The 144,179-nt window shown below is 42.5% G+C and overlaps 3 protein-coding genes, 2 long non-coding RNA genes and 4 pseudogenes across 5 annotated transcripts; 5 read left to right on the top strand and 4 right to left on the bottom strand.

Annotated features, from left to right (window-relative positions):
- Window positions 1-6,275: 6,275 nt before the first annotated feature.
- On the top strand, window positions 6,276-7,889 carry LOC107971925 (uncharacterized). The gene is made up of 3 exons (XR_001714747.3): window positions 6,276-6,411; window positions 6,673-6,748; window positions 7,622-7,889. It is a non-coding gene; the product is annotated as an uncharacterized LOC107971925 (long non-coding RNA).
- A 5,663-nt stretch (window positions 7,890-13,552) lies between these two features.
- On the bottom strand, window positions 13,553-26,852 carry ZNF735 (zinc finger protein 735). The gene is made up of 4 exons (XM_054655593.2): window positions 26,630-26,852; window positions 20,675-20,801; window positions 19,785-19,880; window positions 13,553-14,617 (listed from the first exon to the last, which is right to left on the bottom strand). Exons 1-4 carry the CDS (start codon window positions 26,822-26,824, stop codon window positions 13,641-13,643), a joined length of 1,395 nt encoding a protein of 464 aa, XP_054511568.2. The 5' UTR covers window positions 26,825-26,852; the 3' UTR covers window positions 13,553-13,640.
- A 23,855-nt stretch (window positions 26,853-50,707) lies between these two features.
- Window positions 50,708-52,086, bottom strand: LOC741726 (suppressor APC domain-containing protein 2-like). The gene is given in 2 exon segments (XM_054687258.2): window positions 50,708-51,462; window positions 51,465-52,086. Coding segments are annotated over 2 exon segments (1,377 nt in total).
- PANTROV1R-PS228 (vomeronasal 1 receptor panTroV1R-ps228 pseudogene) lies at window positions 52,889-53,817 on the top strand (annotated as a pseudogene).
- PANTROV1R-PS227 (vomeronasal 1 receptor panTroV1R-ps227 pseudogene) lies at window positions 86,085-86,995 on the top strand (annotated as a pseudogene).
- LOC737590 (large ribosomal subunit protein eL6-like) lies at window positions 94,192-95,078 on the top strand (annotated as a pseudogene).
- Window positions 95,079-110,571: 15,493 nt separating this feature from the next.
- LOC741556 (uncharacterized) lies at window positions 110,572-134,473 on the bottom strand. Its single transcript, XR_001714748.4, has 5 exons — window positions 133,805-134,473; window positions 123,937-124,056; window positions 123,434-123,551; window positions 121,621-121,767; window positions 110,572-110,814 (listed from the first exon to the last, which is right to left on the bottom strand). It is a non-coding gene; the product is annotated as an uncharacterized LOC741556 (long non-coding RNA).
- LOC129135482 (ATP synthase subunit a-like) lies at window positions 129,168-129,909 on the top strand (annotated as a pseudogene).
- A 13-nt stretch (window positions 134,474-134,486) lies between the features above and the next one.
- Window positions 134,487-136,871, bottom strand: LOC107966606 (uncharacterized). Its single transcript, XM_063815928.1, has 2 exons — window positions 136,764-136,871; window positions 134,487-136,653 (listed from the first exon to the last, which is right to left on the bottom strand). Exons 1-2 carry the CDS (start codon window positions 136,869-136,871, stop codon window positions 136,015-136,017), a joined length of 747 nt encoding a protein of 248 aa, XP_063671998.1. The 3' UTR covers window positions 134,487-136,014.
- Window positions 136,872-144,179: the final 7,308 nt, after the last annotated feature.

Here is a 144,179-nt window from a genome sequence, read left to right as displayed (position 1 = left end):
CTCCAGTATTTCTTTGATCTCCTAAGGCATTCTGATGGTCATAGTGATTTTGAAGGTCAGGTTCCTCCTTCCTCTGAATTGGGTCAGTCAGTGAACCTTCTTGCTGTTCCCATGAAGGGTCCCTGTTAGGTCTCACGACAGCCCGGATCTGGAACTCAGCCCTGTTCTATTCTTGAAACAAACACCCAGTCGCTGTGGTGTTGGTGGGAGCAGCAGTTGATTCTAATGAGGGTTTGAGACACCCCTCTATCCTCTTCCCAGTAGCACCGAGCATCTCACTTCTCAGAGCTCCTTCATCCTTCTTGACTCTCTTTCTTCTCTCTTTTCCAGTGTCCCGTCTCTCGGTGGCTTACTTCTTGTTTCTCACAAGCCAGCCCTGTGTCTCCTTTTTCTTATGTACACGGATTCCATTTTCCCCATCTCCAGAGTAGACCTTTTGCACTTCTGATGATTTGGCTAAGGCTTTGCTGTCACTGCCTATAAGGATCTACCAGATTAAATCCTTAAATCAAGACCACCCTACTCCCAAGCATTTGTCTTGCAATTGAGAATGAAGGTGAAGGTGGTTTCCTTATTCCACCTTCCCCTGTTATGGATGGAATGAATGGAAGTACCTAGTATCACAGAACACCGAGGTTGGGGGAGGAGCACTGCCCCAAGCAGGTTACACGGAAACAAAGACCTGAAAGGGTGACTAGGAGGATGGAAACCAGATCCTAACTGAGAGGAAAAAGGTTTTTTGTTTTTTGTTTTGTTTTTCTTGAGACAGAGTCTCACTCTGCCATCCAGGCTGGAGTGCAGTGGCGCCATCTCGACTCACTGCAGCCTCAACCTCCCAGACTCAAGCAATCCTCCCACCTCAGCCTCCCAATAGCTAGGACTACAAGAGCACGCCTCCATGCCCAGCTTAATTTTTAAATTTTTCTTAACGACGAGGTCTCCCTGTGTTGCCCAAGCTGGTCTATGACTCTGTTTCTTTCTTTCTTTCTTTCTTTTTTGTTTATTTGTTTTGAGACAGAGTCTGACTTTGTCACTCAAGCTGGAGTGGGGCAGTGGGGCGATCTTGGCTCACCACAACCTCCTCCCGGATTCAAGTGATTCTCCTGCCTCAGCCTCCCAAGTACCTGGGATTACAGGTGCATACCACCACTCCCAGCTAATTTTTGTATTTTTAGTAGACACGGGGTTTTTACCATATTGGCCAGCTGGTCTTAAACTCCTGACCTCAGGCGATCTGCCTGCCTCAGCATCCCAAAGTGCCAGGATTACAGGGGTGAACCAGCACACCCGGCCTATGACTCTATTTCTTGGGCCCTGCCCTTAAGGGGTATTGTGACATACCTCTGGATTAAACATTTAGGAATGTGACTTACTTCTGTTCCCTAGGACCTGTCTACAGGCAGCAGTGAAACATATTTCTGAGCCCATCACATGGGTAATGTGACTCTCCCCTTTTAGCCCTGCCCCAAGTGAATATTGTGACATATCACCAGGCCCATTATCTAGGCGATATGACTCTTCTCTCCTGCCTGGGCCCTGATTACAAAGGGGATTGTGAAAATCACTGGGCCCAGCACCCAAATAATATGACTTTCCCTTTCTGCCTGGGCCTTGTCTACAGAAAAGACTAAAACATATCACGGGGCCAAGCACCCACATGCCTGCCTGCATTCTGCTTACAGTGGGTATTGTGACATATCCCTGGCACAGAACCAAGGTAACGTGACTCACCTACCTGGTTCCTGCCCACTGATGGGATTGACATATACCTAGGCCCAGCTCACAGGCATGATGATAACTGTCATACATGGACCCAGCCAATAAGAGAGATTTTAATTGTAGTTAGGCTTATTACAACAGGTATGCTCTTGAGTATTCTACATGTAGAGAGGTCACAGACTATTAGGATGCTCATGCATATTTTACAAAGACCTTGGGTGGTACAAAGATGTTGTAACAGGCCAGTGCACATGTGAAATTGTGACTCCCATAGGTACACCTAGCCAACAATTAAGATTTGCACCCTCAACACATGCATACAGCCCACTCTTGAGGTTCTCAGTCTCAAACCTGGGAGATTCACTCTGTCGCCCAGGATGAAGTGCAGTCTCACCATCTCTGCTCACTGCAACCTCCACCTCCCAGGTTCAAGCAATTCTCCTGCCTCAGCTCTTGGACAAAACTTCAGCATTCCTGCTAGGGTGTCTCTGCCCTACTAAGACACTGTGTGCAGGTGGAGTTGAGGCTCTTATGTATGGATCCTGTCCACTGTTGAGATTGTGAATTGCATGCATCGACTCAACTCACAGGAGACGTTGACTCCCATACCTCCAGCTGGGACATTTGCAAGATTAGAAATTTTATTTCTGGATCTTTCTGCAAGTGCGATTGTGACATCTACCTTTGCCTAGCACCTGACTGCTTCTACTTTTTTGCCTGGGCCCAGCCAATAGTTGAAATTGTGACATATACTTGGGCTACATAGGTGATGTGATGCTCCTGCCTGGGCCCTGCCTTTGGGATAAATTTTTACATATCTCTGGGCCAATCACCTAGTGATGTGACTCTCCCTTTCTTTCTAGGCCCAACTTATAGAAGGCATTGTGACAGATCTCTGGGTTCATCACCTAGGAGATGTGACTCTACACTCCCAGCTGGGCCAAGCCCCACTAAAGATTGTGACATATTAATGAGCCCATAAACTATGTGACATGACTCTGCTCCCTGGCCTAAGCCAAGATTAAAGGGTACATTGAGACATAATGCTTTGCCTAACACCTACATGATGTTGACTCTCTTTTCCTGCCTGGGCTCGGCCTACAGAAGAAATTGTTCATATCACTGAGCCAAGATCCCAGTTGATGTAACTCTCCTTCTGGGCCCTGCTCACAAGGGAAATATTGGCATATTCCTTGCCTAGCACTAAGGTGATGTGAACTTCTGCCTGGTCCCTGCCCATATGTGAGATTGTGACATACACTTAAGCCCAACTCACAGGCATAATGATGACTCTCTTACCTGGACCAAGACAATAGAAAAGATTTTGACTCTTCCAACTAGTCTTATGGTAATAGGCAATCTACTGGGTCTTTTACTTGTAGAAAGGTCAGAGATTACAACACTCATATGCATATTTTATAAAGTTCCTGAGTGGCACAGAGAGTGTCATAACAGGGCTCAGCACACAGATGGGACTGTGACTCTCATAGGTACAGCCAACAGTCAGGATTGTCACTTTGCCACATGGACACAGCCCAGTCACTGCTGAGCTTCTGAATCTTATGCTCAGAGACAGTCAAAAGTTGGAACTGTGACTCTTATATGTGAATCTGTTCCACAGAAAAAGATGACGACTTTCATATATTCAGCACACGTGTGAGGCTGTTACTATTCTACCAGGAAAAGGTCTGCAGGGGTCTTGGGGCTCTCATGCAGGAATCCAGATCACCACTGAGATTCTGACTTGCAAACTTGTACCCAACTCACAAGTGTTTACTCCCATACCTGGTGTTGGGACCAATGTGAGATTGTGAATCTAATCTCTGGACATTCCTGCAGGTGTGATTGTGACATATACCTTGGCCCAGCTCATGATATTTGATTATTTTGCCTGGATAAAACACGCGAGACAGTGACATATATTTGGGCTACACCTTGGTGATATTACTCTCCTGTTCTTGGCCCTTTTCTTAGGGGAAATTTGGACATATCTCTGGGTATATCACCTGGGTTATGTTACCATCTTTTTCTGCCTGAATGTGGCCCACAGGGGAAATCATAGTATATTTTTAGGCCCATCACCTAGGTGATGTTACTCTTCCCTTATGCCTGGGTCCTGCTTCCAGTAAGAATTGTAACATATCGCTGGATCCTGCACCCAAATGATGTTACCCTCCTGCCTGGGCCATGCCGACAGTGGGAATTGTGACATTTCTGGGCCCAACATTTAAGCGATGTGACTATCCTCTTATGTTCGCAGCATGTGTTGTAACATATCACTAAGCCCAGCACTCAGGTGATGTGGCTTTCCTGCCGTGGCACTGCACACAAGGAGAATGTTGACATATCCCTGGCCCTGAATTCAGATGATATGACTGTTTTACCTGATCCACACTCTGAAGTGAAATTGTTACATATACCCAGGCCCAGTTAGCAGACATGATCATGACTCTCATACATAGACCCAGCAAATACAACAGATTTTTTACTCCCCTGGCTAGATTTAGGGACACAGGTAAGGGTCTGCGTTTCCTTATAAAAGGTCACAGGAAATATGACATAAATATTTTATAAAGTCCATGAGTTTTATGAGCTGTGTAATAATGCAGTCCAACAAGCAGGTGAGATTGTGACTCTCATAGGCACATCCAGCCAACAATGGGATTATCACTCTTAAACCTAGACACAGCCCAATGGTGAGGTTATAAATCTCACATATGGATGCAGACCACAGTTGGAATCGTGACTGTCGTATGTGGATTTGGCCACAGGTCGAAGGGGAAGTCATTTCTTGACTAACTCACAGGCACAGTGTTGTCTCTTATACTTGGACCAAGCTAATAGAAGAGACGTCTCATTGTTACGCTTGGGAAAATGGGAATGGTTCTGGGTTTTCTAACTGTACAAAGGTCACAAAAAAATCACAACACTCATGCGTACAGTATAATGCCCTATTATACTGTACGCAACTTTGTATTGGGCTGTGTTGACACTCTCTGTAATACTGTAATACCTGACCACAGGTAAGATTGTGACTCATTTCTGGGCCCAGCTCACAAACATGGTGATGACTCTCATACCTGGACCCAGGCAAGAGAAAATGTGGTAACTTCTGCCTGGGCTTAGGGTAATGGGTAAGATCTTGGATCCATAAAAACATAAAGTTCTCAGAGCAGAATTCCACTCTCAAGCATGTTGTGTGAAGATCTCAAATGGTATAAAGAGTGTCATAACAGAGCCAAAAACATAGAGGAAATTGTGAATCTCATATGGATACCCAGCCAACAATAAGGATGGTCACTCTCCCATATAGACACAGCTCACTGTTGATGTTCTGAATCTCACACCCAGAGGCAATGAAAAGTTGAAAGTTTGACTCACTTACATGCATCTGGTCAACAGGTAGGATAGTGACTCTGAGACCAAGATTCAGCACCCTGGTGAGGCTGTGCCTATCTTATGGGGACTCAGTTTGCAGGTGGAGATGGAGCTCTCATGCACGGATCCTGTCCAGTGTTAAGACTGTGTCTCGTGTATTTGGATGCAACTCACCAGAAGTGTAGACTCTCAGACCTAAATCTGGGAAATATGTAGAATTGTGAAATTTATTCCTGGTCCTTCCCGCAGGTGTGATTGTGGCGTATACTTTCACACAGCACCTAATTTATTTTACTAATTTGCTTGGGCCCAGCCAACAGTTGGGAATGTGACATATACCTGGATCAAGTACCTAGGTGATATAACTCTCCAGCCCAGGCCTTACCACAGGGTACATTGTGACATATCTTTGGACTTATCACCTATGTGATGTGACTCTACTGACTTGCCTTGTCTTGGCCTCCACTGGGGATTGTGACATATTTCTGTGCCCAGTACCTAAGTCATGTGATTCTTCTTTGCTGCTTGTGCATTTAGAAGGGATTTCGACATATTGCTGGGCCAAGAACCTAGGTGATGTGACTCTCCTGCCTTGGCCCTGCCTTCAGGAAAAATTGTGACATGACTCTGGGTTTATTACCTAGGTGATATGACTCCCATTTCCTGTGTGGGCAAGGCCAAAGGGGTCACTGTGACATACCTCTGGACACCTCACAGAAGTGGTATAACTTTTCTCTCATTCCAGGACCCTGGTCTCAGTAGAAATTGTGAAATCTCTCTGGGCCCATAACCTAGGTAATGTGACTCTCCTGTCCTGCCTGGACCCTGCTTACAGGCAAGTTCATGACATTTGGCTGGGTCCATCACCTAGGTAATGTGACTCTCCTTTTCTTCCTGTGCCCTGCCACCAGTGAAGATTTTGACAAATTTCTGGGCCAATCAGCTGTGTGATATGACTCTGTGCTCTTTCCTGGGCCCTGTTAACAGGGAGCATTGTGACATTGCCAGGCTCAGCAGCTAGGTAATGTGATTTTTCTTGCTCTCTGGGCCCTACTTACAGAAGGGATTGTGACATACTGCTGAGCCAAGAACTCAGATGATGTGACTCTCCTGCCTGTGCCCTGCCTACAGTGGGCATTGTGACATATCACTGGATCTAGCACCCAGGTGATGTGATTCTCCTGTTTTGTTCTTGCCGGCAGGTGAAATTGTGGCATATACCTGGGCCCAGCTCACAACCACAATGATGACTCTCTTACCTGGACACAGCCAGTGGGAGATATTTTGACTTTTGTAGCCAGGCTTAGGCCATAGGTAATGTCCTGGGTCTCCTACTTGTATAAAGTTCACAGAACATTACAACACTCAGGACTATCATAGGAAGCCCTAGAGTGATAGAGTTGATAACAAGGCCTAGCTAACAGCTGAGATTGTGACTCTTGTATGCAGACCCAGCCGACAGGCTCTTCTTCATTCTTACAGATAAACAGAGCCTACGAATGAGGCACTTAATCTCACACATAAAAACAGTTGCAAGTTGGATTTATTACTCTCATATGTGGATCTGGTTTCCAGGTGGTTTGGTGACTCTCGAACCATGATTCGGCAGACCTGTGAGGCTGTGAGTTCTCTATTGGAACACAATCTGCAGGTGAGATTGGGGCTGTTGTGCATGGATTTTGTGCATTGTTGAGACTGTATCTCCTTTACTTGAACCCCACTCACAGGAGGGGTTGCCTCTCATACATGAAGCCAGGACTCGTGTGAAACTGTGAAACTCATTTCTGTACATTCCCAAGTGTGTGATTGGGAAATATACCTTTGCCCAGAACCTGAGTGATCTGACTGTTTCCTAGGCCCAGCCCACAGATAAAATTGTGACATATACCTGGACCACCCACCTAAGTAATGTGAAACTCCTTCCTGGGCCCTGCCTGCCAAGGGCATTTTTACATTTCATAGCAACCAGCATCAACCCAGGTCCTGTGACTCCCCTGCCTGCTCCCTGCCTACAAAAAGCATTGTGACTTATTTCTGGGTTCATTACATAGGTGATGTGACTTCATTCTACTGCCTTGGCTCTGCACTTAGAGTGCACTGTGACATTTAGCTGGGTACTGCACCCACGTAATGTGACTCTCCTGACTGAGTTCTTCCTACAGGAAGCATTGGAACATATCACTTAGCCCAGCACCTAGGTGATGTGATTCTCCCCTTGCCTAGTTCCTGCCCACTGGAGAGATTGTGACCCATTGCTGAGCCTGGCAGCAAGGTGATGTCACTCTCCTGCCTTGGCTGTGCCCATGGGGGCCACTGTGACACCTGTCTAGGCTAATTACTTAGGTGAAGTGATTCCCCTTTCCTGCCTAAGCTCTGCCTACAAGGGGGATTTTGATATATCACTGGGCCCAGCAGCCAAGTGATGTGACTCTTCTGCCAGGGTCCTGCCTACAAGGGGGATTGTGACATATTTCTGGACCAGCACCCAAGTGATGTGTCTTTTCTGGCCTCTTCCTCCCCACAGGTTGTATTGTGCCATATACCTGGGACCAAATTACAAGCACAATGATGAATTTTTTACCTGGAGTCAAGACATGTGCAGGATGATGGAACTTATCACTGGACCTTTCCACAGTGTTATTATGACATATAACTTTGTCCAACATGTGAGTAATTTGACTCTCCAGATGGCCCAGTTCACAAATAAAATTGTGACAGATACCTGGGCCAAGAACCAAAGAGGTGTGACTCATGTGCCTGGGCCCTGCTCTCAGAAAGATAGTGATATTACACTGCACCCAGCACCTAAGTGATGTGATTCTCCTCTTCTACATGGGGCCTGCCTACAGCGACACTTGTGACATATCAATGAGCTCAGCACTTAGGTGATTTGACTATCCTTTTTTTCTGGGCCCTGCCCACATGGATAATTGTGACACATCATTGGCCCCAACAATTAGGTGATGTGACTGTCTTGTCTGGGATCTGTCAACAAAGGGCATTCTGACATATTTCTTTTCTTTTTCTTTTTTTCCCCAGATGGAGTCTTACTCTGTCGCCCAGGCTAGAGTGTAATGGTGTGATCTTGGCTCACTGCAACCTTCACCTGGAAGGTCAAAGTCATTCTCTTGCCTCAGCCTCCTGAGTAGCTGGGACTACAGGCATGCACCACCATGCCCAGCTAATTTTTTTGTATTTTTAGTAGAGACAGGGTTTCACCATGTTGGCCAGGCTAGTATTGAACTCCTGACCTGTTGCGGGAAGTCAGGGACCCTGAACGGAGGGACCAGCTGGAGCCGCAGTAGAGGAACAAAAATTTTGAAGATTTCATTTTAATATGGACATTTATCAGTTCCTAAATAATACTTTTATAATTTCTTATGCCTGTCTTTAATCTCTTAATCCTGTTATCTTTGTAAGATGAGGATGTATGTCACCTCAGGACTACTGTGATAGTTGTGTTAACTGTACAAATTGATTGTAAAACATGTGTGTTTGAACAATATGAAATCAGTGCACCTTGAAAAAGAACAGAATAACAGTGATTTTTAGGGAACAAGGGAAGACAACCATAAGGTCTGACTGCCTGCAGGGTCGGGCAAAAAGAGCCATATTTTTCTTCTTGCAGACAGCCTATAAATGGACATGCAAGTAGGAGAGATATCACTAAATTCTTTTCCTAGCAAGGTTTTAATATTAATATATTAAAACCCTGGGAAAGGAATGCATTCCTGGGGGGCGGTCTATAAACATCCACTCTGGGAATGTCTGTCTTCTGTGGTTGAGATAAGAGCTGAGATATGCCCTGGTCTCCTGTATACCCTCAGGCTTACTAGGGTGGGGAAAAACTCCACCCTGGTAAATTTGTGGTCAAACCAGTTCTCTGCTCTCAAACTCTGTTTTCTGCACATCATGGTGTTTTTCCATGATGTGCTCTTTCTCTTAAAAAGACCTCTGATTAAGTTTAGTCTAATCAAGATAATCTCTTTTATGATAAACAGGAAGCCAATACATTAGTAACATAATTACATGAATAATGTCCCACCACAGTCACACATTTTGTCACACTCAAAAGGATTACATAGCAGATGTGCACTGAAGTGGGAATCTGAGGGTCACTTGAGAATTTTGCCTACCCACTTGAATAGATTTCTAAAATTGCCTTTCAGTTGCTTTTGTTGTCTTTCTAAGTAAACAAAGATATCATCTGCAAATAATAATTAGTTGAACTACTTTTCAATTTTATTCATGAATTACTTATCTTTTTCTGGCTCGTATGAAGTATTTCTTATTTATAGTATACATTCACATATATACATATATAACAATACAAATGTATCCATTTTCATTTTTGTTAAATTTTTAAGAATGGATGTTAAAGGTAACTTCTTTTCTGTTTGACAGGGTTTTTATTGTTGTATTCAAGAGTATTATCTCTGGAGTCAAAGTTGCTTGTTTTTTAATACTGGCTCTGCTATTATTTCTCTCCCTGGCAAGTTATTTCTCTCCCTGGCTCTGTTTCTTTCTTTGTAAATTAAAGATAATAATGATACCTTTGCTATTAAGTTACTGTGTCTAATAGTCCATTCTCACATTGCTATAAGGACACACCCAAGACTAGATAAATTATAAAGAAAAGAGGCTAATTTGACTCACAGTTCAGCATGGCTGGGGAGGCCTCAGGAACCTTACAATAATGGCAGAAGGTGAAGGAAAAGCAGGTATCTTTTTCACTAAGTGAAGAACAGGAAAAATTACCACTTATAAAACCATCCAATCTCATGAGAACTCACTCACTATCGTGAGAACACCATGAGTATCATTCTGCCCATGGCCCCTTCCAAATCTCACACCCTTTATATATTTCAAAACCAAACATGCTTTCCCAAGAGTCCCCCAAAATCTTAACTTATTTTAGCATCAACCCAAAAGTCTAACTCCAAAGTCCAATCTGAGACAAGGCAAGTCCCTGCTACCTATGAGCCTGTAAATCAAAAGCAAAGTAGAAACTTCTAAGATACAGTGTGGGTACAGGCCTTAGATAAGTTATCCCATTTCAAATGGGAGAAAATGGCCAAAACCAAAGAGCTACAGGCCTCATGCAATTTTGAATTCCAACAGGGCAGTCATTAAATCTTAAAGCTCTGAGATGATCTCGTTTGACTCCATGTCTCACATGTGGGACATCCTGAAGCAAGGGGTGGGCCTCATGACCTTGGGCAGCTCCTTCATGGACTGGAATTGAATGCCTGTGGCTTTTCCAGGTGCACAGTGCAAGTTCATGGTGGATCTGTCATTCTGGGGTCTGGAGTATAGAGGCCTTCTCACAACTCCAGTAGACAGCTTCAGGGGGGACTCTGCATGAGGGCTCCAACCCCACATTTCCCTTCTGCATTGCCCTATTACTGGTTCTCCATGAGGGCTCTGCTCCTGTAGAAGACTTCTGCCTGAACATCCAGGCATTTTTATCCATCCTCTGAAATCTAGGCAGAGGTTCCCAGAGCTCAACTCTTGTCTTATGTTCACTGACATGCCCAATACCACATGGAAGCCACCAAGGTTTGAGGATTGCACTTTCTAAAGAAATAACCCAAGCTGTACCTTGGCCCTTTTTAGCCACAGCTGGATCTGGAGCAGCTGGGATGCAGGGCACCAAGTCCCAAGACTTCATAGAGTAATGGGGCCCTGGACCTCGAACATGAAACCAGTGTTTCCTCCTAGGGCACCTGGCCTATGATGGAAGGCCCTGCCTCAGACCTTTAACATGACCTGAAGACATTTTCCCCATTGTCTTGGCTATCAATATTCAGCTTCTCTTTACTTTTGCAAATTTATGCAGTGCCTCGAATTTCTTTCCAAAAAGTGGGGTTTTATATTCTAAATCATGATCAGGCTGCCAACTTTCCAAACTTTTATGTTCTGCTTCCACTTTAAACATAAGTTTCTCATCTCCATCTGAGACCACCTCAGCCTGGACTTTATCATCTATATCACTCTTAGCATTTCAGTCAAAAGCATTCAACAAGTCTCTAAGAAGTTCCAAACTTTCCCACATTTTTCTATCTTTTTCTGATCTCTCTAAACTGTTTCAACCTCTGCCTATTACCCATTTCCAAAGTCACTTCCACATTTTCAATTATCTTTATAGTGCCCCAAACTCCCAGTATTAATTTTCTGTATTAGTCTGTTTTAACACTACTATAAAGATACTACCAGAGAATGGGTAATTTATACAGAAAGGAGGTTTAATTTACTCACAATTCTGCATGGCTGGGGAGGTCTCAGGAAACCTGCAATTACACTGGAAGGTAAAGGAGAAGCAAGTACCTTCTTCACTAGGCAGCAGGAGAGAGAGCAGAAAAAACCCACCAGTTATACAACCATTAGATCTTTTGAGAACTCACTTACAATCATGAGAACAGCATGGGGGAAAATTACCCTCATGTTCCAATCAACTCCCACCAAGTCCCTCCCTTAACACGTGGGGATTACAAGTTGTGATAAGATTTGGGTGGGATATGATTTTACAGTAATGAATTCAATACAAGACACAGAATATGGGTTTATTTTTTTGAGGTTCTCTGAGGTTTCCAGGTTTTTTGTTAATTATCCACCTTATTAAAATATTCTTTTTTGTTTCAATATTGTTCTTCTGTTCTGAAAATGCATACAGACTCACACACAAACACACTCACTTGCTACATAACTTTCTTATGCATACGGTATATCTTTTTTTTTAAACGGTGTCCTGCTCTGTCATCCAGGCTGGAGTGCAGTGGTGGCATCTTGGCTCACCACAACCTCTGCCTCCCAGGATCAAGTGATTCTCCTGCCTCAGCCTCCATAGTAGCTGGAAATACAGGCACGCATCACCACGCCCAGCTAATTTTTTGTATTTTTAGTAAAGATGGGGTTTCACCATGTTGATCAGGCTGGTCTTGAACTCCTGACCTCAAATTATTTGCCCCACTAGGCCTCCCAAAGTGCTGAGATTACAAGCATGAGCCACTGTGTCTGGCTGATATATCTTTAGAGAAATATGTTTGTATATGTAACTCTATGTAAATCAAAACTAAAAGTCTGTTTTTGTTTGTCAGCAGAGAGGCACATGTACAAAAATACATATACAACAAGTTTTTAAAAATATTTAATCAAGACTCAGAAATGTATGGATATTAATTATAATCATGTAATTTTTATGATCATAAAATGACCCTGTGGTTAATAATTCAATTGCACATATTGAAATAACTAAAACTGTATAATGGGATTGTTTGTAATACAAAGGATAAATACACGCTCGTGATGAGGAATACCTCATTTACTCTGCTGTGATAATTAAATAATATATGCCTGTGTTAAAATGTCTCATATATGCTGTGTGTATGTTGGGAACAAGCTCCCCAAAATCTGGCCATAAACTGACCCCAAAACTGGCCATAAACAAAATCTCTGCAGCACTGTGACATGTTCATGATGGCCATAAAGCCCACGCTGGAAGGTTGTGGGTTTACAAGAATGAGAGCAAGGAACACCTGGCCTGCCCAGGGCGGAAAACCACTTAAAGGCGTTCTTAAACCACAAAAATAGCATGAGCAATCTGTGCCTTAAGGACATGCTCCTGCTGCAGATAACTAGCCCAACCTATTCCTTTAATTTGGCCCATCCCTTCATTTCCCATAAGGGATACTTTTAGTTAATTTAATATCTATAGAAACAATGCTAATGACTGGCTTGTTCTTAATAAATATGTGGGTAAATCTCTGTTCGAGGCTCTCAGCTCTGAAGGCTATGAGACCCCTGATTTCCCACTTCACACTTCTATATTTCTGTCTATGTGTCTTTAATTCCTCTAGTGCCACTGGGTTAGGGTCTCCCTGACCGAGCTGGTCTCGGCATGTGTATGCACGCTAACTACCCACAAAATTTTTTTAAAAATCTAAATAGGGTAAAAAAGAATACAAATTTGATTTATGAGAACAAAATTCTTCAACTTATTTTCAGTTTAGACCACTGGCAGGCCAGGTGTGGCGACCTCCGCCTGTAGCCCCAGCACTTTGGGATGCTGAGGTGGATGGATTACCTGAGGTCTGGAGTTCAAGACCAGCCTGGCCAACATGGTGAAACCCCATCTCTACTAAAAATACAAAAATTAGCCAGGCGTAGTGGCATGTGCCTGTAGTCCCTGCTACTTGGCAGGCTGAGGCAGAAGAATCACTTGGACCCAGGAGGTAGAAGTTGCAGTGAGCTGAGATCATGCCACTGCACTTCAGCCTGGATGACAAAAGTGAGACTCCATCTGAAGAAAAAAAAAACTGTTTTTAAATAAATTCTCTTAGGTTCATTATGCTTTGAGGGTTGGTTAAAGGCTTTGTTACATTTTTTTACATTTATAAGATTTTTGTCCAATATGAATTCTCTTATGTACAATTAAGGTGTGGAACTAGATAAAGGCTTGGCCACATTCTCTACACTTGTCATGCTTTCTTTCCAGTATAAATTATTTTATGTATTATAAGGCCTGAGGGCTGGACTTTGCCACATTATTTACATTTGTAGGGTTTCTCTCCAGTGTGAATTATCTTATGTTTAGCAAGACTTGAATGCCACTTAAAAGCTTTGTCACATTCTTCACATTTGTATGGTTTCTCTCCAGTATGAATTCTCTTATGTGCCTTTACAGTTGAGGAGCAGTTAAAGGCTCTGCCACATTCTTCACATGTGTAGGGTTTCTCTCCAGTATGAATTATCTTATGTGTCTTAAGAGTCGAGGAGCAGTTAAAGGCTTTGCCACATTCTTCACATGTGTAGGGTTTCTCTCCAGTATGAATTCTCTTGTGGTAAATGAGGGCTGAGGATACGCTAAAGGCTTTGCCACATTCTTCACATTTGTAGGGTCTCTCTCCAGTATGAATTCTCTTGTGGTTAGTAAGTGTTGAGGAGCGCCTAAAGGCTTGGCCACATTCTTCACATGCGTAGGGTTTCTCTCCAGTGTGAATTCTCTTATGTCTAGTAAGGTTTGAGGGCCACCTAAAGGCTTTGCCACATTCCTCACATCTGTAGGGTTTCTCTCCAGTAAGAATTCTTTTATGTGTAGTACCGCTTGAGGAGTGGTTAAAGGATTTGCCACATTCTTCACATTTGTAGGACTTCTCCTTAGTATGAATTATCTGATGTTGATTTAGGTGTGAAAACATGCAAAATGATTTGCCATATTTTTTACATTTCAAATGTTTCTTTCCAGTATATCTTGTATTGTGTCTATTGGAATTTGAAAATTTACTGAAGACTTTGACACATTTATGAGTCTGAAATATTTTGTTTTGGGTATTTGACAAACATTGGTTAAGGTCATTATAACCTCCTTTGTGCACCTCACACTCATCTACTCTTTTACAACATTTTTTTAATTGTAAATTCTCATGTCCACATTTTCCATATGTTCTTGGTATTACTTTTTGGAGTGAATCTTTTATGCCCTGCTCTGGCTGAAGGTCTTGGTTGAAATGAGAACATGTAACTGAAAGACATAAAAATCATAAGTTACTCCACTTACTAGACTCAGATAAATATACTGTACAAATCAAATATATAAAATTATTCAAGGTACATTAGCAAAATGGCATATCAAAATACCACAGGCCATAATTCCTTCATAGATATATAAATGTGACAAAATCATAGTTATCAAAATACCTTTGTTGGAAGTTTGTAAATAAAGTAAGTGTGTGCACCATGTGAGCACAATGTCAAGAACCATATATAGAGAAAAGTCTGCTACATTTACCCAACACAGCCCTTCCTCATCCCCAGTAGAAGAACATGGTGCCTTTAATGACAGCTTTAAGTCTTCTGAGATCAAAAGTGAGTGTTACAACAGCAGAAAGACTGCACTATCGTGGACAGAAAATAGATGTAGAAAGTGGTTACTGACCAGTAAGGAGAAATATGAAGAAGTCTTAACTGAAAAATAAATACAAAATTGCAGACAAGACACATCCTGAGAACATGTTTGCAAGACTCCCAGAATCTCTACCCAAGACAATTGCTTTCAGGCTATGCCAAGAAAGAGCTGCATTACAAAGATTGTGAAAGGTAGTTTTATGTTAATGTCTAAATCTCAACCAAAGATTATAATGTATACAAAATATTTGGGCAACATGGTCCAATCAAAAAAATCAAAATTTTCGAAAAGCAACTATAAAAATAAAGATGTATATACTAATTTTTAAAATTTAAGATAATCCATATTTTGCTCAATGAGAAAAAAATGGAAAACCAGACATCAGATAAATGAGAATGTCAACAAAAGGGTTGGAATAATAAAAATAAACAATTGTGGACATAGAAAAGAAAACTGAAATAATTTAAAGGTAAGAAAAAAGTAATGTAACAAATGAAGAAGTTAAACAAACAAACTAGGATATACACAAAAAGATCCATAACACATATTTAAGCAAAGTTTCAAAAATCACAAACCAGAAGATAATGTTTGGAGCTGCAAGATAAAATTGAGGTATTATTTATAAGCCTAGTCCTCCGAGACAACCAGTGAATTTGTCAACAGAAACATTTCAGGTCAGAAAAGAACTGTGTAAAATGGTCAAAGTGCTGAAAAAAAATCTTCACAGTGAAAATATAACCAGCAAAAATGTACTACAAAATAAAGAAAAAATAAAGATCTTCCAGAATAAACAAATGCTGGAAAAGCATATAAGCACTGCATGTGCCCTAAATAAAATGCTGAAAAGAGGTCTTTCCACTTCAAATAATATAATGAAAAAAGATCATATGAAAATACATAACTTTCTGAAAAACATATGCATATACAAAAAAATAAAATTCTGTGGCATTATTGTGATAGTACAGAAAACATTTTTAGTTATTCTTTAAAATTTGAAAGATATAAGCATAAAAATAATCATAAAACATAAAAAGATACAATTAGCAAGATCAGTAAGAAGCACAGGGTAGATATAATGAGGACAAATTTTTCTATGCAACTGAAGTCATTTTTTTTTACCAGTGTAAAATATACTATTGTAACATTAAGAGGTTTTATAAAATCTCCAATGTAGCACAAAGAAAAAATCTTTATAGACACACAAAAGAAAATGAGTCCATTACTAGCATGAGACAAAGACTGATATTATATAATAGTAAAATGAGTCCATTTACTAGGAATCTGTAACTATTATGTCTATCTATATGCATATGCATATATAACATCAGGACTTCAAAATATATAAAGCAAATATTGACAAAAATGAAGCAAGAAATAAAATAGCAACATAAAATTATAAACATTAAGACCTCACTTTCAATAATAAATAAAAAATTTAAATAAAAAATCCATTAAAAAAACAGAAAACCTGAAGAACATTATATTGTATATGAATTCATTTTGCAATGCTATAGAAAACAACCTGAGACTGGGTAATTTATAATGAAAAAGACTTCTTTGGTTCACAGTTCAGTAGACTGTACAAGAAGTATATGCCAGCATCTGCTTCTGGTGAGGATATGAGGAAGCTTGCAATTACAGTGGAAAGCAAAAAAGAACCAAACATGTCACATGGTGAAAGATGATGTGAGTGTGAGTTGGAGGAGCCAGGTTCCTTTAAGCAACCAGCTCTCATGTGAATTAATAGCGTGAGAACTCTATGATTGTGCCAAGTCATTCATGAGGGATTTGTCTCCATGATGCAAACAGCTCTCATTAGGCCCCACATCCAACAGTGGAGATTACATTTCAACATGAGATTTTGAGGGCACCTACACCATATCACAAACCAAATAGGCTAAACAGACATATACAGAACTCTCCAGTCAAAAGCAAGTGGATACACAATATTCTTATTTGCATCTGGTACATCCTGTTAGAACACATAAGTCTTAGTAAATTTAAAAAGATCAGCCAGGTGCAGTGGCTCACAGGTGTAACCCCAGTACTTTGGGAGGCGAAGGTGGTAGGATCATTCAGGGCAAGAACTTTGATACCAGCCTTGGGAACACAGTGAGACCCTGTCTCTACAAATAATTGAGAATTAGCTGGGCATGGTCGGGGTAGGTCTGTAATGCAAGCCACTCAGGAGGCCAAGGTGGAAGGATTACTTGAGTCCAGGAGGTTGAGGTTGTGATGAGCCAAGATTGTGCTACTGCATTACAGTCTGGGCAACAGAGTGAGAAACCCTGTGTCAAAAAAAAAAAAAAATTTTAAGAAGAGCAAAATCATACAGTGTATGTTTTCTAATCAAAGCTCAATAAAACTAAAAAGAAAAAAAGTAAAACTGGCAAATCAAAAATATATGGAAATAAACACACTCTTCAATGTATTCTTGCACAGGGTCAAATAATTTAATTTAACCTAATTTAATATTTTTGCTCAAGGCTCAACATATTTAAGTGACAACTTAATTTGTTAAGATGTCAATATATCCCACAGTGGTGAACAAATTTAATATAATCTATATCAAAATTCCAAAAGTATATTTATTATTGAAATATTGTTTAAATTTTTTTTTTTTTTTTGAGATGGAGTCTCACTCTGTTGCTCAGGCTGGAGTGCAGTGGTGTGATCTTGGCTCACTGCAAGCTCCACCTCCTGGGTTCATGCCATTCTCCTGCCTCAGCCTCCCAAGTAGCTGGGACTATAGGTGCCCGCCACTACACCTGGCTAATTTTTTTAATTTTTTAGTAGAGACGGGTTTTCACCGTGTTAGCCAGGATGGTCTTGATCTCCTGACCTCGTGATCCACCCGCCTCAGCCTCCCAAAGTGCTGGGATTACAGGTGTGAGCCACCATGCTTGACCTAAAATTTTTAAATTTTATTATGAACTATATCTAGAGAAACACACATGAAAAACAGAGGCATTATACTTCATGATTTCAAAACATAATAAAAAGCAACAATAACAATAACTATGTGGTATTCACACAAAGACAAATAAAGACATGATAGAACAAAATAGGGAGCCCAGCAATGAACTCTTCTGTGTATGACCAAATAATCTGCCACAAGGTTGCCAGGAGCAGACAATGGAGAAAATATAATCCCTTCAATAGATAATGTTGAAAACTGGATATCTACATTGAAAAAATGAAGTTGGATGCTTTAATTGCACCATATACAAAAAATATTTTAAACAAAATACTTGGACTGAAAAAAATAATGAAACTCTTAGAAAAAAATATAGTGGAAAGACATGACATTGGTCTTGGCACCATTTTCTTAGACATGCCATCAAATGCATGAGCAACAAAGAGAAGAACAGGAAAATTTAACTGGGCTAAACTTCAAAATTTCTGCAATCAAATATAAAACATTTAATAGAGTGACAGTGTCACCCAAGAAATGGGTGACAATACTTGAAAATCACATGTGATAAGGCTTAATACTGAAAATATATAAACGACTCCTAGAAGTAGACAACAGTAATTGAATTACTTGATTTAGAAATGCACAAATGAACCGGGTGCAGTGGCTCACTCATGTAATCCCAGAACTTTGGGAGGCTGAGGTGGGCAGATCACCTGAGGTCAGTAATTCGAGACCAGTCTGACCAACATGGCGAAACCCATCTCTACTAAAAATACAAAATTAGCTGGGCATGGTGGCACATCCCTGATCCCAGCTACTCAGGAGACTGAGGCAGGAGAATCATTTGAATCTGGGAGGCAGAGGTTGCTGTGAGCCAAAATTGCCCCATTGCACTCCAGCTTAGGCAACAAGAGCAAAACTCTGTTTCAAAAAAAAAAAAAGAAAACAGAAATGGACAAATGATTAAACTAAATTTTAATAAAAAGATATACAAATGGGAAGAAGTATTTGAAAGGTTGCACAAAATTAATAATTTATAGAAAAATGCAAAATAAAATCACAATACAAAACAAAATTACCTTACATCAATTAGGATGACCACTATAATTTTTTTTTAAAACACCAACTATGTTGATGATGTAAAGAAATTGAAACCTATGAAAGTTATTGATGAGAAAAAAGATGCAGCCATCATAAAAAATATCATGAATGTTCTTCAAATAATTAAAAATGAAATTATTATATAATACAGCAATACCATTTATGAATCTATATCTAAAATATGCAACAGAGTAAAATGAAGACATGAGGTACCCTGCTTGCATATCCCCCTACAGCAAGTATCATAACCCACTCTTTAAATAAATAAATACATATATAAAATTAAAAAATAAAAAAATTGTAAAAAACTTTAAACTATATTTCAAGGCTACAGTAATAAAAACAGAATGGCATGTACAGAAAAATGGACAACCACCAATGAAACAGAAATTACTGTTCTCACATATTTTAGACATGATGCAAAAAGTTTTTTAAATGGTTTAACATAGAGTTTCTCAAAAATATGCAGATATTAGTGTGTCCCCAAAAGCAATGGCAAAGTAGTCAGTTTGTGCAGTCCCTGATAAGCCATAAAGAAAACTTTGGCTCACACTGTGAACCTGAAGAAAGATTATTGAAATGAAAGCAGAAGGTGTCCCAATGTGAGAGCAAAAAAATAAAAAAAATAAAAAATAAAAAATACTCAAGCTTCTCAGAAACTCTTTCCATCAAAGCACAGCTCCGCAGACCACATTTTAAAGCTGGCTACCTCCTTGACTTGTGGACATCTCATCCGTGTCATCTGCTTCATTTGCTCTCACCTACCTGGGTGTTTGGCTGCCATCTCATTTCTCTTTATATTCTGGGGCTCTTTATTTTGCTCCAGACAGGCAATCAAGTCTGGCTTAGAGACAGTCATACCTGTTTTATTAAGAAAAAAAAGTAACTTAAATCTTATTTATTTATTTATTTTTTGAGATGGAGTCTCACTCTGTCGCTCAGGCTGGAGTGCAGTGGCATGATCTCAGCTCACTGCAACCTCCACTTCCCAGGTGCAAGCAATTCTTCTGCCTCAGCCTCCCGAGTAGCTGGGACTACAGGCACATACCACCACGCCCAGCTAATTTTTGTATTTTTAGTAGAGACGGAGTTTCACCATATTAGCCAGGCTGGTCTCGAACTCCTGACCTTGTGATCTGCCTGCCTCGGCCTCCCAACGTGCTGGGATTACAGGTGTGAGCCACTGTGCCCGGTCATGTATATCTTGCTGAATTCTTTAATTACCAAACAAGTATTATGCTCAGTAAAAAGGATATAATAGAAAATTCTAGAAAATTAATATTATTTGTAACAGAACTTTCTCAATATTTAGAAAATATTTTAAATTTGTAAGTCCTTATTTTCACTACTCAGTACTACTGAATCAAACATTGTTGGTGACAACTGAATTCTAAGGTGTGGGCAACGCTATTTTATGCCATGACATTTTTGGAATTGCCACTAACCTAGAGCAAAAGATACATAAGCTCAGGAAAGGGAAAAGTTCAGGTCAAGATAAAACATCTTGAAGAATTTAATCTACACCAATGAATCCTCAAGATTTTCTTTAAATCGGAGAGCTAAAATTCATTCATGCAAAGCAGAAATTACCAAAATCATCTTAGAAAAGAGAGAACGGCAATATATTAGGAATTATGTATTGAAGTTACCCTCACCCAGGGAGAACAGGTTTCTGTAGTTCTCTAACATCACATCTCTATATAAATTCTGCTGAGCACGATCCAGGCATTGCCACTCCGCCAGAGAGAATTCTATAGCTATGTCTCTGAATGTCAACAGTCCCTGTAAAAAAAAAAAAAGAAAAACCTCATGAACACACACTTACCATATGGCCGTAAGCAGAGATTTTTATTTGACTCAAGTTAAAAAAGAGAGTAAAAAGAAGTGTTTCTCACTTACAAGAGTGACTAAAATTACTCAGTAAGATAATTTTTAACATGGAAGTATTCTCTAATTCTGAGAAAAGAGGAGAGCATAAGATCCACAATACCACAGTAGCTTTGATAATTTTCTGGATGATAAATTATAAAATTAAGGGCATCAACATGGACTTGTCCTTCTTTTTTCTTTTCTTTTTTTTTTTTTTACCAAGTCTCACTCTGTTGCCCAGACTGGAGTGCAGTAGCGTGATCTTGGCTCAGTGCAACCTCCGCCTCGGGTTCAATCGATTCTCCTGCCTCAGTCTCCCGAGTAGCTGGGAATACAGGCATGGGCCACCACGCCTGGCTAATTTTTGTATTTTTAGTAGAGAAGGGGTTTCTCCATGTTGGCCAGGCAGGTCTTGAACTCCTGACCTCACGTGATCCACTCACCTTTGCCTCGCAAAGTGCTGGGATTGCAGGCATGAGCCACCTCACCCGGTCGGACGTGTCTATTTTTGAGTGCTATATTTACATCATACAGAATAAGCTGTGTATATTTCTCAGATAAAACAGTCATGATGAGTTGGAAGGTACCTCTTAAGTCTAAATATGTGCAATAAACTAAATATTTTGTTGTGAGATTTTGTTTCAGGAGATTTGGGATAAAGTCTGAATTTCTGAATTTTTAGCAAGTTCACCAATGTTTCTAGCCTAGTAAGAATATTTTGTCAAACATCCAGTAAGTGGCAGTCTGGGTTTTCCCCAGTTTCTCTCACCTGTAAATAAAGATAAGAGCCTTCAACTTTAAAAGACAAATATATGCAAAAGTCATCTAAAAAGAAAGGACAGCTTCCAGATTAAATGTGATCGTTTATGCTCTTCGGCTAGTAAATCTCCTAAGTGTACTTAATAATTAAGAGAATAATAATTAACTCTATCGTGGAAAAAATGTCATAGAGATCTTGAACCAAGTGAATAAAATTGTTATCACCTTTATTAGGACACATTTTTATTATGTGCTGATGCACACACAACACAACATCACTGCTGTGGTATTTCTCTCCTCTCAGAAAAGTAAATTATAACTAAATTTAAATAAATAAATATATATATATATATATATTTTGAGATGGAGTCTTGCTCTGTCGCCCAGGCTAGAGTGTAATGGTGCAATCTCAGGTCACTGCAACCTCCGCCTCCTGAGGTCAAGCAATTCTCCTGCCTCAACCTCCCAAGTAGCTGGGATTACAGGCGCATGGCACTACACTTGGCTATTTTTTGTATTTTTTTAGTAGAGACAAGGTTTCACCAGGTTGGCCAGGCGGGCCTCGAACTCCTGACCTCATGTGATCTGCCTGCCCCGGCCTCCCAAAGTGCTGAGATTACAAGCCTGAGCCACCGTGCCTGACCTAAATTTAATTATAAAGAAACATCAGTTTTATGCAAAGTTGAAGGTACAGATAACTTCCCTGTTGTGTAATTTTTAATAGTAATTTTAAGTAGTCTTTGTTTAGCACCCTGGAGAGCAAGTATCTCCTAATAGTTTTTTCAGAACTTTCTGGGTAATACACGCCATTCTGTTTAAATGAACATTTTCTAAACCCTGTTCTGCATGGAACTAATAGAGCACACAGATGAAACCTCAACAAGGTATGTTTCACTTTTCACTAATATCCAAAGACAACTGTGTTTCCTCAATAGAAATCTTGAGTATTTACACCTTCTCATGTTCAACAGCTACAATGGGAACATTTTAAATATTGCAGGTTATAAATTTGTAGTGAGAATTCTGCATTGCATACAAGAATCCAAGATGAAGAGAATGTATAGAACGCTACAGCATATAGAAAAAAAATATTTTTTTCAGAACCCCTTGACTATCATACAAATCACAAAAAGTAGTTGAAACAAACTCATTAGGGATTAACAGTACAAGTACAGAAGTAAAAATTTGCAATTTCCAAACAGATGGCATTCCAAAAGGCAGAGTGGACACTGCTCTTGATCTGAAACATGCTCACCTGAGAAAAAGTGATTTTTTTCTTTTCCTCCTCTTTCTCTGAAATGTATTTTCAGGTAAGATGCTCTGGACATATCAAACCTGCATCTTGAGAATATGCCTTTAAAGCACAACCTATTCACCTGCTACCACCGCACACACCCATGGGCAGAAAGACCGAGACTTGCAGAAAACATTCACCCATTTTTGTTGTGTATAATTGAAAAGATTTAAGAGCAATGAGAGAACAATGAGCTTCTCCATAACTAATAAAATATAAGTTTCTTTTTCCCTGCCCTCCCCTATCAGACTCCAGCAACGTTCTTTACAGTAATGGGAGCACGAACCGCACTGACCTCTTCCTACCAAACTGAAACAGGGCAGGCAGTGCAGCCTTCCTTTGATGCAAAGGTTGAACTAAACTCTCCTGAATGTATCTTGAACCCCTCAAGTTTATAAATCACTTGGTAATCTTGGCCCTGCTTTATGCAAAGTGATTCTGCAGGATCCAAAAGGGTCCAGGAATGGGCTTTTTCAACAAGTCCCCTGTAAATGCTGATTGTGCTTTCCCAGACACATTATTAGCATTAGCGAGAGAAAGCAGGCACAGCAAAGAGTCCCTTACACCCACCAAATTTGTCACAAAACAAATACATCTGGTACAAATAAAGACAACCAATCACCATGCTGAAATACTATATTTTTTGTTGGCTTTTTTAAGTTTACAGAGAAAACAGAAGGCAGCAATATCTGAGTAAATCTGCACCTGGAAAACCTGCACACATGTACTAATGAAATGTTTATTAAGCAGGTACTATGTGCTCAGGAGCATATCACAGAACACTGTGCTGGGAATAACACATTTTGTGATTTAATTTTCATAGCACCCTGGGAGCTGGTACTAAGTGTTGAATAATTTTCATCATTTAGATTAAGAGCACAGCATTTTTATTTATTCTTATGTTTCTCTATCATTAATTTTAAAAAGAAAATATATAGAATAATAATTCAATACAAAAAACATACAAAATGATGAAATTACATAAAAATTGAATAATCAGCTTCCAAATGGCTATTTTGTAAATAATGAAATTAAGGCAGAAATAAAATTTTTGAAACCAATTAGAGATTAAATACAACATACCAGAATCTCAGGGTTAGAGCTAAGGCAGTGTTAAGAATAAAATGCATATCACTAAACATCACATCAAAAAGTTAGAAAGATCTCAATTTAAAAATCTAATGTTACAATTAAAAGAATTTCAAAAGAGCAAACCAACTTCAACGCTCGCAAAAGTCAAGAAATAACCAAAATCAGAACTGAAATGAAGAAAGTTGAGACCTAAATAACTATAAAAAGTTCAACAGGCCATGCACTGCGGCTCACTCCTGGAATCCCAGCACTTTCAGAGGCCAAGACGGGCAAATCACGAGGTCAGGAGTTTGAGACCAGCCTGGCCAAGATGGTGAAACCCCGTCTCTACTAAAAATACAAAAATTAGCTAGGCATGGTGGTACATGCCTGTAATCCCAGGAGAATCGCTTGAAAATGGAAGGCGAAGGTTGCAGTGAGCTGAGATCACGCCACTGCACTCCAGCCTGGGAGAAAGCGAAGCTCCGTCTCAAAAAAAAAAAAAAGTTGAACGAAACCAGAAGTTGATTCTGTGTAAAAATAATAAGATAGATAAAACACTAGAGTAATGAAGAAAAAAGAAATAATTCAAATAAAAACAATTAGACTAAAAAGGCAAAAAAAAAAAAAACGGAACAGATGCTTGTGAGGTTGTGGAGAAATTGAATGCTTACACGCTGCTGGTGAGAGTATAAATTTGTTTAACCATTGAGAAAAACAGTTTGGCATTTTTTCAAAAACCTGAAAACAGAATTACCATTCCCAGTCCCACAATTGGGAATATACCCAATAAATGTAAGTTATTCTACCATGAAGACACATGCACACATATGTTTATTACAGAAAATGATTCACAATAGCAAAAACCAGAAATAAACCTGTATGTCTCCAGTGGTAGACTGGATAAAGAAAATGTGTTACGTAAACACCATGAAATATGATGCAGCTATAAGAAAGAACAACATCATGTCCTTTGCAGCAACGTCAATGGAGCTGGAGATTTATTTTTAGAAAACTAGTGCAGGAGCAGAAAATCAAAAACTGTATGTTGTCACTTGTAAGTGGGAGCGAAATAATGAGAATACATGGTCGCAAATAAGAGAACAACAGACACTGAGGCTCAGTTCAGGGTGGAGGGTCAGAAGATGAAGAAAATCAGAAAACAAATCTGTTGAGTACTATGCTTAGTACGTGAGTGATAATATAATCTGTACACAAAAACTTCATGATATGATTTTACCTATATAACAAACTTTCACATGTACTCCTGAACCTAAAATAAAAGGTAAAAGAAAAAAAACTTGACTGAGTGTGGTGGCTTATGCCTATAACCCAAGCCTGTTGGGAGGCTGAGGCAGGCAGATCACCTGAGGTCAAAAGTTTGAGACCAACCTGGCCAACGTGGTGAAATCCTGTCTCTACTAAAAATACAAAAATTAGTTGGGCGTGGTGGCCTACACCTGTAATTCCAGCTACTCGGGAGGCTGAGGCAGGACAATCATTTGAACCAGGAGGCAGAGGTTGTAAAGAGGTGAGATTGCACCACTGCACTCCAGCCTGGAGGACAGAGTGAGACTCCCTCTACAAAAAAAAAAAAAAAAAAAAATTTATTGGAAATTACTATCTTGAAGAAAATATTCAGGCCTAGGCAACCACAATCTGCCAATGAATCTCTGATGACATAACCAAGAAATTTTCACCTGGATCTTACAAATAAAAACACTAAATAACTGTACCAAACCAATTATTGCATTTGGTTTGCTTCATCATGCAACTTATAACAGACTTTTCTTCAAGTCTCTCCCATGGATCACAACCCACAAGCCATAGCTGGGCGCTCTACGATTCTTTTTTTTTTTTTTTTTTTTTTTTTGAGATGGAGTCTTGCTTTGTCGCCCAGGCTGGAGTGCAATGGCGCGATCTCTGCTCACTGCAACCTCCGCCTCCCGGGTTCAAGTGATTCTCCTGTCTCAGACTACTGAGTAGCTAGGACTACAGGCACGTGCCACCACACCCAGCTAATTTTTGTATTTTTAGTAGAGATGGGGTTTTACCATGTTGGTCATGCTGGTCTCGAACTCCTGACCTCGTGATCCGCCCGCCTCGGCCTCCCAAAGTGCTGGGATTACAGGCGTGAGCCACCGCGCCCGGCCCCGCTCTATGATTCTTGAATCACGTTTTGATTAAATTCTCTAATATTTTTACAGTGACTCCCACACATCTCTAAAAGGAAAAATGAGGAACTAGGGACCCCAGGGACCACAGCTCTTACCACTTATGAATCCTGCACCTTGTCAGGATTCTCCCCTGATAACTTTCCCAATCCCTGTACAATCTGGGTGAGATGAGGCGCTGGGAGTGCAGAGCTGCCCAGAGAGGCCTCCAGCCCAGGGCAAAGCCACTGCAGAGGAAAAAGACAGAATTCCCAGTGTCCCAGCCGCTGGCCCAGGCACCATCTTAGGGCTGGAGGGGGCTAACAGCCGAACTGGGCCAAGGAGGATTTGGGTCCTCAGACTCCGGAGCTGACTGTGAGGAAGTATGGGTCCTGCTGCAGCCACTTTCAGCCGGTTCCAACCAGCTCCCACCCCTCTCTCACGATGACAGACCCAGCACTCACCATTTCTCGGCTTCTAGGGGGTCCTGGTCTTTTAGCCATAAATCTGCGGATACCTGCAGGACACAAGGCCACAGAGGCTTGACCTCTAAGAGCAGAGGACGCAGAGCAGTGAAGAGAAGAACTGGAGCTCTGGACGCAGAGAAACACAAAAGGAACGGTAAAATTACGGAGGCGTCCTGTTCTCTCCAGCTGCATGCCTGATTATACAGTTTCTAATATATGGCCCCTGATGGGATAAGGTTTCAGGCCCCACCCTTCACGCCTTGAGCGACGGAATATTTGATCAGATGCTCGGCTGAATGAAGCAAAAATAACAGCCTAAGCTGCACCCTTTACAGGCAGGGCTTCTTCCCTGATCTGAGCCAGGCCAACACCAGAGGATATTTGCATTTAACCTTGTGTATAACGTCATATGCATTTATAAATGATATATAATATAGTTATTCACAAATTGAAATAATATAATGACAATTATTTTAAAATTTCGGATTTTATGACCTTCCTTGCTGCAGATCCTTTGCAGTGATATGGTTTGACTCTGTGGCTCCACCCAAATCTAATCTCAAATTGTAATTCCCGTCCCTGCGCGGTGGCTCACACCTGTAATCCCAGCACTTTGGGAGGCCGGGACAGGCGGAGCACGAGTTCCGGAGTTCCAGACCAGCCTGGCCAATATGGTGAAACCCCGTCTCTACTAAAAATACAAAAATTAGCCGGGCGTGGCAGCGCGTGCCTGTAGTCCCAGCTACTCAGTAGCCCGAGGCAGGAGAATCGCTTGAACCCAGGAGGTGGTGGTTGCAGTGAGCCGACATGGCACCATCGCACTCCAGCCTGGGCGACAGAGGGAGACTCCGTCTCAAAGAAAAAAAAAAATTGTAATTCCCATGTGTCACGGTAGGGACCGGGTAGAAGGTGATTGGATCATTGGGGTGGATTATCCTCATCCTGTTCTTGGGATAATAAGGGAGCTCTCAAGATACCTGATGGTTTAAAAATGTGGCACATCCCCCCGGTCCCCACCTTCCCGGTTCTCTCTCGTTTTCCACCATGTGAGATGTGCCTTGCTTTCCCTTCACCTTCTGTCATGGTCATGATTGTAATTTTCTTGAGGATTTTTCAGCCCTGAAGGACTATGATTCAATTAAACCACTTTAAAAAATTACGCAGTGTGAGGTATTTGTTTATAGCAGTGTGAAAACGGACTAATACATGCAGGCAGCCTGAGATTTCAAAAAGGAGACAATCCTCTGCAGTAAAATATGAGCCACATGTAAATTTTGGATTTTCTAGTAGCCAAATGTTAAAAAGTAAAAAGAAAAAGGTGGGGCCGGGTACAGTGGCTCACACCTGTAATCCCAGCACTTTGAGAGGCCTAGGTGGTGAGCGACCTGAGGTCAGTAGTTCGAGACCAGCCTGGCTGACAAGGCAAAACCCCAGCTCCACCAAAAATAGAAAAATTAGCTGGGTGTGGTGACAGGCACTTGCAATCCCAGCTACTAGGGAGGCTGAGACAGGAGAATTGTTTGATCCCGGGAGGCAGAGAATGCAGGGAGCTGAGATCATGCCACAGCACTCCAGCCTAGAGACGGAGCGACTCTGTCTCAAAATAAAAAAGAAAGAAACAGGTGGAATTGACTGTAACAATTTAATCAGCCCAATATATCCAAAATATTATTATACTACTATGTGATTAGTATGTAATGGTTAATAAAGCATATACATTTTTGAAGCTAAATCTTTGAATGTACTCTTGTATTTTACCTTTCCAGCACATTGCAGTTCAGACCAGCCATATTCCAGCACTCTGTGGCCATATCAAAGGCGTTTGAACCAGAGCAACTGCATCTGGAATAGGTTCTGGGTAAAATGGGGCTGAGACCTACAGGACTGCTTTTCCATGAGGTCAGGCATTCTAAATCACAGGGTAAATAGGAGATTGGCACAAGATGCAGTTCACAAAGACCTTGCTGATAAAACAGTTTGCAGTAAAGAAGCCAAAAAATCCACCAAATCCAAGATGGGAGTGAAAGTGACCTCTGATTATCCTCACTGATCGTTACGCGCTAATTATAATGTGAAAGACATTCCCACCAGCGCGATGACAGTTAATGAATGCCATGGCAACATCAGAAAGTTACCTTACATGGTCTAAAAAGAAGAGAAACACTCAGTTCTGGGACTTGCCCACCCCTTTCTTGTAAAACTCATTAATAATCCACCCCTTGGTTAGCATATAATTGAGAAATAACTGTAAGTATCCTTAGTTGAGCAGCCCACACTGCTGCTCTGCCTACGGAGTAGCCATTCTTCTATTCCTTTACTTTCCTAATAAATTTGCTTTTGCTTTGCACTGCAGACTTACCCAAAATTCTTTCTTTTCTTTTTTTTTTCTTTTAGACAGAGTCCCCCTCTGTCACCCAGGCTGGAGTGCAGTGGCGCCATCTCGGCTCACTGCAACCTCCACCTCCTGGGTTCAAGAGATTCTCCTGCCTCAGCCTCTGGATTAGCTGGGATTATAGGCATGCACCACTATGCCCAGCTAATTTTTGTATTTTTAGTAAAGATGGGGGTTTCACCATGTTGGCCAGGCTGGTCTCGAACTCCTGACCTCAAGTGATCCTCCCGCCTCAGCCTCCCAAATTGCCAGAGTTACAGGCAGAAGCCACCACCCCCGGCTCTAAATTCTTTCTTATACGAGATCCAAGAACCCACTCTTCGGTTCTGGATTGGGACCATTTCTGGAAGCTTCATTTCAGTGAATCACAAAGGGACGAAACTAAGGAAACCCCCAACCCAAAGGAAATAGACTGAATCACCAGTTGGCTAACTTTTTGCAAGTGGGGGCGTACCCAGGTAAAGAATGGGATTGGGTGGAGTTAAGAGTTTCTCCTAAGACGTATAAAAGGTCTCTTTTAATAAAAGGCAAGAATACTTGACAAAACTTGTGTTTGAGGCGCAACTTCAAAAGGTTAGAGTCTTTCCTAAGATTTAGGGGGTTAGAGGCCCCTCTCAGTAAAGTCCCTCTCAGCTAAGATTAGATTTGGCATTATGGAGTGTTAACCACTGTTGTCTTTGTGTTTTTTTGTTGTTTGTTTGTTTGTTCGTTCGTTTGATTTGAGACAGAGTCTCACTCTTGTTACCCAGGCTGGAGTGCAATGGCAAGAACTTGGTTCACTGCAACCTCCGCCTCCCAGGTTCAAGTGATTCTCCTGCCTCAGCCTCCTGAGCAGCTAGGATTACAGGCGCCCACCACCACACCCAGATAATTTTTGTATTCTTAGTAGAGATGGGATTTCACCATGTTGGCCAGGCTTGTCTCAAACTCCTGACCTCAGCTGATCCACCCACCTCAGCCTCCCAAAGTGCTGGGATTACAGGCATGAGCCACTGCACCTGGCCTTGTCTTTGGATTAATCTGCCTTGCACTTTTTGCTAATGGCTGTGGCTGACAGAATTAGGCGAGTACAGGATCATGGAACGTGGGGAGCTTTTTCCTCCCTAAAGTGGGAAACTTGAGAGCAGATGGGACTGCTGAAAAAGATTCTTTCACAACTAACAAGCGATCACCTACACTTTTGATTCACTGCAATGCATGGGTCTTTCTCTGGCTTTCCTGAGCTCCTCACCTTTCCTGCTCCACCATAGGCCATGCTTTTCTCTCTCTCTCTTCTTTCTCTCTCTCTCTCCTTCTTACCTTTTCTGTTACTCTGGGCCACCATCTTGCCCAGAGATCACATGTTGAAACTTCTGGTCAGAAGTCCCTGAAACAGGCTGGGCATGGTGGCTCATGCCTGTAATCCCAGCACTTTGGGAGGCCAAGGCAGGCAGATCACCTGAGGTCAGGAGTTCAACACCAGCCTGGCTAACATGGTGAAAACTCGTCTCTACTAAAAATACAAAAATTAGCCAGGGTGGTGGTGGGTGCCTATAGTTTCAGCTACTCAGGAGGCTGAGGCAGGGAGAATTTCTTGAACCTGGGAGGCAAAGGATGCAGTGAACCAAGATCGTGCCACTGCACTCCAGCCAGAGAGACAGGAGAGAATCCATCTCAAAAAAACAAACAAACAAAAAAAACCAAAGAAACAAAAAAGAAGTCCCTGAAACAAACAACAACGAAATAATGAAGTTTCCCTCTTGTTTTATGTTCTTGGGAGCTTGACCTTGTAGCCATGGGGCAGTATTTTCTCTTGGTTTCTACCATCCAGCATACAGAGATTTTGAAATTTATGTTACAGTTAACCCTAAAAATGATCTTGAGCAGTTAAAAACCTTTGCAAGCTCAAAATTGGCTGCTGGAGGCTTCTTCTGGGAGACTCCAGTAGAGACTGCTCGGTGCTGTAGCTCAGTAGCTGGGCTTTGCTGTCTCACAGTGGCAGCCCAAGTTCAGGGCTCAATTTCTGGCTTAGGAAATGAGTCCTTTCTGATTTGATATCTGTGTGAACATTTGTTGATTCTCTTCCCCTCCACGAACCGTTTTGGATTTTGCTTTCTCTGAGCTACCTTTGAAGATTCTAGATTTTGTAAATAGTGCTTGCCACCTTTTTGAAAATACCTTGTACACTTGTGGTTAGGTTAATAACCTTAGTTAAAGCTTATTGGTTTCAGGAGGTGGAGGTTGCAGTGAGCTGAGTTTGGCCACTGCACTCCAGCCTGGGCGACAGAGGGAGACTCTGTCTCAAAAACCAAAACAAAACAAAACAGAAAACAAAAACAAAAAAGCTTATTGGTTTTGCCTGGGAGGTTATGTTAGTAAAGTTCAAAAGTCAGAAATATTGGCAGTTTGGCATGGCTAAAGTCAAGTAATAAGAGAATTAAATATTTTTTTTAAAAAAAAAGAGCATCATGGTTAAAAGTTGGCTTAATTATTATTTATTTATTTATTTATTTATTTATTTATTTATTTATTTATTTTTGAGACAGAGTCTTGCTCTGTTACTCAGGCTGGAGTATAGTGGTGCAATCTTGGCTCACTGCAACCTCCATCTCCTGGGATCAAGCGATTCTCCTGCCTCAGCCTCCTGAGTAGCAGGGATTACAGACACCCTCCACCATACCCGGCTAATTTTTGTATTTTTAGTAGAGACGGGGTTTCACCATGTTGGCCAGGCTGGTCTTGAATTCTTGACCTCGAGTGATCCGCCTGCCTCGGCCCCTCAAAGTGCTGGGATTACAGGCATGAACCACCGTGCCTGGCCCAAAAGTTGGCTTAATTAATTGCAGATATTCAAGCTCTAACAGCCTGGAAGTCCTTGGAAAAAACAGAGGAGGTGCCACAATAGGCATTTTGGGAAAAACGTCTGTTTTCTTCCTGAAACCGCAGGAATTGGAAGTGGATAGATCCCTCTCTAAGTCCAAGGCTTTGTTCCATTTTGCATTGCATTATCTGATGGTTTTTACTTTCCAGGATATCAGAAATTACTTCACATTATGAGAGAATTTAGATATGTAATAAGTGGCTAGGAAATATACATTTAGGGATGGCGAATGGCAGCTATGGGGGGATACTCGGCTTTTTGCACATTTGAATCAGTGAAGTGTGCTCTTGGCCACCTAGAAGATATGGAAATGTTCCCTCCCCGCACTGAGAGGTAAGATGCCAATGGGAGATGGGCTGATTCCCTCTTCTTGGGATCCAGGTTCTAGTATAAAAATAGTAGTCTTAATTTTGGAGGATCTGTTTTGCCTTCCAGCTGTGCCTACTTATTAAGCTGTAGAAACTGCTTGGTTTTTGCTTTCCTGGCCCTGTTTCTCCTAGGGATCCACCGTGAAGCCAGAGTGGTAATCCAATTAAGAAACTGACAAATGAAAAATCTTACAGGTACTTGATCTTCTTGCACTGGAAGAAGACCAGACCAGCCTGGCCAACATGGTGAAACCCCGTCTCTACTAAAAATACAAAACACATATAAATCTGTGTATTTATATGTGTTTTGTGTGCAATATGAAAGAGCTTTGATTAATTGGTTTAAAAATAATAAGAGATTAAATCAAATATTTTATTAGAAAAATAGAAACCATGGTGTATTTTAGTTTACATAACTTTAGTAATCGTTGGGAAATAAAAACAGTTTTACATGCTAGGTATGTAAAAAAAGTAAAATGTGCTTTTGGTAAAACATTAAAAGATATCATGGGAATGTGGATTATTTTGGCCTAAATTAAAGGGTTAACAGGATTGTTTTAAGTTAGGTAAAATAGTGCTGAAAGTTTAATCAAGTTGTGAAAAGTTTGTAAAAAATTAAATCTTGTGAAAGAAATTCTCTGTGTTAACATATTGGCTAAAGTTAAAGGGGTATTCAGTTTTTTTATAAATTGAACACTGGAATAAAAGTACACTGGTTTTCCTTAGAGCACTAACCTGCTCTTTCACAAAAATTGTAAAGTATTATAAAAGGATTATAGGAATCTTACCATATGGTCAAACTGATTAAGAATGGATAGATTTGGCTATAAGATTTTATTAAGAATTAGGTTTGACATCAACTAATGCAAGGGTGAGATTTAGCTTTTTCCCATGAACAAGATTTTTATGTAATATTTTACAAATGAAACATTTTGTCTGCCCTTTTGAATAAACTGGAGCAAAAGGAAAGGAAAAAAAGGTTGTTTGGAAAGTGAAGTCTTCCCTCTATTAATGAGTAAAGGTTTTTTCCTTCTTAAAATTTTTGAGTTATCATTTTGGTTAATGAGTGATTTATGATAATCTGGAATTTGCTATTTGACAAATTTTATAAAATCAAATTATAAATTATTTATTTTTCTTACCCAAATTCTTTTAGATATTAGGTCCCCTAAAGTACAAAAATGACATTTGGCTTATTTGGTATAAAAATCATACAGGAAGAATTGTCAGAAAGTACTGTCAGGCTGGGTACAGTGGCTGATACCTGTAATCCCAGCACTTTGGGAGGCCAAGGAGGATGCATCACCTGAGGTTAGGAGTTAGAGACTAGCCTGGCCAACATGGTGAAACCCTGTCTCTACTGAAAATACAAAAAAGAAAAAAAATTGCCAGGTGTGGTGGCTGGCACCTGTAATCCCAGCTACTCAGGAGGCTGAGGCAGGAGAATCACTTGAACCCAGGAGGCACAGGTTGCAGCAAGCCAAGATTGCGGCATTGCACTCCAGTCTAGGCAACAAGAGTGAAACGCTATCTCAAAAAAAAAAAAAAAGAAAGAAAGAAACCATTGTCAAATATGAAATGGTGTTTGGTTTTCCTTGGGTTGTATTTGTATAAATATGTTATTGGTATGTGTTTCAAAAAATGGAAAACTCCTATAATTCTGATATGACTTATGTATGTCATTAATAGTAATAATTGTTATGTAAAATTGTTGTATGCAACAGAAGTAACCAAAATCTCCCTGTCGATTGTGGCTTTAATAGTGGCTGTCCTAAGACTTCTTTGTCATCGACAGACAATTGTTGTCTTGTTTTAATCCTCTTTGAAAGGTGATTGATAATCAGCTATAGGATGTGGACAGGTGCTCTTAAATGCAGGTTTCTGATAAATTTGGAAATTTTGGCATTAGAATAAAGAAAAAACTTTCAGGACTCTCATGGAGAGCTGAAATGTCCATGAATATCAAGCAGAACAGGACATAACTGCATGGAGTAAACTAATATAAGATTGAAGTAATCTTTTTTTTTACTTTGCTTAAAATATTACTGATTCTTTGTTTTGTTTTTCAGAGTCCAGGAAACTTTTATTTTGAGCTATTTATAGCTTTTAGCAATTGAGTAAAATATACTTCCGTAAACAAAATTTGGAGCATATTTGTTTCTCTCTACCTGTTTTACTCCAGAATTTGGAAACTATTTGTGAGTATTCTTAACTTATGGCAATATAATTTGCATAAGTGCAAAAGAGTGTTTTCTTCTGTAACAGGACACAATTGGAGAAATTAGTTATTTTGCCAAGGCTTTGACTAGAATGGCATGCTTTCCTTTAAGGAATCAAACTTGACTTGTAGAGCCAATAAAGGTCCCTTGGGAAAACTGGCTTTATACCTTGTCTACACAGTCCCTGTACAGGGTTCCTAACCTGTGGTAAGTAAATAATGTCACTTCCTGACAGGCTCATGAGCCCCAAGTTATCCTATGATCTCAAAAGAGAAATTTATGCAACTCATATTTGAGGGTATAGACTCATGGCTGGGTTCAGCTTTAAAAAGTCTTATCTGAGATTCATTTCATGGAACAAGGTTTCATCAAATCCAATTTTTAAAACCTATGTAAAAATAATTATTCTTGCTGCACTTTATACAAATAATCAGGCCAAGTATAATAAAGCAACTTGGTCATACCATGATTCATCTTTAGTAAAATGGGAGACTGGAGAGAGAAAAAAATTATGCTTTAAGAACTATGGTACATCTGTTATTAAATTCTAGATTTATCTGTTGTTTTTGAAATTTTTTTGAAAGAAGTTGAATCTTTGAATAAACCAATAACAAGTTATAAAATTGAGGCAGTAATAAATAGCCTATTAACCAAAAAAAGCCCAGGACCATATGTTTTCACAGCCAAATTCTGCCAGAGGTACAAAGAGGAGCTGGTACCATTTTTTCTGAAGCTATTCCAAACGATTGAAAAAGAGGGACTCCTCCTAACTCATCTAATGAGGACTTCACCATCCTGATACCAAAACCTGACCCTGGTGGCACTGGTGGTAGTGCAGCATGAGAGGGAGTATGGCTGGGGTTTATCTACGGGCCAGGGATTAGAGAATTCCCTGGGCAGCACACTGCCTGGCTCCATTCTCTTCATCTTAGATTTATTGGGAGGGTTTGATACACAGAGAAAGTGGAGACTCATCTCAATAAAGGGTGTGAATAGGGGACCGAAATCAAGAACCAATCTTTGGAGGAGGGCTGCTTGTATCTATCTAACTCTAAGAACAAATGCTTTCTTTTTTGTTTCTGAGATAGTTTTGCTCTTGATGTCCACACTGGAGTGCAATGCTGCAATCTCAGCTTGCTCACTGCAACCTCCATCTCTTGGGTTCAAGCAATTCTCTTGCCTCAGCCTCCTGAGTAGCTGGGATTACAGGTGCCTGCCACCACAACTGGCTAATTTTTTTGTATTTTTAGTAGAGATGGGGTTTCACCATGTTGGCCAGGCTGGTCTTTTACTCCTGACCTCAGGTGATCCACCCTCCTCAGCTTCCCATAGTGCTGGGATTTCTGGTGTGAGCCACTGTGCCCAGCCTGACAATGCTTTCTGACAATTCTTCCTGTATGATTTTTATACCAAATAAGCCAAATGTCATTTTTGTCCTTTAAGAGATCTAATGTCTAAAAGATATTTAGGTAAGAAAAATACATAATTTATAATTTGATTTTTAAAAGTTTGTCAAATATCAAATCCCATATTATCATAAGCCACTCATTAACCAAAATGATAACTCAAAAATTTTAAGGCCGGGTATAGTGGCTCAACACCTGCAATCCCAGTACTTTGGGAGGCCGAGGTGGGTGGATCACAAGGTCAGGAGTTCAAGACCACCCTGGCCAAGATGGTGAAAACCTGTCTCTACTAAAAATACAAAATTAGCTGGATGTGGTGGCATGTGCCTGTAATCCCAGCTACTCAGGAGGCTGAGGCAGAGAATTGCTTAAACCCAGGAGGTGGAGGTTGCAGTAAGCCAAGATTGCACCACTGCACTCCAGCCTGGGTGACAGACTAGGACTCCATCTTAAAAAAAAAAAATTTAAACAGGCAAAAACCTTTACTCATTAATAGAGGGAAGACTTCACTTTCCAAATAATCTTTTTTTTTCTTTTCGTTTTGCTCCAGTTTATTCAAAAGAGCAGACAAAAATCTTTCATTTTTTAAATATTACATGAAAATCTTGTTCACAGTTTGTTAAATCTCACCCTTGCATTAGTGCACTATTGATGTCAAACCTAATTCTTAATAAAATCTTATAGGCAAATCTATCTAGTCTTAATCACTTTGATCATAAGTTAAGATTCCTATAATCCTTTGATAACACTTTATAATTTTGTGTGAAAAAGCAGATTAGTGCTCTAAAGGAAGCCAGCTGTTCTTTTATTCCAGTGTTCAATTTATAAAAAAATTGAATACTCCTTTAACTTTAGCCAATATGTTAACACAAAGAATTTCTTTTACAAGATTTAATTTTTTACAAACCTTTCACAACTTGGTTAAACCTTCAGCTCTATAATTTAGGCCAAAAGTAATCCACATTCCCATGACTTTTCGTAATCTTTTACCAAAAACACATTTTACTTTTTTCTACATACCTAGCATGTAAAACTATTTTTATTTCCCAAAGATTACTAAAGTCATATAAACTAAAACATGACTTTAGTAAAATACACCACGGTTTCTATTTTTCTGATAAAATATTTGCTTTAAGCTCTTATTATTTTTAAACAAATTATTCAAAGCTCTTTCATATTGCACACACAACACATATAAATACACAGTTGGAAGAAGAAGATCAAGTACCTTTAAGATTTTTCCTTTGTCAGTTTTTTAATTGGATTACCACCCTGGCTTTAGGGTGGATGCCTCAGAGAAACAGGGCCAGGAAAGCAAAAAACAAGCAGTTTCTACAGCCTAGTAAGTAGGCACAGCTGGAAGGCAAAACACATCCCACCAAATTAAGACTCTTATTTTTATACTAGAACCTGGATCCCAAAAAGAGAAAATTAGCCCATCTTCCATTGGCATCTTATCTCTCAGTAGGGGGAGGGGACATTTTCATATCTTCTAGGTGGCCAAGAGCACACTTCTCTGATTCAAATTTGCAAAAAGCCGAGTATCCCCCGTAGCTGCCATTAGCCATCACTCAATGTATATTTCCTACCTAGTTATTACATATCTAAGTTCTCTCATAATGTGAAGTAATTTCTGATACTCCAGAAAGTAAAAACCATCAGACAATGCAATGCAAAATGCAACAGAGCCTTAGACTTTGAGAGGGATCTATCCGCTTCCAATTCCTGGGGTTTCATGAGGAAAACAGATGTTTTTCCCAAAATGCCTATTGTGGCACCTCCTCTGTTTTTTCCAAGGAGTTCCAGCTGTTAGAGCTTGAATATCTGCATTTAATTAAGCAAACTTTTGGGCCAGGCATGGTGGTTCACACCTGTAATTCCAGCACTTTGGGGGGCCGAAGAAGGCAGATCACTTGAGATCAGGAGTTCAAGATCAGCCTGGCCAACATGGTGGAAACCCATCTCTATGAAAAATACAAAAATTAGTGGAGTGTGGTCATGGGTGCCTGTAATCCCAGCTACTCCGGAGGCTGAGGCAGGATGATTGCTTGATCCCAGGAGGCGGAGGTTGCAGTAAGCTAAGATTGCTCCACTGCACCCCAGCCTGAGTGACAGAGCAAGACTATCTCAGAAAAAAAAAAAATTACAAAAATAAGCTGAATTTTAACCATGATGCACTTTTAAAAAAAATTTGTTTATTTATTTATTTATTTATTTATTTATTTATTTATTTATTTTTAGACTGAGTTTTGCTCTTATTGCCCAGGCTGGAGTGCAATGGTGTGATCTCAGCTCACTGCAACCTCCAACTCTTAGGTTCAAGCAATTCTCCTGCCTCAGCCAACCGAGTAGCTAGGATTAAAGGCATGCACCACCATGCCTGGCTAATTTTGTATTTTGAGTAGAGGCAAGGTTTTTCCATATTGGTCAAGTTGGTCTCAATCTTTCAACCTCAGGTGATCTGCCCGCCTTGGCCTCCCAAAGTGCTGGCATTACAGATGTGAGCCACCAAGCCTGGCAAAAAATTTATTTCATTCTCTTATTACTTGACTTAGGCCATACCAAAGTGTCAATATTTCTGACTTTTGAACTCTGCTAACATAACCTCCCAGGCGAAACCAATAAGCATTTTTTTTTTTTTTTTGAGACGGAGTCTCCCTCTGCCACCCAGGCTGGAGTGCAGTGGCCAAACTTGGCTCACTGCAACTTCTGCCTCCTGAAATCAATAAGTTTTAACTAAGGTTATTAACCTAACCACAAGTGTACAAGGTATTTTCAAAAAGGTGGCAAGCACTTTTTACAAAATATAAAATCTTTAAAAGTAGCTCAGAGAAAGGAAAATCCAAGATAGTTCATGGAGGGGAAGAGAATCCACAAATGTTCACACAGTTATCAAATCAGAAAGGACTCATTTCCTAAGCCAGAAATTGAACCCTGAACTTGGGCTGCCACTGTGAGACAGCAAAGCCCAGCTACTGAGCTACAGCCCTGAGCAGTCTCCACTGGAGTCTCCCAGAAGAAGCCTCCAGCAGCCAATTTTGAGCTTGCAAAGGTTTTTAACTGCTCAAGATCATTTTTAGGGTTAACTATAACATAAATTGTAAAACTTCTGTATGCTGGATGGTAGAAACCAAAAGAACATATTGCCATATGGCTACAAGGTCAAGCTCCCAAGAACATAAAACAAGAGGGAAACTTCATCCATTTTGTTGTTGTTTGTTTCAAGGACTTCTTTTCTGTACCTTTGAAAGTGAGTCTTGCTCTGTCTCCCAGGCTGGAGTGCAATGGTGTGATGTTGGCTCACTGAAACCTCTGCCTCCCAGGTTCAAGCAGTTCTTCCTGCCTCAGCCTCCTGAGTAGCTGGGACTACAGGTGCCTACCACCACCCTGGCTAATTTTTGTATTTTTAGTAGAAATGAGGTTTCACTATGTTGGCCAGGCTGGTCTTGAACTCCTGACCTCAGGTGATCCACCTGCCTCAGCCTCCCAAAGTGCTGGGATTACAGGCGTGAGCCACCTTGCCAGGCCTGTTTCAGGAACTTCTGACCAGAAGTTTCAACATGTGGTCTCTGGGAAAGATGGTGGCCCAGAGTAACAGAAAAGATAGGAAAGGGAAATACATACATGTATATATATACACATATATATGAAGGCAAGCAGATCCCTCTCCAAATTAAGATTACTATTTTATACTAGAACCTGGATCCCAAAAAGAGAAAATTAGCCCATCTTCCACTGGTGTATCTCTCTTTCTGAGAGAGAGAGAGAGAGAGAGAGAGAGAGAGAGAGAGAGAGACAAGCATTGCCTATGGCAGGGTGGGAAAGGTGAGGAGCTCAGAAAAGCCTGAGAAAGACCTATGCATTGCACTGAATCAAAAGTTTAGGTGGCCACTTGTTGGTTGTGAAAGAATCTTTTTTGGCAGTCCCATCTGCTCTCAAGTTTCTCACTTTAGGGAGGAAAAAGCTCCACTTGTTCCATGATCCTGTACTCGCCTAATTCTATCAGCCACAGTCATCAGCGAAAAGTGCAAGGCAGATTAATCCAAAAACAGGGATGGGCACGGTGGCTCATGCCTGTAATCCCAGCACTTTGGGAGCCTGAGGGGGGCGGATCACAAGGTCAGGAGTTTGAGACCAGCCTGACCAACATGGGGAAACCCCATCTCTACTGCAAATACAAAACTTAGCTGGGCTTGGTGGCGTGTGCCTGTAATCCCAGCTACTTGGGAGGCTGAGCAGGAGAATCGCTTGAACCTGGGAGGCAGAGGTTGCAGTGAGCTGAGATCTCGCCATTGGACTCCAGCCTGAGCGACAAGAGTGAGACTCCATCTCAAAACAAACAAACAAACAAACAAACACAAAGACAATCGTGGTTAACATTCCATAATGCCAAATCTAATCTTAGCTCAGAGGGACTTTACTGAGAGGGGACTCTAACCCCCTAAATCTTAGAAAAGACTAACCTTTTGAAGTTGCGCCTCAACCACAAGTTTTGTCAAGTGTTCTTGCCTTTTATTAAAGGGGACCTTTTGTCTTATATGCCTTAGGAGACACTCTAACTCCCCTAAATTGGGCTACTAACCCAATCCCATTCCATACCCGGATATGCCACCACTTACAAAAAGTTAGCCAATTGGCAATTCACTCACCTGGTGACTCTGATAGCTTCCTCACCCCAGTCTGGGTCCTCCTTTGTTAGATGGGGGTGCCGGGCTTCCTGCAGACAGAAGCCAACCACCAGCCCCCCTTGTGGGCCAGATCCCCAGCTCATTCACTTGGAAATTACTCAGGTTGGCTGGGCCATTGCCCCTCTCCAAACCCTCCCCTTCCACTTATCAGGCGACAGCCTTCCTGCAAAGCTGCCAGGCTAGGGATGAGGAAGCCTCAGTCCCCCTAGAATGGCTGTCCCAAGTGGGCAGGTGCCTGGCAGCCACCCACCAAGCCACTGCTCTCAGCTTACTGCGTGGAGCCTGGGGCACATGTAAGGAGCAGGTGGCATGCACAGCACTTAGCCCGGCTCGGCTGGGGACTGTAGGTGCTGCACCTCGGGGACCGTGTTATGCCTGCAGGTTGGGATGGGCGCACCCTTCCCCCTGCTGGCCCCACAAACCCTTCTAGAAGAGCCACCACGTTCTTCCTGACCTTGACAGCCAGCGGACCCACAGCCCTGGGACATCTGCCAGCACCCCTATTAGCCCACCAGGTATGAAAGCAGGGTGGGGGCAGTGGTGACGCTAGAGGGTGTCACCTTGTCGTGCCCAGCACTAGGGGGCTGGACATGAGCTCATGCACTCATACCCACACTCCAAAGTCCAGCCTCTCACTTTGGTCAAAGCTGGCCAGGAACTGGGACCTTGGGACAGAGGGGACAGACGTTTCCGTGCCGACTCCCTGCAGCGTCCTCACGGTTGGGTGTCACTTTGGCCACTGCAGGTGCCACATCAAACGCTGTGCCCAGGTGGCTCCAGCTGCGATCTTCAGGAAGCAGGGGCAGCAAAACTGGGCACTGGCCCCACGGTGACACTCACACCTGGTGACCGCTTTCCACCCAGGCACCCGTTCCGTGTCCTCGAACCCTCAACCCACTGAACCTTTGCCTTGTGCCAGCTGAGTCTTTCTTCGCCTCGCTCTCCAGGAGCTCCGGGGAGGTGTCGGCCACAGCGGCCGCAGCCAGGCAGAGCGCAATGACGCAGGCCGAGGTGCCCAAGGCGGGGAGGGGACCTTAGCGTCTTCAACTAGTGCCCTCAACTACCGGCAGGCATGCTCCCTGCCAGGCCTGTGTATGACACCCACAGAAGGAGGGTTATGAGAGGCAGGCTGCTCATCATAACTCCAGTTCTGGGCCCCCTAGATGTGGGATAGAGGGGGACAGGCAGAGCTGGGATGTGACTGTGATGGGGATGGGTCTGTGAAGGGCTGGCTGGGAGCTCCAGCCTCCTCTCTTCTTGGTAGGGGGTCTGAGGCCCATCTGCATCCTCTTTGACTCCTTTTATTCTGCAGAACACCCAGACTCCAGCCTTCTCATGGGAATCATAAGATGCACGAGGCCCAGGGTTCTTTCGGCCTCTTCCTAACCATGTTGTTTGTATTTCCCCCATATATTTGGGGTACAGGAGGCACTTATTATGAACTCACATTCCACCCACGTTATAGTTAGTCCTGGGATCTGTCATCTTGGTCAGAATCTGAGAGACTGCCTCCCTACCTAGAAGAGGCCATTGGGCATCTTATCCCACATTCTGTGGACATGACCTGCTATGATGTCTGTCTACTTTGAAGGAGTGTCTAACTCGTTGAATAGAATTGAGGCCCAGAGATCTAAATGCTGTAGTCGTTGAATTATGCCAAGGTTCTAGAAAAGTAACTACACAAAGTTAAGTGCTTAGTATTTCCGTGTTAAATGAAAGAATTCCAACCAGAACCTTCTTGGATATCTAAGTGGGCATGAGACTCCTTTTCCAGCACCCAGGGACCCCTCATCTGTCTATATAAAGGATGACGACAGCCGGGCGCGGTGGCTCATGTCTGTAATCCCAGCACTTTGGGAAGCCAAGACGGGCAGATCACCTAAGGTCGGGAGTTCGAGACCAGCCTGACCAACATGGAGAAACCCCATATCTACTAAAAATACAAAATCAGCCAGACATGGTGGTGCATGCCTGTAATCCCAGCTACCCAGAAGGCTGAGGCAGGAGAATCGCTTGAATCCAGGAGGCAGAGATTGCGGTGAGCCGAGATTACACCATTGCCCTCCAGCCTGGGCAACAAGAGTGAAACTCCATCTCAAAAAAATAAATAAATAAAAATAAATAAAGGATGATGACTAGCTAAAAAAAAATCCTTCACACTCTCTTTAAAATAGAAAACAGATTATTAATTTATCTTAATGAATAAAACATTTGCTTTCTATGTGCTCTTTTGCCTTTAACTATAGTTCACACTTTACTCAACATCAGATAATTCATACTAGAGAAATACTGTACATGTAATGGATGTAGAAAGAGTTTGACCTAAAATATAAACCTTAGAAATAACCAGAATTCATAGAGAATTCTTCCTAGGGAAACTTTTCAAATGCAATAAATGTGAAGAAGTATTCAAAAATCAAGTCTAAATAAACATCAGAGAATTTCCACGATAAAGTACAAAGGCACTAACATTTTCAAACTTTACATTAATCAAGAATGTTTAATATAGAGAATAATCTAAAGTCAAAACAATGAGATAATTTGTTTATATGGTTTTTTGTTTGTTTGTTTGTTTGTTTTGAGACGGAGTCTTGCTCTGTCACCCAGGCTGAAGTGCAGTGGCGCGATCTCGGCTCACTGCAAGCTCCACCTCCCGGGTTAAAGTGATCCTCCTGCCTCAGCCTCCCAAGTAGCTGGGATTACAAGCACCTGCCACCATGCCCGGCTAATTTTTGTATTTTTAGTAGAGACGGGGTTTCACCATGTTGGTCAGGCTGATCTCAAACTCCTGACCTCAGGTGATCCACCTGTTTCAGCCTCCCAAAGTGCTGGGATTACAGGCTTGAGCCACTGTGCCCAGCCACATGTGGAATTTTATCACTGTGCTTTTTTATATGAAGCACTATAGTATTTTCACATAGTATAGTACTCGTGATATAAAAGCTAAAAAATTGTGATTCCTTGGACAGTCACTAAATCTTCAAGCAAAAACACATTTTTACATTCTTTTTACATTGATTACAAAAGACCATATGAAGAATTATTTTTAATATTAACTTGTTACATACTTTGATACAGTTTACATCATTTTTATGTTCTTGAGGGAGGGAAATTAGGGTTCAGTTTATCACTGCACATTCAGGAGGCAAGTCAATCTTTTTTATTTCCTTATAAAATTAACATCTTCAAAAGCTGTTAAACAGAAGGTTATCTTAATTTTTATTGCAGTAGAAGGAAATATATTTAAAATATTTGTAGATTTGTAGCAAATAGAGACTCATTATTTAAAGGATAAATAACAATTTTTTCTTTTGTTATTTTTGCCAGTTTAAGGTAGTTGCTGCATATGTCATATAAATGTCTTCCTACCACATCAAAAATGTTGCTTTTAAAATTTTTGTTTATAAACTGAGAAGGAAGGAATTTTCTCTCTATAAGTTTCTGTCATCGAACACATCAACATCAAAAAGAATATTAGAATCCAGCATGAAGATAATGACTAATAAAAATGAGGTACATATTTTATAAAACCATTAATCAGATTTGAATGAGGAATACTTTCCATATCCTTGAAAGAAAAACTGTGGCTTGGGTTTTAAAGTTTTCTGAGAACGAAGTATTAAGATCCTATTTCTATAAGCAAGATCAGACTTACTAAGTATGCCACAACTAAGAGCTCATTCATTCATTCTATGTGTGCCACTAAATAAAGAGATTGAGCAAGTAAAAAAATATATACAGAAATTGGAACTGAAATAAACAGTGGCAGAACTGAAAAAATGTAATAGAGATGTTTAACAGGAGAATCAATCCTAAAGAAGAAAAATTCAGCAAACTCAAAGACAGGTTATTTAAAAGTAACCAATCATAAAGTGAACAAATATATACATATTTCAGAAATTTCAGAAAAAGGGAGAGAGAGGAAAAGAGATTTAAATATATAATGTCTTTAAACTTTCCAAATCTAGAAAAGAATATGAACATCAAGTTTTATGAAGCTCAAAATACCTTCAGCAAGAAGAACCTAATAAAGATTGCCCTTGAACACATTGTGATTGTCAAAATACAGAGATAAAGCACAAACCTTGAAAACAGCATGAGATAAATTCTTCACATAGAAGGAAACCTTTATAATGGTATTAGTGGATTTTTCAGCAGAAACTTTGTAAGAAAACTGGGAGAACATATATTCAAAATGCTGAAAGAAGGAAAAAAAGTGACAATTAAGAAGAGTTTATGCAACAAGGCTGTTCTTTAGAAATAATAGAGGTCAAGACATTCCATCATTTCAAGACAAAAAAGAAGGTGAGGGAATTTATCACACCTCAACCTGTTCTGCAAGAAATGCTAAAAGGAAGTCTTTATATTGATATGATCAAATGCAAATAATATGAAAAATATTAAAGTATAAATGTCACTGAAAATAGTAAATACATAGTGAAATTTAGAATACTCTAATACTCTAGTGGTTTTGCATAAGTCACTTTGACCTTTAGTGTAAGATTTATAAAAAGTATTAAAAATAAAATAGCTACAATAATTTGTTAATGGACACACAACACAAACAGTTGTAAAGTGTGACATATATAGTACAAAATGTGTGAAAAGGAGACAATTTGTAAAGTTTTTCTATGCATAGAAGTTAAATTGTCATCATCTCAAACAAGATTGTTAAGATACAAGATGTTTTATGTAAGTCTCATGATAACCACTGGGAAGAAAAAACCATAGCAGATACACAGAAGAAAAAGAGAAAGTAATTAAAGCATATAAAATGAAAAAAAAGGAAACAAAAATTTAAGCTTGGGTGGTGGCTCATGCCTATAATCCCCGCACTTTGGGAGCAAGGTGGGAGAATAATGTGGGAGCCACAACTAAGGGCTGTGTTGGGTGTCTGCCATAGAATCCCTGTACATCAGGTGCCTAGTAAGTGCTCAGGCAGGTGAGGCTCCTGGGCAGATGGGTGGGTGACCTATAGACCTGCTTGCACCTCAGTGAGCACCTCCACCAACAAATGGGCCAGGCCTCCACTTTTCTTCCTATCTGTCCCATCTCATTTGATGTGCCCAGTCACTCTTTGCAGTTGGCACTGTTTGTGTCCTATATCCACTGTCTGCATGTGGACAGGAAAGGCTGGTGGGTGAAGAAACTCATCCAGGTCACACAGTTGGTGAAACGTGGAGCTGGGATAAGACCCAGATCACTAGACTCTAGTCAGGGAATGGCTGGTCTGAGATAGCTGGTGCCAGAGGCATGGCCTGACCCTGCCCTGCCCTGAAGAGCAGAGCTGCTCACCCCTTCCATCAGAGTCAACTGCTCTGCCAGCAGCTGGGGAGGGAACTCCATGTCAGGCAGCTCTGCACTGGGCTGGTTTTTTGCAGTTGCAATGCCTCAGAAGAGTGCGCAGCTGAAACCAAAATGCCTAGACAAGAGCAGTGCGGCTATGTGATGGGCCTGTTGCTGGGGAGCATAGGCCCCCTCTCAGTGGCTGCAGTGGAGGCTGGCAGCTGTGAAACACTGTGGCCCACTTGCCACCTCCCCTCCTCAAAAACAGGGTGGATTCCACTGTTGGGGTGCAGGAAAGTGCCTGGTCTCCACAATTCCTCCTTGGCCTTGTGGCAGCAATAGCAGTGGCAGTAGTGACTGTGGCAGGAGCCCCAGGGTGGTCCACTGGCCTCTGGGGCCGGGCTCTCAGAAGAATGCGGGCCACAGCTGAAATGCTCAGGCAGGAGCAGGTCAGCTGCACTGTGGACTCGACACTGGGGAAGGCAGGCCTTGTGTAGTAGGACTCAGTCATCTCACAAATTTGTAAGGCTCTTTTCATTTTTCTTCAATCATTCATCGGAAACGTTGTCTTCAGATTGGTTAATTTCTAGGGCTTTGTCTTTAAGTTTATTTCTTCTGTTTCTAATCAGTTGATCCTCTCAACAGTACTTTTTTATTATCATATTTCTATTTGGTTCTTTTATAATTTCCATTTCTCTGCTGAGATCCCACATCTGCTCAATCATTATGAGAATATTTTTCTTTACCTCCATGACCATATTTATAATAGCTGCTTTCCAATTCTTGTCATCTTATTACAACACCTTGAACATCTTGGAGATAGCTTCTGATGCTTGTTTTAGTTTTAGTCTTGTGTATGAATTACATTATCCTGCTTTTTTCACACATCTCATGAATTTTAAAACTATGTGCTAGAAACTATAAATGACAATTATAGAGACTCTGGATTCTGTTATGTTTCTTGAGGATTATTATTTTTCTAGAAGAAACTTAATTTGAACTCAACTCGAATCCCTAACTCCCCTACAGTGGACAAAGCTGAAATTCTCATTCACTTCTTACCCACCCATGTATTATACCATACGTATTACATATAAATATATTTCTATATAATTACATATCATATTTTATCAAAAATGTATTATTTTTTCTGTGAGAGTCTTGTTAAACAAGCTACTTCACTCTTACCTGAAGCCAGAAACTCAGTTTTGTTTGCTTTTTGATTTTTTTCATGAATGGAATTAGATACTATGCATGCTTTTTAATCTGGTTTCTTGTATGCAACATTGTGATATTCATTCATCCCATTGTATGTATGCATAGTTTTTTTTTTCAGTAAGGAAACATTTGGTAATCTGACAGGAAAATGTAAAGACGGTTTGAAGTTAAAGTTATTCTTTAACATCTGTTTTGTTGATGAGGACTGTGAGGAGGCAATTCACCTGTGCAAGGTTACCTAAGAAAATGAGCGCTCTCATTCTAAATTTCAGAACCCAGCTGTGGATACTCTGCTGTTTTCAGGAATTAGGTACATTTAGTTTTCTCCTTGGTGGCTCCCTTTCTAACAATCCCAGGGCCAGTGCCATCCTGCTTCTACAGGTGACATGACAATTATGGGCCTGAGGGAGATGAACTCACAGTATCCTTTCCTTATAACCATGGCTCAGGGACCACAATTCACACACAGACTCACTCCAAGACTCAGCCGGGTGAGTGTCTGTTTCTCAGCTTCATTATCAGTGAGTGATCAAGACTCAGGTGGGATGATGTCTGTAATTCTCTCACGATTTGTTCTTACATCTCACTGAATTATAACTAGTCAGTAGGTATTCCTAGATGAAATATTAATATTATGAATATATAAATGTATAGATTGGTGGAAGAAAATTTGAAATTATGTAATCAAGCTAGAAACCATCATTCTGTGCAAACTATCGCAAGGACAGAAAACCAAACGCCACATGTTCTCACTCAAAGGTGGGACTTGAACAATGAGAATGCTTGGACACAGGGTGGGGAACATCACACACCGGGCCCTGTCGTGGGGTGGGGGTAAGGGGGAGGGATAGCATTAGGAGATATACCTAATGCTAAATGACAAGTTAACGGGTGCAGCACACCAACATGGCACATGTATACATATGTAACAAACCTGCAGGTTGTGCACATGCACCCTAGAACTTAAAGTATAATAATAATAATAAATTATGTAATCATATTTGAATTTGAATTTTGTTTATTTTCCATTTTAAAAAATTAGTACAAATTATTTTATGCATTTATGCAAACCTTTACATTTTAAGACACTACAAATCTGCACCAATTCAGAGTGATGTAATTATACTACTTTGGGCTTAAGTTTGGAAATGCTGTAGTACATTTCTAATACTTAAGGATGGTTTGAATGATCATGTGATAAAACAAGAATTTTTTTCATGATTCCAGAAATATCTTTTATTCCTTTAGATATATAAAAATATGTTACTTCATATTCTGTCTGATAATTCCAGTATCCGTGTCTACCTATTGTTTCTGCTGGGTCTCATAGTGTATTGTTTTCTTGTGTTTATGAATTTTAAAACTGGAGATCTCATTTTCTTTTCTCTCTTTCTTTCTTTTTTTTTTTTTTTTTCTGTAGAGATGGGGTCTCTCACTACATTGCCCAGGCTGGTCTCGAACTCCTGGCCTCAAGTGCTGGAATTCCAGGCGTCAACCACCGCGGTCGGCCGAGATAGTCGTTCTCCTTGGAACTTGATCAACACAAAATCCTGAGACCTGGTGTGGTTGTGTTCCTCTGGGGCAGATTCTCAACCAGGGACACTTCTGCCCCCAGGGACACATTTTCACATCCTGAGACAGTTCTGGCTGTCACAACTGTGTGTGCACGCACTTGTACGTACCTGCGCAAGCTATGGCATCTCGTGGATAGAGGCCAGAGATGCTGCTCACATCCTGCCAGGAGACTGACCCGCGCAGCATTACTAGGGCGGGCTCCAGGCAGGGTCTGCATGTGCCTCTGCCAGCCACCTAGACAGTGCCAGCTGGGGCCACTTTATATTCTCCCCTCGTGGTCTGTAGGGCCACACACTAGCCTGGTTGCAAGCTGTAAACTTGGAGGACCTATTTTTTTTTTCACCTTGCATGGAACACCAAGGCTGAGAGGCAGTTTTTCCGGAGGTGCCAGCCTGTCTCACATTTCCGCTTTAGCTGCGGGGTCCAGCTCTACGTGGGCGGTCTTCTGATGAAATCACCCCGGGACAGACACTGTTCTGTCTCCTGCTTCCAGTCCTGTAAAGATGCCCGGATCCCCTAGCGCACGTCAGGCACCCTCAAAGGCAGACATGGGGAGGCCCTAGTGGGCAGACCCCAGCCTGCTGATGGGGGGCTTCTCCCCGGCTGCCGCTGGCCCACCCACTGCGCTGCAGTCCACCTGGTGCTGGGGCTGTGGGGCACAGGCCTTCAGGACCCGCTCCCTTTCCCGCCCAGGAGGTCCAGGCCTGGCGTCTTTATGTCCCCTGGAAAGCCCACTCCCATCCTCAGGGTAAGAGGGCAGCTGCACGCTGGGCTGTCTTGGGCCTGTCCTGGAACACCCCTGCAGCCCGGGTGCAGCAGGGGATGTGGCTCTGTGGGGTTGCTGTGGGAAGGTTAGCATGGAGCTGGGTTCCAGAAGAGAGTTGCCGCGCTGCCTGCCAGGACCCCTCCTCTGAGACAGGGTACCTTGTGGGACAGTGTACCAAAGTGCCCTGGGCATGAGGGGTCCCTGCTTCCCCCACACACTGACCCTGCATCGGGGGCCCTACGCCCCCCACACACTGACCCCTCATCAGGGTCCCTGCGCCCAACACACACTGACCCCGCATCGGGGGCTCTGTGCCCCACACACACTGACTGTGCATCGGGGGCCCTGGGCTGCAGAACCCACCCATGATGTTGCCGTGCCCCTGGTTCTGGTGGCACTGGGGCCCGCCAGGCTGGGCTGAGTAGGGGGCCCCCACCAGTGCGTATCCTAGCACCAGCGGGAGAGGGCCTGGGCAGGGGGGCAGGGAGTGACACCAAAGGGGACCTGCCCCAGCCTCCTCCTGTACCCTGGGGGTTCTCCTTTTCCTTGGCTGAGGGAAGTGGCCTCTCCCCATAGAAACCTGGGGTCAGCCTGGGCGTGGGAGGAAAGGAGGGTGAGCAGGACCCCAGACCTTGGGAATCCTGAGTCGGGGGTGACAGACTCTCCCTATGACGTGCCTGGGAACTGTCTGGAGGCCCAGGCTGACCCCCCTCCTGGGGACAGGGCCCTCCGAGGGAGTCAGGCTCACAGGCTGTTTTGTGGGACTCAAAGTGGGGCAGCGTCCTGGCCAGGATGAGGAAGGCCATCACCCCGGGGTCTGCGGGAGGCACACGCAGGCCCAGCTCTCGCCCACCTTGCTCCCCGATCTGCTTGGCCGGGACCTGAAACCCGACCGCCATCCCTGGGGCTCCTCTGCCAGGCGGGCATCCCCCGCTTAGAGGCCATCCCCACCCCCTCCATCTGCTCCCGTCCGAGCGACAGCCACTTTGTCCTGGTGCCCTGGTTGAGGCGGGCGGGGGGTGGGGGAAGCTGCCCTTGGACCCGCAGGTCTCGGGCGCAGCCTCAGCGCCGCATCCGAGCTGCCACGCGCCCTCTGCTGGCCTTTGGTGGAAGTGCAGCCTGGCGTGAGCAGTTCTTTTCCCTGGAGATGGGACCCAAAGCAGCACCGCTGGAAACCAGGTATCTGGTAACTCGTGGAGGGGTCCCCCACTGTCCGCTGACAGCGGCAGTAGTAGCTGCGGACTATGCGGACTCAAGAGAGCCCCAGCCCATGTCAGCACCGGAAGCCGAAACCGAGTCAAGGGCTCGATGTGGGGGCCAGCCGGGGACAGGCCTGGGGAGCCCGGATGGCAAGGCGGGCAGGAAGGCGCCCACTCCTGAACTGCCTGGGCCTGCCGGGGGTCTCCAGCCAGAGAGGTTGGGTGCGACGAAGCGCCCGCCCTCGAAGGGCTGAGTGCCAGGCCGGCCCTGGGGGGGCCGGCTCAGCCCACACGGGAAAGATAAAGGTGGAGTCCAGAGGACCCCCATCCTGCTGGCTCAGGGCGCGGGCCTCAAATAGCTGCTTAATGAGCGCCGACTTCTCCTGCTCCAGCTGCGTGATGCGCTCACTCTTCTTGGTCACCTCCTGGGTGAGGAGTCGGTTCTGCTCCTTCAGCATGAGGATGATCTGCTGCTGCCAGCCCGGGGACGAGGTGGACGTCAGGGCAGAGCAAGGGGGCCCGGAGGAGGATGTGGGCAGGGCCCGACAGGCACAGGCCTCAGCCAGCAGCTCCCCCAGCCACCGGGCCACCTCCTGTACCTTGGGCAGTAGCCGTCCCAGTGGGCGAGGGCTCCCCACGGCCCCAAAGTCGGCGCTGGCTCTGCTCTGGCCCAGGCGGCACTGGCGCTCCTGCACTTGTTGCAGCTGCTGCTGGTACCAATCGCGGCCCTGCGCCATCATCTCCAAACCCTGCAGCAGCACCTCCTTCTCCTGCTCCAGCTCCTTCATCTGCTTCAGCAGGCCGCAGTCCACGCCGCTGGTGATGGTGTGCCTCCGGTGTTCCCCTCGGGCACAGGGGTCCGCCGGGCATCCCCTGAATCCGCCTCCAAGGCGCTGCAGGCCGCTGCACCTGCGTCCGCGCCGGGTCTCCGTTCCAGCGCAGCGCTCTGGAACCGCTCGGGCCCCGCGGGGCACTGCGCCGCCTCGGCGGGAGCGTACAGCTGCTCCCGGCTGCGGCCCGCGCCGCTGGGACAGGCCAGAGGGGCGCGAACGCCCAGGGACAGGGGCTTCCTCTCCAGGACCGTCAGCAGATCGTCCGCCGGTGCAAACACCAGGCGCTGCGGGGGCGGAGGCGGAGGCGGAGATGGCGGCGGCGGCGGCGGCGGCGCCTGGTTCGGGGTGCTGCCGTCGGCTCTCAGCAGCGAGGTGCATAGGCCGGCCACGAAGCGCTGGAAGGTTAGGTAGCCGCTGGCTGGGGTCACCTGGCTCAGGCCCTCCAGCACCCCGCTTGGCAGCTCCCGCGCTTCGACCCAGCGGGACTGGATCTCTCGCAGGTGCACGCAGCCGCGCTGCCAGTCGTCCAGGATGTCTAACAGGGTGCGCAGGCTCTGCAGGAAGGCGCGCGGCAGGCCCGCCGTGCTGCGCGCGGGCGAGGCGGGAGACACGCGGCCCGGCTCGGCTGTCGCGGCCCGGGTCATGGGCGCCTGGGCTCGGTCCCCTAGTCCACCCGCGTGCGTCCCCGAGCGACCCCACCGCGGGGCCGGCCCGGCGCGCTCCCAAGACTTTCAATATACTTCACATTAAGAAGATTTTAGTAGAGGACCATAATAAAACTACGTTTAATCCTATTATACTAATTGCTAATAGGGAGTTTTTTTTTGTTTTGTTTTGTTTTGCTATCACAAAACTATCTGAAAAGAACACCTTCTGCTATGTGTCTGTTATATAATTTTTATAGGATACATGAAACGTTGCATGCATGAATGTGATATTCAGCATGATGTCAGAGTGATGTGATATGACAGCCACTCAATGCATTATTATTTTTTTCCAAAATATTTCTGGTGATTGCTTTTTCCATTAGCACAAAATCTACTTCAGTTCTACAAACACCCATGATTCATACCCATGTCACCCATGATTCACCATGTCACAGTTCTGGGTGGTGAAAACTAAATGAAGGAATGCAAAAAGTGAAAACTAAATGCTTACTAAAAAAGTGTGTCCTTGGCACTATAGGAGTAGAGATAATGTGCGCCCTCTACAGGGGTGACTGTGAATGTGTGCGTGTTCGCTCAACTATGTTAATTTGGTTGATCATATAATGATCAGGCTGGATGTTTAAGAATTTATATGTGATGATCAACATTAATCAAAATGAATGGATGGATTTAAAATGATAATGACGGTGATAATTTTGAACTTGAAGTAACATTGATGATGGAAGTTCTATTGGTTGTTTTTTTCAGCTACATAAAATATTTCCTATTTGCCATTAAAATGAACAGTTTCCACTTAACGTTATCATTCAAAAGTGCCTTCTTTGCCCAAGCTGATGTTGGAGTCTCCACCAACATCCTCCTCTTTTTCTCTTGTATCATGACGCTCCTTCTGGATCTCAAGCTCACTGACCTGACCACCAGTCACTTGGACCTCGTCCACATCATGATGCTGCTCACCACTGTGTTCTTGGTGTCTCGAGACCTTTTTAAGTCCCTTCATTTTGAAGATGACTTCAAGTGTAAGATGCATTTCTAGGTGAGCGGGGTGATGAGGGACTCTCCATCTGCATCACCTGCCTCCTGAGCATGCTCCAGGCCATCATCATCAGCCCCAGGACCTCCTGGTTCGTGAGGTTTAAATATAAATTCACAAATCACATTTCACATGTTGTTGTCTTCTTATGGTCCTTCAGTTTGTCCTGCAGTAGTTACATAATCTTCTACACTGTGGTTTCTTCCAATACGACTCACACCAGTTTTCTGACACTCAATAAATACTGCCTCATTTCCCCAAGGAAGTCATCATCAGCCACCTTATTTTTCTTACTCTCTCATTATCCAGAGATGTGTCCTTTGTGGGAATTATGCTGCTCTCCAGTGCATACATGGTGACTCTCTTGTGCAGGCATCAGTGGTGATCCCAGCACCTTCACAGCACCAGACTCTCCCCAAGAGTTTCTCCAGAAAAAGGCCACAGAGACCATCTTGCTGTTGGTGAGTTTCTTTGTGGTCATGTACCAGATGGATTTGAGTCTCTCATCCTACTCAATCCTGATATCAACATATGACCCAGTCGTCCTGGGTGTCCAGGGGCGTGTGACCAGTGCCTATGCCACTGTGAGCCCTTTGGTGCTAATAAGGTCTGAAAAAAGGATAATTGATATTCTGCAAATGATGAGACAGAAGTATTGTAAATTTTTTCTATGAAAATAATTATCTGAAAAGGAGATTCTAACATCAGTTAAATTATTCAAGTATCAGAGGATTTGATATTTTATTTCATTGCAAACACTGTTATTTTATGTAAATCATTTGGAAACTGATGCTGCCAAAGACTTGATGGATCCTTTAGTTCATTGTCCACCATGATTTCATAGCCCAGTATGTTTGCAGTTTCTTGCATTTCATTTTGATTTCTTGAACTTCATTTTAATTTTTTTCTTTTTGAAGTATATTCTTAATAACCTCATATTGGTAATAAGATTTCTCATTTATTTACTTTTGGAAATCATTTAGTGCATCCTTACTTATTCAAAATATGTTAGTGAAGTATCTAATTATTGGTTGAACAGTAACTTCTCTCAGCACTCTTACTTATTTCTCTGTTTTCTGGCTGAACACAGGCTGTGGAGACTTTGCTCTCACCTTCGTTGGTTCTCTCTTCTTTTCTCTCTCAAGGCTTTAAAGATTTCTTTCTTTTTTTTGGTGTTATGCAGTTTGACTTTTATTTCTGTTGAGTATTTTTTTGTTGGTGGTCACTTTTAATCACAATACACTTCTGCATTCAAGAGTTCCTGATATTCAGTTTCAGAAATTTATAAATATTTATTAGTATGATTTGTTACTTGTATGTAAGCTAGTGAAACCTATGTGTTTGATTTCATCTCATTTTATTCTTTGTACATGTATAATCATATTAGTATTGTGATCATTTTGTTTTTCTGTAGTTCGTTTATTTCTTCATTTCAGTATTCTAGTTCATTAATCCTGTTATTAACTTGGCCTAATTTAATAATTAAACCATACATTGTATATTAAGTTTATTTAAGTTTCAGTTGTTCAATTTCTATTTGAGTCTTTGTAAAACATGCCTGCTTAGTGTGTGTGTGTGTGTGTGTGTGTGCACGTCTGTGTGTATTTGAGAAGAATCTGTCACCCAGGCTTGAGTTCAGTGGTGGTCATAGCTCACTGCAACCTCAAATTCCTGGTCTCAAGAGACCCTCTCACCTCCACCTCCCCAGTAGCTGACACTACAAGCACATGCCACTGTGCCTGGATCATTTTTTCTTATCTATTTATTGTAGAGACAGCTTTTGCTTTGTTGCCCAGGCTGGTCTCAAACTCCCGGCCGCAAGTGATCCTCCTGCCTTGGCCCCCGCAAAGTGCTGGGAGTACAGGCATGAGCCACTGCCCCCAGTGCCCGCTTTAGAACTTCATGTGTTTTCAAAATTATTTTGATATTCAATTTCCCCATTTGTGTTACTGAATTATTTTAAATATGTTTCCAATCTGTGAAGTTTATGTGATGTATAATTTCTTCTTTCCCTTTTTTGGGTAGCTTATTTTGTGTGCTTCATTACTTACAATTATAGAGATCTCACATTTGGGATGGCCCCATTTAGTAATTTTCTCTGTTTATTCCAAGGGGCAGAGTGGACGATCCTCACAGGCTTGAGGTCTTTGTAATCAGCCCTGCAATCAGAGCTGTACCTGAAGGCAGTTCTAACTTCTTGCTATCGTAACTCCTATGAATTTGCCTCTTGATTCACTTCTGGTCCTGGGAAGTTCCCATATTTTTCTACCAGCTCTGCTGGGCAGTTTTAGAATTCTTGTAAACTTTAAATATTTTTAATTTACTACATTAAGTGACCTTTGAGAATATGTTATTCTGTACTAAAACAGCAAATGTCCACATGCATATATGAGTAAAAAATGTTACATAAATATTTTGTGTAGAACAGTGCCCCGTGAGAAATTGCAATTTTTCTCATTTAAAACATCTCAATGCCCATGTATTATACACTAACATTATCTGTGAAGTATAAATATTTTCTTAATACTTGGAAGAATTTTTATGTTTTGGACAAATGTCTGAAGTGATCATGCTCCACTTTAATGCATAACTCCTGCACGTGGGCAGAATTGCTGTTTTTCTATAAAATTAAGAAACTTAATTAGTAGAGTTAAATATATAAATTCAGGTCTTTTGGTTTCAGTTACAAAGCTTCCTCCTTAGCATTTCTCTGGTGCTGTAAAAGTAATCTCAGTTTGAATTTTCCATTTAACCTAGATGTCATTTAAAACAATTTTCGGGATAAAAGACTACCCATTGAGTACAGTGTACACTGCTCAGGTGATGGGTGCACAAAATCTCAGAAATCACCACGAAAAAACTTATCCCTGTAACCAAACACAACCTCTTCCCCAAAAACCTACTGAAATAAAAAATTCACATAAAAGTAAAAAATAGGGGCTGGGCTCGGTGGCTCGCGCCTATAATCCCAGCACTTTGGGAGGCCTAGGCGGGTGGATCACAAGGTCAGGAGATCGAGACCATCTGGCTAACACGGTGAAACCCTGTCTCCACTAAAAATACAAAAAATTATCCGGGCGTGGTGGCGGGCGTCTGTAGTCCCAGCTACTCTAGAGGCTGAGGCAGGAGAATGGTGTGAACCTGGGAAGTGAAGCTTGCAGTGAGCTGAGATCGTGCCACTGCACTCCAGCCTGGGCAACAGAGCAAGACTTCATCTCAAAAAAACAATAATAATAATTAAAAAATAATAAATCTGAAAGGAAATTTGCATGTGGCTACACATTACTTGTTGGTTACACTGTAATTTTTATTGTCATTTTACAGTGTTCAAGAAATACTGCTTATAGGATTTGTGACTTTGTGAAGTTAAAGACACTAATTTAGGTTTAAAACCTTGCAATAGTAAATGATTTTCTTGGTATTGGAAAATTATGTCCATCCTCTTTTTTAGTGCTCAAAAATGCTTATCCCTTTTCCACTTAATTAACTTTCTAATAAAGTTTCAAACTTTCTAATACTTAACACTCTTTATTTTTTCTATACCAGACAGTTGATTTCCATGATCATTTTAATATCAATTAATGTCATTGTAAATGTATCAATTTTTCATTTAATTAATCTCTGTGTATACATTAAACTCTTTGGTATTAAATCTATGTGTAAATGGTTTGAAATTGCACCTAACATATCATTAATTATATCTAAGCATTAATCACTCTGATTAATCCAATTTTCATCTCTTTTTACTGTTTTGCATTTACTGTGTCATTTTGTGTTTATTAAAATCTATAATTCCTTTCCTTCAAACATATTTCCAATATATGAAGTTTATGTGATGTTCAAATAGTAATATTTAGGAGGTAGTTTTAGTTTGTCATTTAGGCAAAATCAAGTTTAATGACACAGTTTTCTAATTAATTTTATTCTTTGTTACCTATTTATAATATTTAAATTTAATGAGCCCATAATTATATATATACGCATATCAATGATGACTACAGTAAAACAATTTAACATATGCATGAACTCGTGTAGTTTCCTTTTGGTGTCAAAGCACCTAAAGTTTACCCTGTTAAAAAATTACCAGTATATCATATAAAAATAGTAACTATAACCTTTAAACTGTACTTTAGTCCTCTAGATTCATTTATTTTATAAACTGAAACGTTGACTTGTGTTTTTTCTCCCCCTAGTTATCATTCTATCCTGTATCTATGTATTTAATCTTTTTAAAGATTTCATATATAACAGAAATTATGCAGTATTTTCCTCTCTCCCTAAGCTATTTCACTTAGCTTAATATCCTCCAGGATCACTTATGTTATCACAAATGGCAGTATCTTCTCCTTTTTAAAAGCTGAAAAATATTATATAATGTATTACACACACACACACACACACACACACACACAAACACCTCCCCATTTTTTTTCTCCACTTGTCCATCAATGCACAGTAACGTGATCCCATGGCTTGGCTGTTGGGAACGATGCTGCGGTGGGGCACGGAGAAGAGGGGAGTGCAGATATCTCTACAAGATGCTGATTTCATTTCCTGTCGATACATAATTTATAAGAGGGGTTGCTGAGCCATATGGTAATTCTACTTTTAGATTTTCAGGAACCTTCATACTGTTTTCCATAATGGCTGTACTAGCTTACATTTCAATCAGCAGTGTACAGAGATTCCCTTCTCTCCACACCATCACCAACACTTGTTATATCTTGTCCTTTTTATAACAGCCGTCCTAAGAGATGGGAGGTGATATCCCATTGTTATTTAATCAGAAACTGTAAAATTCCTAGAAGAATACATAGGGCAAAACTCCTTGACATTGGTTCAGATAATAATTTATTAAATATGACATTAAAAGCACAAGCAACAAAAATCAAAAACACAAGTAGGAGTACATCTAACCCTAAAGCTTCTGCACAGGAGAAACCAATCAATGAAATTAAAAAGAAGCTTATGAACTCGGAGAAAATATTTGCTAACAATATATCTCATAAGGGATTAATATCAAAATACATAAGAAATCCACACAACTGAACAGAAAAAAAGAGAAACAACTCACCAAAATCTAATAACCTGATTTAAAAACAAGCAAAGAACCGGAATAGACATTTATCTTTTAAAAAAGATATAAAAATGGCTAAGAAGTGCTCAACATCAGTAATCATCAGGAAAATGCAAATCAAAGTCCTCATTTACTTTAGATTCTATACTTTATTTCACACAATAAATATGAATGCGTACAGAAGGTACAGTAATCTCCATCCTACAACAGAGGACCCTGAGACTGGTGACTCTGGAATGCATCTGCATGGAGCCGGCCTGGGGTGGGGCGGGGGGATGGTGCTGAAAAGGACAGCAGATGACGTAGAACCAGGGGCAGCGACTCACCTGGGACCCCTCAGCAGAGGAGCCTCGGTCGGTGCCCAAAGCTCAGCAGCACCCTCTGGGGACCTGCTCCCTGCTGGCTTGGTCAGCACCATGGACAGAGGATAGGTGGGCGAGGCAGTCAGAAAAATACAATGGGAGGACAGCCAGGTGCCCTAATCCAGAGCTGCTGGCTGACAGCCCTAAGCACCCCCCTGAGGCTAGGGATGAGGTAAAGGGCCAAGCTGGCCACCTGTGGGGCCCTCAGACAACCTCATTGCCTCTGGTGCCACCCCAGCAGTGCACAGCAGCACAAGTGGACAAGGCAGGCATGTGGATGGATCTGGGGAGTCTTGCTCAGGAGCTCTGACAGGACAAGGGTAAAAAAAGGGCTACTGTGGCTGGAGAGAGGGTCACAGCCTCTGGGTCAGACACGATGGAGAAATGAGGAAAAGTGAAGGGGTGGTGGCCGATATGCAGGAGAAGCTAGTGGATGCAGGATGGTCAGAGTCCATTAGACAGGATGGGCTCCAGATGCATCCTCGGTGTACTGGGCACTTAGCCTTCCTGGAACTGAGCCTGGTGATGTGGTCACTTTTGGGGAGACTGCTGTCAGGGCCCAGCCCCACAACCCTGGGCAGCACTGTCCCATCGCAGGACTGGACTTTCTCAGGTCCCATAGGGGATGCTGCCTGTAGCCCAGAAGGGGCGGCCCCATTGTGCACCCTGAGCCCCCATGAATCCTGAGCAGCCCCTGCCTGGCCCTATGCTCCCTCTGCTCTCTTGCCCCGGCCCCTCCTGAGTGTCAGCCGCATGGAGGCCCTGTCTGTCCTTTCTTCCCTATGCAGGCTCCTGGGCTGAGACCTGGGTCAGATGGGGATGGGGCTGGTTCTTCCCTGAGACCTGCTCAGGAAAGGGGACAGCCCCCAGGCTTTTTTGGACTATTTGTGGATACTTTGTTTACATTTTGAATATTAAATGTGCATCATCTTGTTGGCCACGCAGTCCTGCAGGCATCAGTGCCCTAGCTGTCCTGTGAGTCCTCATGTAGAGCAGTGCCATTATGGTCAGCCCTTGTGAATAAGTGAGTATACCCTGAAGCTGACTTCCATCTGTGTCCTGCACTCTGATCCAGCACTCTCTATGGAAATAGTTGTCATTTCCTCAGTGATGGTGTGCCTTATAGTGATGGTTGTAATGGTGAACGGCTAGTGTCATTTTTTCAAATTTTGTTTTGCTTTTTCATGGTGGATAAGATGAAATTTTAGTTGTTTCAGCACCAATCCAACTTAAAAGCATCTTGGACTTTGTTTTCCCTTCCAAATTAAAAGATCAAGGCATGTATTAGACATAAGCATATTTGCTGCCTCAACTCCTCTGACACCCATATTAGGAAAAGGCCTGCCACCAAAGCAGGAAGCTGCAAACTCCTAACCCTTCTCCCAGGGCGTGGGGTCCCTTGACACCATAAAGAGCTACTGCAAGGTGCTTCTGTACTTTTTCAGCCTGGAAATGGAGGGTGAATGGCGCTGGCTCCTGCTATGAGAAGAAAACCAGCCTCATTTTCTCAGTGCCCCAGAGATCTAGGACAGGATTTCTAAATTAGAATCATCCTTAATCAGCTTGAAGATCCCCCAAGAGGCATTTGACTGGTGCTGCCATCTGTGTCCTCAAAGCAATGCTGGTGGCAGCATCCTGTGTACACATGCAGAGCTAATACCCAAACTAAAATACTGGGTAACTGGCCCTGAAGTGCTTCCCAATCAGTAAGCCCACAGGAAAATGTTTGATTTTTATGTTTTGTTGGATTTTGGTTTGCTTGACATATCTAAAGGTGCCTTTTCTTTTCTTTTTCTGTTCTTTTTTTTTTTTTTTTTTTTTTTTTGCTTTCTGCTTTGTTTTATAGGACTTGTTCTAAACATGGAAAACAAGTCCAGAAGACTCTCCCTCTGACTATTACCTTTGCCCCAAGCCACCCCAAACTTTTATGCTCGCATTTTATTAAAGCAGATGCTACCTGGAATCTCTGGGACCATTTTGAGGCATTTGAAAGCAGAATACAGAGTGGTCTCATCTCCTTCCTTAATCTTCCTGGTGGTTGGGATGTTCCACTTGTATTATAGATTTTTTTTATTACTGATGTGCTCTGCTGTATTTAAATGTGAACTTGCTTGCAAATGTGCAGATTCAATGATCTTGTTACAGATTAAATAAATTTTTATTTTGAAAAAAATTGAAAACTGATTAAGTTTCTTGAGACAAATGAAAATGAAAATACCACATATCAAAAAAATTTGAGATACAGCAAAAGCAATTATAAAAGTTTATAACAATAAACACCTACATGAAAAAGAAGATATATTTCTAATAAATAACCTAATATTACATCTCAAAGAACCAGCAAAACAAGAAGAAACAAATGTCAAAAAGTAGAAGGGAAGAAATAACAAAAATCCAAGTAAAAATAAATAAAATAGAGAATTAAAAATTGAAAATACGAATGATGAAGTTGGTTTTTTGAAATAATAAAATCAACACTTCCTAGTAGACTAAGAAAGTAACAGAGAAGAGTCAAATAAATAAAAGTAGAAATAAAAAGGGAGAAATCACAACTGCTACCACAGACATACAAAGGATCACAAGAGACTGTTAAGATCAACTGTATGTCAATAAAATGAAAAACTGGGAAAAAAATAGATAAATCTGTGGAAACATGCAACCTATCAAGATTAAATCATGAAAAAATAGCAAATATAAAAAGACAAATAATTAGTAACAAGATCAAACTAGAAATAAAAACTCTCCTCTCAAAGAAAAGCCCAGGGACTAATGGCTTTACTGTTAACGTCTGAAAACATTTAAAGAAGAATTAATACCAACACTTCTTAAATCTTTACAAAATATGAAAGAGGAGGAAATTACTGCAAACTCATTCTACAAGGCCAGTATTACCATGATACCAAAATCACAACAGAAAGTAAAACTACGGATCAATATCTCTCATGAACACAGATGCAAAAATATTTGAAAAAATGCCAGGAATTTGAACTCAACAACATTTTAAAAAGAATATTTACCATGAGAAAGCAGAGTTTATCCCAAAGATGCAAAAATGGTTCAATATAGTCATATCAATAAATAAGATTCATCATAACATAATCAAAGTCAAAAACTATATAGTCATTTCAACACATCCAAAAACATGTATTCAGTAAAATTTAGCACCGCTCATAAAGAGTTTTAAAGATAAAAACTCTCTAAAATTTCGATATTGGAGGAACATACCTCCACAAAATAAAAAGCCACATATGAAAAACCAATAGCTAACATCATACTAAATGGGGGAAAATTAAAAGCCCTTCCCCAAGATATGTAACCAGGCAAGTATGCCCACCTCTACCTTTTTTTTTCAACATAGTACTTGAAGTCCCAGCCAGAGCAACTATGCAAGAGAAAGAAAAAAAGGACATCTGAATTGGTAAAAAGGAAGTGAAGTTGTTTTTGTTCACTGATGGCATGATTATGTATATAGAAAATCTTGATTCCATTAAGAAACTATTAGAACTAATACATTAACTTACTAAAGTGGCAGGATGCCAAATCAACATACAAAATAAGTAGCATTTCTATAAGTCAGTAACAAAGTATTTGAAAAAGAAATTAAGAATTAAGAAAGCAGTCTTATAAATAATTGCTACAGAGTAAAATAAAATACCTAGGAATAAATTTAACCAAGGAGGTGTAAGAGATCTACAATAATTATTAGGTTGGTGCAGAAGTAATTGCAGTTTTTGCTATTAAAAGTAATGTAAACAGTAATATAAAACACTGATGAAAAAATTAACTATACCAAAAAAGCATATTCTGCCTTCATATTTGAAGAATAATATAATTAATGTTTGCATTTTCCAAAATGATCTACATATTTATGACAATTTTCATCAAAATGTCAATGAAATTCTAGAAATCTAGAAATAGAAATAGAAAAAAATAAAATTCAAATGAAATTTAAAAATACCAAAAATAGCCAAAGTAATCTTGAGAGAAAGAACACACACAAAGCTGGACATATCACATCACGTGACTTCAAGACATACTACAAATCTATGGTAACAAAAACAACATGGTACTGTCAATAACAACAGACACTTAGACCAGTGGAACAGATTAGAGAACCCAGAAATAAATCCACACTAAAAAGACAGATGATTTTTTGACAAAGGTGACAAGAACACACATTGGAGAAAAATAGTCTCTTCAATAAATGATGCTGAAAAAAACTGTATATCTACATGCAGGCTAGTAAAACCAGATCCTTATTTCTTACCATGTTAAAAAATCCACTTCAATGCATTAAGAACTTAAGTATACAACCCAAAACTATAATACTACTTGAAGAAAACAAATGGGGAATTCTGTATGACATTGATCTTTAAATGAAATTTTTGTATAGGACCTCAAGAGCATAGGCAACAATAGAAAATAAGGCAAGTAGATTATATCAAACTAAAAGGGTGCAAAGCAAACAAAGCAATCAACATAGTGAAGAGACAAGGTACAGAATGGGAACAAACATTTGCAAACCATACAAATATCCTGAGTATATAAAGGATTCAAATAACTAACCAGCAAGCAAACAAACAACACAACAAAACAAATAATCCAATTTAAAAATGACAAAATACCTTAATAGACAGTTTTCCAAAAAAAAGTGTACAAATGACTGGCAGGTTTATAACAAAATGCTCAACATTACTAACTATAAGGGAAATGAAAATTGAAGCTATAATGAGATATCCTCCCGCCCTAGTAACAATGGCTAGTACCAAGAAGACAAAATATAACAAATACACATGAGGCTGTAGTGAGAGGAAAACTCTTTGACACTGTTGATGGGGATGTAGCTTAGTACAATCATTATAAAAAGTAGTATGGTGAGTTCTCAAAAAATTAAAAATAGAGCTAACATATGGTTCATTATTGAACTACTGTTATATAGCCAAAGTAATTAAAATCAGTATGTCAAAAATATATTTGCACTATCAGTTTATTCCAGCACTATTCACGGTAGCCAAGAGATGAAATCAAAACGCGTCCATCAATAAATAAATATATAAAGAAAACGTGGTATATAGACACAATGGAATGCTATTTGACTTTGGAAAGGAACAAAATACTGTCATTTGTGGCGATATGTGTGAACCTAGATAATATAATGTTCAATGAAATAAACCATAGACTGAAAAACAAATACTGTATGTGCTCACTAATAAGTGGAATATAGGAAAGCTGATCTTGCAGAAGTTAAGCATAGACTGGTGTTGGCCCGGCGTAGTGGCTCACATCTCTAATCCCAGCACTTTGGGAGGCCGAGGCAGGCGGATCACGAGGTCAGGAGATCGAGACCATCCTGGCTAACACGGTGAAACCACATCTCTACTAAAAATACAAAAATTTAGCGGGGTGTGGTGGCGGGCGCCTGTAGTCCCAGCTACTCGGGAGCCTGAGGCAGGAGAATGGCATGAACCCGGGAGGCAGAGCTTGCAGTGAGCCGAGACGGCGCCACTGAACTCCAGCCTGGGCGACAGAGCGAGACTCCGTTTCAAAAAAAAAAAAAAAAAGCATACACTGGTGGTTACCAGAGTCTGGGGATGGGTCTGGGAAGAAAAAGATTAAGGGAGGCCATTCATTGGGTGCAAAGTTACAGTCAGATAGAAAAAATAAGTTCTGATGTTCTATTACATAGTTGGGTGACTATAACAACTATGGTATAACAACGACATATATTTTACAATAGCTAGAAAACAGTAACTTGAAAGTTATTACTATAAAGAAATGATAATGGCTTGAGATAATGAACATGCTGATTACCCTAATTTTATTATAACACAATGTACATATGTTTTAAGACATTACACTATATCCTATAAATATTTGAAATTAGGGCCTGGTGTGGTGGCTCACGCTTGTAATCCCAGCACTTTGGGAGGCTGAGGCGGGCGGATCACGAGGTCAGGAGATCCAGACCGTCCTGACCAACATGGTGAAACCCTGTCTCTACCAAAAATACAAAAACTAGCTGGGCGGAGTGGCACACGCCTGTAGTCCCAGCTACTCGGGAGGCTGAGGCAGGAGAATCGCTTGAACCCACGAGGCGGAGGTTGCAGTGAGCTGAGATCACACCACTGCACTCCAGCCTGGAGACAGAGCAAGACTCTGTCTCAAAAAAAAACAAAAAAACAAAAAAACAAAAAAAAAAAAACTTGAAATTATGTGTCAGTTGTAGAATAACTTACTAACTTAAATAAATACATTTACCAATGCAAAAAATTCCAAGTTCTTGAAGCTGTGTCCTGTGTGTCTCTTGTAGAATACCTTTTCCAGTTTACCAGAATGTTTCCAACTTGGCCTTTCCCTGTATTTTCTGCTTGTCCAGAGACTGAAGATCAAATAGACATCAGAAATTAGGGTCTTTCTAGGTCTTTCTGAGCTGGCACCTGGCCTTAATCCTGTACATTTCCTGCTAGATTGTCTTAACTATGTGGGCAATTCTCAAAGATCTTATTCCCAAAGCATTGACTCTCCATTCTTTCCTGTTAGGCATTTCAGTGTGATTACTTTTTGTCCCATTGAAATCTTTTTTTCATGAAGAAATTGACTGCTATAAATTTGCTGTATCTTGCATGCTTTGTTGTGTTGAGTAAACATTTTTATTCATGTGAAATATTTTCCAATTCTTAAATTTTTCTTTGACACATTGGCTATTTAGAATTTCATTGCTTAATTTTCACAGAACTATGACTTACCAAAATTTCTTGATGTCATTAATTTTTTATTTTATTCCATTGCAGTCAGAGAAAATACTTTGCATTTACACAATTCTTTTAATTTTGTTGTGTATTTAATCACCTAGAGTATAGTTTATTCCGAAGAACAGTCCATGTGCACTTACTAAAAATGCCTAGCCTATTCCTGTTATGTGGATCCGACTACACACGTCTGCTAGATCTCAGTGGTTTTGTTTTCTTCCAGTCTGTTTACTCTTTGACTTGTTGACTGTTTTTTAATTCATTATTGAGAATGAAGTATTTAAATCTCTAACTGTTATTTTTCGATTATTTCTTGCTTGCTTTATTTTTGTCAGTCATATATTTTGTTTCTCTTTTCTTATTTGCATATTGGTTGACGGTTGTTACATCTTCCTAAGGAATTGACTGTTTTCTGGTCAATATTGAATGTCTCACTTTTCACCTAAATGTGGGTTTTTCTTTTTGTTTATTTGTTTTATATTCTTTTTTTATTATTTATTTATTTTTATTTATTTATTTATTTATTTATTGAGATGGAGTTTCGCTCTTGTTGCCCAGGCTGGAGTGCAATGGCGCAATCTCAGCTCACTGCAACCTTTGCCTGCCTGGTTCAAGCGATTCTCCTGTCTCAGTGTCCCAAGCAGCTGGGATTACAGGCATGCACCACCAAGCCCAGCTAATTTTGTATTTTTAGTAGAGATGGGGTTTCTCCATGTTAGTCAAGCTGGTCTCGAACTCCCAACCTCAGGTGATCTGCCCACCTTGGCCTCCCAAAGTGCTGGGATTACAGGCGTGAGCCACTGTGCCCGGCCTAAATTCTTTTTTAATTGTGTAACTGCAACTTCAACTTTATTATGGCTGCTATTGCAAGCTTTTATTCTTTCACTTTTACACAATTTGTTTAATCGGATCCAAAGCGATTGTGCTGTAGACAGCATATATTTGTATCATATTTTTATATTCCAACAATTTCAGTTTTCCTTAATTAATATTATTATATTTAGTATTTATATAGTTGAATTTATTTTTTCTATATTATTTTTGTTTTCTACATATCACATGTGTATTTTATTTCTTTTTCTATTATTTTGCCTTCTTTTGCATTAAGAAAGCATTTTTATGTAACATTGCAATTTTAAAAATAATTTTTAATATATATTTGGAGCTACCTCTTGTTCTTTAGGGCTTCTGAGATACACCTTCATGCATCAGAATCTGTTTTACATTTATAATAACAATACTAATGAGTTATACAAATGTTAGTTCTATGTATTTTTATTTCTGCTTATTTTGTGACATAAATTTTACACTTATTGTATCCATATATACTATAAACAACATTTTACACTTATTTTATATAATTTTTTTAAAAATAAGATGAGAAAAGAAGAGCAAAGATATAGCTACAAATCATTTGATATTAATCTTTTTTTCCCATTTCTGAGTTTTCTCAGTTGTTCCAGAATATTCAGCTAAATTTCTATTGCAAAACATGTTATTACTCACCTGTTTTGTTTAGTTATTGGTGAGTATATTACACGTATTTGTAATTGGTCCAACAATACAATTTTATTTATATTGTTATGCATTTTTAAAAATAATATAAGAAATAAAAAATGTATACACGATGTCTTTTATAATGACATGATTATCTTTACTGGTGCTTTTGTCATTTCATGTAGATTCAAATTATTCTCTGGTTATTTGATTTTTCTTCTTTCTCTCTTCTTTCTTCTTTCTTCCTTTCTTTCCATTCTTTCCTTCCTTCTTTCCTTCATTCCTTCCTTCCTCTCTCTCTCTTTCTTTATATATATATTTTAATTATATTTAAATTCTAGGGTACATGTGCACAATGTGCAGTTTTGTTACATATGTATACATGTGCCATGTTGGTGTGCTGCACCCATTAACTCGTCATTTACATTAGGTATATCTCCTAATGCTATCCCTCCACCCTCCTCCGACCCCACAACAGGCCCTGGTGTGTGATGTTCCCCGCCCTGTGTCCAAGTGTTCTTTCTCATTGTTCAACTCCCACCTATGAGTGAGAACATGTGGTGTTTGGTTTTTTGTCCTTGTGATAGTGTGCTGAGAATGATGGTTTCCAGCTTCATCCATATCCCTACAAAGGACATGAACTCATCATTTTTTATGGCTGCATAGTATTCCATGGTGTATATGTGCCACATTTTCTTAATCCAGTCTATCATTGTTGGACATTTGGGTTGGTTCCAAGTCCTTGCTATTGTGAGTAGTGCCACAATAAACATATGTGTGCATGTGTCTTTATAGCAGCATGAATTATATTCCTTTGGGTATATACCCAGTAATGGGATGGCTGGGTCAAATGGCATTTCTAGTTCTAGGTGCCTGAGGAATCGCCACACTGTCTTCCACAATGGCTGAACTAGTTTACAGTCCCACCAACAGTGTAAAAGTGTTCCTATTTCTCCACATCCTCTCCAGCACCTGTTGTTTCCTCACTTTTTAATGATCGCCATTCTAACTGGTGTGAGATGATATCTCATTGTGGTTTTGATTTGCATTCCTCTGATGGCCAGTGATGATGACCATTTTTTCATGTGTCTGTTGGCTGCATAAATGTCTTCTTTTGAGAAGTGTCTGTTTGTATCCTTTGCCCACTTTTTGATGGGGTTGTTTTCTTCTTGTAAATTTGTTTGAGTTCTTTGTAGATTCTGGATATTAGCCCTTTGTCAGAAGAGTAGACTGCAAAAATTTTCTCCCATTCTGTAGGTTGCCTGTTCACTCTGAGAGTAGTTTCTTTTGCTGTGCAGAAGCTCTTTAATTAGATCCCATTTGTCAATTTTGGCTTTTGTTGCCATTGCTTTTGGTGTTTTAGACATGAAGTCCTTGCCCACGCCTATGTCCTGAATGGTATTGCCTAGGTTTTCTTCTAGGGTTTTTATGGTGTTAGGTCTAACATTTAAGTCTTTAAACCATCTTGAATTAATTTTTGTATAAGGTGTAAGGAAGGAATCCAGTTTCAGCTTTCTACATATGGCTAGCCAGTTTTCCCAGCACCATTTGTTAAATAGGGAATCATTTCCCCATTGCTTGTTTTTGTCAGGTTTGTCAAAGATCAGATAGTTGTAGATGTGTGGTATTATTTCTGAGGGCTCTGTTCTGTTCCATTGGTCTCTATCTCTGTTTTGGTACCAGTGCCATGCTGTTTTGGTTACTGTAGCCTTGTAGTATAGTTTGAAGTCAGGTATTGTGATGCCTCCAGCTTTGTTCTTTTGGCTTAGGATTGACTTGGCAATGCGGGCTCTTTTTTGGTTCCATATGAACTTTAAAGTAGTTTTTTCCAATTCTGTGAAGAAAGGCATTGGTAGCTTGATGGGGATGGCATTGAATCTATAAATTACCTTGAGCAGTATGGCCATTTTCATGATATTGATTTTTCCTACCCATGAGCATGGAATGTTCTTCCATTTGTTTGTGTCCTCTTTTATTTCATTGAGCAGTGGTTTGTAGTTCTCCTTGAAGAGGTCCTTCACATCCCTTGTAAGTTGGATTCCTAGGTATTTTATTCTCTTTGAAGCAATTGTGAATGGGAGTTCACTCATGATTTGGCTCTCTGTTATTGGTGTATAAGAATGCTTGTGATTTTTGCACATTGATTTTGTATCCTGAGACTTTGCTGAAGTTGCTTATCAGCTTAAGGAGATTTTGGGCTGAGACAATGGGGTTCTCTAGATATACAATCATCTCATCTGCAAACAGGGACAATTTGACTTCCTCTTTTCCTAATTGAATACCCTTTATTTCTTTCTCCTGCCTGATTGCCCTGGCCAGAACTTCCAACACTACGTTGAATAGGAGTGGTGAGAGAGGGCATCCCTGTCTTGTGCCAGTTTTCAAAGGGAATGCTTCCAGTTTTTGCCCATTCAGTATGATATTGGCTGTGGGTCTGTCATAAATAGCTCTTATTATTTTTAGATACATCCCATCAATACCTAATTTATTGAGAGTTTTTAGCCTGAAGGGCTGTTGAATTTTGTTGAAGGCCTTTTCTGCATCTATTAAGATAATCATGTGGTTTTTGTCTTTGGTTCTGTTTATATGCTGGATTACGTTTATTGATTTGCACATGTTAAATCAGCCTTGCATCCCAGGGATGAAGCCCACTTGATCATGGTGGATAAGCTTTTTGATGTGCTGTTGGATTCAGTTTGCCAGTATTTTATTGAGGATTTTTGCATCAATGTTCATCAGGGATATTGGTCTAAAATTCTCTTTCTTTGTTGTGTCTCTGCCAGGCTTTGGTATCAGGATGATGCTGGCCTCATAAAATGAGTTAGGGAGGATTCCCTCCTTTTCTATTGATTGGAATAGTTTCAGAAGGAATGGTACCAGTTCCTCCTTGTACCTCTGGTAGAATTCGGCTGTGAATCCATCTGGTCCTGGACTCTTTCTGGTTGGTAAGCTATTAATTATTGCCTCAATTTCAGAGCCTGTTATTTGTCTATTAAGAGATTCAACTTCTTCCTCATTTAGTCTTGGGAGGGTGTATGTGTTGAGGAATTTATCCATTTCTTCTAGATTTTCCAGTTTATTTGTGTAGAGGTGTTTATAGTATTCTCTGATGGTAGTTTGTATTTCTGTGGGATCAGTGGTGATATCCCCTTAATCATTCTTTATTGTGTCTATTTGATTCTTCTCTCTTTTATTCTTTATTAGTCTTGCTAGCGGTCTATCAATTTTGTTGATCTTTTCAAAAAACCAGCTCCTGGATTCATTAATTTTTTGAAGGGTTTTTTGTGTCTCTATCTCCTTCAGTTCTGCTTTGATCTTATTTTTTGCCTTCTCCTAGCTTTTGAATGTGTTTGCTCATGCTTCTCTAGTTCTTTTAATTGTGATGTTAGGGCGTCAATTTTAGATCTTTCCTGCTTTCTCTTGTGGGCATTTAGTGCTATATATTTCCCTCTGCACACTGCTTTAAATGTGTCCCAGAGATTCTGGTATGTTGTGTCTTTGTTCTCATTGGTTTCAAAGAACATCTTTATTTCTGCCTTCATTTTGTTATGTACCCAGTAGTCATTCAGGAGCAGGTTGTTCAGTTTCCATGTAGTTGAGTGGTTTTGAATGAGTTTCTAATCCTGAGTTCGAGTTTGATTGCACTGTGGTCTGAGAGACAGTTTGTTATAATTTCTGTTCTTTTACATTTGCTGAGGAGTGCTTTACTTCCAACTATGTGGTCAATTTTGGAATAGGTGCAGTGTGGTGCTGAGAAGAATGTGTATTCTGTTGATTTGGGATGGAGAGTTCTGTAGATGTCTATTAAGTCTGCTTGGTGCAGAGCTGAATTCCATTCCTGGATATCCTTTTTAACTTTCTGTCTCGTTGATCTGTCTAATGTTGACAGTGGGGTGTTAAAGTCTCCTGTTATTATTGTGTGGGAGTCTAAGTCTCTTTGTAGGTCTCTAAGGACTTGCTTTATGAATCTGGGTGCTCCTATATTGGGTGCATATATATTTAGGTTAGCTCTTCTTGTTGAATTGATCCCTTTACCATTATGTAATGGCCTTGTCTCTTTTGATCTTTGTTGGTTTAAAGTCTGTTTTATCAGAGACTAGGATTGCAACCCCTGCCTTTTTCGTTTTCCATTTGCTTGGTAGATCTTCCTCCATCCCTTTATTTTGAGCCTATGTGTTTCTCTGCACGTGAGATGGGTTTCCTGAATACAGCACACTGATGGGTCTTGACTCTTTATCCAATTTGCCAGTCTGTGTCTTTTAATTGGAGCATTTAGCCCATTTACATTTAAGGTTAATATTGTTATGTGTGAATTTGATCCAGTCATTATGATGTTTGCTGGTTATTTTGCTCGTCAGTTGATGCAGTTTCTTCCTAGCCTTGATGGTCTTTACAATTTGGCATGTTTTTGCAGTGGCTGGTACCGGTTGTTCTTTTCCATGTTTAGTGCTTTCTTCAGGAGCTCTTTTAGGGCAGGCCTGGTGGTGACAAAATCTCTCGGCATTTGCTTGTCTGTAAAGGATTTTATTTCTCCTTCATTTATGAAGCTTAGTTTGGCTGGATATGAAATTCTGGGTTGAAAATTCTTTTCTTTAAGAAGGTTGAATATCGGCCCCCACTCTCTTCTGGCTTGTAGAGTTTCTGCCGAGAGATCTGCTATTAGTCTGATGGGCTTCCCTTTGTGGGTAACCCGACCTTTCTCTCTGGCTGCCCTTAACATTTTTTCCTTCATTTCAACTTTGGTGAATCTGACAATTATGTGTCTTGGAGTTGCTCTTCTCGAGGAATATCTTTGTGGCATTCTCTGTATTTCCTGAATTTGAATGTTGACCTGTCTTGCTAGGTTGGGGAAGTTCTCCTGGATAATATCCTGCAGAGTGTTTTCCATCTTGCTTCCAATCTCCCTGTCACTTTCAGGTACACCAATCAGATGTAGATTTGGTCTTTTCACATAGTCCTATATTTCTTGGAGGCTTTGTTTCTTTTTACTTCTTTTTCTCCAAACTTTTCTCGCTTCATTTCATTGATTTGATCTTCAATCACTGATACCCTTTCTTCCAGTTGATCAAATCGGCTACTGAAGCTTGTGCATTCGTCACGTAGTTCTCATGCCATGGTTTTCAGCTCCATCAGGTCCTTTAAGGACTTCTCTGCATTGGTTATTCTAGTTAGCCATCTGTCTAATCTTTTTTCAAGGTTTTTAACTTCTTTGTGATGGGTTCAAACCTTCTCCTTTAGCTTGGAGAAGTTTGATCATCTGAAGCCTTCTTCTCTCAACTCATCAAAGTCATTCTTCATCCAGGTTTGTTCTGTTGCTGGTGAGGAGCTGCATTCCTTTGGAGGAGGAGAGGCGCTCTGGTTTTTAGAATTTTCAGATTTTCTGCTCTGTTTTTTCCCCATCTTTGTGGTTTTATCTACCTTAGGTCTTTGTTGATGGTGATGTACAGATGGGGTTTTGGTGTGGATGTCCTTTCTGTTTGTTAGTTTTCCTTCTAACAGTCAGGACCCTCAGCTGCAGGTCTGTTGGAGTTTGCTGGAGGTCCACTCCAGACCCTGTTTGCCTGGGTATCAGCAGCGGAGGCTGCTGAACAGCAAATGTTGCTGTCTGATCATTCCTCTGGAGGTTTCCTCTCAGAGGGGTACCCAGCCGTGTGAGGTGTCAGTCTGCCCCTAATGGGGGGTGCCTCCCAGTTAGGCCACTCGGGGGTCAGGGACCCACTTGAGGAGGCAGTCTGTCCATTCTCAGATCTCAAACTCCATGCTGGGAGAATCACTACTCTCTTCAAAGCTGTCAGACAGGGACATTTAAGTCTGCAGAGGTTTCTGCTGCCTTTTGTTCAGCTATGCTCTACCCCCAGAGGTGGAGTCTACAGAGGCAGGCAGGCCTCCTTGAGCTGTGGTGGGCTCCACCCAGTTCGAGCTTCCTGGCCACTTTGTTTACCTACTCAAGCCTCGGCAATGGCGGGCGCCCCTCCCCCAGCCTCACTGCCACCTTGCAGTTCGATCTCAGACTGCGGTGCCAGCAATGAGCGAGGCTTCGTGGGTGTGGGACCCTCCAAGCCATGTATGGGATATAATCTCCGGGTGTGCCGTTTACTAAGACCGTTGGAAAAGCACAGTATTAGGGTGGGAGTGACCCAATTTTTCAGGTGCCGTCTGTCACAGCTTTTCTTGGCTATGAAAGGGAATTCCCTGTCCCCTTGTGCTTTCTGGGTGAGGCGATGCCTTGCCCTGCTTGGGCTCACACTCGGTGCACTGCACCCACTGTCCTGTACCCACCATCCGACAAGCCCCACTGAGATGAACCCAGTACCTCAGGTGGAAATGCAGAAATCACCTGTCTGCTGTGTCGCTCACGCTGGGAGCTGTAGACTGGAGCTGTTCCTATTCGGCCATCTTGGAACCGCCCCCACTCTTTCTTTTTTGAAACGGTGTCTCCCTCTGTCGCCCAGGCTGGAGTGCATTGGCATGATCTCGGCTCACTGCAATCTCTGCCTCCTGGATTCAAGCAATTCTCCTGCCTCAGCCTCCTGAGTAGCTGGGACTACAGACACCCGCCACCACACCCAGCTAATTTTTGTATTTTTACCTAGTTGAAATCAACTCAGTTTTTGTTTACCTGGAAGGCCTTATACTGCCTTTATTTTTTTTTTTTTAATATTTGACTTCTAATTTTTTTTTTTTTTAATTATACTTTAAGTTTTAGGGTACATGTGCACATTGTGCAGGTTAGTTACATATGTATACATGTGCCATGCTGGTGCGCTGCACCCACTAACTCGTCATCTAGCATTAGGTATATCTCCCAATGCTATCCCTCCCCCCTCCCCCCTCCCCACCACAGTCCCCAGAGTGTGATATTCCCCTTCCTGTGTCCATGTGATCTCATTGTTCAATTCCCACCTATGAGTGAGAATATGCGGTGTTTGGTTTTTTGTTCTTGCGATAGTTTACTGAGAATGATGGTTTCCAATTTCATCCATGTCCCTACAAAGGATATGAACTCATCATTTTTTATGGCTGCATAGTATTCCATGGTGTATATGTGCCACATTTTCTTAATCCAGTCTATCATTGTTGGACATTTGGGTTGGTTCCAAGTCTTTGCTATTGTGAATAATGCCGCAATAAACATACGTGTGCATGTGTCTTTATAGCAGCATGATTTATAGTCACTTGGGTATATACCCAGTAATGGGATGGCTGGGTCAAATGGTATTTCTAGTTCTAGATCCCTGAGGAATCGCCACACTGACTTCCACAATGGTTGAACTAGTTTACAGTCCCACCAACAGTGTAAAAGTGTTCCTATTTCTCCACATCCTCTCGAGCACCTGTTGTTTCCTGACTTTTTAATGATTGCCATTCTAACTGGTGTGAGATGATATCTCATAGTGGTTTTGATTTGCATTTCTCTGATGGCCAGTGATGATGAACATTTTTTCATGTGTTTTTTGACTGCATAAATGTCTTCTTTTGAGAAGTGTCTGTTCATGTCCTTCGCCCACTTTTTGATGGGGTTGTTTGTTTTTTTCTTGTAAATTTGTTTGAGTTCACTGTAGATTCTGGATATTAGCCCTTTGTCAGATGAGTAGGTTGTGAAAATTTTCTCCCATGTTGTAGGTTGCCTATTGACTCTGATGGTAGTTTCTTTTGCTGTGCAGAAGCTCTTTAGTTTAATTAGATCCCATTTGTCAATTTTGGCTTTTGTTGCCATTGCTTTTGGTGTTTTAGACATGAAGTCCTTGCCAACGCCTATGTCCTGAATGGTAAGGCCTAGGTTTTCTTCTAGGGTTTTTATGGTTTTAGGTCTAACATTTAAATCTTTAATCCATCTTGAATTGATTTTTGTATAAGGTGTAAGGAAGGGATCCAGTTTCAGCTTTCTACTTATGGCTAGCCAGTTTTCCCAGCACCATTTATTAAATAGGGAATCCTTTCCCCATTGCTTGTTTTTCTCAGGTTTGTCAAAGATCAGATAGTTGTAGGTAAGCGGCGTTATTTCTGAGGGCTCTGTTCTGTTCCATTGATCTATATTTCTGTTTTGGTACCAGTACCATGCTGTTTTGGTTACTGTAGCCTTGTAGTATAGTTTGAAGTCAGGTAGTGTGATGCCTCCAGCTTTGTTCTTTTGGCTTAGGATTGACTTGGCGATGTGGGCTCTACAAACACCTCTACGCAAATAAACTAGAAAATCTAGAAGAAATGGATACATTCCTCGACACATACACTCTCCCAAGACTAAACCAGGAAGAAGTTGAATCTCTGAATAGACCAATAACAGGAGCTGAAATTGTGGCAATAATCAATAGTTTACCAACCAAAAAGAGTCCAGGACCAGATGGATTCACAGCCGAATTCTACCAGAGGTACAAGGAGGAACTGGTACCATTCCTTCTGAAACTATTCCAATCAATAGAAAAAGAGGGAATCCTCCCTAACTCATTTTATGAGGCCAGCATCATTCTGATACCAAAGCCGGGCAGAGACACAACCAAAAAAGAGAATTTTAGACCAATATCCTTGATGAACATTGATGCAAAAATCCTCAATAAAATACTGGCAAACCGAATCCAGCAGCACATCAAAAAGCTTATCCACCATGATCAAGTGGGCTTCATCCCTGGGATGCAAGGCTGGTTCAATATACGCAAATCAATAAATGTAATCCAGCATATAAACAGAGCCAAAGACAAAAACCACATGATTATCTCAACAGATGCAGAAAAAGCCTTTGACAAAATTCAACAACCCTTCCTGCTAAAAACTCTCAATAAATTAGGTATTGATGGGACGTATTTCAAAATAATAAGAGCTATCTATGACAAACCCACAGCCAATATCATACTGAATGGGCAAAAACTGGAAGCATTCCCTTTGAAAACTGGCACAAGACAGGGATGCCCTCTCTCACCGCTCCTATTCAACATAGTGTTGGAAGTTCTGGCCAGGGCAATCAGGCAGGAGAAGGAAATAAAGGGTATTCAATTAGGAAAAGAGGAAGTCAAATTGTCCCTGTTTGCAGACGACATGATTGTTTATCTAGAAAACCCCATCGTCTCAGCCCAAAATCTCCTTAAGCTGATAAGCAACTTCAGCAAAGTCTCAGTATACAAAATCAATGTACAAAAAACACAAGCATTCCTATACACCAACAACAGACAAACAGAGAGCCAAATCATGAGTGAACTCCCATTCACAATTGCTTCAAAGAGAATAAAATACCTAGGAATCCAACTTACAAGGGATGTGAAGCACCTCTTCAAGGAGAACTACAAACCACTGCTCAAGGAAATAAAAGAGGATACAAACAAATGGAAGAACATTCCATGCTCATGGGTAGGAAGAATCAATATCGTGAAAATGGCCATACTGCCCAAGGTAATTTATAGATTCAATGCCATCCCCATCAAGCTACCAATGCCTTTCTTCACAGAATTGGAAAAAACTACTTTAAAGTTCATATGCCTTTATTTTTTATTGATAGCTTTCACATTCAGAGAATTACTTCTTGACAGTTTTTCTACAATGAGTAGACACAAAGATTTAAATAGAGTTGAAAGGCTTAGAAAAGGCAACTAAATTATGATCTAAAAAAAGGAAATGAAATTGTTTTTAAATTGAATTGAAAATAAAATTATATTTATGACAACTGATGATATGTTGGACGGGGATGCAGTGACCAGGAAGAATTAAACTTGTGGACAATAAAAGTCTGTGAGTTGTTTGGTCCTGACTTAGGCCAAATGAATGGCATGATTTTTAGAGAATTAAAGATGTTGCATGAGAGCACAGCCATGCTGAAACTAAAGAGGCTGAGTGCCTTATAGAAACAGAAATCACTATTTTAACATACAACAATTTAACATACAATATTAGACTAAGAAAGCAAATAGGCAGTGATAATTATGATTAACTTTAGTTTTAATAGAATCGTGTTTGGTGTCACAGAAGCCAAAAAACAAAAATGGCCTTTGCTATAAAATGTGTGCTCTACTACTGAGTGTGTAAAGCACTCCTGTGAGTGGAAGCCACAAAGAAACCTGAGGGTCAGGGTGGTAGAATAACCCTTTGATACTTCATATCTAAAAAAAAAAAAAAAACTCTTGGCATGGACAGTTTGTATCCAAACACTCATTGCTTGAAATAGATGTGCATTTCTATACTCTATAAATGTACCTGGACAAAGTAGTGAGAGGTATAAAGCAGCCTACATTTTGCTCCCATGTCTAGTGCCCTGACTCAGAACTGTGTCCTCAGGAAAATGGAGCACTTTGCCCATTTAGGTCTGAAAGAGGTGGGATTTTTCTGATTCTCACAGAGGTGCTTTTGGTCTACTTCTTACCATGAAAATCAGAGATTACTGGGGAACATTAGTGAGGGCAACCATGAATGACTTGAACCAGTAGTAATGCAGTGGAAAATGTGACATTGTGTTTTACCAATTTTGAAGGTTGGGTAATTGGGAGATCACTGTTTTGTTTATAAGAACAGACACCATACAACCCACTGGGCTGAATATACCTGGGGAAATAAGCTTACACATGGAAAAGTTGGAGCATGGCTGTTTCTAATGTATTTTCTAGGAATCAAAAAGTTTCATTTTCCCTTGATGGTTCCCTTTCTTAAAATCACAAAACCAGAGCTTGTACTATCTTTATAGTTGACGTGAAAATTATAAGCCTGGAGGGAATGGGCTGATGGCGTTGCTTCCTTATAACCACATAGTGTGAGCCTCATCTTAAAAACATGGACTCACTCCAAAGACTCAGCTGGGTGACTGTCTGTCTGTCAGCATTATTAACAGTGAGAGCTGAAGACTCAGGCGAGTGGTGGGATGAGGCAGAATTTTCTCAATGAAGAGCTAGGATCATTGTCTTTTCCTAATTTCAGTCATGTCTCAGTGAATCATATCTAAGTACAATAGATGATTCCAAATGAGAAAAGCAACTTTATGAATACTGAGGTCATAATATATTGATCTTATAAATACTTTGTTAATTTTGTAATATTGTATTTAAATTGTAATTGTATTTTGTTATTATACTAGTTTTTTCTCAGTTTAACTTACTGTATATACCTAGCCAAAATTTTATTTTTTGAAACATGAGAAATCTGAATTCATAAGAATTTAGTCATACTTGTTTGTTCTTTTAAAGTTGAAAACTACAGTATATTATAATGTTTACAGTCATCTCAAAGCATGATTACTATTTAATATTTTACATTAATTAGCTTTTAGTGAATAACCATAAAATTATTTTGTTTTATTGTGGTGTGGTAGCACATACAGGATTTGGTTCTGGTTACCATGAAACTGTAAACAAATATCTCCTCTTGTCATTTATCACATTTTGTAGAGTTAATCACTACATTACACATGTAAAACTTGTAATACTATACAAATTTGTAAAACAAATTCAGCTTTAGTGTATTATATTTTATTACTATGAACAGCTAATATAATAAGTTATTTTGTTTTATTAAGTCAAAACATAAAATGTTCTATATATTAGTTTGGGTAACATTTATAATAATGAGAGAATAATAATCTTCAAATTTTGAAGAAAATAGCATCTTATTATTATAAAAAATTCTCCAAGTTTTGCATTCTTACAGTTTTTTCTGTAAGTTTCAAATTTGCAATTTACATATTAAAAATATATTCATGAATGTGGCCAGTATATTTTAATTTTGCTGTTAAAATGTAGAAGTTAATTTTGTCTAACTTTATTAGGAAATAATGCTTTCTAGCTCTGTGATTTTTAACATATAAAAGAGAGAAAGGAGTAAGGAGAAGTCAAAACAGAAAAGAAAAAGATAATAATGTTTGCCTAATTGTGGCTCATAAGGGCATCAAGCCCTCAAAGAAATATAATAGTACAAAATCACTATGTCTCTGAACATTAGGGAAATAAAAGCATTTCTAAATGCTTCAAATATCTGCATTTTATGTATTTAGGAAGAAAGGACCTCAACTGCTCATAGTAAGTGTACACAAAGAATAGAAGATGCGGTTTTCCCAATCGCAATTTTCAACTTGGAAATATTCCTCCAAATTCAGTATTTGACTCATTTGGTAAGACAGGCCTAATCTATAATGTGATTCACAGGTGCACGATTGTACAAGACCTTTCACATTTTTAGGAAAAAGTGAGTGTTACACTTAGCTGGTATCTCCTCAGTTGAAATAATCAGAAAGAAACACTCTTCCAAAAGGATTTTAGACTTTTTCAAAATTGGTAGCATAGAATTTGTGATCAAGACCCTCCAATATTTTTCTATTGCCTACATTTAAAGTAATAATTTTCCTGCTTATATTTTCCTCCAACGAAGCTGAGAATTAAATGTCTTGAAATTATAAATATCCGTGTCAGCAAGCAGCTTCTAGCTGCTGTCTACACTAATTTCAACTTGCAAAGAGTGGCAAATGCATTACAATCATTTGATGCATCTGATACTTACCATATTTATTATTTTAGTCTTGGTGTATTTTATAAAACTTCTTAACAGGCCTAATCTTGGTGGAAACATTTTACTTTTCTAAATTTGCCAACCGGATTTTTCAGTTTGCCATTTATTGCCACTTAACAACAAATCCCTTCTCCCTGGCACCTAAATTTCATAGGGCTGATAAGGCTGCTCAATGAATGTTGTAAAATGTATGATAAAAATAAGGCTTTTTCAGGAAAGATCCAAAATTGACACCCTAACATCACAATTAAAAGAACTAGAAAAGCAAGAGCAAACACATTCAAAAGCTAGCAGAAGGCAAGAAATAACTAAAATCAGAGCAGAACTGAAGGAAATAGAGACACAAAAAACCCTTCAAAAAATTAATGAATCCAGGAGCTGGTTTTTTTAAAGGATCAACAAAATTGATAGACTGCTAGCAAGACTAATAAAGAAAAAAAGAGAGAAGAATCAAATAGACGCAATAAAAAATGATAAAGGGGATATCACCACCGATCCCACAGAAATACAAACTACCATCAGAGAATACTACAAACACCTCTACGCAAATAAACTAGAAAATCTAGAAGAAATGGCTAAATTCCTCGACACACACACTCTCCCAAGACTAAACCAGGAAGAAGTTGAATCTCTGAATAGACCAATAACAGGATCTGAAACTGTGGCAATAATCAATAGCTTACCAACCAAAAAGAGTCCAGGACCAGATGGATTCACAGCCGAATTCTACCAGAGGTACAAGGAGGAACTGGTACCATTCCTTCTGAAACTATTCCAATCAACAGAAAAAGAGGGAATCCTCCCTAACTCATTTTATGAGGCCAGCATCATCCTGATACCAAAGCCGGGCAGAGACACAACCAAAAAAGAGAATTTTAGACCTATATCCTTGATGAACATTGATGCAAAAATCCTCAATAAAATACTGGCAAACCGAATCCAGCAGCACATCAAAAAGCTTATCCACCATGATCAAGTGGGCTTCATCCCTGGGATGCAAGGCTGGTTCAATATACGCAAATCAATAAATGTAATCCAGCATATAAACAGAACCAAAGGCAAAAACCACATGATTATCTCAATAGATGCAGAAAAGGCCTTTGACAAAATTCAACAACCCTTCATGCTAAAAACTCTCAATAAATTAGGTATTGATGGGACGTATCTCAAAATAATAAGAGCTATCTATGACAAACCCACAGCCAATATCATACTGAATGGGCAAAAACTGGAAGCATTCCCTTTGAAAACTGGCACAAGACAGGGATGCCCTCTCTCACCACTCCTATTCAACATAGTGTTGGGAGTTCTGGCTAGGGCAAGTAGGCAGGAGAAGGAAACAAAGGGTATTCGATTAGGAGAAGAGGAAGTTAAATTGTCCCTGTTTGCAGACGACATGATTGTATATCTAGAAAACCCCATTGTCTCAGCCCAAAATCTCCTTAAGCTGATAAGCAACTTCAGCAAAGTCTCAGGATACAAAATCAATGTACAAAAATCACAAGCATTCTTATACACCAACAACAGACAAACAGAGCCAAATCATGAGTGAACTCCCATTCACAATTGCTTCAAAGAGAATAAAATACCTAGGAATCCAACTTAAAAGGGATGTGAAGGACCTCTTCAAGGAGAACTACAAACCACTGCTTAAGGAAATAAAAGAGGATACAAACAAATGGAAGAACATTCCGTGCTCATGGGTAGGAAGAATCAACATCGTGAAAATGGCCATATTGCCCAAGGTAATTTACAGATTCAATGCCATCCCCATAAAGCTACCAATGCCTTTCTTCACAGAATTGGAAAAAACTACTTTAAAGTTCATATGGAACCAAAAAAGAGCCTGCATCACCAAGTCAATCCTGAGCCAAAAGAACAAAGCTGGAGGCATCACACTACCTGACTTCAAACTATACTACAAGGCTACAGTAACCAAAACAGCATGGTACTGGTACCAAAACAGAGATGTAGATCAGTGGAACAGAACAGAGCCCTCAGAAATAATGCCGCGTATCTACAACTATCTGATCTTTGACAAACCTGAGAAAAACAAGCAATGGAGAAAGGATTCCCTATTTAATAAATGGTGCTGGGAAAACTGGCTAGCCATAAGTAGAAAGCTGAAACTGGATCCCTTCCTTACACCTTATACAAAAATCAATTCAAGATGGATTAAAGACTTGAACGTTCGACCTAAAACCATAAAAACCCTAGAAGAAAACCTAGGCATTACCATTCAGGACATAGGCACGGGCAAGGACTTCATGTCTAAAACACCAAAAGCAATGGCAACAAAAGACAAAATTGACAAATGGGATCTAATTAAACTAAAGAGCTTCTGCACAGCAAAAGAAACTACTATCAAAGTGAACAGGCAACCTACAAAATGGGAGAAAATTTTTGCAACCTTCTCATCTGACAAAGGGCTAATATCCAGAATCTACAATGAACTCAAACAAATTTACAAGAAAAAAACAAACAACCCCATCAAAAAGTGGGCGAAGGACATGAACAGACACTTCTCAAAAGAAGACATTTATGCAGCCAAAAAACACAGGAAAAAATGTTCACCATCACTGGCCATCAGAGAAATGCAAATCAAAACCACAATGAGATACCATCTCACACCAGTTAGAATGGCAATCATTAAAAAGTCAGGAAACAACAGGTGCTGGAGAGGATGTGGAGAAATAGGAACACTTTTACACTGTTGGTGGGACTGTAAACTAGTTCAACCATTGTGGAAGTCAGTGTGGTGATTCCTCAGGGATCTAGAACTAGAAATACCATTTGACCCAGCCATCCCATTACTGGGTATATACCCAAAGGACTATAAATCATGCTGCTATAAAGACACATGCACGCGTATGTTTATTGTGGCATTATTCACAATAGCAAAGAGTTGGAACCAACCTAAATGTCCAACAATGATAGACTGGATTAAGAAAATGTGGCACATATACACCATGGAATACTATGCAGCCATAAAAAATGATGAGTTCATGTCCTTTGTAGGGACATGGATGAAATTGGAAATCATCATTCTCAGTAAACTATCACAAGAACAAAAAACTAAACACCACATATTCTCACTCATAGGTGGGAATTGAACAATGAGAACACATGGACACAGGAAGGGGAACATCACACTCTGGGGACTGTAGTGGGTTGGGGGGATGGGGGAGGGATAGCATTGGGAGATATACCTAATGCTAGATGACGAGTTAGTGGGTGCAGCGCACCAGCATGGCACATGTATACATATGTAACTAACCTGCACATTGTGCACATGTACCCTAAAACTTAAAGTATAATAATAATAAATAAAATAAAAATAAAAATAAAAAAATAAATTAAAAATAAGGCTTTTTATTAATACAATTAAAAAATTTACATTTATAAAGATTATATTTTAAATCTACACAAGGGACAATCACTATTCAAATAGTATTACTAATAAAATAAATATTACTAATAAAATACTAAAAAACTATGTTTTATAGTAACGATGAGGAAGTATATTTTATCAAACTTCTTTTTCTACAAATAACATACCCATCATATGCAAAACAGCTTTTGGATTCCTGTAGTTGCCTTTTTCCTTTTATACACCCTTTATCTTTGCTTCAGATGTCTGATCTAAGCTTATGTTTTTTTATGATCACATTTTCATTCCTGGTCTGTATAATGGTGTTATTCCCCTCTTATACATGATTATTTACATATTTTGGGACTTAAAAATATTGAGAATACACTACAGTGAAAGGCAGTATAATGAGAGTAAACTTGAGCTGCATTATGTGTTTACTGAGCGTGCTCAGGAGCTTCACCCTCAGCCCCAGCAGCCTTAGGTTGTCACTTCTAATGGCGAGAGCTAAGCTGTGCATTTAGATTTTGAAATTTTCAATGGGTCACATAGAACCAATTTTTTTTTTCACTCTGAACAACCTAAAAGCAGCATCTATGGATTTTTCCCCTATTTTGTTTCACCCAGTTTGGCATCATATTAATGCAAATTCCATAATTCTTCCATGGTGTAGTTGCTAGATTTATCAAATAACAATATAGAACACGCCTAAGTTTAATATTTGGATTAATATGTTAAAGGCAATTATCAATTGTTTAGCTGTGGCAGGTGAGAAAAATTTTTGAAGATACAATCAATTCAATCATACCCTATTTGTGTGCTCTAATTTATGACAACCAAGAGTGTGACAACCAAGATTGCTGATCTTGTCTGGGATCAGCATCAATGCTCTCAAGAGCCTCAATGGAAAAATACACCATCTGATCAAGCAGAAGATTATTCTGTTTCAGTGTGTTTAGGTTATTTACAGAGTAAGGAGAATGAATTTGAGAGCATAAACTGGATTTTTTTAGGGTGAAAAAATAAAATATTAAAATTCTTATTTATGTTATTTAATCTAATTCTTTGTCCTATATATTCTTTTGGTGTGTGGTTCATAACATATGGGTTATATTAATAAAATTATACAGATATATAGTTAATAACTCATTATACATATATTATTATCTTATGTTCAAATATATTTTTCTAGTACTGAAATGTGATCCTTAAAATTTGGATACCATTAAGTCTTTAATTTAAAATTACTTTTTTTTTCTGATTTCAACTTGACAGCAGAACTGAACTGCGCTGATGGTGCAGATGTGTGCTGGTGGAAATCTTTCATTGTTTCCAAGACAAATGGATTTACTTATTAAAGTTTTGTAGAAAGAGTAATAACTATTTAATCAACTAGATGTTTCCTTTATAAAATCAAACATATCTGGTGGTTTTAGAGCAACTTTTTCTCAGTCACTAATTTTTGATTATTGTCCAAGGATACTCAGTGTCAACATTTTTGCATCGTCTCATATATTTTTATTTATGGAATTGTATAATGATAAGTGACCTTGAATCAGACACACTTTCATTTAAAAAAAATCCGAGTGAGTTTAATGGTGTTTCACTTTTTTAATGTCATGAAGCTAAATTGTTCTTAGTCCTAGATTAAAGTAAAATGATAAATGACATCAGAATCTTGGCCAAATAACATGAAATTGTAACTGCAAAATTGTTCTGCAAAATTTTACAAGGTGTTATAATATTGAAGTTATCCCAAGAAAACTTGAGAGAAATTATCTTTCTTATTGAAGACTAAGTATTTTTGATCTTATTGAAGATCTTATTGAAGTATTTTTTATCTTACTGAATAGTCTTATTGAAGACAGTATTCTTACTGAATACTCAGACTAAGACTTAAGTATTTTTCTAGGCATGGTAGAGTATCTCTGTATTAAGTGAAGTCTCAGGAAGAAGACCAACATGTGACTATTTTGATGCAACTTCATGGTGAAACAAAGACTTTTTTTTTTTTTTTTTGAGACAGAGTCTCGCTCTGTCACCCAGGCTGGAGTGCAGTGGCAAGATCTCGGCTCACTGCAAGCTCCGCTTCCTGGGTTCACGCCATTCTCCTGCCTCAGCCTCCCGAGTAGCTGGGACTACAGGTGCCCACCACCACGCCCGGCTAATATTTTTGTATTTTTGGTAGAGATGGGGTTTCACCATGTTAGCCAGGATGGTCTCGATCTCCTGACCTCATGATCCGCCCACCTTGGCCTCCCAAAGTGCTGAGATTACAGACGTGAGCCACTGCCCTCGGCCCGAAACAAAGTAATTAAAAGTAATGGCCAGGCTCGGTGGCCCACGCCTGTAATCCCAGCACTTTGGAAGGTCAGAAGTTTGAGGCCAGCCTGGCCAACATGGTGAAATCTTCTCTACTAAAATAGAAAAATTAGCTGGTGTAGCGGTGAGCACCACTTGGGAGGCTAAGGCAGGAGAATCGCTTGAACCCAGGAGGCAGAGTTTGCAGTGAGCAGAGATCATGCCACTGCACTCCAGCCTGGGCAACAGAGTAACACTGTCTCAAAAAAAAAAATGGTAGTATTTATTTTGTTGGTAACTGAGAGGAAAATATTAAAAAATGTGTTCTGAGATAAAGAGAAATCACATAATAAATCTCTGGGATGTGAACTAAACTGAGATAGCCAGAACCATTTCTATATTATATACAGTAAATTAGGGTTTGATTAAGCAGAACAATGTCCCCCAGTCCCTCTAAGGATATTGACATTTGAATTCCAAGATATCACATTACACATTATAATTCATGACAAAGAGAATATATAAGGGTGCAGATAGGATGAAAATTGCTTTATGCTGATGAAATATCATGAATTTATCATGGTGAGTCTAGTAAAATCACAAGGGTCAAAAATCATGGAAGGAAAAGTGATGATGAATAAATTGTATCAAAATGATAGATCCTGAGACTCAACCGACTATACTTTTTATTGAGTCTTTTCACATTAACATACATTTAATTCAACTGTACAAATACTATTCATTTTATATGCCTGACTGAAGTGCTAAATATAAAATGAGAACATAGAATAAGGATATGATTACTGAGATGAAGGCCAAGGTACATGAGGAATATAGATAGTATGCACCTTAGGCAAAATTGAAAATGTATTTACTATATAGAGATTCATAATAATTATATATGTATATATTTATTTGGTTTATGAAATAGTACAGGAGATACATTATCAAGAATTTATATAAGATGGGGTTAATCAAGAAATGAGAGTAAAATAAAAATAATAATGGTAATAATTTTGAACACTGACAAAAGGACATTGATGACACAGATCTACTTTTTTCAGGTCTTCAAAATGTTTCTTCTATGTCATTAGGATGAACACACATTTCCCATGTTATCTTTCAAAAGGCCTTTTGTTTTCAAGCTGGCATTGGAATCTCAGCCAACATCTTTCTTCTTTTATGGCACATTTTTACATTCTTTAAGGATCACAAGCCTAAAAAACCATGACCTGATCATCTGTCACTTGGTTTCTGTCTACATAGTGATGCTAGTCATGGCAGCAGAGTTATTGTCGCTAGACGTGTTTGAGTCACAGAATTTTCAGAATAACTTCAGATGTAAGGCTGTGTTCTACACATACAAGGCAATGAGGGGCCTCTTGATCTGCACCACCTCTCTCCTGAGCATGCTTCAGATCATCACCATCAGCCCCAGCACCTCCTGGTTGGTGAGATTTAAACATAAAATAACATATCCTGGGTTTACTCTTTTTTTGGTCCCTCAATTTGTCTTTCAACAGTGACATGATAATCTACATTGTAGGTTTTTCCAGTGTGACCCAGATAATTCTGAATGTCAGTAAATACTGCTCACTTTCCCCAATGAATGTCACCATCAGAAGGCTGTTTGTTACTCTGTCGTTATCCAGAGATGTCTTCCTTGTAGGAAGCACGCCGCTCTCAAGTGCCTACATGGTGATTCTCTTGTCCAGGCATCAGAGGCGCTCCCAGCACCTTCACAGCACTAGCTTTTTATTAAGAACCTCCCCAGAGAAAAGGGCCACCAAGACCATCTTGCTGCTGGTGAGTTTCTTCGTGGTTATGTACTCATTGGACTTAATTGTCTCATCCTCCAAAATGCTGTTATGGGTATTCAGCCCTGTCATCGACAGTGTCCACAAGTTTGTGGTCAATGCCTATGCCACTGTCAGTCCTATGGTGCTAATCAGATCTGATAAAAGAATCATCAGTATTCTGCCAAAGGTTCATTGGAAGTGCCATCCATTTTTAACAAGTTAGTGATAAAATTTTCTAAAAATTATTTTGTCATCATCAATTAAATTATTCAAAAACACAGAATTTGCTATCTGATTTAAGTAAAACATGTGGAATTGCACTTTTGTAATATCTAATTTTTTTTTAGATGGAGTCTCGCTGTTTTGCCCAGGCTGGAGTGCAGTAGTGCGATCTCAGCTCCTTGCAGCCTTCGCCTCCCGGGTTCAAGCAATTCTTCTGCTTCAACTTCTCAAGTAGCTGGGGCATGTGCCACCATGCTCAGCTAATTTTTGTGTGTGTGTGTTTTTAGTAAAGATGGGGTTTCGCCATGTTTTCCAGGCTGGTCTTAAACTCCTGACCTCAAGTGATCAGCCCACTTCAGCCTCCCAAAGTGCTGGATTCATAGGTGTGAGCCACTGTGCCCAGCCTACCTCAATATTTTTAAAATTTGCTGGTGCTATGAACTATATGGTGTCCTCAGTTGAGTGTCCCCCATGACTGAATATTCCCAAAGCACATCTCTCACTTCTTAATTTTAATTTTACCTTTATACAGGAAAACATTTATTTTTCCTTTCTCCTCTTCCTTTTTCTTTTTTTTTTTTTTGAGATGGAGTTTCGCTCTTGTTGCCCAGGCAGAGTGCAAAGGTGTGACTTCTGCTCACTGCAACCTCCACCTCCCGAGTTCAAGCAGTTCACCTGCCTCAGCCTCTCGAGTAGCTGGAATTACAGGCACCTGCCACCACACCCGGGTAATTTTTGTATTTTTAGTAGAGACAGGGTTTTACCATGTTGGCCAGGCTGCTCTCGAACTTCAAACCTCAGGTGATCTGCCTGCCTCAGCCTCCCAAAGTGTTGGGATTACAGGTGAGCCACTGCACCTGGTTACCCCCCCGCCTCCTTTTTTTTAAATTCAAATACCATTTAAATGCTCCTTAAGAGTTCAGGAGATTCTTCCTATGACAAATCTTGTTTTCCACTAGGGGTTAGCCAGTATCAAATCATCCTTCGTGGAATGCTCCCTCATGATCAAAGATAACTTTCAGGGACCTTGCCTAACTCCAAGCAGAAGGCCGTCAGATAACTAGTTAATTCATGATGCGACAAGGCACCAATCCAAGTTTAGGCTTTTAGTTCTTTCACTATTGCCCCTGTGGTCTTCAGTCTCTACTCAGTTTCTCTAATGTTACCCCTTAAAGAAAAAAGTAATGTCTATTTCTGTCTCAGCTTTCTAAGAACATAAGCTGCAAGAATACTGAGTATTTATTTACCATCAGCACTTAGCTGGTGGCAATGTGCACAGAAGTGTTTACACATTCCTAAGAGAAAAATTAGACAGCTTTCTGGAGCCAAAGTTTGGAGAGCTGTAAATCTTCCCCTGCTGTCTCTTTCCCCACAGGCAACAACAAGCAAGTCTTTCCTATCTTAAGAAAACAAAACCTGGGTGGTGGCTCACGCCTGTGATCCCAGCACTTTTGGAGGTTGAAGCGGGTGGATCACAAGATCAGATCAAGACCATCCTGGCTAACATGGCAAAATCCCAGCTCTACTAAAAATGAAAGAAAAGAAAAGAGAAGAGAAGAGAAGAGAAGAGAAAGAAAGCAGGCAGGAAGGAGAGAGAGGGAGAGAGAGAGAGAGAGAGAGAAGAAAGGAAGGAAGGGAAAGAAAAAAAGGAAAGAAAGAAAGAGAAAGAAGGGAGGGAAGGAAGGAAGAAGAAAAGAAGAAAGGAAACCAAACCAAACCTTCCAGGAGTAGTTAGCTCCCACCCTAACACACTGCACCATTTTACAACCAAAGTCCTCCAAATAATTGTCTGCAATCACTGTCTGTCTAAAATGCACTCTTCAATCTACCACAATTTAGGTTTTTGTTTCCACCACTACATTGAAACTATTCAAGATTCACCAACCCGACGTAGTCCCCACTGGCAAATTCAATGGAATTCCAGAATCATATATATCATATCACATGTGTGTGTATATATATACATATGTGTATGTATATATATACATGTGTATATATATACATATATATGTGTGTGTGTGTGTGTGTGTGTGTATATTGGAGACAGGGTTTGTTGCCCAGGCTACAGTTCAGCGGCAGGATCACAACTGACTGCACCATCGAATTCCTGGGTTCGAGCCTCCTCCTGCCTCAGCCTCCAAAGTAGCTGGGGATGCAGGCATGCACCATCATGCCTGGCTAATTTTTAAATTTTTTGTAGAGACAAGGTCTCATTATGTTGCCCATGCTGGTCTCAAACTCCTGGGCTCCAGGGATCCTCCTGGCTCAGACTCCCGAAGTGTTGGGAGCCCCCACACCTGACTAGAATATCTTGTGATACTATTACTCACTTCTTTAGGAAACTCGCTTCAATTCTTCACTCTTTATTTCACTTACCTTTGCTGGTTCCCATGTGTTCCCTTTTGTGCTCTGTCCAATCTCTCCACTTGTCCACATGCTTGGCATCAACCTACACTTATTTGCTGATAACTCCCCTATCAAGACAAGATCTTTCTCCTGAATTCCAAACTCAGTCAACCACCAACTGGATATCTTCACCAGACAAAAGTCAACCACGTCTTGGCCAGGCACGGTGGCTCATGCCTGTAATCCCAGCACTTTGGGAGGCCGAGGCGAACAAATCACCTGAGGTCAGGAGTTTGAGACCAGTCTGGCCAACATGGTGAAACCCCCATGACAAAAATGAGCTGGACATGGTGGCAGGTGCCTATAATCCCAGCTACTCAGGAGGGTGAGGCAGGAGAATATCTTGAACATGGGAGGCGGAAGTTGCAGTGAGCCAAGGCAGCACCACGGCCCTCCAGCCTAGGCAACAGAGTGACACTCGGTGTCAAAAAAAACAACAAAACTCAACCATGTCTAAAAGTTATGAGTAACCTCTTCCCCATAGCTGCTTTAATCCCAATACCCACTTAATAATAACCCAAGACTCCTCTCAAAATATCCCTGTGTTCAAGACCCAAATTCAGCCACGAAGTTCAGCAGAGTCGATCTACTTAGCACCTCTTCCATCCAGCCCATGTCCTCTACTCATACTCCTTCTGCCTCAGTGCCTTCATGCAACAAATACTTATAGAGTACCTAAAACATGCTCTAGGAATGGTTAAGAAAATAAAAAAGATACCAGATTTATGGAGATTACACTCTAATGGTTGCTCTGACAAACATTTTCAGAACCTAATCTTGTATCAACTCACACCCTTACAGAATTAGTATCAGAATTGAGGGTGGCTTCCTGAGTTCAAGACCAGCCTGGTCAACATGGTGAAACCTCGTCTCTACTAAAAATACAAAAATTAGCCAGGCATGGTGGCACATGCATGTAATCCCAGCTACTTGGGAGGCTGAGGCAGGAGAATCACTTGAACCTGGGAGGTAGAGGTTGCAGTGAGCCGAGATCGCACCACTGCACTCCGGCCTGGGTGACAGAGCAAGATTCTGTCTCAAAAAAAAAAGAATTGAGGGTGGCTTTAAGTATGTAGCACTTCAAATCTTTCATATTGTTCTAAGTAAGCACTGTCCAACAGAATCAGATGGATTTAATATTAATAATATACTTTTGGCCAGGCACGGTGGCTCATGCCTGTAATCCCAGCACTTTGGGAGGCCGAGGCGGGGGGATCACGAGGTCAGGAGATCGAGACCATCCTGGCCAACATGGTGAAACCCAGTCTCTACTAAAATACAAAAAATTAGCTGGGCATGGTGGCGGGCACCTGTAGTCCCAGCTACATGGGAGGTTGAGGCAGAAGAATCACATGAAGAATCTCAAAAAAAAAAGAAAATAATAATAATATAATTTGATTTAAGGCAATATCAAAAATATTTACAAACTAAATACTTGATTTTTAAAAATATATCTATGAAATACAAAGCATAAGTTACAATTAATACATCTCAATTTAGATGCTATTTTTTTTTTTTTTTTTTTTTTTGGTGGGGGTGATGGAGTTTTGCTCTTGTTGCCCAGGCTGGAGTGCAATGGCACAATCTCGGCTCACCACAACCTCCGCCTCCCAGGTTCAAGCGATTCTCCTGCCTCAACTTCCTGAGTAGCTGGGATTACAGGCATGCACCACCACGCCCAGCTAATTTTGTTTTTTGTTTTTAGTAGAGACGGGGTTTCTCCATGTTGGTCAGGCTGGTCTCAAACTCCCAACCTCAGGTGATCCACCCACCTCAGCCTCCCAAAGTGCTGGGATTACAGGCATGAGCCACCATGCCCGGCCAGATGCTAAATTTTTATTTATTTAATTTTTGGGGTTTTTTTGAGACAAGGTCTTTCTCTGTCACCCAGGCTGGAGTGCAGTGGTGCTCTCTCAGCTCATTGCAAACTCTGTCACCCAGGTTCAAGCAATTCTCCTGCTTAAGCCTCCCAGGGAAAAATATTTTGTATTGCTTCAGTTTTCAAATGTAAATTAATTGAAATGAAATCACAAAGTCAGTTTCTTAGTTGCCCTACCCAAATTTCAAATATTAGTGCAATTTTAAGGGGCTCCTTCTAATATGAAACTCTCATTCCTTCAGGCTGCATTCTGCACCTGGCTAAACATCAACATTACCTAGGGGGGTTTTAGAAAACCACAGCCTCTACATGATTTCCTTAGGTCTGGAGCCTTGCCAAATGCTATTTCAAGCAGCCTTGCTTCAAGTCCTAGAATGCTCTTGTCATTCCACACTTCCCACATCCAATAGCGCCAAATCACCCATTCATCTCTCAAGAACTGAACAAAGGTGACAATAAACTACGCATTTCTTAACCTGTAGGGAGATCCCCTGAAACTATTGCTATGGAATAAAAGATGAAATGCTCCTGATTATTGTAAATACAAAATTGCATGCAGGATTGTGTAAAGACAATGCCAGGTTGGACTGCCAGAACAAGCCAACAGCAAGTGATGTGCTTCCCCCTGCAGAGAGCCTGTGAATGGACATGCAGTCAGGGAGGTTTCACATCATCAAGATTCCTATCCCAGAAAAGATGTTCATAGCTCTGGGAATGGAATGCGACCCTCGTGGAGAGCCTATAAATGGACGCATGGGGGGGCACCTGTCCATATGGGTACGATAGGGCCATAAACACCCTCATCTTGCCACGGCTCTTCTAGGCCTCTTTAGGGTTAAGGCATACTCCCTTCTGAGAATTTCTGGTCTAACCAGATGTCTAGCTTCACCTCCTGTTTCCATGGATTGTTTGTAACCAGCTTTTGTTGCAATTGTTACTGCTGATTAATATCTTGCTAATCATAGGTTATGGAAAGATTGTGTTTGTTTTAAGGCTGTGTTAGAAATTACTGACGCACACACTATATTGTAAATTCTTATCTCTGTATGCAGTACCTCTACATACAAATGTACTGTACTTCTACATACAAATGTTATGTTAAAGAATTACTTCATCCCCATGTGACCATCTCACCTCATTATCAAATGACCCTAAATCCCTCACTAACCTACCCCCGCCCTCACTAAACTTAATAATAAATGCTGGCATATCCAGTGCATTGTTGGCACTGCAGGACCAGAAGGCGGTGACTCCCCTGGACCCAGCTTTCACTATCTTGTGTGTGTCTGTTATTTCTCAACCTGCTGATCTGCCTGGGAACAAAGAGAGAGCCCCGTTGCATTGCGGGCTGCTGGCCAGATCCCGCAATAATTTTGTTCCTTTTGCTCTTCAATCAAATGACCTCTCTGCTCTAGACAGCTACAAAATGCCATGGTATCTCTTTCAAATGCAAATGTCACCTTGTCATTCTCTGCTTAAAGTACTTCAAAGGCTCCCCATGGTTGCAGAATAAAGCCAGAACTATTTGACATAATATGGGCTAGTTTACCTTCCCAGCCTCACTTTAACCATTCCCTATCCATCCACCTATCTATCCTCCATCCATCCACACACCCATCCAACCAGTCATCCATCCATCCATCCATGCATCCATGCATCCATCCATCCCTCCACCCATCCATCTATCCATCCCTCCCTCCATCCTTCCCTGCATCCATCCATCCATCCATCCATCAATTCACCCATCCATCCATCCATCCATCCAGGCAGCCATCCCTCACCCATCCACCCATCTATTCATCCATCCATCCATCCATCCATCCACCCACCCACCCATCCATCCATCCGTTTATTCATCCATCCATCAATCCATCCATCTAACCACGTAATCATCCAGGCAGCTATTTCATGAATCTGTCAATCAGTTATGTCTACATGCCTTCTCCTGAATTCTCAACAATTCCCCATAATATATATTTTGCTATATCTCACAACTGTAGATGGGAAAACTGAGTCTGAGAAGTCTCATGTGTAGGGAACAGCACTGACTTCCTATACTGTATTAATTCTGTCTTTCTTCCTTCTTAATAAAATCCTGATCTTGTTAAAATGTCTGCCCCTCATCCACACAGCCCTCATTCCCAGTTCTAGGTATACATGGACAGCAACAAATCTAAACCAAGCATAGACAAACATTTTCTGTACAGGAACAGAGAGTAAATATTTTAGATTTGTGAGCCATATGGTCTCTGTTTGCTATGGTTTTAATGTGTATCCTAAAAAGTATGTGTTGGAAAGTTAATCCCCAATGCAACAGTGATGGGAGGTGTTTAAGTTTCGAAGGCTCCACTCTCATGAATGGATTAATGCTGATTATGAAAGGGCTTGAGGCTCTGAATTGGACCTCTTGCTCTCTCTCACACTTTTTGCCCCTTTGCCATGGGAAGATGCAGCAAGAAGAGCCTCCTTGCCAGATGCCAGCCCCTTGATCTTGGACTTCCCAGCCTCTGGAACTCTGAGCCAATAAATTTCCAGGTGCAGTAACTCATGCCTATAATCCCAGTGACTCAGGAGTTTGAGGCAGGAATAATTGAGGCCAGGATTTTCCTGACCAGTCTGGGCAACAGAGGGAGACCCCACCTCTAAATAAAATTTAAAAATTAGCTTGGTGTGGTGATGCATGCCTGTAGTTCCAGCTACTAGGAAGGCCAAGGTGGGAGGTTCCCTTGCACCTAGGAGTTCGAGGCTGCAATGAGCTGTGATCACACCACTGCACTTCAGCCTGGGTGACAAAGCAAGACTCCATCTCTAAATAAAAGAAAAAATATATACATTCATTACAAATTACCCAGTATCAGTTACTATATTATAACAGCACAAAAAGGGACTAAGACGCTCTTTCCCATCTTGCAAGATGGCAGGTGAAAAAGTTGAGAAGCCAGATACTAAAGAGAAGAAACCCGAAGCCAAGAAGGCTGATGCTGGTGGCAAGGTGCAAGAGGGTAATCTTAAAGTTAAAAAGCCCAAGAAGGGGAAGCCCTATTGCAGCCACAACCCTGTCCTTGTCAGAGGAACTGGCAGGTATTCCCGGTCTGCCATGTATTCTAGAAAGGCCATGCATAAGAGGAAGTACTCAGCCGCTAAATCAAAGGTTGAAAAGAAAAAGGAGAAGGTTCTTGCAACTGTTACAAAACCAGTTGGTGGTGACAAGAATGGTGGTACCCAGGTGGTTAAACTTCACAAAATGCCTAGATACTATCCTACTGAAGATGTACCTCGAAAGCTGTTGAGCCACAGCAAAAAACCCTTCAGTCAGCATGTGAGAAAACTGCAAGCCAGCATTACCCCTGGGACCATTCTGATCATCCTCACTGGATGCCACAGGGACAAGAGGGTGGTTTTCCTGAAGCAGCTGGCTAGTGGCTTGTTACTTGTGACTGGACCTCTGGTCCTCAATTGAGTTCCTCTACGAGGAACACACCAGAAATTTGTCATTGCCACCTCAACCAAAATCGATATCAGCAATGTAAAAATCCCAAAACATCTTACTGATGCTTACTTCAAGAAGCAGCAGCTGCGGAAGCCCAGACACCAGGAAGGCAAGATCTTCGACACAGAAAAAGAGAAATATGAGATTACAGAGCAGCGCAAGATTGATCAGAAAGCTGTGGAGTCACAAATTTTACCAAAAGTCAAAGCTATTTCTCAGCTCCAGGGCTACCTGCGATCTGTGTTTGCCCTGACGAATGGAATTTATCCTCACAAATTGGTGTTCTAAATGTCTTAAGAACCTAATTAAATAGCTAAGTACAAAAAAAAAAGGGACTAAGACACTGTTGCAACTATTCAACTCTGCCATTGTATCAAGAAAGCAGCCACAGAGGATATACAAGCCAATGGGTGTGATTGTGTTCCAATAAAATGTATATATGAGCCCTGAAAATTAATTTGATATAATTTCACGTCATAAAATATTATTCTCCTTTCAATTTTTTTCCAACCACTTAAAATGTAAAAACCATTTTTTGCTCATTGGCCATAAAAAAACAGATGGCGAGTTGGATGTTGAACCACAGGCTATACTTTTCCAATTTCTGGTCTAAGCTACTTAGTTGCATGGTGTCCTCCTGGCAAGGTCAGGGGAGACATATGACCTAAGGGGACCCAGTCACACTCAAGGGAGAATCTACAGTGTCCACTGTAGGTTAGAGAATAATCCTCCTTCTATTCCCAAGTCAGTAGGCCACTGGCTTTCATTGTCATCTTGACTATATTCTACTCTCAAGATGACTATGGAAGCCACTACTCTCAAGACAACTACGAAAGGGATTACTCTCAAGTTGACTATGGAATCCATTGACCTATTGATTAAGGAAGTCATTGACCCAGGCACTACTGTCATTTTTCTTGTAACTGAAAGTGATCTCAGAGTCTCCTGGCTGGTGGCCTCCGGAGGTGGAACCTCATGGGCCTCCCCTGAGACATGGTCAGGACAAATGAGGGCCCAATATCTTAAGTAGCGTATCAATCAAGGTCTCCCGAGAAACAGAACCAATAGGAGGTTCTATTTCATTCTGTTTCCTTCCTATTTCATTCATACACACACACGTTGGGGGTGGAGGAGAGAAAGAAAGAGTTTAAGAAATTGGCTCATGCAATTACAGAGGCCAGTTCAAAATCTGCAGAGTAACTTGGTAGGATGGAGACCCAGGGAAGAGTTGATGTTGTAGTGTGAGTCCAAAAGCAGTGTACAGGCAGAATTCCCTTTTTCCTCAGGGCAAGTCAGTCTTTACCTGAAGTTAAGGCCAAAGTAGGAGGATCACTAAAGACCAAGAGCTCCAGACCAGCTTGGGAACATAGTGAGGCTTCATCTCTACAAAAATTAAAAAATTAGTCAGGCATGGTGGCATGCACCTGTAGTCCCAGCTACTCAGGAGGCAAAGGTGGGAGGATTGCTTGAACCCAGGACTTTAAGGCTGCAGTGAGCTATGATTGCACCAGTGCTCTCCAGCTTGGGTAATAGAGTGAGACCCTGCTTCAATATCCTTCAACTGATTGGAAAAGGCCCACTCACATTATTGAGATTAATCTGTTTTGTTCAACATCTACTAATTAAAATGTCCATCTCATGTTTAAAAAACAAACAAAAGCCTTCACAGCAACACCCAGATAGAGTTGACTGGAGTCAACTCTATCTGGTACTTGAGTACCTTGGCCTAGCCAATTATATATCAGAGGTAATATATAATACTGATAGAATTATTATAAATAATAATTAACAGAGCTAATAGAATTAAGCATCCACAGGATATCTGAGATCAGGATTGATGGGAAGAATGGAAGCAGGTGCTTCCCAGCCACTAATACCACAAAACCTGAGGAACCCCATGAAAGTCCTGCCTGACTTCAGTCCACAACTGGGTTTCTTTTCTTTTCTTTTTTTTTTTTTTTTTTTTGAGACACAGTCTGGCTCTGTCGCCAAGGCTGGAGTGCAGTGGTGCAATCTTGGCTGACTGCAACCATCCGCCTCCTGGGTTCAAGCGATTATCGTGCCTCAGCCTCCCAAGTAGCTGGGACTACAGGCATGAGCCACTCGCCCAGCTAATTTTTGTATTTTTAGTAGAGACAGAGTTTTGCCATGTTGGCAGGGCTGGTCTCGAACGCCTGGCCTCAAGTGATTTGCCTGTACTGGCCTCCCAAAGTGCTGGGATTACAGGTATGAGCCACCTCACCCTGCCCACAACTGAGATTCTTAATTTCCCTCCCTAAGCTGAACTTGGTGCAGAATAAGGTTAGCACTCAGATTTTGCGATACATCTCTGGAGAGTTTATTTTAAGAAGATCAAGTGGGGTACTCCTGGGTTTCAGGATTGGTTAGTCACCCTCTCTGCAAGAACAAAGGGTGATCTGACACCCAATCTCCCTCCTGATGCACGGAGTCTGACCCCCAGAAGAAAGGGCTTGAGATTCATGGTAGAAATGATATAAATATTAAGAGGAGGAAATTAATATAATTCTGATGTGCTGTATAATGTTCAATATTGACTTTTGATTCAACGAGACTAATTAAATGCTCTATTCCAATCAGTTGCCAAACGTACTTGCTCAATAATGTGTCTAAATTCATTAATTATTTTAACAATATTTCATTTTTAAGTTTTATTTTATCCACATGTTAACTTCATTTTACTTACGCAAATAAGAGCTTGATGGTGATACTACCAATAACTCATTATCATCCTTTGCTAAGCTAGGAAGGAATTTGTTACTTTGCAGAATATCAGTGCTTTTAACAGGAGAGTATGTAAAAGCTACACTGTCTTGAAATAATTTGCACTCACAAATTAAGTGACAAGCATAACTCTAATAGATTAACTGTATCCAGTAAAACATTTACCTTTAGAAGGGCTCCTCTGTCCTCTTCCAGGCTGAGTCTGAGGCTATCTAGGCTTAGCAAACCCTAGTGACAAAAGCAAATAGTTTTTGGAATGTTTTCTTCGGTCCATCACTGACATTTCCTGTTCATCTGGTGGAAAAGTTAAAATATTTAGTGGCAGCCAAGAGCAGTGGCTCACACTTGTAATCCCAGCACTTTGGGAGGCCAAGGTGGGTGGATCACGAGGTCAGGAGCTCGAGACCATCCTGGCTAACACAGTGAAACCCCGTCTCTACTAAAAACACAAAATAATTAGCCGGGCGTGGTGGCATGCACCTGTAGTGCCAGCTACTCGGGAGGCTGAGGCAGGAGAATCGCTTGAACCCAGGAGTTGGAGGTTGCAGTGAGCCGTGATCGCACCACTGCACTCCAGCCTGGCTGACAGAGCGAGACCCCGTCTCAAAAAAAAAAGTATTCAGTGGCACCTGAAGGGTGTTCAGGATACATTAAATATTCAATGTCTCTAAGGGAGGCCCAGCTATATTTAACATGGCAGGTTCTCTTCCAAGATCCATCCTTAAATCAATCCGAGCACCTCTGCTGAGAAGAGTTTTCTGGTGCTTTTTTTTTTTTTTGAGACAGGGTCTGTCTCTGTCGCCCAAGTTGGAGTGCAGTGGTGCAATCATGGCTCACTGCAACCTCTGCCTCCTGGGTTCAAGCAATCCTCCCACCTCAGCCTCCCAAGTAGCTGGGACTACAGGGATAGTCCCAGGTCTTCTGGTGCTTTGGGGTTATTTATTGAAAAGATAGTCATTCACCACATGCAATGGGATTTGCAAAAATATTCTTAGGTAGAGAGGGATGGGTTGGAGGAGACATTATTTGGGTCATGTACTCTATATGGCCAGACGGACCAACTAAAATAATAATCTCATCTCCCTGAGATCTTCAAAAAGTCTCGGGAAGATGAAGTTCACTCCACTGAAAAGAGTGTGTCTAGGCAGCAGATCTGCCTGTGAGTCACGGGTGGGTCTACGATAAGGTTGCAGAGTCTCTCATTCAAGACTGCGGTTGGTGGGGGGGGTCCAGAAATTTTTGGGGTAGCTTCAGGCTGAAGTGGAAAGGTTAACAGCAGAGGTCCTACACAGCAGAAAGCTACTGTGAAAACTTCCCAGAGTCTGCTGTGGGGTTGCCACTGCCTTTCTAGTATAAACACTGCATTACCCACTTTCCCTCTTGAAGCTTGGCCTAAAGGGCCCTTGTCACTCAGATGCCCTCATTATCAGCTCCCTCTGGGTAGCACTCTATCGGGCGAAATTCACCCCCGATATTTCACGTAGGTTCTTTTCTATTTTCCCTAAGTGTCGGCCAGTCTGAGAAATAAAGAGACAGAGTACAAAAGAGAGAAATTTTAAGGCTGGGTGTCCAGGGGAGACATCACATGTCAGCAGGTTCCATGATGGCCCCTGAGCCATAAAACCAGCAAGTTTTTATTAGTGATTTTCAAAAGGGGAGGGAGTGTACGAATAGGTGTGGGTCACAGAGATCACATGCTTCACAAGGTAATATCACAAGGTAAATGGAGGCAGGGCGAGATCACAGGACCACAGGACTGGGGTGAAATTAAAATCGCTAATGAAGTTTCGGGCACGCATTGTCATTGATAACTTCTTATCAGGAGACAGGGTTTGAGGGCAGACAACTGGTCTGACCAAAATTTATTAGGTGGGAATTTCCTTATCCTAATAAGCCTGGGAGCACTACGGGAGACCAGGGCTTATTTCATCCCACAGCTATGACCATAAAAGACAGCTGCCCCCAAAGCGGCCATTTCAGAGGCTGACCCTCAGGGATGCATTCTCTTTCTCAGGGATGTTCCCTGCTGAGAAAAGAATTCAGCGATATTTCTCCTATTTGCTTTTGAAAGAAGAGAAATATGGCTCTGTTCCCCCCAGCTCACCGGCAGCCAGAGTTTAAGGTTATCTCCCTTGTTCCCTGAACACTGCTGTTATCCTGTTCTTTTTTTAAGGTGCCCAGATTTCATACTGTTCAAACACACATGCTCTACAAACAATTTGTGCAGTTAACGCAATCATCACAGGGTCCTGAGGTAGCATACATCCTCCTCAGCTTATGAAGATGATGGGATTAAGAGATTAAAGACAGGCATAGGAAATCACAAGGGTATTGATTGGGGAAGTGGTAAGTGTCCATGAAATCTTCACAATTTATGTTCAGAGACTGCAGTAAAGACAGGCATAAGAAATTATAAAAGTATTAATTTGGGGAACTAATAAACATCCGTGAAATCTTCACAATTTATGTTCTTCTCTCATGGCTTCAGCCGGTCCCTCCATTCGGGGTCCCTGGCTTCCCGCAACACTCAAGGAGAGACAGATGTCCACCCTGCAGACTCAGGACCTACTTAGGGGAACTCGATTGCAAATGAGAGAAACTCATTGTGAACTAGTGTAGGCAAAGGAAGAAATTCATTGGTCCATGGGGTTCAAGGAACAGTTGTACAAATGGTAACAGCCCTGCAAGATTCATCTTACCCACTGTCCAGAAATCCTAATGCGCTGAAAACAGCAAAGAAAGAGTTTAATTTCTGCAAGGCAGCCAAGCAGAGTGATGGGAGATGTTTCTCAGATCTGCCTCCCTGAAAGCTCAGCAGCTAGGATTTTTAAGGATAATTTGGTAAGCAAGGGGCTAGGGAATGGAAACTGCTGATTGACTGGGGATGAAATCATAGGAGTCCAATCAAACTGTCTTCACACACTCATCAATTTCTGGGTGGGGGTTTCTGGTGGGAGTCAGTTCCTGGGTGTGAATCACAGGTTCCGGTGAAGTCAGTCAGTCTCCAGAATGCAAAAGTCTGAAAAACATCTCAAAGACTAATCTAAGGGCCAAAGCGCAGTGGCTCACACCTGTAATCCCAACATTTTTGGAGGCCAAGGCAGTGGATCACTTGAGGCCAGGAGTTCGACACCAGCCTGGCCAATATGGTGAAACCCCACTCTACTAAAAATACAAAAATTAGGGTATAATGGCATGTGCCTGTAGTCCCAGCTACTTGTGAGGCTGAGGCAGGAGAATCATTTCAGCCCAGGAGGCGGAGGTTGCATAAGCCAAGATGGTGCCAATGCATTCCAGCCTGCCCAACAGAGCAAGACTCTGTCTCAAAAAAAAAAAAAGACTAATCTTAGGTTTTGACAGAGTGATGCTATCTATGGGAGCAACTGGGGAAGTTACAAGTCTTGTGTCTCTGATTAAAAAGACTTGAGCAATACAGGGCTTATAGAAAATCAGACTAAATAACAATGGCTGATTAACGTTAACTATGCCTACATTTTAGCAGAATTCCGGCCCCTTCCACTATCCTAACCTTGCAGCCTTTCATTAGTCTTACAAAGGTGGTTTCAGTCCCCCAGCAAGGAGGGGGTTAGTTTCGGGAAGAGGCTGTTATCACTTCTGTTTTAAAGCTAACAAAGACAGTCAGATTTCTCTCACTGTCATAATTATTGCAAAGGCAGTTTCAGAAACAGCCTTGAAATAGGCAGGATGGAAACGGACCTCCAAATCCTCCAGAACCAGAGACCAGGCTTCCCCTATCTTGCCCTTGCTTTTCTCTGCATTTTTACTTCCCCCAGGCTCCCAGCTGCCTGGATTTCCACACGTGGTTAAAATATAGATGCCAACAGCTCCCCAAACATCAAAGTTTTAGTTACTATTAAAGAACTACGGTCAAGTGGTACCATAGTTCCAATGTGGTGGTAAAGGCATCATGCATTCAAGTATTTCAGGGAAGGAAATTATAACCTTGTTTGGGTGAAGTGCTCAGCCCTAGATGAATAAGCTGTAGCATGAGAGAGGGGAGAGGGATGAATAATGTCATAAATGAACATGGCAGCTCCATTAGGGATGGGAGAGGGTAGTTATTGCCCAAGAGGAAATTCTGATAGAGCTCCACTGCAAGGCCCAGTCTCTGCTTCCCTTGCATGGTTGTCATCCTCCAACCCTTAGATAGGGCCAAGCACTTGCTGCCTTGGTGTGTTAGTCTGTTCTCATGCTGCTAATAAAGACATACCTGAAACTGAGTAATTTATAAAGGAAAGAGGTTTAATGGGCTCATACATCTACATGGCTGAGGAGACCTCACGATCATGGCAGAAGGCAAAGGAGAAGCAAAGGCACATCTTACGTGGCAGGAGGCAAGAAAGCATGTGGAGAGGAACTCCCCTTTATAAAACCATCAGATCTCAAGAGAATTACTCATTATCATGAGAACAGTATGGAAAAACCTGTCCCCATGATTACTTCCACTGAGTCCCACCCATGACACATGGAAATTATGGGAGCTACAATTCATGATGAAATTTGGGTAGGGGCACAGTCAAACCATATCACTTGATGTCCCTTACAAGCCAGAGAGGCAGTATCTTGAGTGTTTGTGTGTCCTGAGTGTAAACAGCTATAACTACCATGGATAAAAAGATAAGAACAAAAGACATTCTTCAACAAAAATGTCCCTATAAAACCATCCCAATTGTCCCCTAGAAATGATGTTTATAGTTTCTTTTTAATAAAGATAAAAATTGGCCCTCCCAGTCTTAAAACTCAAGAAAGTTAAGTTTGTCTTATCTGAGTTCCTTTCTCAGGAAACCAACCATCAGCCCTCCCAGATAGAATCAAGTAGCTGAAACTCACGAGACCATCACATCTGGATAGTGAGATGCCAGACCTCTCATCCATCATAATTGCCTAAGCAATTACCTGCTTTCTGTTGGCCAACTTCTCTTCCTTTCCTCTCCCTAATTCCTGCTTTCCACATGATTACATTTCTTCTCTGCTGTATAAACCCCTAATTTTAGTTGGTCAGGGAGATGGATTTGTGGCTGATCTTCCATCTCCTTGACTGCAGCACTCAATTAAAGCCTTCTTCCTTGGCACTACTCATTGTCTCAGTGATTGGCTTTCTGTGCAGTGTACAGCAGAACCTAGACTGAACCCAACATGTCGGTAACACCTTGCTGTAATGTAAACTAACTTTACATAGAGAAGAGAAAGGCACCTTGGGAGTGGCTGAGCTTAGGTGTTTGTGAGAAGCTAATCTCATGGTTCAGGGCATGACTTCCACCCATTTCAAATGTACAAAGTCTAGCTTCTTGGGAAATGCTTGAGTTTTTCAGGCTGACACTGTGTGTTGGGTCATGGCATACATACATGTCTCCTTAACACACACAGGTGCACAAACACATGTAGTTTTTTATGGAAAGAACTTTATTTTTTTTCTACCTGAACATCTCAATGGAAAGAGCTTTGGATTAAGGAGTTCAAGATCTCATTCCACCCCTGTCTCTGCATGGGTGAGTTCGGACACATCTCTTTCCTTCACCCACTCAATGAGTTAGCCTCAAACAGGGACATTTGGAAATGCATGAGGAGGCATTGAATCGCTCCTATAACTTTAGGGAAGGGAAAAGGAGCGCTAAGGACATTGAATGGGTCAAGGATGCCAGTTGTGCAGCAACAGGAATGGGGGATTTTCTTGCCCCCATTGATAATTGTGCCCAGATTGAGAAACACCACCTGATGGCCCCTAAGGTGTCTCCATGCTGGAGAAAACAAGGCCAGTGCTTCTATGCCTTTCTCAAAGTTCAGAGCAGAGGAGCCTTCCACTAGGAGAGGGCAGAGTGTCCAACAGGCCCATGGCAACTCAAGAGGACAAGTCTCTAGAGTAATCTTATTGGGGTCCTCCCAACTGTGCCCTTCAGTGCCAGCCCCTCAGATCTACTCAGATCTGGCTTCTGCAGAGAGCTGCCGATTTCAAGCCAACCCTCACCTCAACTGGCTCCCTCTCTGTTCTTCTCTGTCTTAATAAGGACTGCAGATCCCATGGAACATGTGTTTCCTTTGACATTCCCTAATTATGTGAATTTTATAAATTTAGTTTCTATAAAAATCTGTGTTGTTACTGCTGAAATGAGAATGGCAAGAAGTTCTGGATAGTGCCCCAAGGGGCGGATGCAGGTTCCAGTCCATTTGACTTTTCACTACAGTACTGTAAAGGCCTTTCTCTCTCCCCATCATAATATATTAGGTGTTTTGTTTTGCTTTGTTTTTCTTGTTTATTTTTATTTTTTGGAAACAGGGTCTTGCTTGGTCACCCAGGCTGGAGTGAAGTAGTGCTATCACGGCTCATTACAGCCTTGAGCTCCTGGGCTCAAGCAATCCTCCCACCTCAGCCTCCCAAAGTGCTCAGTTTACAGATGTGAGCCACCGGGCCCAAACTCTTAGGTTTAAGGTAAGGCTGTGGTGCAGAGATGGTGAGGATATTTGATTGTCTGTGTTGACATTAAACTATTAGAGGTTGATGCTAGGAGTGCAGTGTTGAGCAGACCACATGACAATATTCAGGCTTGGCAGGATAACATTCTCTGCCTGATTAATGTGACATTTCATGGAACAAATGGAAAGTGTTTACCATTCCTGCTCTAGGTGATCAATTCTCTCCAGTCTTGAAAGCCATGTCCAGGTGGAATCTGGTTTAGATGTAGTCTGAAGCAAAAGGAAAGTCAGGAAAAAAAAAGGTAGGAGAGCCAGTCAATGTAGCCCATGCCTGTAATCCCAGCACTTTGGGAGGCCAAGGTAGGCAGATCACTTGAGCTCAGGAGTTCGAGACCAGCCTGGGCAACACAGGAAGACCCCCATCTCTACAAAAAATAAAAATTAGCTGGCCATGGTGGTACACACTTGTGGTTCCAGCTCCTCAGGGGCTGAGGCAGGAGGACTGCTTGAGCCGGAGAGGTAGAGGCTACAGTGAGCCAAGATCATACCATTGCACTTCAGCCTAAGTGACAGACGATACCTTTCTCAAAAAAACAAACAAACAAAAAAACAGTAGGAAAAGGGTGAAGGATAGATTGCCCAAGTAGAGTACAGGGTGTTCTCATCAACTGACAAGACTCCTCCTCTCCTGCAAATGGCCCAACCACAGACCACTCCAAGGCCACCCTGGAGCCTCCAGATGCTGCCCGTCTTGGGACAACCCTGCCTTCAAAGCAAGCAGGTTGTCCAGCATTGCCTGGGTGGGCTGTCTCAGTAGAGGTTCTTATTGGCAAAACCCCACTTAGTTCAGGTATAAAAGGCAGCCTGAGGCCAAGGCGGGTAGATCACCTGAGGTCAGGAGTTCAAGACCTGTCTGGCCAACATGGTAAAACCCCATCTCTACTAAAAATACAAAAATTAGCCGGGTGTGGTGGCATGGATCTGTAATCCCAGCTACTCAGGAGGCTGAGACAGGAAAATCACTTGAACCCGGGAAGCGGAGGTTGCCATGAGCCAAGATCACACCACTGCACTCCAGCCTGGGCAACAGAGTGAGACTCCATGTCAAAAGAAAAGGCAGCCTGAGAATCACCACGAGGGCTCACAGAAGCAAGGCTAGAGGCTCCTAGGCCAAACGCCCACGCCATATTGAATTCCAGAACCCCTTTCACAGCACAAAAAGTCCTCCCCCATAGTGGCGTGTGGGACCTCAATCCTCAGCCCTGTTCAGCTGCCCCTGAATGCTGGACACCCTTTCTCACCCTCACCAGGAATCAATTCTGCAAAGAACCCTCTTCCTCATGTCACTGCCTGCTAAATTGTTCTCAGCTATTCACATTGGATCTGTGTCACTGTGCCCTAGTTACAAGGATGCCTGGAAACGAGTTCTTGGCTTTCGTCTTGAAGAGGCAAGTCTCAAAAGCTTGGAAATTTTTGAACATAGAAAAGGGATTCAAAAAATGCCAAAGCAGCCCAAGAAATACATCTGCTGCAGAGATTCATCCAGTTTCTGAGGAGGTCACTGGGGCAGGTGTTTTCTTACATGAGGCCAGGCACAATTACAGACACTCTTTGACTTACAAAGGAGTTACGTCTGGATAAATCCATCACAAACCAAAAACATCCTACTTTGAAAGTGCATTCAGTAGGCCAGACCTACAAAACATAACTTAGCCTAGCCTGCCTTAGCCTAGCATTCTGCCTAGCTCAGAACGCTTTTATTAGCCTACAGTAAAATCATCTAACACCAGGCCTATTTTATAATAAAGTTACTATAAATCATTTTGAATCAAAATTCAAAGTATGGCTTGTATTAAATAAATATCACATTTGCACAATCCTAAAGTCGAAAAATTGTAAGTTGAACTATCTTAAGTCAAACCATTGTAAGTCAAACAATCATAAATGGAACTATCTTAAGTCAGCAACAACAGAAGAAGTGGTCAAGTGGGTTCCTGTCCACTTAATTCAGCAGTGGCATATCCAACACCTATGGCCACTTCAAAAAGACTAGTTTCAGACAAGCACGTTGGCTCATGCCTGTAATCCCAGCACTTTGGGAGGCCAAGCCGGGCGGATCACCTGAGGTCAGGGGTTCGAGACCAGCCTGGCCAACATGGTGAAACCCCGTCTCTACTAAAAATACAAAAAAAAAAAAAAAAATTAGCCAGGTGTGGTGGGTGCCTGTAATCCCAACTACTTGGGAGGCTGAGGCAGGAGAATCACTTGGACCAGGGAGGCAGAAGTTGCAGTGAGCTGAGATCATGCCATTGCACTCTAGCCTGGGTGACAGAGCCAGACCTCGTCTAAAAAGATTAAATAAAAAAAAAAAAAAAACTAGTTTCCAGTGTCTTTTCTTCTTTCCCACTGGTCCCAGGGATTTTATGTACTTCTGCTTCCTTTCAAAGGCAGCCTCTATCTACTCGATAAAGGTAAGCTACAAAATGGAACATGCACTCTTCAGGTCACCCCTTCCCACCAACAGCTCTTATCTGCAAGTGGTGCACACCATCTGTCTTCTTCTTTTGTTTTAACTGAGGTGAAATCTATGTAACAGAAAATGACTCAATTTAAAGTCTACAATGGACACATGCACAGATGTTTACTGCAGCACTGTTGACAATAGCAAAGACTTGGAACCAACCCAAACACCCATCAATGATAGACTGGATAAAGAAAATGTGGCATATATACACCATGGAATACTATGCAGCCATTAAAAAGGACAAGTTCATGTCCTTTGCAGGAACATGGATGAAGCTGGAAACCATCATTCTCAGCAAACTATCATAAGAACAGAAAACCAAACACCATATGTTCTCACTCATAAGTGGGAGTTGAACAATGAGAACACATGGACACAGGGAGGGTAATATCACACAATGGGGCCTGTCGGGGGCTAGGGAAGGGATAGCATTAAGAAAAATACCCAATGTAGATGATGGTTTGATGGATGCAGCAAACCACCATGGCACGTGTATACTGATGTAACAAACCTACATGTTCTGCACATGTATCCCAGAACTTATAAGTACAATAAAAAAATAAAATGTACAATGCAGGGGCCTTTAGTACATTTAGAGAGTTGTGCAACCGTCCTTGCCAGCTGGTTACAGAACATCTGCATCACTTTCAAAGGAGACCCTGTACCCATTAAGCAGTCATATCTCATTCCCTCCTTCTCCCAGTCCCTGGCCACCATCGGTCTGCTTTCTGTCCCTGTGGATCTATGAATTCTGGATACTTCATATAAATGGTCTCACACAGAATGTGGCCTTTCGCATTGGCTTCTTGCACTTCATGTACGTTTTTGAGGTTCATTCATGTTGAAGCAGTTGTTTTTTTTTTTTTTCCTGAGACGGAGTCTTGCTCTGTTGACCAGGCTGGAGTGCAGTGGCACGATCTCGGCTCACTGCAAAATCCTCTTCCTGGGTTCAAGCAATTCTCCTGCCTTAGCCTCCTGAGGAGCTGGGACTACAGGTGCCCGCCACCATGCCCAGTTAAATTTTGTATTTTTAGTAGAGACGGGGTTTCACTGTGCTAGCCAGGATAGTCTCGATCTCCTGACCTCATGATCTGCCTGCCTCAGACTCCCAAAGTGCTGGGATTACAGGCGTGAGCCACTGCACCCGGCCGCAGCAGTCATTTTTATTTTGACTTATTATATTAATTTGCTCAGACTGCCATAACAGGACTACAGACTGGATGGCTTGAACAACAAAAATGTATGATCTCACAGTTCTGAAGACCAGAAGTCCAGGATCAAGGTGTCAGCAGGGTTGGGTCCTTCTGAGACTTCTCTCTTTGGCTTGTAGATGGCCATCTTTTCCCTGTGTCTCTTCTCAACATCTTCACACTATGTGCGTGTGTCCAAATTTCACTTTGGCACAGGGACACCAGTCATACTGGATTAGGGGTTACCCAACTGACGTCATTTTAACTTGATAACCTCAGGAAAGAGACTATCTCCAAATAAGGTCACATTCTGAAATATTAGTGGTTAGGACTTTAACAGATAAATTTGTTTGCGGGGAGGGGCACAATTACACATAGCACATATCATTTCACTAAAGATTACAGGAAATAAACAGGGACTCTCAAAATATTGCTGGCACAAAGAAGCCTGGTAGATGTTCATCCTCTAATTGCTTAAACTTGCACTGAGTTGTTACCAGAAGTCCGAATGTTTCTTCTTCTTTTTTTTTTTTTTTTTTTGAGACAGGGTCCTGCTCTGTCATCCAGGCTGGGAATGCAGTGGTACAATCACAGTGGCACAATCACAGCCTCCACCTCCCCAGGCTCAAGTAATCCTCCCACCTTAGCCTCCCAAGGAGCTGGGACCACAGGAGTACACCACCATACCCACATGATTTTGTTTATTTATTTTAGAGCTGGGGCAGGGGGTCTCACTATGTTGCCCAGGCTGGTCTGGAACTCCTGGACTCAAAGGATCTTCCTGCCTCAGCCTCCCAAAGCACTAGGATTACAGGCATGAGCCAGCATGCCCGGTCAGCTTCTGTGTTCTTGGAGTCCATCACCTATCTCCTTCCTGTGGTCCCTTTTCAGATCACACAGTTCTCCTTCTCTTGGAAAGCCTCATTCCCAGAAATTTCCTGATGAGACTCTTCCAACTCCTGTGTGCAACTTCCCTGCATACCAACAACCCCCTCAACTATTACATCTCCCCAGAGAAGGTCAAAGTTTAGGCATATGGAAGGGTCCCAAGGCTGAAGGGCTGCAGTGGACATCCTGGTCCAGTGGGGGCTCTGAAGGTCCCTGATATGCAGAGGTGTTTTATTTGTATGCAAGGGAATTGCACATAAGAGTTAGAAGAGTCTCATCAGGAAAGAGTTGGAAGAGCTTTTCTCTCTCCCAATCCTGAGGCGCCTGATCTCCCACTGAGTCATAATGCAGGGTAACAAGTTCCATCAAATTAGTTAGTCCTTGCCTCTGGGAGGACCTTTCAAGAGAACTGTTCCCAGGTAAAATATTGCCAAGAAACATGGTTAACATAAGGGATCCTGAGACCAGGAGGGAGGCAGAGTATCTCATCCCAGCGGCTGAGAGTCCCCTGTGTAGTTTACTGTGCTTTATCTCATCACAAATTTCTTTCCTTTTTCTTTCTCTTCTGCAAACACTCGGACTTTGAGTGGTCCCTTCACTCCCTACTGAATGAAGGCTGGGCACAGTGGCTCCTGCTTATAATCCCTGGACTTTGGGAGGCCAAGGTGGGAGGATTGCTTGAGCCCAGGAGTTGGAAGCTGCCGTGAGCTATGATCACACCACTGCACTCCAGACTTGGCAACAGAGCGAGACACTGTCTCAAAAAAAAAAAAAAAATCAAAACAGATCTACCAAATGAGAAGAGGGCACAGCACAGGAAAAGAAACAACATCCCTTTTTTGTAAGGCATAACTCGATATGTGATGAGTGGTAAGCCATATGCAGCTGTCTGGGCCTCAGTCTACCCATCTGCCAAATGGGACTAATTCTACCCATTCCACATTTCTCAATCACAATCACTCAAAACGCAAAAGGCAATGCAGAAATCACCCAAAACACAAAAAGCAATGCAGAAATAAAGATTTGCTTTCCCACTCCCCCAATTCATAGACTCTTAGATCTTATTCATCAGCCTCCTAATCTGTTGGTTTTTCAGAGACATAGATATTATCCAACTTTTTTTTTTTTTTTTTTTGAGACGGAGCCTCACTCTGTTGCCAAGGCTAGAATGCAGCGGCGTGATCTCAGCTCACTGCAACCTCCACCTCCCAGGTTCAAGCAATTCTCCTGCCTCAGCCTCCCGAGTAGCTGGGGACTACAGGTGCTCGCCACTAAGCCCGGAAAATTTTTGTATTTTTAGTAGAGATGGGGTTTCACCATGTTGGCCAGGCTGGTCTCAAACTCCTGACCTCAGGTGACCCTCCCGCCTAGGCCTCCCAAAGTGTTGAGATTACAGGTGTGAGACGACACACCCAGCCGGTCATTCAACATTTTTCTGATATCCTTGTTTTTAGCTATTGTGTTTTGCTGAATCAAAGCAAATTTGGTAAACATTTGTAAATCAAAGAAAATTCCTGAGGTGTGTCTCAGTCATTTTTAGAGGTCATTTTGCCAATGTTGAGGACGCAATGGGAGGGAAAAAGGAATAAAAACCACAGGAAACATTTGTGATAGATGCTTTTCTTCCAAAGAGGGTCTTGGAGACTTAAATATTTGAAGGGAAAAAGAGGCCGGGCTTGGTGGCTAACGCCTGTAATCCCAGCACTTTAGGAAGCCAAGGCAGGCAGATCACCTGAGGTCAGGAGTTTGAGACCAGCCTGACCAACACGGTGAAACCCCATCTCTACTAAAAACATAAAAATTAGTTGGGCATGGTGGGGCGTGCCTGTAATCCCAGCTAGTTGGGAGGCTGAGGCAGGAGAATTGCTTGAACCCAGGAGACAGAGGTTGCAGTGAGCCGAGATTGCACCACTCCACTCCAGCCTGGGCAACAGAGCAAGACTTGGTCTTAAATAAATAAACAAATAAGTAAAGGGAAAAAGAGTGGGCAGTAGGGGAAGGTTAAAAAAAAAAAAAAGCAGGGAGGGAAAGCAAATTGAAGAGACAAGCAATTGTGTTCCTTTGAGTCTTTGATCAGCATTTACAGAATTCACATTTTACATGTGGAAAGGAAAGGGTGGAAGAATAGTCAATTATGCATTCATCTTGCACTCAGTGAATCTGCATTTTTACATAAGGTAAATAAACACAAAGTACAGGAAGCAGTCAGATATGCTTTTGTCTCCAGGGCGCAGAGGGATGACTTTTAGTTCTGTCCTTTGTCCCTTACCTGTGAAGACAAGTTTTTCATTTATGTTTTCAGGGTGAAATTCAACAGAACTCTTTTGGCTGGGCATGGTGGCTCATGCCTTTAATCCCAGCACTTTAGGAGGCTGAGGTAGGTGGATTGCATGAGGCCAGGAGTTGGAGACCAGCCTGGCCAACATGGTGAAACCCTGTCTCTACTACAAATACAAAAATTAGCCGGGTATGGTAGTGCACACCTGTAATCCTAGCTACTCAGGAGGCTGAGGCAGGAGAATTGCTTGAACCAGGAGGTAGAGGTTGCAGTGAGCCAAGATCACACCACTGCACTCAAGCCTGGGCAACAGAGCAAGACCCTGTCTCGAAAACAAAAACAAAAACAAAAAACCCGAACTGTTTTAGATGAAATCCAAGAAATTCAACTGAACTGTTTGTTTTCCTTTAGCATATTCAATGTCAGTAACTCATCTTTCTGGGTTTGAGATACTGAATGAGCAATGTCTGGCCTCATCCAAACCCTGGTAGATTTATCACCCAAGAAATTTTGGAATGGAATGGAATGGAATGGAATGGTATGTCAAGACCATACCCTCTTCCCTGAATAATGACAGTGAAAGGAAAAGAAATCTCAGGACCACCAACTCACTAAGTGAAAGGCAAAAGTCAAGCTGGAAACTGGATCATACAAACCTGCCTCTCCCATTCTGTTCCTAAATAGATAGCTACAAAGATTTTTTTTTTAAAGCTACACACCTCCCTCAAAATTTACCCACAAGGAAATTCCTTATGGGCCTCAAGATTTTGACCTTAGAATAGTTCTGTTGCATTTCACCCTGAAAATGTAAATTGATAGCTTATGCTTGCAGGACAAAGGATAGACCCCAAGGTCATCCCTCTGCTCACCTGAGACAAATGCATATCTGACTCTTTCCTCTGCCCCATGTTTACTTTTTTTTCATTAAAAAAAAAGAGACAGGGCCTCGCTATGTTGCCCAGGCTGGTCTTGAACTCCTGACCTCAACCGATCCGCCCACCTCAGCCTCCCAAAGTGCTGGGATTACAAGCATGAGCCACCGAGCCCAGCCGCTGTCTTGAGTTTCATGGAGACTTCAAGACACAGGCATGATTTGGTTTTTAGTTTGCTTTTTGTTTTGTTTTGGTTTTGAGACAGGGGTCTACGCCACCCAGGCTGGCATGCAGTGGTGCAATCATAGCTTGCTACAGCCTTGATCTCCTAGACTCAAGTGATCTTCCCACCTCCGCCTCCTGAGTAGCTGGACCACAGGCATGCGCTACCATGCCTGGCCAATTTTTTTATTTGTAGAGATGAATTCTCACTATGTTGCCCAGGCTGGTCTCAAATTCCTGGCCTCAAGCGATCTTCCTGCCTTGGCCTCCCAAAGTGCTGGGATTTCAGGCATGTACCACCCGTGATGGCAACATAGGCATGGCTGATTAAATCAGTGGCCACTGGTGATCAACTCAAACCTTCAGCTCCTCTCCATCCCTGGAAATCTGGGGGCAGGGGGCTGAAAGTTCCTACCCCCTAATCACGAGGTTGGTTCCCCTGGCAACTACTTTTCATTTTGAGACTATTCAGGAGTCACCAGAAATCAGTCGTCTCATTAGCATCCACAAAGACACTTACTACTTCGGAGATTCCAAGGGTTTCAGGAGCTGTGCACCAGGAAACAGTAGCAGAGACCATATACGTGTGTTTGTGTATATATGTGTGTGTATTTTTTTGTGTGTTCTTTTTTCTTTTACACTGTAGCTCTCAGATCTTACAAATATATATTTTTTATTATTTCATGTCTGTATTATAAAAGGAAAATAAAATCTTAGGACCTCAGACTCACTACAACCTCCACCTCTTGGGTTCAAGTGATTCTCCTGCCTCAGCTTCCAGAGTAGCTGGAATTACAGGCATGTGCCACCATGCCCAGCTAATTTTTTATTTTTAGTAGAGACAGGGTTTCTCCATGTTGGCCAGGCTGGTCTTCAGTTCTCCACCTCAGGTGATCTGCCCGCCTCAGCCTCCCAAAGTGCTGGGATACCAGGTGTGAGCCACCACGCTTGGCCCAATGTTTTATGAACAAACATTTAAACTGTAATTCTGCTTTGTACCAGAATTCATCAGAAACAATCTTTTTAGCTCTGTGATTTTATTTTCTTTTCAAAATTAGCTGAACATTATAGCAAAACTAAAAGTTACAATTTTCTCCCACCTTCCCTGAAGAAAAGCCCAGAGAGATTTTGTTTTGTTTTTTTGGGGGGAGTTTTTGAGACAGAGTTTCACTCTTGCTGCCCAGGCTGGAATGCAGTAGCTAGATCTCGGCTCACTGCGACCTCTGCCTTGTGGGATCAAGCGATTCTCCTTCCTCAGCCTGCCGAGTAGATGGAATTACAGGCACCTGCCACCATATCTGCCTAATTTTTGTATTTTTTGTAGAGGTGGGGTTTTACCATCTTGGCCAGGCTGGTTTTGAACTTCTGATCTCGTGATCCACCTGCCTCAGCCTCCCAAAGTGCTGGGATTACAGGCGTTAGCCCCCGTGCCGGGCCATCTCTTTTTCATTAATGGAAACATGTCCTAAGTACCTCATACCGTTACTTATTAAAAACATATTTTCTTTGCATACTTTTCATACAGTCGTTTCCTTTCACCCTTATTATATTTAGTAGGTCAATTACGTACATTGATTAGAATTCTTAACACTTCCTAACTTTAATTTCCAATGAAAATGAGGTTGTAGGGAATTGTGGACTACTTGTCATTTAACAGCATTCTCTAGTAGATTAGCATACTTATTAATACACCATTTTTTTTTTCAGATGGATTCTCACCCAATATATTACCCAGGCTGGATGGAGTGTAATGGCACAATCTTGGCTCACCGCCACCTCCGCCTCCCAGGTTCAAGTGATTCTCCTGCCTCAGCCTCCCGAGTGGCTGGGATTACAGATGTGCACCAACACGTCTGGCTAATTTTTGTATTTTTAGTAGAGATGGGGTTTTCACCACGTTGGCCAGGCTGGTCTTGAACTCCTGACCTCGTGATCCGCCCACCTCAGCCTCCCAAAGTGCTGGGATTACAGGCATGAGCCACTGCACCCAGCCTTAATATACCATTTTATGATTTTTTTCTTAGACAGGGTCTCATTCTGTCAGCCAGGCTGGAATACAGTGACATAATAACTCTTAATAAAGCCTCAAACTCTGGGGCTCCATAGATCCTCCTGCCTCACCCTCCAGAGTAGCTGGGGCTACAGGCATGCACCAGAACGCCCTGCTAATTTTTGTATTTTTCATAGAGACGAAGTTTCACCATGTTGGCCAGGCTGGTCTCAAACTCCTGACCTCAGGCTATCCACCAACCTTGGCCTCCCAGAGTGCTGGGATTACAGGCGTGAGCCACCGTGCCCAGCCTCATTTTCTTTTACTTCACTTGATTGTGCTTCACAGATACTGCATTTCTTAACATAGTTTTGTTTTATTTAAAAATATAAATAATAGTTAAAACTACTGAGATGGGGTCTCGCTATGTTGACCAGGCTGGTCTCGAACTCCTGCCCTCAAGCAATCCTCCCATCTCAGCCTCCCAAAGTTCTGGAATTATAGGCATGAGTCACCATGTCTGGACCATTTCTTAACATATGAGAGGATTGTGGCAACCTGTGTTGAGCTAGGGTAGTGGCGTCGTTTTTCTAACAGCACGTGCTCACTTGGTGTCTTTGTGTCACATTTCGGTAATTCTTACAATATTTCGAACTTTATTATTTTTTTGAGACAGAGTCTTACTCCATTGCCCAGGCTCAAGTGCAGTGCTTTGACCATAGCTCACTGCAGCCTCGACCTCCCGGCTCAAATAATCCTCCTCCCTCAGCCTTAGCTGGGACAACTAGCTTGTGCCACCATTCCTGGCTAATTTTTTTTTTTTTTTGTAGAAATGGGGTCTCACTACGTTGTTTAGGCTGATCTCAAACTCCTGGGTTTCCAGCAATCTTACCGCCGCCACCTCCCGAAGTGCTGGTATTATAGGCGTGAGCCACTGCGCCAGGCATTATTATTATTAATTTTGTTTGTTTGTTTTTAAGACAGAGTTTTGCCCTTGTTGCCCAGGCCAAAATGCAATGGCGCGTTCTCAGCTCACTGCAACCTCCACCTCCCAGATTCAAGTGATTCTCCTGCCTCAGCCTCTTGAGTAGCTGGGATTACAGGCATGCATCACCATGCCCAGCTAATTTTGTATTTTCAGTAGAGACAGGGTTTCTCCATGTTGGCCAGGCTGGTCTCGAACACCCAAACTCAGGTGATCTGCCTGCCTTGGCCTCCCAAAGTGCTGGGATTACAGGCGTGAGCCACCACGCCCGGCCAAAAGTTAGCATTTCTACCAAGTTCCTGGGTGGTAATTATAATGGGCAAGAATGACAGTCTGAGAACAACTACGCTGGAAGATTTTATCTTGGCAGCCCCTCATCCATCTGCACGTGAGAGTACAGATCTTATTCTCTTTGAAGACCAATTTTTTTTTAAAGACAGGTCTCACTCCGTCACCCAGGCTCACGTGCAGTGGTGCAATCATACCTCACTGCAGCCTCCAACTCCTGTGCTCAGGCGATCTGCCCACCTCAGCCTCACAAGTAGCTGGGACTACAGGCACACACCACCACGCCTAGCTAATTCGTTTATTTTTTTTGTAGATGATGAGGTCTTGCTACGCTGAACAGACTGGTCTCAAACTCCTGGCCTCAAGCGATCCTCCCGTTTTGGCCTCCCAAAGTGCTAGGATTACAGGCATTAGCACCAGGCCCAGCCTGAAGACTTTTAAATGCTACCCCATTCAAGACATGTTGAAACTCACCTATATTCAATCAGCCTGCTTTTCGCAAGTAATATACAACAGACTGAAATACCTTAAGCCTCTCAGGCTTTGTACCCTACTGTGGAATAATGAGTGTGTCCCAAAAGTAAATCCATAATGAGGTCCCATTTTTCCTTCCTCCTTGGCTATGAAATAGACAAGAAAAAGGCAAGCTAGTCATTTCCGTCTCACTATAGCAGACTCTCCTGTTTGCTTTTTGACCGCATTTGGGAGGCGGGGGCCTGATTGCTTTCCTACTTTCTAAGCACAACTTACTTTTTCTAGAAAATTCTCAATGCAACCTACATGGAGTAAGCCAGCTTCCCTCCTTTGTTTCCAATATTCTTATAATCAAAATGGCCAGAATTGGCAAGGCAACCTGAAAAAATGAGGACAGGTACGTTATCCCATGAGCCAAACTGCCCCTTACACTGGATAGTCATGAAATCGGCAGAATTCCCGATAAGCTCTCCAACCACGTATTTTCTGCGTTTTTGATCCAGACCCAGATGGTACTGCTCTAGCAGACTTTTCTGGTACTCTTCACTGAACATCAGAGGTGGACCCTGGTATTCAAGGCAAAGAGATTCTAAGAGTCAGAAATGGCAGAATTGTAAATGTTAGATAAAAATAAAGATCCACTTGATGGTGACCAAAATATCTGTCCTCGCAGGGGGCTATAGTGACTGCAGGACTCACTGATGCTGGGGTAAAGACAGCCAGGGAATGATGTAACCCAGAATCAAAAAGGAGGTTTTAAAAAAAAAAACAACCTTAATGAGCAACTGCTTTATTTATAAATGTAATTTGATATTCGCTTTACATTACTTTTCCACCTCTATCTGCTGGTACAGTCTAAAGGCTGAACTACACTACAGGTAAAAATACGTCTTTGGGCCAGGTGCAGTGGCTCATGCCTGTTATCCCAGCACTTTGGGAGGCCAAGGTGGGAGGACTGCTTGAGCCCAGGTGTTCAAGACCAGCCTGGGTAACACAGCAAGACCCCATCTGTACAAAAAAACACAAAAATCAGCCAAGCATGGTGGCACATACCTGTGGTCCCAGCTACTTGGGAGGCAGAGGTGGGAGGACTGCTTGAGCCCCAGAGGTCGAAGCTGCAGTGAGCTGTGTTTACACCACTGCACTCCAGCCTGAGTGACAGAGCGAGACCCTGTCATACATACATACATGTAAAATGAAATTAAACGAAACCAGGCTGGGCATGGTAGCTCAGGTCTGGTATCCCAGCACTTTGGGACGTCGAGGCAGGAGGATCACTTGAGACCAGGAGTTCAATAGCAGCCTAGGCAACACAGTGAGACCCAGTCCTACAAAAAGGCAAAATATTAGCCAGGCATGGGGGTGCACACCTGTGGTTCCAGCTACTTAGGGGGCTGAGGAGAAAGGAGTGGTTGAGCCCAGGAAGTCGAGCAGTGAGCTGTGGTTACGCCACTGCACTCCAGCCTGGACAACAGAGTGAGTCTGCCTCAAAAAAAATCTTTTTTAATTAAACTAAATCAATTCAGTTATCCTAGTCATATATCAAGACCTCAATAGCCACGTGTAGCTAATAGCTACCATTTCAGACAGTGCAAATACAGAACATTTCCATCACTGCAAGGGTGTTTTTTTTTTTAAAAAAACAAGGTCTCACTCTGTCACCCAGGTGGGAGTACAGCAATGCAATCATGGCTGACTGGAGTCTTGACCTACTGGGCTCAAACAATCCTCCCACCTCAGCCTCCCAAGTAGCTGGGACTACAGGCAAGCACAACCATGCCCAACTCATTTTAAATTTTTTGTAGAGATGGGGTGTATGTTGTACAGACTGGTCTCAAACTCCTGGGCTCAAGAGATCCTCTGAACTTGGCATCCCAAAGTACTAGCATTCCAGGTGTGAGCCATCACGCCCAGCACTGCAGAGGTTCTATCAGCACTGACCTAGACCCTCTCAAGAGTTTCTTAAGAATTCAGAGCTGAGGCAGGGCATGGTGGCTCATGTCTGTAATCCCAGCACTTTGGGAGGCCAAGGCAGGCAGATCACTTGAGGTCAGGAGTTCAAAACCACCTGACCAACATGGTGGGGAAACCTCATGTCTACCAAAAATACAAAATTAGATGGGCGTGGTGGCGCATGCCTGTAATCCCAGCTACTTGGGAGGCTGAGGCAGGAGAACAGCTTGAACCTGGGAGGCAGAGGTAGCAGTGAGCCAAGATCGTGCCAAACTCCGTCTCAAAGAAAAAGGAATTCAGAGCTGGTTACCTTTTCAAAGAGGATGAGCAAGCATGCATATCGATGAGCCACTTCCCCCTACTTGACTAGTTTGCAGAAGTGGCATTCTGTAATCATGATAAATTTAAGGGTGCAAACAGAACAGCACAGTCCACTGTGGGTGGCTGTTACCTGTATGTCAATGGGAGTCCCAGGAGCTGTGACAAACGAGTGTGAGCTGGCTGGGGAGGGGACGAGGGGCTGGATGAGGTTCAGGAATTCACATGTAAAAAAACCCCAAGACAAAGCAACATATCTTTGGTGAGGACAAAAAAAAATGAGATGGATAAAAAAAAATGAGAACAGGCCGGGCGCGGTGGCTTACACCTGTAATTCTAGGATTTTGGGAACCCCGTCTATACAAAAATACAAAAATTAGCTGGGCATGGTGGCGGGTACCTGTAATCCCAGCTACTTTGGAGGCTGAGGCAGGACAATTGCTTGAGCCCAGGAGGCAGAGGTTGCAGTGAGCTGAGATCATGCCATTGCACTCCAGCCTGGGTGACAGAGCAAGACTCCATCTCAAAAATAAAAATAAATAAATACATAAATAAAGAGGACAAAATGAGTGATTAAACATGGCTCTGTGATCGCGCCCATGCCCTCAAGCCCTCAACAGGTATTATATAGCACATGCTGTGTCAGATATTGCAGAGTACCTAGGAAGCAACAATAAATAGAACTCCTTCTCTCTCCTGAGCCCACAGTCCAAAGAGAGAGCCAAAGAAATAACGACAGTGCCTGGTGAGAACGCAGGGAGAGCCAGGTTCAGGCTACAACAGGGGCAGAGCACGGAGAAGTCTCCCTTGGCCTGAGGCAAGTGAGGTAAACCTCCTCATAGAGGGGACAGCTATGAGCGTCCTCATAACTGTCCCCTCTATGAGGAGGTTTACCTCACCTGCCCCAGGCCAAGGGAGTCTTCTCTGTGCTCAGACGCTGAATAGGAATCTTGTCAGCCATGCGTTGTGTGACTCATGCCTGTATTCCCAGTACTTTGGGAGTCCGAGGCAGGAGAATCACTTGAGGCCAGGAGTTCAAGGCCAGCCTGAAAGCGAGACTCCATCTCTATAAAAAATTTTAAAAATAGGCTGCACATGGTGGTGCATGCCTCTAGTCCCAGTTACTCAAGAGGCTGAGGCAGGAGAATTGCTTAAACCCAGGAGGTAGAGGTTGCAGTGAGCCGAGATCACACCACCGCTCTCCAGCCTGGGCAACAAAGCAAGACCAACTCTGAAAAACAAACAATGAAAGAAATGTTGCGAATGGAAATGACGAGTGGTGGCAGGAATTGGTATCTACAAGACAATAAACATAACTTGGATTGGAGAGTCAGGGAGAGACTCTTAGAAGAAATGGCCCTTATGCCGAGTCAAGTTAACCAGGAGGGATAAAGGGAAGAAAAACCCAACAGAGGGATCAGTCCCTGCTCAGAGCTTCTGGCACCCACCTGAGGCCTGCACAGTACAGATTTTTTTTTTTTTTTTTTTTTTGAAAGAAAGAGTCTCTCTCTGTAGCCCAGGCTGGAGTGCAATGGCACGATCTCGGCTCACTGCAACCTCCACCTCCCGGGTTCAAGTGATTCTCCTGCCTCAGCCTCCCGAGTATCTGGGATTACAGGCAATTGCCACCACTCCTGGTTTATTTTTGTATTTTTAGCAGAGACGGGGTTTCACTATCTGTTGGCCAGGCTGGTCTTGAACTCCTGACCTCAGGTGATCCACTCGCCTTGGCCTCCCAAAGTGCTGGGATTACAGGCGTGAGCCACCGTGCCCAGCCTAGACTGTTGTTGAAGCCTGTTTTCCTCTTCTCTTTCCTCAGTTTATTTCTTCTTTTACACCCTCCCCCATCACTGCTCTGCCCATCCAAAGGCTGTGGCTGGCACATGATGGAACAGAATCTCCCAGCCTCAAGTTCCAAACCTGCACTATCTAACAGCCAGGCTCTCAGATGGGAAGCTTCAAAGCCTTGTGACAGCCTGGCTGAACCACTCCAGCCTGGGCAACTCCCTTCAATTCCTACCCTGAAAAACAGGCATCTCCTCTGGCCACCACCCAAAGAAGCCTGTCTGGAAGCCTCAGGCATCCGCTCCTGGAAGCCTGAACTCTTCACTTTTGCAAAAAACGTTGTCCACCCAGTCCTGCTGAGCACACCCCATGCCCCCGAGCTCTGAATTGTCCTTTGCCCAGGCTGGGACGACTTCTCAGAGCCTTCTGCCTGCTGTAGACTTGGCTCAGCCCAAAGCACTCCATGAAATTGGGGCGTGGTGTCTGTCTCAAGAAACATTTCTACAACCTCTGCTGCCTCTACCACAAGTGAAAAATCCACCTCTGAACGCTGTTAGAACTGCACGATTATAAGGAAGAAAAGGGGGCCGTGCGCAGTGGCTCACACCCGTAATCCCAGCACTTTCAGAGGCTGAGGCAGGTGGATCACTTGAGGTCAGGAGTTCGAGGCTAGCTTGGTCAACATGGTGAAACCCTGTCTCTACTAAAAATACAAAAATTAGCTGGGCACGGTGGCTCACGCCTGTAATCCCAGCACTCTGGGAGGCTGAGGCAGGCGGATCACCTGAGGTCAGCAGTCCAAGACCAGCCTTGCCAACATGGTGAAACCCTGTCTCTACTAAAAAACACAAAGTTGGCCAGGCACAGTGGCTCACGCCTGTAATCCCACCACTTGGGAGGCCAAGGCGGGCGGATCATGAAGCCAAGAGATTGAGACCATCCTGGCCAACATAGTGAAACCCTGTCTCTACTGAAAATACAAAAATTAGCCCGGTGTGAGACTCCATCTCAAAAAAAAAAAAAAAAATTAGCCAGGTGTGGTGGCGCAAGCCTGTAGTCCCAGCTATTCAGGAGGCTGAGGCAGAAGAATCACTTGAACCTGGGAGGTGAAGATTGCAGTGAGCTGAGATTGTGCCACTGCACTCCAGCCTGGCAACAGAGTGAGACTCCATCTCAAAACAAACAAACAAACAAAAATGCAAGTTAGTTGGGTGTGGTGGCACACACCTGTAATCCTAGATATTCGGGAAGCTGAGGCTGGAGAATCACTTGAACCCAGGAGGCAGAGGTTGCAGTGAGTCGAGATCGTGCCCCTGTACTCCAGCCTGGCAACAGAGTGAGACTCCATCTCAAAAAAATAAAAAATAAGTATAAAGTAGCTGGGTGTGATGACACACATCTATAATCCCAGCTGCTTGGGAGGCTGAGGCAGGAAGATCACCTAAGCCTGGGAAGTCAAGGCTGCAGTGATCCGAGATCACACCACTGCACTGTAGCCTGGGAGACCAAAGTGAGACCCCGTTTCGAAAAAAACAAAAAAAATCAAAAAAACAGGCCAGGTGCAGTGGCTCACGCATGCCTGTAATCCCAGGTACTCAGGAGCCTGAGGCAAAATAATCACTTAAACCCAGGAAGCGGAGGTTGCAGAGAGCCAAGATCACGTCACTGATCTCCAGCCTAAGCGACACAGTGAGACCCCGTCTCAAAAAAAAAAAAAAAAAGAAAACAAAGAAAAAGAAAACCACAACTTGGGTGGGTAGATATTTGGTCCCCTGAACTGCCTGGGTATGGACGGCGCTCCCATCAGGCTAGGACAGGAGGCTGGTCTCAAACAGCACAAACCCACCCCAGCCTGCCACCTGCCAGGGTCTCCTTCCCGATCCAGCCCAGGGCAGCCAGGGGGCACTCACCTGAAGCAGTAGCCGGCAGATTCCAGGTAGGATGCAGGCTTGTTGGCCACAGACGACATCACCACGGCGGGGTGGTTCTTGTCCCTGCACACCAGTTCCTCCATCACCCACATGTGTTGATGCACAGACACATTGTTGAAAAGCTGCCTGTGGGCCAGGAGGGAAGGGACAGAGGGTCACGGTGCGGTCCGCGGGCTGGGCAGGTGGAGCGGGTGCGTGGTGGGGACTCACACCAGCACCAGGCCCACGGCGGGACACTCATCAATGACCACAATCCCATAGCGGTCACACATCTGCAGCACTTCCCCCGTGTAGGGGTAGTGGCTGGTGCAGAAGGCATTGGCACCAAGCCAGTGAAGCAGGTTGAAGTCCTTCACCAGCAGCGGCCAGTTGAAGCCCTTCCCTAGGATCTAGGAGACAGCAGAGTGGAGTGACCCCTGCCCCTGTCGAAGCTGCACTTCCTCTGAGAGCCAGGACCCTGGAGAGCCACCCCATGAGCCCCCTCTCCAGCCCAAGCACCGGCTCCACCATGGGGCAGTTTGGAGCCATTTGCGTTATTGCCCTGAGCTGCCCTCAACTGTGGGACATAGGGAAGGCAAAAGTGGAAGGTGACCAGAAGCAGCCCCCACGAGGACCCAGGAGCACAAACGCAGGTCCGCATCCTCGTGCTTGTTGATGCTGTGGAAATAAAAAGGTTTCCCATTGATGAGGAACTGGCTCTCAGTGACAGCCACAGTGCGGATCCCCACAGGGAGTGTGTAGAAGTCAGACAAAGGCCCCAGTGACGTCTGTGCAGTCAGCCGCACCTAAGACAGCCAAAGCACCAGGTGTGAGCACGACGACAGCCTGAGCCCCATCCGGCCCTCCCTCTGGCAGGAAGGCCCCTCGTGCACCCCAGCAGCCGCCTTGGGCCTGCAAGCAGAGATGCAGCAATCAGAGGCTCTGCCCTTCCCTGGCTGACCCCGGGACCTGCCCTTCAAAACTGGGCCTTCCCCTTGACCAGATGAGGTGGCTCATGCCTGGAGTTCCCACGCTTTGGGAGGCTAAGGCAGGAGGATCACTTGAGTCCAGGAGTTCAAGACCAGCCTGGCAACAGAGTGAGACCCCATCTCTATAAAAAAAAAATTTTTTTTTTTTTTGGAGACAGTCTCACTCTGTTGCCCAGGCTGGAGTGCAGTGGCGTGATCTCAACTCATTGCAGCCTCTGCCTCCCAAGTTCAAGCAATTCTTGCCTCAGCCTCCCGAGTAGCTGGGATTACATGCATGCACCACCATGCCCAGCAAATTATCGTATTTTTAGTAGAGACAGGGTTTCACCATGTTGGATGGGCTGGTCTCGAACTCCTGGCCTCATGTGATCCACCCACCTCAGCCTCCCAAAGTCCTGGGATTACAGGTGTAAGCCACCACGCCTGGCTTACCAAAACAGTTTTTTTTAATTAGCCAGGCATGGTGGCATGTGCCTGTAGTCCCAGCTACTAAGGAGGCCAAGGTAGGAGGATTGCTGCAGCCTGGGAGCTCAAAGCTGCAGTGAGCTGTGAACAGGCCGTTGCACTTCAGCCTGAGTGACACAGTGAGACCATCTCAAAAAAAAACACAAAAACTGGGCCTCCCACCAAGGGTGGGAAATATCAGAAAGCTCAGAGGACCACGCCTGGCCATTCATCTGTCCTGGGCTCCTGCTGAAGCCCAGATGGGGGCAAAAGACCTCCCTTAACCAAGTTCCAAACCACCATTATCTCCAATGAGTACAGATCGGGGGGTGTTCGTGCATCAGGTAAGGCCACCAGAGGCTCCTGCCTGCACCCGGTACCTTCAGCTGGCCCTGAGTAAAGGCCCCAGTGGCCACGGCTTTGTTTTCTGCCTCCAAAAGATGCACTTCCAGCTGGATCTGGTTGCTGCACTTGAGGAGATCTGGTAATTCACCAGCCCTGCAGGAGGCAAGAGAGACCAGGGCTGAGGGAGGGACATGACCTGGGCCACACAAACGGGAGTGCCCCGCAGCCACCACTCCCAGGCAGCCATTTGTTTCTATTGTTTTTTTAAAATTTTATATACATATATATATATATACACATATACATATATATACACACATATACATATATACATATACATATATGAACACATACATATATATGTGTGTTCATACACATACACACACACACACACACACACACACACACACACATATATATTTTTTGAGACAAAGTCTCACTCTGTCCCCCAGGCTGGAGTGCAGTGGCGTGATCTTGGCCCACTGCAACCTCCACCTCCGGGGTTCAGGTGATTCTCCTGCCTCAGCCTTCCGAGTACCTGGGATCATAGGCGTGTACCACCTCGTCTGGTGAATTTTTGTATTTTTAGTAGAGTTGGGGTTTTGCCATGTTGGCCAGGCTGGTCTCCAACAGGTTTCTCTCTATTTTGTTTTTCTCCCTGTACGAAAGGACAAGAAAAATAGGACCTACTTCATAAAGTGCCCTTGCACTATAGATGATGTTAATCTCAATCTAACACTGTAGGTCCCTACGGACTATTTATTTCAACCATCTGCTGATGCAATACAACTTTTCACCAAAGAACCCTTACAACCCTCAACATCTACTATTGCCCTCTATATTGCTGCTCCAACCCTAGCCCTTTCTATCGCCCTTCTTTTGTGAACTCCCCTCCCTATACCAGACCCTTTAATTAATTTTAATATAGGCCTCCTATTTATTCTAGCCACATCAAGCCTAGCCGTCTACTCTATTTGATGATCAGGATGGGCATCCAATTCAAACTATGCACTAATCGGCGCATTACAAGCTGTCACCCAAACAATTTCATATGAAGTCACCCTAACCATCATCCTGTTATCAGTCCTACTGAGAAGCGGCTCATTCAATTTATATACACTCATCACAACACAAGAGTCCCTCTGACTGCTCCTACCATCATGACCCCTAGCCATAATATGATTTATCTCCACATTAGCAGAAACTAACTGAGCCCCTTTTGACCTAACAGAAGGAGAATCAGAGTTAAGTCTCAGGTTTCAACATCGAATATACCGCAGGTCCATTTGCCCTCTTCTTTATAACAGAATATATGAATATTATCGTAATAAATGCCCTAACTACTACATTTTTTCTAGGAACATTACACACTATATATTCACCAAACTCTATACTACATATTTCATTACCAAGACCTTCCTCTTAACCTATTTTTATGAATTCGAACAGCATATCCCCGTTTCCGCAACGATCAACTCATACACCTCTTACAAAAAAACTTTCTACCACTTACACTAGTATTCTGTATATGACATATCTCAATACCCATCCTAATCTCCAGCATCCCACCCCAAACACAAGAAATATGTCTGACAAAAGAATTACTTTGATAGAGTAAACAATAGAGGTTGAAATCCTCTTATTTCTAGAACTATAGGAATTGAACCCACCCCTGAGAATCCAAAATTCTCCATGCTACCTATCACACCATGTCCTAAAGTAAGGTTAGCTAAATAAGCTATCTGGCCCATACCCCAAAAATGTTGGTTATACCCTTCCCATCCTAATTAACCCATTAGCTCAACTTATTATTTACCTTACTGTTTTTACAGGTACTTATCACAATGTTAGGCTCACACTGATTTTTCATCTGAACAGGCCTAGAAATAAATATACTAGCCCTCATCCCAATCTCAATTTAAAAAAGAAAACCCACTCTACAGAAGCAGTCACTAAATATTTCCTTATATGGGCAACCGCATCTATAGTCCTCATAATAAGTATTCTCTTCAATAACCTGTTCTCCAGTGAACAATAAATACTATTAATCAACTTTCATCCTTAATAATAATAACAGCTTAGTAATAAACTAGGGATAGCCCCTTTTCACTTCTGAGTTCCAGAAGTAACCCAAGGAACTTCCCTAACATTCGGTATACTACTCCTCACATGACAAAAACTGGCCCTATTTCAATTATATATCAAATTTTTCCATCAGTAAACACGAACATCCTCCTATCTCTCTTGATCTTATCTATTATAGTAGGCAGTTGAGGAGGACTTAACCAAACACAACTATGTAAAATTCTAGCCTACTCCTCAATTATTCATATAGGTTGAATAACAGCAGTACTAATATATAACCCAAACATTACCATTTTTGACCTAACAACCACTGCATTCCTAGCACTCAGCCTGAATTCAAGCACTACAACCCTATCACTATCCCATGCCTGAAACAAATTAACATGGTCAGTATCTATAATTCTATCAATTTTATTATCCCTAGGAGGTTTACCTCCATGAATAGGATTCCTGCCTAAATGAATCACCATTCAAGAGTTTACAAAAAATAAGTCTTATTATCCCAGCCATTATAGCTATCATAACTCTACTCAATCTGTATATTTACATACGCTTAGTTTACTCCACTTCAGTGACAATATTCCCCACATCAAATAATATAAAAATAAAATGACAGTTCAAAAATATTTCATATTACTTCTCCCCACACTTATCATCTTCTCTACCATCCTCCTACCAATCTCTCCACTAACACTATCCATAATCTAGAAATTTAGGTTAAGTAAGACCAAGAGCCTTCAAAGCTCTTAGCAAGTAAATTATACTTAATTTCTAAAAAAACCCTAAGGACTGAAAAACTCTATTCTGTATCAATGGAATGCAAATCAATCACTTTAATTAAGCTAAGCCCTTGCTAGATTGGTGGGACTGAAACCACGAAAATTTAGTTAACAGCTAAACACCCTAATCAACTGGCTTCAATCTACTTCTCCTGCAGTTGGGGGAAAAATGGCATACAAGCCCCAGCAGGATTCAAGCTGCTCCTTTGAGTTTGCAATTCAACATGCAAAGCACCTTGGGACAGGAAAAAAGAGGCCTTGACCTCTGTCTTTAGATTTACAGTCTAATGCTTACTCAGCCATTTTACCTTTTCTCACTTCACTTATGTTCACCAACTGTTGATCGTTCTCAACCAACCATAAAGATATCAGGACATTATACTTGCTATTCGGTGCATGAGCAGGGATAGCAGGTACAGCCTTAAGCCTCCTTATTTGAGCGGAACTGGGCCAACCAGGTACTCTACTAGGTGATGATCAAATTTACAATGTCATCATTACCGCTCATGCATTTGTTATAATTTTCTTTATAGTAATACCAATTATAACTGGAGGTTAATCCCTCTGATAATTGGCGCCCCTGACATAGCATTTCCCCGGATAAATAATATGAGTTTCTGACTCCTCCCACCCTCTTTCCTGCTATTACTTGCATCCACTATAGTAGAGGCCAGTGCTGGAACCGGCTAACAGTCTACCGCTCCTTAGCAGGAAACCTAACATATGCGGGAGCCTCTGTAGATTTAACCATCTTCTCACTCCATTTGGCAGGTGTCTCTTCTATTTTAGGGGCCATTAACTTTATTACCACAATTATTAATATAAAACCTCCAGCCATGTCCCAATATCACACACCCCTTTTCGTCTGATCAGTCCTAATTACAGCAGTTCTACTCCTTTCTCTCCCAGTCCTAGCCGCCAGCATTATTATATTATTAACAGACTGCAATCTTAATACTACTTTTTTCGACCCAGCTGGTGGAGGTGATCCTATCTTATATCAGCACTTATTCTGATTCTTTGATCACCCTGAAGTCTATATCCTCATCCTACTGGGCTTCAGGATAATTTCCCATATCGTAACATACTACTCTGGGAAAAAAGAGCCATTTGGGTATATGGGCATAGTGTAGGCCATAATATCAATTGGCTTCTTAGGGTTTATCATATGGGCTCACCACATATTTACAGTAGGAACAGATGTAGATACATGAGCATACTTCACCTCTGCTACTATAATTATTGCTATTCCTACTCATGTCAAAGTCTTTAGCTGATTAGCTACATTACACGGCGGTAACATCAAATGATCTCCCGCAATACTCTGAGCCCTGGGATTTATTTTCCTTTTTACAGTAGGAGGTTTAACCGGCATTGTACTAGCCAATTCATAACTAGATATTGTTTTACATGATACATATTATGTTGTAGCCCATTTCCATTATGTCTTATCAATAGGAGCCATATTTGCTGTTATAGAAGGCTTTGTCCACTGATTCCCCCTATTTTCAGGTTATACACTCAATCAAATCTATGCTAAAACTCACTTTGCCATCATATTTATAGGTGTCAATTTAACTTTTTTCCCTGCAGCATTTCCACAGCCTATCCAGTATGCCTCGCCATCACTCCAATTATCCCAGTGCATACACCGCATGAGATACTATTTCATCCGTAGGCTCATTTATTTCCCTAACAGCAGTAACGCTAATAATTTTCATGATCTGAGAAGGCTTCACTTCAAAACGAAAAGTTCTAACAATTGTGCAACCATCTACCAACTCAGAATGACTATATGGCTGTCCACCGCCCTATCACACATTTGAAGAACCAACCTACATGAAGACCTAAGCGAAAAAGGAAGGAATCGAACCTCCAGAGACTGTTTCAAGTCAATCCCATAACGTCTATGACTTTCTCAATAAGATATTAATAAAATTATTTCATAACTTTGTCAAAGTTAAGTTATAGGTTAAGCCCTATATATCTTAATGGCCCATCCAGTTCAATTAGGTCTTCAAGATGCTTCATCCCCTACTATAGAAGAACTACTTACCTTCCATGACCACACTCTTATAATTATTTTCCTAATTAGTTTCCTGGTTCTATACATTATTTCTCTAATACAACAAAGCTGATTCATACTAGCACTATAGATGCCCAAGAAATAAAGACTGTCTGACCTGTCTTGCCTGCCATCAGCTTAATCTTAATTGCCCTCCCATCCCTATGTATTCTGTACGTAACAGATGAAATCAATAACCCCCCTCTCACCATTAAAACAATTGGACATCAATGGTATTGAAGCTACGAGTATATAGATTATGAAGAATTAAGCTTCGGTTCTTATATACTTCCAACAGCCAACTTAAAACCAGAAGAACTTCAACTCCTCAAATTCGATAACCAAGCATCCTCTCAATAGAAATTCCCATCCGCATGTTAATTTCATCCAAAGATGTCCTGCACTCATGAACTATTCCCTCATTAGGGTTAAAAACAGATGCAGTCCCTGGACGCTTAAACCAATTTGCCTTAACCACTACATGACCAGGCCTCTACTATGGACAACGCTCAGAAATGTGTGGATCTAACCACAGCTTTATATCTATTGTTTTAAAATTAGTCCCATTAAAAACTTTCAAAACTTGGTCTATATCCACACTATAATCTCACTGTAAAGCTACCCCAGGGTTAACCTTTTAAAGACTTCTTCTGACAGAAATCACACCTCTCTACAGTGAATTCCTCAACGAGATACTTCCACATGACCTATTATTATTATATCAACAATCATAACTTTATTCTCGATTATTCAATTAAAACTATCAAATTTCATTTACCATACACCCCCTACACCAAAAATAATTGAAACACAAAAACATAACAACCCTTGAGAACTAAAATGAACGAAAATCTGTTCACCTCATTTACTGCCCCGACAATCCTAGGTTTACCCGCAGCAGCACTAATCATCTTGTTTCCCACCACACTCCTTCCAACCTCCAACTATTTAATTAATATACTATCTAATTAATATTATCTAATTAGTATCATCTAATAACTATCTAATATTAATATAATTAATACAAGATTGATTTCTATTCAACAATGACTAGTTCAACTTGTTCTAAAACAAATAATAATCACACATAATATTAAAGGACGAACCTGATCCCTTATACTAATATCCCTAATTCTCTTTATTGCCTTAACCAATCTCCTTGGGCTTCTACCCCATTCATTTACACCAACTACTCAACTATCAATAAATCTCGGTATAGCAATCCACTTATGAGCAGGAACAGTAATCACAGGTTCCACTTTAAAACTAAAAACTCCTTAGCTCTCTTCCTGCAAGGCACGCCCATATCACTTACCCCTATACTAGTAATCATCGAAACCATTAGTCTACTTATTCAACCAATGGCACTAGTTGTACATTTAACAGCCAATATTACGGCCAGTCACTTACTCATACACTTATTGGAGGAGCCACACTAGTATTATCAACTATTAACCTTCCCACAGCTTCAATTACCCCTATTATTCTAATTCTATTGACCACTCTCGAATTCGCTGTGGCCCTTATCCAAGCTTATGTCTTTACACTATTAGTAAGCCTTTATTTATATGACAACACATAATGACCCACCAAACACACACCTCTCATTTAGTCAAACTCAGCCCTTGGCCGTTAACAGGGGCTCTCTCAGCTCTCCTAATAACATCTGGCCTAGCTATATGATCTCACTTTAACTCTATTACTCTTTTAACTTTAGGCCTACTAACCAATACACTGACTATATATTAATGGTGACGTGATATTATCCCAGAAAGTACATTTCAATGCCACCATACAACAATTGTCCGAAAGGCCTCTGATATGGAATTTATTTATTATCTCAGAAGTATTTTTCTTTGCTGGATTCTTCTGGGCATTCTACCATTCCAGTCTAGCCCCAACTCAAGAACTAGGAGGACACTGACCCCCAACAGGCATTTCTCCCCTCAACCCTCTGGAAGTACCCCTCTTGCATCAGGGATTTCAATTACTTGAGCCCATCACAGCCTACTAGAAAATAATCAAAAACAAATAACTGAAGCACTACTTATCACAATTACCTCAGGTATTTACTTCACCCTCCTACAAGTCTCAGAATACTTTGAGGCTCCCTTTGCTATTTCTGATGAATTTATGGCTCAACATTCTTTATAGCTACAGCCTTTCACGGACTTCACGTCATTATTGGATCAACATTCCTCACTATCTGTCTCTTCTGCCAATTAAAATATCACTTTACATCTAGCCATCACTTTGGCTTCGAAGCCGCTGCCTGATATTGACACTCTGTAGATGTAGTATGACTATTCTTGTATATTTCTATTTACTGATGAGGATCTTACTCTTTTAGTATAAAGAGTACTACTGACTTCCAATCAATTAGTTTTGACAACATCTGAAAAACAGTAATTAACCTAATACTAGCCCTAGTAATCAACACCCTATTAGCCTTATCACTAATAGTTATTACATTATGGCTCCCACAACTTAATATTTATATAGAAAAATCCAGCCCCTACAAATGCAGATTTGACCCATTATCCTCTGCCTGCATTCCCTCCCCCATAAAATTTTTTCTAGTAGCCATCACATTCCTCCTATTTGACTTAGAAATCGCCCGATTACCCTTGCCATGAGCTCTTCAAACAAACAACCTGACACTAACAATCAGCACAGCCCTTATACTAGTTATCATTTTAGTACTAGGGTTAACTTATGAATGAACTCAAAAAGGATTAGACTGAACTGAATTGGTAGATAGTTTAAGCCAAAATAAATGATTCTGACTCATTAGATTATAATAGAACATATTTACCAAATGCCTTCTATTTATATCAATATCATATTAGCATATACCATATCACTTCTGGGGATATTAATCTATCGATCCCACCTGATAGCATCCCTAATATGCCTAGAAGGAATAATATTATCATTATTCATCATAAATACCCTTATAACTTTAAATATACATTTCACCCTAGCATTCATAATACCCATTACCCTCCCAGTATTTGCTGCCTGCAAAGCTGCAGTGGGCCTCGCCTTACTAGTTTCAATCTCCAACACGTATGGCCTAGATTATGTACGTAACCTAAATTTACTTCAATGCTAAAAATTATTATTCCAACAATTATACTGCTATCAATAACATGACTCTCTAAAAACTCAATAATCTAAATCAATACGACTATTCACAGCCTAATCATCAGCTTCACTGCCCTATTATTTTTTAATCAATTCAGCAATCTATGCAACTTCTCATTAACTTTCTCTTCTGATCGCTGACATCACCCCTTCTAATCTTAACAGCCTGACTACTACCTCTTATAATTATAGCAAGCCAGTACCACCTCTCCCAGGAGTCACCCCTATGGAAAAAGCTCTATATTTCCATATTGATTTCCCTATAATTTTTTTTAAATTATGGCATTCACAGTCACAGAACTAATTATATTTTATATACTCTTTGAAGCTACGCTTATCCCTACCTTAATTATTATCACCCCCTGAGGTAACCAACCAGAACGCCTCAATGCAAGCTCGTATTTCTTATTTTATACACTAATGGGATCTCTCCCCCTACCTATTATACTTATTTATACTCGAAATACCTTAGGTTCACTGAACATAATAATATTTAACACCCAAGAACTATTAATTTTCTGATCCAATAACCTTATATGATTAGCATGTATTATGGCTTTTATAGTAAAAATACCCCTATATGACTTCACCTACGACTTCCTAAAGCCCACATAGAAGCCCCTGTTGCTGGCTCAATAGTACTTGCAGCGGTTCTCCTAAAACCAGGCGGCTACAGCATAATACGGCTTACCCTTATCCTCAGCCCCCTGACAGAATATATAGCCTACCCCTTCCACATGTTATCCTTATGAGGGATAGTTATGATAAGCTCTATTTGTCTACGACAAACTGATCTAAAATCACTTATTGCATATTCCTCCGTAAGTCATACAGCACTTGTTACTATGGCTATCTTCATTCAAACGCCCTGAAGCTTTACTGGTGCAATTACCCTCATAATTGCCCATGGACTTACTTTGTCCTTACTATTCTGCCTAGCAGATTCAAACTATGAGTGAATCCATAGCCGAATCATATTACTCTCTCGAGAGCTTCAAACACTACTCCCACTAATAGCCTTTTGAAGACTTATAGCAAATCTTACTAACCTTGCCTTGCCCCCCACCATTAATAGGAGAACTCTGTAATGGTGGCTTCATTCTCCTGATCAAACATCACCATATGCTTATAGGACTTAATATATTAATCACAGCCCTTTATTCTTGTTTAAGTTCTTATTTATTTATTTATTTAATTTATTTATTTTGAGACAGGGTCTCACTATGTTGCCCAGGTGGGTCTCAAACTTTCGAGCTCAAGCAATCTGTCCACCTCAGCCTTCCAAAGTGCTGGAATGACAGGCATTAACCACCGCACCCAGACTAAATTCTTTTAAATTTGGAACTGCGGCCACAAAACACTGTCAATAATCTCGCCACTGCACTCCAGCCTAGGCGACCGTGCAAGGCCTCATCTCAGAAAAAGAAAAAGATATATTTTAAAAATGAAAAGAAAACTTAAAAAATCCTTACACTCTGGGAGGCCAAGGTGGGTGGATCACCTCAGGTCAGGAGTTCAAGTCCAACCAGGCCAACATGGTGAAACCCTGCCTCTACTAAAAAAATACAAAACTAACCAGGCATGGTGGCAGGTGCCCATAATCCCAGCTACTCAGGAGGCTGAGGCAGGAGAATCCTTTGAATCCGGGAGGCGGAGGTTGCAGTGAGCTGAGATCGCACCACTGCCATCCAGCCTGGGCGAGAGAGCAAGACTCTGCCTCAAAAAAAAAAAAAAAAAAAAAAAAAAAAAGACAGGGTCTCCCTCTGTTACCCAGACTGGAGTGCAGTGGCACAGTCATAGCTCACTGCACCCTTGACCTCCCAGGCTCAAGTGATTCTCCTGCCTCAGCAGCTGGGACTACCAGCATGCATCACCATGCCTGGCTAATTTTTTAATTTTTTGTAGTGATGGTCTTGCTATGTTGCCCAGGCTGGTCTTGAACTCCTGGCCTCAAGTGATCCTCCTACCAGGGCCTCCTTGCAAAGAGCTGAGAGGACAGGCATGAGCCACCATGCCCGGCCCCCCGAAGCTGCCTATTCCTTGAGCACGATGTGTAGCAAGGGGAGCTGGAGTGACAGCAGCACGGTGGGGAAGGGACAGGATTGCCACCCTGAGCTGTGTGACATTAGGCCAGACCCCTCTTCTCCAAGTGAGGTCAACCACACGGGTGATTTCGGGAGCCTGTGCCCCAGTCAGCCTGGATTTTACCTTCATAGGTAGATAGGAAACTATGAGGGTTCAGAGATGCTGGGAGAACCTTTTCCCTGGGAGAGCTTTCCAAACAGGAAACAAACAGAGCCACCCTGGGCCCCACTGAGGGAGGATCCTACCAGCACTGTCGTGCTCCACGCCGGTGGTGATGGTGATGTCATCGATGTAGGTGGTAGGTGTCGTGTACAGAAGCACAGACCGCCGCAGTCCTGCGTAGTTGAAGAAGTCAAAGTCTGTGTTCTGGACAAAGTAACCCTTGGGATACCTAGGGTCGGAGGACAGTGGTTCGCTGGGCCCTTGCCTTGAGTCCCTTGACCTCAGCTCACAGGCCTCCTCAGATCCAGGGCCTCCACTCTGCCAAGGCCACCCTGTCCCTAGCAGGAAGACCACAGGGTGGGATGGGAAGGTAGGTGCGTGCGGTGGAGACAGGATGGTATCCACTTGGAGGTGTTGATCATGTAGCAGATGGTCCCTGGTGTCAGGGTGAGCGTATTATTGATGGTGATAGTGATGCGGGGGCAGGAGGACAGGGGCCACCTGGACCAGACTGCTGCTGTCGGTCCCTCATGCTCTAGCGTGTCGACCCCATTCACCCACTGCAGACACAGGAGATATGAGGAGGGGGCAGCAGGTTGGGGCATGAGGAGGGGCCCTGCTATCAGGCACTCCCTCACATAACCTGCAGCATGGGGCTCAGGGGCCTGCCAGCCAGACAGGAAGAATGGCATCCCAGGGGTGTAGATCAGGCCACCTATCCCCCTACACAGGGCACAGCCCCCAGGGCAAGGCAGGGCCCCCCACCATCCCACCCCAGGAGACAGGCTGTAGGTGGCTGCTGGGGGTCCCATGCTGTTCAGCAGCCATGCCCACCCACCTACCCTGCCTGCTCCTGGCTGCACTGACCACAGTGGCATAGGAGTGGGCACTGGCAATCCTCAGCACCACTCTTGTGCGCAGGTGCTGGGTCCATTGCTCCGGCAGGGTCACCTCCTGTTCGTACAACACCCAGCCAACAAACTGCCGCAGCCACCAGTCCTGACAGATGTCGTTGAACCTGGAGGGAACCGGCACGCCCAGGGTGGGGCCCGACGGTGGAGAGAACAGCCGCGCTCACCTCCTAGGTCCCCAAAAAGATCCCGGGCCAGTGTGCTGCAGAGCTGTGCCCCCAGGCCTAGTGCAAGTCCTGACACATAGCGGGGACTCTTGGCAGAACGGACAGACAACTTGCTGAGGACAGATCAATCGCCAAGGCGGTTTGTGCACCTGGACTAGCGGGGCCAAGAGTTCCTCTTCGGAGTGGATGGGGCCCAATATCTCCCAAGACAGATGACCCACTGCCTGTCACAGGGAGGAAGACTGTTTGGGGGGATGCGGGGCTTTGCTTAGGACACTGTGAGTGGGACGCACGCTGGCACCCAGCCCTCTTCTCTCTTCCTCCTGTACTGAATGCTGCAGTTTTTCTAAGGGGATGCAAGCAAGGAAAACGCGGCCCAGACCTCACCCGGTCCCCCTTCTCTGCTGACCATATCCAAGTTAGGAGGAAAACAGGGGTGGTGTCCTTGGCCTGATATCATGTCCTGTCCTCAACCTGAACCTTGAAAACCAAGGGACCTTCCTGCCTCAGCAGAGCTGACCTCAGGAGGTCTAAACTGTCTCCCTCCTCCCAGCTCTGTGCAGCACATGCCGCTCTGGCCAGACCAGTGTCTGTGTGGCTCATGCCTGTAATCAGTGCTTTGGGAGGTCAACGTGGGAGGATGGCTTGAGGCTAGGAGTTCGAGACCAGCCTGGGCAATGCAGTGAGACCTATATCTTTAAAAAAGAAAAAACAATTTATTTATTTATTTATTTTTTGAGACGGAGTCTCACTCTGTCACCCAGGCTGGAGTGCAGTCCAGTGGCTCTGTGATCTCGGCTCATTGCACCCTCCGCCTCCCGGGTTCAAGCACTTCTCCTGCCTCTGACTCCCGAGTAGCTGGGATTACAGGTGTGCACCATCATGCCCAGCAAATTTTCGTATTTTTAATAGAGACGGGGTTTCACCAGTCTGGTCTCGAACTCCTGGCCTCAAGTGATCCACCTGTCTCGGCCTCCCAAAGTGCTGGGATTACAGGCGTGAGCCACCAAGTCTGGTCAAGGTTTTGTTTTTTTTTTTTTAATAGCCAGGCGTGGTGGCCCCAGCTAACTTGCAAGCCTGGGGCGGGAGAATCCCTTGAGCTCAGAAGTTAGTATTACACCACTCTGCTCCAGCTTGGGCGACAGGGCCAAACCCAGTCTCAAAACAATTTTTAAAATTTAAAATAAACATTAAAAAGAAAGACACTGCCCGGGCTCACCCTTCGTCTCGTGAGAGGGTTCGGCAGCAGCGCTTCCTTCTTCTCCCGCCTCGGCCCTCCCCAGTTCCCCCGGTCTCCCCGTCCCCCAAGCCTGCGCCCCTAAGCCCATTGACCTTTAACTTCCTGTAGGGCGCCAGCTCCGGGGCGCCCAGGGGAAGGCGCCTGCAGGGAACCGGGGCTCCCCCCTCCCACCGCCGGGCTTCCGGGCGCCTCCCGGCCCTGCCCCACAGCTCCCGCAGCGGCCGCGGGTACCACTGCTCCTCGAAGCCCTGGCGTCGATTGTCCAAATCGGCGCGGAAGCTCCAGAGGCCGCCCAGCTCCTTGGACTCCCGCGACGGGCTCTCCCGGGGATACAGCATCCAGCCCTGCAGCGCCAGCGCGCAGCCACCGCCGTGCCTCGGATCACACTTTCCCCTCCACCGCTCGGCAGCCGTCTGCGGGGCTAAGAGCAGCGCCGGAGGAGCCCGGCGGATGGGTCGCGTGAGGCGCCTGAGACCGTCCGCGCCATCTTTGCTGAGGGCGAGTGCCAGGCCTGGAGGGGCGGGCGGGCGGGGCCCCGCACTGCCCAGTGGGGCCTGCGGCTGGAACCCTGGGTTAGGCCTTTGGGGAAGCGGGACGCTCACCCTCAGCCCCCGCTAAGAAGGGCGAGGTCGGCTGCCCACCCCAACACAGGCTGGATGATCCAGGGACGCAGGCCAGGACAGAACCCCTGAGATCGTGGTATCCCCGTTTCTTCAAGGAGCACCTCCTCTTGCTTTCCACAGCAAGAATTCCAGCAGGCCCCAGCGAAGCCTCTTCCATTCCTGTCGGATGCAGCCTCTTGCATGGATGCACGTCCTTTGGATGGGGCCATAGCCTTGACCCTGGGCCTCTGGGGCCCCGACCCTAACCAAGGGGCCAGGAGCTCCCTCTTGGGGTTGCAGGCACATGAATATGCAAGGAGAGAGGCCAAGTGGCTCACGCCTGTAATCCCAACACTTTGGGAGGCTGAGGTGGGCGGATCACCTGAAGTCAGGATTTGGAGACCAGGCTGGCCAACCTGGTGATATACCCGTCTCTACTGAAAATACAAAAAATTAACTGGGCGTGGTGGTGCACACCTGTAATCCTAGCTGCTCGGGAGGCTGAGGCAGGAGAATCGTCTGAACCCTGGAGGAGGAAGTTGCAGTGAGCCGAGATCATGCCACTGCATTCCAGCCTGGGCAACAGAGTTAGACTGTCTCAAAAAAAAAAAAAAAAAAAAAAGCTACATACCTGTCACCCAGTTTGCCTGCTAGGAAATTCCTTGTGAGCACCAAGAATTTTACTGACCTCTTAAGTCATCCCTCTGCTCACCTAAGACAAATGCGTATTTGTTTGCTTCCTCTGCTAGAAAAATTCAGATTCCCTGAACTAGACAAAGGCAAAAGTGACGGCTGGGGGCGGTGGCTCACGCCTGAAATCCCAGCACTTTGGGAGGCGAGGCAGGTGGATCACCTGAGGTCAGGAGTTCACGACTGGCCTCACCAACGTGGTGAAACCCCGAGCAAATTTTTTTTTTTTTTTTTGAGACGGAGTCTTGCTCTGTCACCCAGGCTGGGTGCAGTGATGCGACCTCCGCACACTGCAACCTCTGCCTCACGAGTTCAAGCAATTCTCCTGCCTCAGCCTCCCAAGTAGCTGGGATTATAGGCACAGGCTACTACTGCCCGGCTAATTTTTGTATTTTTAGTAGAGATGGGGTTTCGCCATGTTGGCCAGGCTGGTCTCAAACTCCTGACCTCAGGTGATCCACCTGCCTCAGCCTCCAAAAGTGTTAGGATTACAGGCGTGAGCCACCACGCCCGGTGAAATCCCATTTCTACTAAAAATACAAAAATTAGCCGGGTGTGGTGGCAGGCACCCATAATCCCAGCTACTCGGGAGGCTGAGGCAGGAGTATCGCTTGAACCTGGGAGGCAGAGGCTTGCCATGAGCCGAGATTGCGCCATTGCACTCCAGCCTGGGCAACAAGACTGAAACTATGCCTCAAAAAAGATAAGAAATGGCCTAAGTGAGTATTCCTCTACCCTTCCCCCAGATGTACATTGTGTATTTGGCGAAAGTCTGATTAAAGGCTGGCATGGTGGCTCATGCCTATAATTCCACCACTTTGGAAGCCTGAGGCAGGTGGATCACCTTAGGTCTTAAGTTCAAGACCAGCCTGGCCAAGATGGTGAAACCCCATCTCTACTAAAAATACAAAAATTAGCTGGGCAAGGTGTCGGTGGCCTGTAATCCCAGCTACTTGGGAGGCTGAGGCAAGAGAATCGCTTGAACCCAGGAGTCCGAGGTTGCAGTAAGCCGAAATGGCGCCATTGCAATCCAGCCTGGGCAATAAGAGCAAAACTCCGCCTCAAAAAAAACCCAAAAAAACAAACAAAAAAAAGAAAGTCTGATCGAAGACTTAAAAGAATGCGACCGTTTGTCTCTTATCTACCCACACCTTTTTAAAATGTCTTCTTCCTTCCCCAATATCTGTCTTTTCTCCTTTAAATATTGAACCTCTCAAAGTAATCTTTGGAGAAAGATACAGACCTGCCTCCCAGGCATGCATCCTTAATGTTGGCAAAACAAACTTTTTTTTTTTAAGATGGAGTCTCACTTACTCTGTTGCCCAGACTGGAGTGCAGTGGTGTGATCTTGCCTCACTGCAATCTCGCCTCCCAGGATCAAGCAGTTCTCCTGCCTCAGCCTCCTGAGTAGCTAGGATGACGGCTAATTTCTGTATTTTTTGTAGAAACAGGGTTTCACAACATTGGCCAGGCCAGTCTCAAACTCCTGGCCTCAAGTGATCCACCTGCCTCAGCCTCCCAGTGCTGGAATTACAGGCATGAGCCATAGCGCCCAGCCCAAAATAAATTGTCTAAATTGATCAAGACCTGTCTCAGATACTTTTTGGTTTATACCTTCTGCTATGATTGGAAGCTTCCTGAGGCCTCACCAGAAACAAATGCCAACACTATGCTTCCTGTACAGCCTGCAGAACCGTGAGCAAATACATCTCTTTCCTTTATAAATTACCCAATTCCAGTTATTCTTTGAGTGCAATAAAGAAAGGACTAATACAAAGAGACTCAAGATTTCCCTTTATTTGGCCAGGCACAGTGGCTCACGCCTATACAATCCCAGCACTTTGGGAGGCCGAGGCAGGCAGATTGCATGAGGCCAGGAGTTCGAGACCATGGCGAAACCCTGTCTCTAATAAAAATACAAAAATACTAAATACCAAAATACAAAAATTAAGGCTGGGCATGGGTAATCTCAGCACTTTGGGAGGCCAAGCTGGGAGGATCACTTAAAGACAGGAATTTGAGACCAACCTGGGAAACATGATGAGATCCCATCTCTACAAAAAATAAAATTAAGGCCGGGCACGGTGGGTCATGCCTGTAATCCCAGCACTTTGGGAGGCCGAGACAGGCAGATCATAAGGTCAGGAGTTCGAGACCAGCCTGATCAATATGGTGAAACCCCATCTCTACTAAAAATACAAAAAATTAGCTGGACATGGTGGCATGTACCTGTAATCCCAGCTACTCAGGAGGCTGAGAGAGGAGAATCACTTGAACCCAGGAGGCAGAGGTTGCAGTGAGCCAAGATCGCGCCACTGCACTCCAGCCTGGGCCACAGAGGTGACTCTGTCTCAAAAAAAAAAAAAAAAGAAAAGAAAAGAAAAAAGAAAAAGAAGTGGGCAGCCTGGTAGGAAGATGGGGCAGCCCTGAAAGGCTCGGTGAATGCACCAGCCTGAAGCTAACACTCTGCAGATCTGGGATGCTGCCCTCCAAGGTGTGGTACACACTGACAACTGGTGTCACTGGTAGCTGGATCACACAGACCCGGAATCAAAGAGAGTAGAAATAGAAAAGTAGAGGCCAGGAGTGGTGGCTCATGCCTGGAATCCCAGCATTTTGGGAGGCTGAGGTGTGCATATCACTTGAGGCCAGGAGTTCAACACTAGCCTAGACAACATGGTGAAACCCCATCTCTACTAAAAATACAGAATTAGGCGGGCATGGTGGTGCGTGCCTGGAGTCCCACTTACTTGGGAGTCTGAGGCACTAGAATTGCTTGAACCCAGGAGGCGGAAGGTTGCAGTGAGCCGAGATTGTGCCATTGCACTCCAACCTGGGTGACAGAGCAAGACTCTGTCTCCAAGAAAAAAAAAAAAAACTGGAAAGGGGTCCTCTGAGCATCTCTTCTGGTGAACCATTTTCAGAGTTTTGGTCTCCTGCTCAGGCTGGAGTGTAGTGGCACAATCATAGCTCACTATAACCGTGAACTCCTGGGTTCAAGTAATCCTCCTGCCATGCCCAGCTAATTTTTAAAAACACTTATTTTAGAAATGGGGTCTCACTATATTACTCAGTCTGGTCTCAAACTTCTGGGCTCAAATGGTTTTTGTTGTTGTTGTTGTTGTTTTTTGAGATGGAGTCTTGCTCTGTCGCCCAGGCTGGAATGCAATGGCTTGATCTCTGCTCACTGCAACCCCCACCTCCTGGGTTCAAGCGATTATCCTGCCTCAGCCTCCTGAGTAGTTGGGATTACAGGCATGTGCCACAACACCCAGCTAATTTTTGTATTCTTAGTAGAGACAAGGCTTCACTATGTTGATTAGGGTGGTCTCGAACTCCTGACCTCAGGTGATCCACCTGCCTTGGCCTCCCAAAGTGCTGAAATTACAGGCGTGAGCCACCGCACCCAGCCCTCAAATGATCTTTCTACCTCAGTCTCCCAAGTAGCTGGGACTCCAAGCATGTGCCACCATACCTGGCTAAGTTTTGTAATGTGTTCCCAATCTTTATAACATTAGGGTCTGATGGACTTAGGGGTCCCAGTTCCCAGGATCATGGTAAGCAGAATACTTTCTTTTTGTTTTTTTAATTATCTTTTTTTTTTTTTGCCAGGTGTAGTGGCTCACATCTGTAATCTCAGCACTTTGGGAGGACAAGACGGGCAGATTGCTTGAGCTCAGGAATTCTAAACCAACCTAGGCAACACAGCAAAACCCTATCTCTACAAAAAATACAAAAATTAGCCAGGCATGGTGGCACATACCTGTAGTCCCAGCTACTCAGGAGGCTGATGTGGGAGGGTCGCTTGAGCATGAGAGGTTGAGGCTGCAGTAAGCTGTCATCACACTGCTGCATGCAGCCTGGAGGACACAGAAAGACCTTGTCTAAAAAAATATATATATATGGGTAGTAGAGGAGAAATAACGTTTGAAGGCCGGGTGCAGTGGCTCACACCCATAATCCCAGCACTTTGGGAGGCTGAGGCAGGCAGATCACCTGAGGTCAGGAGTTTGAGACCAGCCTGGCCAACATGGCGAAACCCTGTCTCTACTAAAAATAGAAAAAATTAGCCAGGCATGGTGGCATGCACCTAATCCTGGCTACTGGGGAGGCTGAAGCAGGGGAATTGCTTGAACCTGAGGCAGAGGTTGCCGTGAACTGAGACTGCACCACTGCACTCTAGCCTGGGTGACAGAGCAAGACTGTCTCAAAAAAAAAAAAAAGAAAAGAAAAGAAAAAGAGAAAAGAGAAATAACGTTTGATATGTATGGACCTAGAAGCTAATGTGTGTAAAGTAATTCCAGTCATCAGAGAAGTGCAATTATAAGCATATAATTCCATTCTTGTTGATACCTAGTTATAATGTAGCATCACTCCTAACAGAACGGCCTCAATCGTTTGGTATATGCATTTTTTTTGTTTGCTTGTTTTAGAGACAGGGATGTGCTTTGGCACCCAGGCTGGAGTGCAGTGGCATGATCTTAGCTCACTGCAGCCTCCAATTCCTGGACTCAGGCAACCCTCCTGCCACAGCCTCCTGAGTAGTTAGACACAGGTGCATGCCACCACACCTGGCTAACTTTTTAAAAATAGAGTTTGCATTTTTCTGAGAATTATATGCACTAGAAGTTATTACAATTGTTATGTTTATAAACAATGATAATATCTTTTCATGAAGTCACAGCCCAAGAGTATCAGTTCACATTTTTTTGTTTGTTTGTTTGTTCGTTTTGTTTTGTTTTGTTTTTTTGAGACGGAGTCCCACTTTTTCTCCCAGGCTGGAGTGCAATAGCGCGATCTCGGCTCACTGCAACCTCCGCCTCCTGGGTTCAAGTGATTCTCCTGTCTCAGCCTCCTGAGTAGCTGGGATTACAGGCATGAGCCACTGCGCGCAGACTTCAGTTCACATCTTAGCACACCAGGAAGGCTATGTGGTTCCACAGCAAACAGACTAAAGAAACAAATGCTTCAGTAATAAAACTCCCACATATATTCATCAATATATCAATGTGTGTTGAGAAAGAATAATTTGATTACATAATTATGTAGTTTAGTACCAGTGTAGCAGCTTTTTGAGGCAGGGTCTCACTCTGTTGCCCAGGCTGGAGTGCACTGGCATCATCAAAGCTCACTGCAGCCTTGACCTCCTGGGCTCAAGTGACTGTCCTGCATCAGCCACCAGAGCAGCTGGGACCACAAGTGCACACCATCATGCTCGGCTAATTTTTGTATTTTTAGTAGAGACCGTGTTTCACCACGTTGGCCAGGCTGGTCTCGAACTCCTGACCTCAAGTGATCCACCCGCTTCAGCCTCCCACGGTGCTGGGATTACAGGCACGAACCACCACACCCAGCCTACTTTTTTGTTTTTGTTTTTTGGAGACAGGATCTCAACCTGTGCCCTGACTGGAGTACAGTGGCACCACCATGTCTCACTGCAGCCTCGACCTTCTAGGCTCAAGTGATCCTCCCATCTCAGCCTCCCAGGTAGCTGGGACCACAAGCATGCACCACCATACCCTGCTCATTTTTAAAATTTTTGGTGACATTTTGGAGTCTCACTACGTTGTTCAGGCTGGTCTGTCTCAAACTCCTTGGCTCTTGTCTCAAATGCCTTGGCTCAAAAAGCCGGGCGTGGTGGTGCATGCCTGCAATCCTAGCTACTCGGGAGGCTGAGGCAGGAGAATTGCTTGAACCCAGGAGGGGAAGGTTGCGGTGAGCCGAGATCGTGCCATTGCACTCCACCCTGGGGAACAAGAGCAAAACTCCGTCTCAAAAAACAAAACAAACAAACAAAATAAATAAATAAAACTAAAAAAATTAGCCAGGCGTGGTGGCAGGCACCTGTAATCCCAGCTACTTGGGAGGCTGTGGCAGGAGAATTGCTTGAACCTGGGAGGTGGAGGTCGCAGTGAGCCAAGATCATACCACTGCACTCCAGCCTGGACAACAGAGCAAGATTCCATCTCAAAAAATTAAAAGAAAAAAAGAGTGAGAATTACTAAGTGCCACAAGAATGACACCAAGCCGTTCATGAGAGATCTGCCCCTATGACCTAAACACCTCCCACCAGGCCCCACCTCCAACACTGAGAACCAAATTTCCACACAACAAACCATAACCAAACCACAGGATAGGGACTATTATTATTCCCATTTCTCAAATGTGGAAACTGAGACACATGAAGGTTCAGTAACTTTTCTGACACCACAGAGCTGGTAAGATGCAGAACTGGGAATTTGACCTAATCAATCTGTTTCCAAGTGTTTATGCTGTCACTCTAAATCACTCTGCCATACTAACTCGAAAAGACTTTTCTTCTACTAATCCTATCCTAATGCTATCCCTCCCCCATCCCCCAACCCTACAACAGGCCCTGGTGTGTGATACTCTCCGCCCTGTGTCCAAGTGTTCTCATTTTTCAATTCCCACCTGAGTGAGAACATGCGGTGTTTGGTATTCTGTCCTTGCGCTAGTTTGCTGAGAATAATGGTTTCCAGCTTCATCCATGTCGCTACAAAGGACATGAACTCATCCTTTTTTATGGCTGCATAGTATTCCATGGTATATATGTGCCACCATTAGGAGAAATACCTAATGTAAATGACGAGTTAGTGGGTGCAGCAAACCAATATGGCAGGCACATGTATACATATGTAACGAACCTGCACGTTGTGCACATGTACCCTAGAACTTAAAGTATAATAAATAAATAAATAATAAAAAGAAAAGACTTTTCTTGAGATAGTGTCATGCTCTGTCACCCAGGCTGGATCACAGTTCACTGTAGCCTCAACCACCTGGGCTCGGGTGATTCTCCTGCCTTAGCCTCCCAAGTAGCTGGGACT

Source organism: Pan troglodytes, chromosome 6 (assembly GCF_028858775.2).
Source record: "Pan troglodytes isolate AG18354 chromosome 6, NHGRI_mPanTro3-v2.0_pri, whole genome shotgun sequence".
Lineage (NCBI taxonomy): Eukaryota > Metazoa > Chordata > Mammalia > Primates > Hominidae > Pan > Pan troglodytes.
This window is presented reverse-complemented; position numbering and strand designations above follow the sequence as displayed.

Bases quoted from the DNA above. Each gene is read 5' to 3' on its own strand.
- ZNF735 (XM_054655593.2), bottom strand. From the start codon at position 26,824: ATGCAGCTGGAGAGAACAGGACGCCTCCGTAATTTTACCGTTCCTTTT. The intron at 20,802-26,629 runs GTGAGTGCTGGG...TTTTTTTTACAG, and splicing joins CCCCTAGAAGCCGAGAAATG to GGACTGTTGACATTCAGAGA. The intron at 19,881-20,674 runs GTGAGGGTAACT...TTAATAAAACAG, and splicing joins CAGAAACCTGTTCTCCCTGG to GTATGACTGTCTCTAAGCCA.
- LOC107966606 (XM_063815928.1), bottom strand. From the start codon at position 136,871: ATGGCCCCATCCAAAGGACGTGCATCCATGCAAGAGGCTGCATCCGAC. The intron at 136,654-136,763 runs GTGCTCCTTGAA...CGCCCTTCTTAG, and splicing joins GCTGTGGAAAGCAAGAGGAG to CGGGGGCTGAGGGTGAGCGT.